This window comes from Capra hircus, chromosome 24, assembly GCF_001704415.2.
Source record: "Capra hircus breed San Clemente chromosome 24, ASM170441v1, whole genome shotgun sequence".
NCBI classification, from domain to species: domain Eukaryota; kingdom Metazoa; phylum Chordata; class Mammalia; order Artiodactyla; family Bovidae; genus Capra; species Capra hircus.
This window is the reverse complement of record NC_030831.1, coordinates 38,406,255-38,550,433: the sequence shown is the minus strand read 5'-3', so window position 1 is coordinate 38,550,433 and position 144,179 is coordinate 38,406,255.

Sequence of the window (144,179 nt, the reverse complement as noted above, 5' to 3'; positions counted from 1 at the left end):
GATTGGTTAAGTATTTGTGCTTATTCTGCTCCAAAGTTAGTAGAATCTAGAACCTAAATGGGGTCACCTTAGAAGCAGAGATAATGTCCTTTGATAAGAGTTCTAAGAATTCTCTCTTTCATCTGCTGTGTTTGAATGTTTCGTATTGTTTTCCTTTTCTCACTGAAACTTTTCCTGTGTAACTCATTATAGCATCCTGGAAAAGGTTAGTTAGGACGGATGAATGGAGTTGAATGGCCTTAAAATCCTGCCGCATAGATGACTGTATTTCCTAGGATTTTTCTTTTATGAGACTTTACAAGTCAATGGACAGTTCTTTGAGGAGCAGGGGGTTGAGTCTATGCTGACACATAACCATATAAGGTGCTTCCTGTTGCCTGCCTATACCCTCTTCTAGGGGTTTCAAATGCCAGCACCAGTGCTGGGCTCGTTGGTAAAGTCTTTAACTGCTCTGGTGCTTTGAGTCTGAAGATCAATCTCCAAGTGCCTTGAAAGCACCCAGCTTCAGAAATTCTCAAAAGCAAGAGAAATGAGACTTTGTTTACGAAAATAAAAGGTGGCTTGTGATTAGCGGAGCAGCCATTGTGAGTTGTGAAATGGTTTCTGATATCCTCCAGCTCTCCAGTGATAAACATCTGAGACAGTGTTCTCTTGTCTCATCCACAGTGAATTGTTATCTTCAGTGGCTGCACTTGAATTCTGCAAATACTGTTTGAATCTGAAGGTAAACCTGACTGCTTTGTGTAGTGTGGAATATTCAGCTTCTCCTTTCTGGGCTGCTGGTTTATAGGAAAAGCATAAGTGTTTAAAAGCCCACTGCTGTAAGACTGAGGAGTGTTCTATTGTGTTTAACAAAGGAGTCTAGAATACAATGCTTTATGAGAATATTGCTGATTTTTTTTCTTTTTTCTTTCTGACTCACTTGCTTGTAAATTATTTTCAGTGGATTCAGTGAAGCTGTGGCCAGCCCCAACTTCAGATCCTTTCCCGGGTCCCCCTATCAGTACTAAAAAAAGGAGTTTTATTTATTTTCATAAGAATATTACCCCCATCCCTAATTGCCCTTATATCACGTTCCTATTTACCGTGGCCTAAATGCATAGATATGATTTGCACATTCACAGTTTCAGAATGAGACAGTGAATTCTTAGTCTTTTTAAACACTAAGCAAATTCTGCAAATACAGCGTGGTAAGGCAGGTTTTCTGCAACTTTGCTTACTGAGAAGAGCACAGAGGGTAGAGCTGGGGGCCCCCTCTGATTCCATCTGCTTGACCATGACTAATTCTTCTCCTCCAGAGCCCTATGCTCCCGTCTGTAAGGTCAAGTTCTTAGACTAAATGAACTTGACAGACTTTCCAGCTCTAGAAGTTATATAATCCCTTGCCTGGAAAACTTTCCTAAAAAGATAAACAATTTGTAGGATTTATGTCTATGAGGATTTTAGAGAGAAAGATAAGCAGCCAACCCGTCTCTCTCTTTCTCTGTGAATGCATCTAAGTATGGTTTGCTGGAGGCTAGATTCTCTTAGAATCCCCTTTATTTCTGTGTTTCTAGGATTGTTTAGTGCTCTAACATTCCAGTTTGACTAAGTTTCCTGGGCCATCGTAGACTTTTTTGTTTTGGGGTATTGAATGAATCAAATATGACACCTGAGTCAATTTATGTGGGTATATTCTTCCTAAATCCGTACCTTAGGATTTTGTTTTCTCTTTTCAGTATTATCTGCTTTTAAATAAATGACTTAAGCAATTAGACGTTTCTTTAAAAATTCTTCCTTCATAGTCAACTCTACATGGAGACTGTAGGTGACATACTGTCACTCCATTCATAGTAGGGAGTCACATGGAACGGGTCTGAAGATTCAGCTTTTCTCCTTGAAGTGATATTTCCCAGTGAAAATCCTGCTTAAGAACGATGGTGACAGGCATGAGAAGAGGCAAGATCACTCATTCTAAACACAAAGTTATAAGAACAAACGTTCCTGAGCTGAAAAATTAGCCCCTCAGTAATCTAATTGTCGTAAAGGATCCACTTGCCAGTGCAGAAGACATGAGACATGGGTTTTGATCCTTGAGTCAGGAAGATCCCCTGGAGGAGGAGGAAACGGCAACCCACTCCAGTATTCTTGCCTGGAGAACTCCGTGGACAGAGGAGCCTGGTGTGCTACAGTCCATCGGGTTGCAGAGAGTCAGACACGACTGAGCACACACACAATCCAATTAAACATAAACTGTATAGCAGTAGCAAAATACATGTTCACGGTCATCTTCAAAACTGTTGGGATGAGGACCTTCTCAGGTACAGAAAATGTGACGCCAGAGCTGCTGAGTTTATTTGTCCCTGTTAACTACTCAGGGAGGTGACAAGTGTGAATGTTGGGCCTAATAGCAAACACAAAAGTGAACATGTTAGTTGCTCAGTCGTGTCTGATTCTCTGTATCCCATGGACTTCTCTGTCCATGGAATTCTCCAGATGAGAATACTGGAGTGGTGCTATTCCCTTCTCCAGGGGATCTTCCCAACCCAGAGATCGAACCTGGGTCTCCCACATTGCAGGCCGATTCTTTACTGTCTGAAACATCAGAGAAACCCCAGTAGCAGACATGAGCTCACTACCAGTTATTATTGCCAAGGCCAGTGGGATGATAACTTCTCCCACCTAAATAGTTCCCCTCTCAGATAATAGATAAGACAGGGCAAACCAGTACAGATGCAGCAGGCGTGATGGAGGGGGCTGAGTCCAGTGGGGCCCGGACATCAGATAGGACCTGGACCTAGATTGGACTGTGATGACTTTAGCTTTATGCTCAGAGAGAAAGGAAGCCATTTCCTAGGTTTTGAGAAATGTGATTTGACATTTTTTTTTTTTTGAGGTATAATTGACATATAAGATACTCATTTTAGGAATGATTGACTTTTTAAGAGGCTCAGTCTGGCTACTGGGCCAAAAATAGATTGAAAGGGAGAAATGAGGTCTTTTGTAAGCTTGAGAAGTACTGTTAGAACAGACATCTGGGTGAAGATGGCAAGGGGTAGCTTGATGGATGAGCCCGGGGTTCAGGGGAGCTTCCTTCTGATGTTCCCAGCTCTCTTTTTTATATATATATAATCATGGTGGTGTGTCTAACACGTCTTCTCTCTGCCCCCTTGAATAATTAACCAGATTCAGCAGCTTCAGTAAGATAATGGTATAAAAGGCAGTTAATTAAAGTAGAGAGCCATTTGTGAGGCTGATTTGCTGGGAAATAATGAGAAAGTTTGACTTCAGGAGAAAATAAATCCTTATGCAGTGAAATGTTCACAAGTGTTGTGGACTTGAAGGCATAAATAGCCTTAAGGAACTGAAGATACAGTTAGAGTTCCTGTTTTGTGTTCTTTATTTCACTGTGAAGGTCATTGTTAATTGTTTCCTTTGAGTTTTAAAGTCAACATCCATGCTTGCTTCTTAGTTGTTTTTTTTTTTCCTCCCTGCTAAGCTAATTAATGCCATAGTATAGGAACCCCAGGACAGGCTTGCGGAAGTCAGCACAGGGCCTGCAGCTGGAGCTCCTGCGGGAAGGGCCAGGGAGCCAAGAGGCCATGTCCTACTCTGCCATTTGAGGGTGACTCTGAGCAAAATCACCAAAGTTTTGTTCATCTCTGCATCCCCCAGTGCCATGTTAATACCCATGAGTGTGTGTGTGCTAAGTCACTTCAGTGGTGTCTGACTCTTTGAAACCCCATGGACTGTAGCCCGCCACACTCCTTGGTCCATGGGATTCTCCTAGGCAAGAATACTGGAGTGGGTTGCCATGCCCTCCCTCCTCCGGGGGCTTTTCCCAACATGAGGATCGAACCTGAGTCTCTTACATCTCCTGCATCGGCGGAATTAAAATAATTTTGCTATGTCTGTCACTGGCATGAATTTGAGATCTCAGCATATATTGCATTCTTAGAAGACAGGGATGTAATTATATAGCAGAAACAGAATGAAAACTTGGGTTCCATTCCCATCTCTCTCCTTTAGTGACTTTGAAAATGGCATTCAGTCGTCTTGACTGCAGTATCTTTATCTGTCAAATCTTCGCTGTGAAACACATACAGGATAACGTTTATTGCTTTTTAAAAAAATATTTCTTAGTTGGAGGATAATTGCTTTACACGTTATGTTAGTTTCTGCTGCACAACAGCATGAATCAGCTATATGTATACATATATCTGCTCCCTCTTGAACGTCTCTCCCACCACCCCCTATCCCAGACCCTACGTTGTCACAGAGCACCAAGCTGAGCTGCCTGTGCTGTACAGCAGCTTCCTGCTAGCTAGCTATTTTACCCGGGGTGGTGTATTAATATATATGTCAGTGCTACTTTCTCAGTTCATCCCACCTTCTCCTTCCCTTGCTGTGTCTACAACTCTGTTCTCTACGTCTGTGTCTCTATTCCTGCCCTACAAATAGATTGATCAGTACCATTTTTTCCAGATTCCATATGTATAGGTTAATATATGGTATTTTGTTTTTTTGTCTTTCTGACTTCACTCTGTATTACAGGTTCTAGGTTCATCTACTTCACTAGAACTGACTCAGCTTCATTGCTTTTTATGGTTGCGTGATATACCTTTGTGTATATGTACCACTGTAATTCCATTATATATATGTACCACAACTTGTTTATCCGTTCATCTGTCAATGGTCATCTAGGTTAACATTTGTAAGGATGTTTTGGAATTTTATTTTATTTTATTTTGCAGCAATATGGTGTAGAAATGAAGCAGCACACTGTAGCTGTTGAAACCATGAAAGCTGAGGCTGAACCATGTGCATTCAAATTTTGATTCTGTTCCTTACTAGCCAGGTGAACTCGGCCAAGTTGTTTAACCTCTGTTTTCAGTTTCCTCATCTGAAAAATGAGGACTGAAAGTGTTCTGTCTACTATCCCAGGCAGTTCTGAAGATGATACGCCTTAATTCTAAAAAGTAACAGCACCAAACTCACGAGTTCATGCAGCTGTGATTTACAAGAGGCATCCCTCCTAAGAGTGTGAGGATCACTCCCGGGGCTCCTGGCCCCTTCCTTTTCCTCCCCTGCCTCCTCCCAGCTGCTGCTGTCCATGAAATTCTAAACCTGCCAAAGCTGCTTCACTATGAACATCCTAAGACTTCAGTTTGAAATAAGAGACCTTACCTCGTGGGGCTTCACGGTTCTGAAATAAGATATTGTGATGAAAGGGTTAGTATCTCTCTCCCTCTTTTTTTTCCTCCTGAATGGAGAAATAAAGGTAAAATGAATGAACAAGTATCACAAAGAATTAGCAGCATCTGCCTGCAATGCGGGAGACCTGGGTTCAATCCCTGGGTCGGGAAGATCCCCTGGAGAAGGAAATGGCAACCCACTCTAGTACTCTTGCCTGGAAAATTCCAGGAGGAGCCTGGTAGACCAGGATTCTTAGACAAACTCTCTCATCTTTGTTACTCTTTTTCATCCTATGATAAACTAGAAGAATCTGGTTTGCTGTTCTGAAGGATTACCCTCAAGACTGAAGTCTTGGTAACCAAGGAGGTGTGGTGTAGGTAAATGGTGAGGGGGCGGGGAGGGGGGCTGTGGGGATATATACTGTGGACCATTGAGGCATACCCTGGCCCTGGGAACAGGATGTTGTGGGATCAACCTGTGTCTCCTGCATGGGCAGGCGGATTCTTTACCACTGAGCCACATGGGAAACCCCTTTCTCATCAACAAATGGAGCTAAAAATGACAGGTTTTCAGTATTTATGTTTGAACATGTGCTTAAGGCATTGGATTTTTATCAAAGGTTCCCCATTCCATAAAGATGACTTAAAGTGGAACCTTGGATACAGGAAAAAAAAAAAAAAAAGATGGATCTGAACCCTCCTCTTTGCTTTTTGCTCCCAACCTCTTTGCTTTTTCTTCGGCACGTAGGTGTGATCATTTTGGGTGGATAAAGAACATGTGTGCATTTCATTGATAGAAATGCTCTCAAGCTCTCTAGAAATAGCAGCAAAATCAAATCTGACTTGAAAAGGAAGCCTAATGCTTCTTTGCAAAGTGATACTGCCCAGGTGGGTTCTGACGACACATCATTATTTCCTGCTGTAAGGGCAATGAATTGCTCTGGGAGTCTGTGTATTATCTCTACGCCGCTGTTATCTGGAACTTACTTCTCCTTTTACATTGTGGGCCTATTGCTTATAAAGAAAAATAGCTTTGCTTGGATTAGGACTTTTAAGAGATTGAATGTTTGTTTTATTGCATTTTTTTTTTAAGCAGAGCAGTATACCTGCTGAGACAGCAAGCTTTGCTTTTTTCCCCCCTGAAATGGCTTACTTTATTAAAGAAAGGTGCTGAAAAATCTCTTTGGAACATAAGCTTTTGAATGTGAGTGTATGTCTTTTGTGGATGCCAGGCCACATATGTAACACATCACAATATTTGTTGTTATATAGTTGCTAAGTCATTTCTGACTTCCTTGTGACCACATGGACTATAGCCCACCAGTCTCCTCTGTCCTCGGGATTTCACAGGCGAGAATACTGGAGGAGTGGGTTGCCACTTCCTTCTGCAGGGGATCTTCCTGCCCCAGGAATCGAACCTGCATCTCCTGCATTGGCAAGCAGGTTCTTTATCATGGAGCCACAAGGGAAACTCCCATCACAATATATATATTTGTCATACTGATGGAGGAACCCGTATGCATCAAATGTTAGAGCTTCAGTGGCAGGTTAATATGGGAATATTTGGACTCTGCAGAATTACTAGACTGAGCCACCTGACTGGGCCTGGTGTTCTCCTAAGCACATACAGTGTGTGTGTACTAAGTCACTTCAGTCCTGTCCGACTCTTTATGACTTCATGGCTGTAGCCCGCCAGGTTCTTCTGTCAGTAGGATTCTCCAGGCAAGAATACTGGAGTGGGTTGCCATTTCCTCCTCCAGGGGATCTTCCCGACCTAGGGGTATAACCTGTATCTCTTACATCTCCTGCATTGGCAGACGGGTTCTTTACCTCCAGTACCACTGTTTGAATATCAGAGTAATGTTCTGAGTAATAGCAGTAGTCGTTAGAAGAGTAATAGCAGAATGTAGCCATCATAACTGCCAGGCTGAACAATACAAAATTGCTAATGCTGGATCATTAATCTATAAAGTGGTAATTTCATAGGACTTAACATTACTACAGTTATAATAAGAATAAAGATGGGCTGAAGGTTTATGGAATTTTATGAACTGTTCAGAAAATATACTACCAGACATTTGGGCGCGTCTATAAGAAAAGTTCCACAGACGTGGTATGCTATCCAGTGCACTTGACTGAGACCCACACTGTTACACTGGGCTACAGCAGACATCATTGAAACACACATAGTTGGAATTTATGTTATACCTAATCATGTATGAACTAAAGCAGTTTCATCCTATATTCTATAGTCTCACAGTATCTTTGTGATACAGCTGGGCTACAGCAGACATCATTGAAACACACATAGTTGGAATTTATGTTATACCTAATCATGTATGAACTAAAAGCAGTTTCATCCTATATTCTATAGTCTCTCAGTATCTTTGTGATACAGCTAGTGATATAATCCTTCCTGTTTGATAGTTGTAGACAACGATGCACAAACCCAGGAACTTATCTACAGTCACAAGATAAGGCTTGGGAGAGGGACAGCCCTTGAAACAAAATCGGTGGAGAATGACCAATGATACTTACTTTCTTGGCATTGCCATTTCTCATCACTAACTTGGTGACCTATATAAATATGATTACTATTGCATTTAAAGCAGTATTTACTGCAGAATAGGTACTGATGATTTTGTGTAAATAAGTCATCTGAATTAGATAATCTTTTCCAAAGATAAATGTAACATGAAGATGTTGGAAACCTAAAATAATCTCAAAATAATCTCTCTAAAATATACCCCCCACCCCGCCCTTCTGTGCACAAGCCTTACAAAGTGTTGCTCTTAAGGGCAGCTTCATCCACAAGATCAGCCTGGGGTGTGGGGCAGGGGAGGAGAGGTTAACAGATATGTGTGCACTGCCACAGTCTGTGTGGAATGCTGTCAGCACACTCGTGTGACCTGCAACAGCTGAGCGGCTCAAGGCGTATTGCACAGCCACATCTCCAGCCCTAGGCAGGCAGCCCAGAACGCCTGATTCCCGGTCCTGCCTACCCCTCTCCCCTGGTCTCCACCCTGGTGTCCTGTTTTTTTATTTTTATTTTTTAATTCTCTTTCGATGTGGACCATCTTTAAAATCTTTACTGAATTTGTTACAGTATTGCTTCTCTCGTATGTTTTGGTTTTTTGGCCACGAGGCATGAGGGATGCTAGCTCCCTGACCAGGAACTGAACCCATATCCCTGCATTGGAAGGCCAAGTCTTAACCACTGGACTGCCAGGGAAGTCCCCTCGTGTCCTGTTTTTGAAAAGAACTTTTCAATGAGCAAATTAGCAAAATTTCTTTGTTCCCTGTCACGTCTTAAACGAAATCCTGACTCTTTGCTAAGACAACAGATTTTTTTTCTAAGCTCGTATTGACTTTCAGGGCCAGCTCTGTCCCCAGCTGTCCTTCACATCTGGCCACTCGTATTCTCCATCATTTCAGATTTGTCTCCTGGAATGCTGGGCATAGATGCTCACATACACTGGAGCAGTCAGCTAAGTGAACAGCTAGTGTCCTTGAAAAGGTGATCCACACAGACCAAGTTAATTCCCTGGATGTAAAAAAAGTAGAATGCATAAAAGTTCAAGATGAATCTTGGTAAAGTGATCATGTGGACAGTATTCCTTTGGCCTCTAAAAAGACTGGGGAGGAAGCTATAAAATGGAATGAATTCTGTTGTTATGGAAAACCACAGTCTGTAAAAAAAAAAAAATCAAAATTATGCAAGGATCAATCAAACGCTAGAAGGATAAATGGGAACCATTTTTGAGAAGCAGATACATTGGTACCTCATGGTTTCCATGAGGGAAGGCCTTTTTTCTACATAAGGGCAGGTGACCATCCCAGATGAATTAGGGAGAAAGTCCCTTATTCATTTAGTCCCCTTACATCTCTGGCCTCTCCGTATGCTTACAGAATCCAAACTATTCAGGCACGTACTGATGTGTAGCAGTATAATGGCTGGGCCCAAAAGCCATGTTTTAAAAAGATTGAGTAAAGGGAGGAATGAGGTGATATCCTTTTTATTGCTGGTGTCACTCCCTCTCTTACATCCAGGGCTTTGGGATTTCGCCTTTCTGTTAGTTTCAGATTGGCAGCAAATTTTTTCCTTTTCCTCATTCATCCATTGTAGGTGCTGTGTAACTTCCGTTGTATGTTTACATTCTATATGAAACCATTAAATTTTTTTTATTAATGCAGAGTTGATTTATAATAGTTTGGGTAAATAATGTAGTGATTTAATATTTTTATAAATCATACTTCATTTTTTTTCCACTTATTTTGATTAGTATATAATTTCTTTACGGTGTTGTGTCTCGACTGTACAACCAAGTGAATCAGCTGTATGTGCACATGTATCCTTTCCCTCTTAAAAGTTTTAAAATAGTGGCTGTATTTCCTGTGCTGTACAATGTGTCCTGTATCTTATTTATTTTATGTGTAGTAGTTTATGAACTTGCCTGATAGCTTAGCCAGAGGAAAGGTATATGCCTCAAGGTAAAGAATCCACCTGCATTGCAGGAGGCATAGGGGATGTGGGTTCCATCCCTGAGTTGGGAAGATCCCCTGCAGGAGGAAATGGCAACCCACCCCAGTATTCTTGCCTGGAGAATCCTATGGACAGAGGAGCCTGGCGGGATACAGTCCATGGGTCACAAAGAATCGGGCATGACTGAGCACACACACACTCACAGTAGTTTATACTTCTTAATTCCCACCCTTGTCTTGCCCTTCCCCCACCCCTCTCCCCACTGGTGGGTACTAGTTTGTTCTCTGTATCTGTGAATGTTTCTGTTTCATTATATTCATTCGTTTTATTTTTTAGATTCCACATATAAAGGGTTAGTCACTCAGTCATGTCTGACTCTTTGTGACCCCATGGACTGTAGCATGCCAGGCTTACCTGTCCATGGAATTTTTCAGGCAAGGATAATGGAGTGGGTTGTCATTTCCTTCTGCAGGGGATCTTCCCGACCCAGGGATTGAACCCAGGTCTCCTACATTGCAGGCAGAATCTTTACCGTCTGTCTGACCCACCAGGGAAGCATAAATGACAACAGTATATATATATATATAAGTGACATATATCCACATATAACTGATAACAGTATTTCTCTTTCTCTGTCTGACTTATTTCACTAAGCATAATATCCTCGAGGTCCATCCATGTGGCAAAATTTCATTCTTCTGTGGTTTAGTAATATCTGTGTGTGTGTGTGTGTGCGCGCGCGTGTGTGTGTGTGCCTGTGCGTGCTCATGTGTGTGTATGCCACATCTTCTTTATCCATTCATCTGATGATGGACACTTGAGTTGCTTCCAGATCTTGGCTATTGTAAATAGTGCTGTGATAAACACTGAGATGATGCATGGATCTTTGGGGGCTGGTGTTTCCATTTTCTTCAGACAGATCCTGCTGGAGAGTAGAATGGCTAGATCATACAGTCGATCTAGTTGCAGTTTTTTGAGGAACCTCCATACTGTTTTCCTTAGTGGCTGCACCAATTCATATTTCCACCAACAGTGTAGTAGGGTTCAAATAAAACCATTTTCTCTAAGAGCTGTATTTTAAGCTGATGTGGTATATTCTTGTCTTGTTGTATCTACAGACTCTTGGTGAGATTTCATCGTAATAACTTAATGCAAATGAAAGGCACTCTAGGAAAATTCACAGATTGGTTTCACTCTGTGCTACAACCAGCATGTGCTTCCCAGGTGGTAGCATCAGTGTCACCTGGAAATTTGTTGCTGTTCAGTAGCTCAGTTGTGTCCAACTCTTTGTGACCCCATGGACTGTAGCCCTCCAGGCAAGTCTGTCCATGGGGTTCTCCAGGCAAGAACACTGGAGTGGGTTGCCATTTCCTCCTCCTACATTGGCAAACAGATTTTTTACCTCTGAGCCACCAGGGAGGTCTAGAAACATGTTAGAAATGCAAATTTGGGGGCCCAACCTTAGACCAACTGATTAGGCATCAGAAATACAATATTTGAAGACCACCAAGTACTAGAGTCCCTTGGAGGTTTGCTCAGTCATACAGACTGAACCCAATCCCCAGAAAGTGTAGCAGAAGTAGCCAGCAGCATGGGAGATTTTGAGCAGTGGTGGAAGACATGACCCAGGGCCTGATGATTTATTGCCTAGACTATGAATAGAACAAAAGTGATTTTCTCAAGTTAACCAAGAAGAGGTGAAAAGGCTGCTTTCTTTCTGCTCTAGTTGTCAGTGTCTCCATAAAAATGGGAAGTAAGTGATAGTGATGACCCAGTGAACAGTGAGATCAGAAGCCGTGTGCATCTTGGAGAATGTTTGCTCTCCATCATCACTGAGCCAAAATGGTGGTCTAGAACCCACATGTTCATACAAGAATCCCATGAATTGTTAATCTTTCAGCTTACCTTGAAATAGATTCCAAAATTTTTCCAATTTCCAATAAAATACTTTTTATATTTCAGTACTCTGAGCAACTCAATGTACATCATAAAAGATAAAGTAATTTCTATGGATCATAGCTAGAATTATCCAGAAGGATCTGATTATGTGTGTCATGCTAGAACACTTATGATTTTACTGTAATTGTCTTATTTTCACATTTATCCATCTTTAGGAGGAGAAAATGATTGCATGGCTTAATCTTTTTCCTCTAGGTTTACTATTATTTTATGTAAATTTTACTTTTATCAGAAAATCTGATTACAAGGTTATTAGTCCGGTGTCATTGCCGACAAAGGTCCTATAGTCAAAACTATAGTTTTCCCAGTAGTCATGTATGGATGAGAAAGTTAGACCATAAAAAAGGCAGAGTGCTGAAGAATTGGTGCTTTTGAAATTTGGTGCTGGTGAAGACTCTTGAAAGCCCTTTGGACTGCAGGGAGATCAAACCAGTCAATCCTAAAGGAAATCAGTCCTGAATATTCATTGGAAGGACTGATGCTGTAGCTCCAATACTTTGGCCACCTGGTGTGAAGAGCTGACTCTTTGGAAAAGACTGTGATGCTGGGAAAGATTGAGGGCAAGAAGAGGAAGGGGTTGGCAGAGGATGAGATGGTTAGATAGCATCACCCAGTCAGTGGACATGAGTTTGAGCAAACTCCGAAGATCGTAAAGGATAGAGAATCCTGGCATGCTGCAATTCATGGGGTCACAAAGAATCGGACATGACTGAATGACTGAACAGCAACAACAATTATTTATTATTAGTCTGATGTTATGATCTGATATTACTGTTATTAGTCTGATACTGATTTTCTAGAAAATTTTAAATTAATAGGTTGTTTTCTGAGGATCGTAAATCCTTTTCCTCTCAATTCTCAATTCTTTCCTAAAATATATTTTATGGTAACTTTTGTTCTGTAAAAGTGCATTTAAATCTGATAATATTTAAGTTGGTCTTCTCTGGTGTCTCAGTGGTGTAAAACCCACCTGTCAATATAGGAGACATGGGTTCAGTCCCGGAGTTGGGAAGATCCCTTGGAGAAGGAAATGGCAACCCACTTCAGTATTCTTGCTTGGGGAATTCCACCAGAGGAGCCAGGCAGTATACAGTCCATGGGGTGACCAAAGAGTCAGATATGACTCAGCGACTGAACGAACTATTCAAATCTAGTAATATTTAAATCCAGTAGCACATCTGCAATAATATATAATAAAGTCATGGCTAACTTTTATCAGTTAGCTCATTCTAACTGATAAAATAGACCAACTTCATTTTGATGCATAAATACCTATGTGATAAAAGTACATTGCCAGGGGTATAAGGAAAAATATGCATTGTAATATAAATACACCTATATGTCGGAGTATAGAGGAGCCTGACAGGCTGCAGTCCATGGGGTTGCAAAAAGTCAGACATGACTAGCGCACGCATGCACACACACACACACACACACACACACACACACATAAATACTGTGAAAACCAAAGAAACAGTCATTCATTGGGATTTATTTACTATTAAAAACAACAGCTTGAATCTTATAACTAGTACTACATTTTTTGCCTACCTGAGAATTTCTTACAAAAGTAAATGACATGACAAAGGAAGTTTTGCTTTAGAGGGCAAACTTGACATGCTTGAAGAGCTAAGAAGATGAAAAGATATTTAGATAAACAGAGCATGGAAAAAGAGGATAAAAGATACGGGTAAGGAAATGCTATGAAAGGTCTGGGCAGATTCAGTGTTGATTTGTTGAACTACATCCAGACTGAACAACACATTTGAATTGGACCAGGTTGGATGACCTTCCAAGAGGAAGGATCTCACTTTTTCCTTTCTGAAGCAATATTATTTTAGACTCTATTATTGAAAATACCTGTGAATATGCAGATAACCAAGAAGGCTTGTGTAGTTTGATTTTAAATTGAAGACACTTTTCTTAGCATGCAATTTGAGAAAAACAGGTGTTGAGATTCTGCAGTTCTGTTGTATCTCTCAGAGCCACTGACCCTGATTATTACTTCACCACTGGCTCTTTTTTTATAATGTGAGACTGTTGTTTAAAGAAGCACATCAAGTTTTGGTAATATTTCCAAAAGAAGATATGTATTTTTAAAATAGTTTTTTTCTTTTGAACTTCGGAGATCTTCTAAGTGTATATCAATAACCTCAGATATGCAGATGACACCACCCTTATGGCAGAAAGTGAAGAGGAACTAAAGCCTCTTGATGAAAGTGAAAGAGGAGAGTGAAAAAGTTGGCTTAAAGCTCATCATTCAGAAAACTAAGATCATGGCATCTGGTCCCATCACTTCATGGGAAATAGATGGGGAAACAGTGGAAACAGCATCAGACTATATTTTGGGGGGCTCCAAAATCACTGCAGATGGTGATTGCAGTCATGAAATTAAAAGACACTTACTCCTTGGGAGAAAAGTTATGACCAACCTAGATAGCATATTGAAAAGCAGAGACATTACTTTGCCAACAAACGTCTGTCTAGTCAAGGCTATGGTTTTTCCTGTGGTCATGTATGGATGTGAGAGTTGGACTCTGAAGAAGGCTGAGCACCAAAGAATTGATGATTTTGAACTGTGGTGTTGGAGAAGACTCTTGAGAATCCCTTGGACTGCAAGGAGATCCAACCAGTCCATTCTGAAGGAGATCAGCCCTGGGATTTCTTTGGAGGAAATGATGCTGAAGCTGAAGCTCCAGTACTTTGGCCACCTCATGCTAAGAGTTGACTCACTGGAGAACACTCTGATGCTGGGAGGGATTGAGGGCAGGAGGAGAAGGGGATGACAGAGGATGAGATGGCTGGATGGCATCACGGACTCGATGGATGTGAGTCTGAGTGAACTCTGGGAGTTGGTGATGGACAGGGAGGCCTGGCGTGCTGCAATTCATGGGGTCGCAAAGAGTCGGACATGACTGAGTGACTCAACTGAACTGAAGTGTGTACTAAGTAACTATAGACTAAAAACCGACCATGCCCATTAGCTAAAATTGCTTAACCAATACTTTAATGGTCAAAGCTTTCTAACAAAAAATTTTTTGTTTCTCTAGCTTCTTGTTTTAAAACCTAGGTTCCATCAAATGAATCTCCCAAACACTGTAAATATTTTATTTAACATATAGAGGGCAGATCACAGTGCAGCCCTTCATGCATCCCATGCTTAATGACGTTCATCACTGAGGCTCTCTTGCTGCTGCTGTTTAGTCACGCAGTCATGTTTGACTCTTACACGACCCCGTGGACTGTAGCCCGCTAGGCTCCTCTGTGCATGGGATTTTCCAGGCAAGGTTACTGAAATGGGTTGCCATTTCCTTCTCCAAGTGATCTTCCTCACCCAGGGATCGAACTTGAGTCTCCTGTGTTTCTTGCATTGCAGGCAGATTCTTTACTCAGCAAGTCATCCAGGAAGAGCAAATTTAGATGTTCGGGAAAATATATGGATCATTTGTTATCAGTGTTCATTCTTGTTTCTACTTCTCACAAAATTGTAGTTTCATAAGTCAGAGGCTTGGGGGACATTTCACGCATCCAGTCTGCCAGAAAGTTACTCCAAGTAATTTAGACACAGGGGGTCTGTGGATTATTCTCGGAGACCTTTTCCTGAAGGTTATTCATTTCTAATCATCTGAAAAGAGCAGCTTCAGTTGCCAGTGCATTTGTTGTCAGTGGCCAGTAGGGGCAGCTACATATTTCAATTAGAATTAATGATGCTACTATAATTGTATAATCCATTATGTTGTATCATCATGTCCTTTTTTACTAAATAAATCTTCTCAGTAGTTACTGGATCTAATTTTTGAAGGAAGCAGACCAAAAATGAAGAGTGAGATGAGATGATTTCTCAAACGTCCACTGTATATTTAAACAGTTGAAAAAAAATTTTTTTCAACACCAAAAAGATTTTGCTGCTTCTCCTTAATTAAAAGGGAATACAATCCATCTGAATGTTTTCTGGAACTGTCAAATTGACTTAAAAGGCTAACTTTTTTCTTTTTTAGAATCTAACTTCAGATGTCAGCTGCTTTTTTTCCACTTGACAAAGATACACATGTTAGGTTATCAATAGAAAATAGTTTGGAATTGCTGTTTAGATTCGGGTCATAATTTGTGGAGGGTCTGCTAAGAACTTCTATAGATATAATCTCATTTAACTCAAGGTACTCTGAGGAAGGTGGCATTCTCCTACAAATGATGAAATAGACTGAGAGGCAGTCTGCCTTCTGCAAATAGAAGGATGATATACCTGAAATACTCTAAATGGTACATGTCATCTACAGATTGTTTTTGCAGGTAAGGAATCCTAATGCGTTTTTCATTTGGCATATATAATAATATTGCTCCATAATATTTTCATTATAGCTTTACAACTCATAACTCATTTCACGCTAGTCATGATCCGCGATAGGAAGTAATTACAAAGTGATTCATGTTAACGTAACTTAGTTTAAGTTTCATCATTTATGCTGTCAGTGGAGCCATTTGCACATATTGAATTTCTTCTACTCAAAACTCAGGCAACAATTGCTTTCCTTTTTTGGTCCCCAAAGGGCATTGTTTAGGATTTCTTGCTACAAACAGAAACTGATTCGAATGTAAGCACATCAGGAATTCATTAGAAGGATCTTGGGGAAAGTAATACATTTGAAGGGAAGGCAGAGTCGGTGCCAGACAGGCAGGACCTGGATGCTCCAGAGCTCTTGGTGGCTGGGCCGTTGTGACTGAAGCACCAAGTACCCGACTCTCAGAGTCAAGGCGTTAATGCTCACCATGTCTTCTGTCTTAGGTTTCTCTGCTCTGTTCTGATTCCTAACAGGAGACTTCCAGGGGCCCTTCTAGCTTCCAGGACTTACCGTCTCCCTAAGACTAGGCCCTTTGGAAGCAGGGAAATTCCCCAAAAGGAACTATAAGTACTGTTAAGAAGGGGAATGAATGGTAGCTGGTGAAGAAGAGAGCAGACCTCTCCCAGCTGAGGGAAAACAGTAATAAACTCTTTGTTACTCTCCTGAGTTTCATGCACATGTGTACACACACATGCATATATACATACATGCTTACACAGACACATAAGTGTATATATGCACATGCACACAACATGTACACACTTATGTGCACACACGTGCACGTTTGCATATAAACGTGTATGCATGCATCCACATCACACACATATATATACATGCATACACACAGACATACAGATCAGAAGCAACAGTGTCACTCTTTAAATCAAGTAAAATGGACTGGAGAATGAGGTCCACTAGCCTCAGTGAGTGGAATCCACTCAGTGAGGATTGCAGCCGGTAAGCCTTACCAGACTCCCCTCTTAATCCGCATGGTCACTTGTGAAGCTGTGAGCTCCAGTGCCCCCAGCAGAGGCCCCGATTGCAAGGCAGCATGCAGACCAGCATATGGCCTTCTCCCTGGCAGATGAACCCAAAAGAAGGGGCAGAGGCTGTGTGAGCCTGCTTCCTTCCTTCCCTCACATTACCCACTAAGATTCATCCCTTTTGCTATGGGGAGGCATGTGGGGGAAAAAACAGATGCTGCTATTCTAGCAGGAATCTTTTCACCAAAACATGAGTCCAGGGAATTCAAGGCCACTCACTGAACAATGTCCATTATAAGTTTAATTTTTTGTATCATAAAGATGATTCTTTCACAGTGTAAACTGGTCAATAAAGAAAGGTACAAATAACAAAATGAAACTTTCTCATAATACTACCACTCCCTAAAAGACAGTGTTAACATTTTGATGGCCATGCTTTTTCCATTTTAGACTTTTAGGTACACATGCATGCCTATCTGTCTTAACTTAACACACATCTTAACACATGATACACACACAGAACTAAGTCTTTACTATACCTTGCGTGTGGATTTTTGGAACAACATTTGATAACATTTTACCATTTGTTGAGGCTTTTGCGGGGACCAGCTCTCTAAAAGGGGAAGCCGATAGGGTTTCTAAGGATGATTACAGAGATGCTGTAAGAGGTGATGCTTTTGTCTGTAGAATCCTGAGAGAGGGACTTTGCAAATGGGCACAGCTACCAGTGGTAATGACTGTGCATTGTGTTGGTCTCACAGCATCAGTGCGATGACAGTGTTACCTGTCGTCTTAGCTAGAGACCATCTTATCCTGTTCCTCAACTTTACAGATGAAGAAAGTAAGAATGAAGAAATGTTAGTGAGATGCATCTATGCCAGGTCCTATGCGTCCCACCCCACCATGACATGTGACTTTACAAAGTCAAGAAAATAAAAGAGACGCAAACGTTACAGGAGAATGACGATTTAGTAGTTTGTGTGATACGCTAGATGGTCCACCTATATTGTATAACTGAATCCTGCAACAATTCTTGCAACCACAGTTACTGTGTTCATTCCTTAGATGACGATTGTGAAGGTCAGAGTTCCTCCAGTCTGGTTCCAAACTTTTTAAAAACGTTACATGAAATTGGAACTCTGACCATAGTATACATCTCTGAGTACAAGAGAGTAAAGGAGAAGAACCCTTATTCTTCACTTGTATCAGGAAAGGGTACCAAACTGCTGATAAGTCAAAAAAATGATGGCCATTACTATGTTTTAACTATATGGTATTATTTCTCTCTCATTACAAATTAACCAAGTAGAGGGTATAATCATTGGGAGCAAAGAGCTTAGGCAATTTCCTAGAGACACACAGGAGAATGCAAGTATTATACCGGAGCCTGCCCAGTATGATGCCCAGTTCACCACATGTCTACACTAGTGACGCTATGATTCAAGGGAGCGGTGGGAGTAAATTGTTACAATATGAATTGAAAAAGTTTCCAATGAAGGAACTACACTGGATTACAATTGGGGAGGACCTTGGCTTAATTTGATAATTGGTGAGTTCGGGACTAATAAGCAAGTCACCCTGAGCATCCCCCTCCTGGGGGCTTCCTCCATCCTAAGCCTGAGCCACTCAGTAGCCATTGACCACTTTCTTGTTGTCCAGTTGCTAAGTCATGTTCAACTCTTTGTGACCCCACGGGCTGTAGCCTGCCAGGCTCCTCTGTCCTCCACTATCTCCCGGTGTTTGCTCACGTTCATGTCCATTCAGTCTAGGTGATGCTATCTAGTCATCTTGTGCTCTGAAGCCCCCTGCTCCTCCTGCCCTCAGTCTTTCCCAGCATCAAGTTCTTTTCCAGTGGGTTGGCTCTTCGCAGCAGGTGACCACAGTATTAGATCTTTGGCTTCAGCATCAGTCCTTCCAGTGAGTATTCAGAGTTGATTTCCTTTAGGATTGACTGGCTTGATCTCCTCGCAGTCCAAGGGACTCTAAGGACTCTTATCCAGCCACAATTTGAAACCGTCAGCGCTTTGGCATTCAGCCTTCCTTCATCCTCTGGGAAATAGTGGAGTTATCATAGTCTTCTTTCCCCAAGGATTTAACATTTTATTTTATTTTTGAGTGATAAATTCACATACTTCATAAAGCAAAATGGGTCAAAGGAATATCCATAGAGAATTTGTATTCCTCTCCACGTCTGCATGTGGCACACGAATAATTCTAACATGGCACTAGTAATTCTTACAGCCCTAGGAGCCACACTTCTGTGTAATCCCCTCTTGTTTGTGGGCAGACTTTGTGACTTATACTTTTTTAACCATTTTTAAAAATTATAGTTAATTCATAGTGTTGTTTCAAGAGTACAGCAAAGTGTTTGCATTTTTTATTTGGTTATACATATATGTATATTCTTTTTAGGTTCTTTTCCACTATAGGTTATTATAATATACTTCCCTGTGCTATACAGTAGGTCGTCATTAATTATCTATTTTGTACATAGAATCAATAGTGTGCATATGTCAGTCCTTCAAACATTAACAGTTTTCATGTGGTTCATCTGCTTTAAATACCCTGTTCTGTCCTGCTGTTACCCCTGGCCTTGAGGTCACTTCCGCACATATGAGAGTGAAAGGAAAGGCACCAGGCTCATTTCCTCTGCCCAGGTGACAGGATCATATTTCCTCTCCCTGATTCCAACCTTACTTCACCTGTACCTTATTTTACTAATTTTCCCATATTAGAGCACCTTGAACCTTGCCATTACCCAACAAGTCCATGTGTGAAATTTTTAATTGACCACAGACTGTTCCAATAGTATTCCTGTCTTTTATTCTTATTATTCCTTTTCTTTTTAAAATTTAACTGATACTGCCACGCGATCACTCCACTTGTAATTTTTCTGGACTCTCAGTCTCTCCTGGATAATTTTATTTCCTCCCTGACTAGTTATTTCATTAGGATTTGCAACAGCTCCCTCAACTCCTTTACCCCATAGGCACTGGACTTGACACATCCTGATCGTAATCTTCAATCCAACCACAATTTCCCTTCTGCTTCTGTTTTCAACAGCTAGGGAGTGTCTACTATACACAATTTATGATATTTGGCAGGGAGAAATTAAATATATGGTTTATGAGTCAATAAATGCATGAAAAAGATACAACATCTCTCCTAACTGGCTGTCACACATTTATGATTTCCAGTGTCAGATGGTTTATTAATACCCATTGGCTAGCAACGCTTATAACCCTTTTCAGTATCACACAGTGACTGAGAAACTGACATTGGAGGTGCTTCCTTGGGCCATGTAACATTTCTTAGCCTTAATTTCTACATCTGTGGAAGGGGATAATGATAGTACTCACTTTATGGGTCTTTTTTTCTTTTTTTTCTTCTCTTACGGCACTTATTTTTCTTCATTAAATATGTGTGATTTTGAGGGTTTTTTTTAAACATGCTTTTAGAGTTCCATTTAACACATATTTAATGGGTGTCCACTGTGTTTTGGACACTGTGAGGGTACAAGATGAATGCACTGTGCCCTTTGGTTCCAAGAAACACTTCATCAAGTGGCAGAAGAAGATGTGCTTCCAGTGAGCTGGAAAATAGGCCTGAGGAGGACGTGTCTTAGAAGAGAAGAATGAGAATATCCTGGGCTGAACTCAGCAAAGGGAACAGCACTGACCTGGGCAGAAGTCAGGATACCGTTGGCAGATGAGGTAAAACAGACTCTGAAGTTTTCTTTTTCATCCTGTACCAAAAAGAGAGTTTAAACAGTATGTTCTAGGATCAGCGAGCTCTTCTGTTCCTTCTGCAGTAAGCATCCTAACTCTTCTTTTTAGATTCATTTTTATGATTCAGTAAGAAAAGAGACAAAGAATGTCAAGATGTGTTGTATCTCAATGAGGCGTGAGGGGTGTCATTCCTTGAGGGTAAGGCTGAAGCTATTCCTCCCTCTTACATAACTGCTAGTTATCAGAGGAGCACTGTATTCACTTACTCATCATAGTTTTTCTAAAGGACTATATATCTGCTAAAATATAATTCAGAGAAGTGCGTATATTTTGATAACTTGGAAAACAGAAGCACTGGATCATCTAAAATGTTTTACATTTGACATAGTCTTTGTAATCAAAGTTGAAACCTTATAGAAATGTTCCAAAGGAAATTCTTGGTCTCAGCAGGGAAAATGGAAGAATTTGTGGTTTGGAAATTAAATTGACTGGGTGAATAAGTAAGAGCCGACTGAAGACTTAGAGCCCTTGAGCTAGGTGGTATTGAGCATTGGGTTGAATCATAAGTTTTCCTTGGTTACTGTCAAATGGAAATAGAAATTAAATTTAAGCAGAGCTTATTAAGAATTGTTAGTCTGAAGAACACTTCATCAGTTCTAAAGTATATAAAAGTGTCATGGCTAATTAAAATTGAATTTTAATTAGCTGCTAATATAATTTGCTGTCTTAAGAATCTGCTGTCTGGGAACCTCTCCAGTACTTGGTCGAGACATCTCGGGTACTGTTATTTGTATTCATTTGGGACCATTCTAATTCTGTCTAGTTGACCTTCCATCCAAGAAACAAAAAATAAAGAAAAGAAAAAACTTTACATATCTTGAGTTTGGAGAACACTTTCGTTTTGAGGGTTTTTTTTTTGGTGTGATTATTTATAAACATGTTAAATACTTCTCACATTGAATTTGAGGTGAAAACTGAGATACGTAGGCTTCAAAACCATGCTCATCAAAACACTACAAATTTTCTTTGGTATAGTGGAGTCATGACAGGAGGAAGATACAACTTATGTGTACTGTGTTTACTTGTATTAAAATAAGAAAAGGAATAAAGAAATAGTGACAGGCTGTGAGTAATCATAAAGAAATAGAAATATTTTTTCCCAGATGTCCTATGGTATTATCTATTTCCTATGCAATTCTCTATCTCCACCAAAAACTGTATTCTCTCTCCAGTCAAAAACTAATTGATCACTATTGTAGGTTTGACATATATGCACAAATTCCTTGGGAATACTTCCTCTAGGCAGGGATGCTTAATTTCTGTCTCCTTGAGTGTGGTAGGGCTTAATTACACATAGAGTATGAGAAGGGAAAAACTGTAATTAGAGTACAGAGAATTGGTTTATATCATCTTAACCAAGTTTAGATAAATGACTTATCCCACCAGTGATGTCATGTTGTCATCAGGCACCCCAACACGATGTGCTATTTCACCTTTCCCAAACCCATATTTCTAGTCTATTTGTGCAAAAAATGCCAGAAAATTCCAAATGAAGGGAAATTTCTACAATATATCGGATCATTACTTTCCAAAATTTTCAAGGTTTGGAAGGAGAAGGAAAGACCAAGGAACTCACGTGGAGTATAGCAGACAAAGGTGACGAGACAACAAAATTCAAAGTGTTTTTTTCTGGCAGAGATCAAGACCAGAAATGAACAGTAGTGGGAAAACTGTACAAATTCAAGTAAAGTCCTTAGTTTAGTTCATAGTATTGTACCAATGTTTCTTAGCTCTTGTTTATTCCCTGGTTATATAGGTTATCTTCAGAGAAACTAGGTGAAGATTATTAGAAACTTTTTGTAATAAGTCTTATAATCTAAAGTTATTTCAAGATAAAAAATTTTAAAAATATCTTTATTTTTTAAGGATATTTGCAATTCATGAGGTATATGCAATTCGTGAGACCATGGTTCTCATAATTAGTTACCCTGGTAAACAGGTTCCAAGAAGGCTGTCTATATAATCTTTGCCTTCTGTATTCCCACACTTGTGCACATTCCTTTCATATTGAATCAGGACTGAGCCGTGTACCAGTATACTACAGAAAGGATGATTTGTGCTTTCCAAGGTTAGATCCTCAAAAGATGCTGTGGCTTGCATCTTGATCTCCTGGGTTACTTGCTCTAGGAGGAAGTTGACCTCCAGGTGTGTGAAGACTCTTTGCAAACCTGTGGGAAATCCTGTGTAGAAAGCAGTAAGATCTCTGTCTAATAGGCAGCACCAACCTACTAATTAAGCCTAATGAACCACCTAATAAATGATTTTCTAGCCTCAGTTAGGCTTACATATGTTCAGAGCCCAGCCAACATGTGTCTTTAATCTCATGACTGACTTTGCATCAAAAATACCAAATTGATAATGACCACTGTTTTAAGCAGGGCTTCACTGATAGCTCAGTTGGTAAAGAATCCACCGGCAATGCAGGAGACCCCGGTTTGATTCCTGGGTCAAGCGCATCCCCTGGAGAAAGGATAGGCTACCCACTCCAGTATTTTGGGGCTTCCCTTGTGGCTCAGCTGGTAAAGAATCTGCCCTCAATGCGGGAGACCTGGGTTCGACCCCTGGGTTGGGAAGATCTCCTGGAGAAGGGAAAGGCTACCCACTCCAGTATTCTGGCCTGGAGAATTCCATGGACAGTCCATGGGGTCGCAAAGAGTCGGACATGACTGAGTGACTTTCACTTTCACTTTATTGTTTTAAGCTATTAAACTTTGGTCTATTTGGTTGTGCATTAATTGATGCTGAATACAATTACTTAAGGCTTCCTGGGTAGCTCAGATGGTGAAAAATCTGCCTTCAGTTCAGGCAATGCAGGAGATGCATGTTCGATCCCTGGGTTCAATCCCTGGGCATTGGAAGATGCCCTGGAGGAGGAAATGGCAGACCGATGACTATTCTTACCTGGAAAATCTCATGGACAGAGGAGCCTGGAAGACTACAGTCCATGGTGTCATAAATAGTCAGACATGACTTAAAAGCTGAGCACTAATTGATGATAAATACAGTTACTTAAGGGCTTCCCCGGTGGCTCAGACAGTACACACAATCTGCCTGCAATACTGAAGAGCCAGGTTAGATCACTGGGTTGGGAAGGCCCCCTGGAGAAGGGAATTGTTACCCACTCCAGTATTCTTGCCTGGAGAATTCCATGGACCACCAGAGGAGCCTGGTGGGTTATAGTCCACAGGGTTGCACCTTAAGCCACATTAACCTTCAGTTGAGCTTCTTTCAAGTATGAAGAATGTTTTTGAATGTGAGCAGTCTATCAATAGAGTAAGACATCAGATAAAATTTTCCTGTAACTAATATTGCATTCTTTACCAATGGCATCTGTTTATGTGTTAGGTGGCAGGAATTCTGGGGGCAGTTCTATGCCCAATTGTTTTCTCTTTGTGAAACTAATACATAAAATTAAGTAAATTAATGAATAAATTTAGCCTAAATATAACTAAACAAAGCATTGATTTTAGTAACACCTTATGCTAAAATTTGGAGCTATTTTGGTACACTCCAAATATTTTTTAAAGTATTTACTGATATCTACTATTTATAATGGACACATGAGTTAATCTTGACTTACATGGAAAAGTAGACAAATGTTTGCACTCACTGTGCTTACAGCCTGTTCCCTACTAACTTGCATATTTTATGGACATTAAATGTTCACTTCTTGCCTACTGATATTCTGCCTTCTCAATTGGGTATAGTGATATTAGTTATGATTTAAATACTTTCTGTATTACTCATGGTCCTGGCAGGAAGTAAGTTGCACTCAGGTGGTTTAAATGAAGAAACTTTTCAAAGTAAAAGTCTACTTGTGGAGTGGTTTGCAGGACTAAGGAAACAGAAGATGTTGCAGCCCCCAGAGAGTAGCGATGGCAGGAAGAAGTTACATCTGTTAAAAACGAAGAAACGGGATGAGCCCAGAGAGGGCTAGAGCCTTAGAAGAGATCATTCAGTTGAAGCAGTAGTCTTCAAAAGTGATAATTGTTTCTAAAAATGTTGACTGAACAGTGAATATGCAAAGAAGGAATACCTCAGTCTCTCTCACCCTACTTGCTGATCTGCAGTCCTGCAGATGATTCTTACATACAGTATCCAGTCAGATGCTAACATAACAATCTGTCCTAGAGATCAGCCACCCAGGTCTTCAAAGCAGAGCAGAGAAGTATGAAGAAGGGATCTTGGAAAGGGAACAATGGAGGACAACCAGCGTACCTTCATATGAAATTGCTTTATTGGTAGCAGGCATTCTGATCTTCTTAGATCACACTGAAAATGTATGTAAATAGAAGAAAAAATTGTAGTTGAGATTTTTTTAATATTAATATAAATTGAAATAATTACAATATCCCTGGATATGGGATATATACTTCAGAAAATAAGTAATATAAAGTTAGTGATAAGTAATCTTGATGTAAGTATTGACTATACAAAAAACAAACCCCAGTGGGTGACCTCTTCAGGACCGTGGACAGAGCTCACACAGTTGCTCTCACAGTGGTTTTCAGCAGTATATTGTGCATTTCCTATTTCTCGAGCTTAATTTCTCAAGTTATATTGAAATGATTGAAGGTATTGTCTGACTGGTTTTATAAACATGTTATGAGATTACAGCTAAAAACTTCATTAAAAGGATCAGGCTCTTGGTTCTGTATGTTTTCTCTCTTATGGCAGGACCTGTGAGCATCTGCCATGATGATCCTATTAAGACTAAATCTCTTCTGTATATAAATTGTGAAAGATGATGTTTTATGTTGCAGAACTGGGTGCTGGAAAAGTTTTTCACCACTACAGCTTCAAGAAAATTTGCATTTCTGGCACAATATTGTAATAATTTGGAGTAGCTTTTAGAACTGTGGTAATGGCTTTAAATAGCAAGTGACCTTCAACTGTTGTTACATAATCTTGAGATTTATTAGGATCATTATAGATAATGCAATTCCAGATGACCTCACTAAGCACATTTTCCCAACTATATTGACGAGATCATTTCCTTTAAAACAATAAAATATAATACTGGGGTGTTTCGCATTTAGCCCATCTTGTCCACATACCAGCAAGATGGTAGGAGAGGCAAAATCACGTTTAAAATCAAACCCCATACCTGCCAGAGACGCTTAGAGGGCTTAAACAAACTTTGTGTGCACCAGGACCTAGAGACCCCACAGAGACTGAGACAGAACTGTGTTTGGGTGTCTCCTGATGTACGGGTCAGCAGTGGACTGCTGCAGGGGCAGGGGCTCTGGGTGCAGTAGACCTGGGTGTGGCATAAGCCCTCTTAGGGGAGGTCTCCATTAACCCCACTATAGAGCCACCAGAACTTACAAAGGACTGGGAAACAGACTCTTGGAGGCCATAAACAAAACCTTGTGTGCACCAGGACTCAGGAGAAAGGAGCAGTGACCCCACAAGAGACTGACCCAGACTTGCCTGTGAGTGTCCAGGAGTCCCTGGTGGAGGCATGGGAAGTGGTGGCCTGCTGCAGGGTCGGGGGCTCTGCATGCAGCAGGGCATGGGACCTTCTGAAGGAGGTCGCCATTATCTTCATTACCTCCACCATAGTTTGGCCTCAGGTCAAATAACAGGGAGGGAACACAGTCCCACCTATCAACAGAAAATTGGGTTAAAGATATACTGAGCATGGCCCTGCCCATCAGAACAAGACCCAGTTTCCCCCTCAGTCAGTGTCTCCCATCAGGAAGCTTCCATAAGCCTCTTATCCTTCTCCCTCAGAGGGCAGAAAACTAACCAATCTGATCACATGGACCACAGCGTTGTCTAACTCAATGAAACTATGAGCCATGCTGTGTAGGGCCAAGCAAGACTCACGGATCATGGTGGAGAGTTCTGACAAAATGTGGTCTACTGGAGGAGGGAATGGCAAACCACTTCAGTATTCTTGCCTTGAGAACCCCATGAACAGTATGAAAAGGCAAAAAGATAGGACACAGAAAGATGAAGTCCCCAGGTTGGTAGGTGTCCAATATGCTACTGGAGATCAGTGGAAAAATAACTCCAGAAAGAATGAAGAGATGGAGCCAAAGCAAAAACAATACCCAGTTCTGGATGTGACTGGTGATAGAAGTAAAGTCCAGTGCTGTAAAGAGCACTATTGCATAGGAACCTGGAATATTAGGTCCATGAATCAAGGTAAATTGGAAGTGGTCGAACAGGAGATAGCAAGAGTAAACATTGATATTTTAGGAATCAGCAAACTAAAATGGACTGGATTGGGTGAATTTAACTCAGATGACCATTATGTCTACTACTGTGGGCAAGAATCCCTTAGAAGAAATGGAATACCCATCATAGTAAACAAGAGTCTGAAATGTAGTACTTGGATGCAATCTCAAAAGCAACAGAATGATCTGTTTGTTTCCAAGGCAAACCATTCAGTATCACAGTAATCCAAGTCTACGCCCCGAACAGTAACACTGAAGAAGTTGAAGTTGAATGGTTCTATGAAGACCTACAAGACCTTCTAGAACTAACCCCCCAAAAGATGTCCTTTTCATTACAGGGGACTGGAGTGCAAAAGTAAGAGGTCAAGACATACCTGGAGTAACAGGCAAATTTGGCATTGGAGTACAGAATGAAGTAGGGCAAAGGCTAGCAGTGTTTTGCCAAGAGAACTCACTGGTCATAGCAAACACCCTCCTCCAACAACACAAAAGAAGGCTCTACACATGGACATCACGAGATAATAATACCAAAATCAGATTGATTATATTATTTGCAGCCAAAGATGGAGGAGCTCTATACAGTCAGCAAAACAAAACCAGGAGCTGATTATGGTTCAGATCATGAACTCCTTATTGCAAAATTCAGTCTTCAGTTGAAGAAAGTAGGGAAAACCACTAGACCATTCAAGTATGATCTAAATCAAATTCCTTATGAATATACAGTAGAAGTGACAAATACATTCAAGAGATTAGATCTGATAGACAGATTGCCTGAAGAACTATGGACAGAGGTTCGTGACATTGTACAGGAGGCAGTGATCAAGACTATTTCCAAGGGAAAAAAAATGCAAAAAGGCAAAATGGTTGTCTGAGGAGGCCTTACAAATAGCTGTGAAAAGAAGAGAAGTGAAAGGCAAAGGAGAAAAGGAAAGATATACTCATTTGAATGTAGAGTCCAAAGAATAGCAAGGAGAGATAACAAAGTTTTCTTCAGTGATCAATGCAAAGAAATAGAGGAAAACAATAGAATGGGAAAGACTAGAGATCTCTTCAAGAAAATTAGAGATACCAAAGGAACATTTCATGCAAGGATGGGCAAAATAAAGGACAGAAATGGTATGGACCTAACGGAAGCAGAAGATATTAAGAAGAGGTGGCAAGAATGCACAGAAGAACTGTACAAAAAAGATCTTCACGACCCAGGTACTCAAGATGGTGTGATCACTCACCTAGAGCCAGACATCCTGGAATGTGAAGTCAAGTGGGCCTTAGGAAGCATCACTACGAAGAAAGCTAGTGGAAGTGATGGAATGCCAGTTGAGCTGTTTCAAATCATGAAAGATGATGCTGTGAAAGTGCTGCACTCAATATGCCCGCAAATTTGGAAAACTCAGCAGTGGCCACAGGACTGGAAAAGGCCCATTTTCATTCCAATCTCAAAGAAAGGCAATGCCAAAGAATGCTCAAAATACTGCGTAATTGCACTCATCTCACATGCTAGTAAAGTAATGCTCAAAATTCTCCAAGCCAGGTTTCAATAGTATGTGAACTGTGACCTTCCAGAACTGGATTTAGAAAAGGCAGAGGAACCAGAGATCAAATAGCCAACATCTGCTGGATCATCAAAAAAACAAGAGTTCCAGAAAAACATCTACTTCTGCTTTATTGAGTACACCTAAGCCTTTGACTGTGTGGATCACAACAAACCATGGGAAATTCTGAAAGAGATGGGAATATCAGACTACCTTACGTGCCTCCTGAGACATCTATATGAAGGTCAAGAAGCGACAGTTAGAACTGGACATGGAACAACAGACTGGTTCCAAATCGGGAAAGGACTACATCAAGGCTGTATATTGTCACCCCGCTTATTTAACTTATATGCAGAGTACATCATGAGAAATGCTGGACTGGAGGAAGCACAAAGTAGAATCAAGATTGTTGGGAGAAATATCAATAACCTCAGATATGCAGATGACACCACCTTACAGCAGAAAGGAAAGAAGAAATAAAGATCCTCTTGATGACAGTGAAAGTGGAGAGTGAAAAAGTTGGCTTAAAACTCAACATTCAGAAAACTAAGATCATGACATCTGGTCCCATCACTTCATGGCAGATAGTTGGTGAAACAATGGAAACAGTGACAGGTTTTATTTTGGGCAGCTCCAGATGGTGACTGCAGCTATGAAATTAAAAGATGCTTGCTCCTTGGAAGAAAAGTTATGACCAACCTAGACAGCATATTAAAAAGCAGAGACATTACTTTGCCAACAAGGGTCAGTCTAGTCAAAGCTATGGTTTTTCCAGTAGTCATGTATGGATGTGAAAGTTGGACTATTAAGAAAGCTAAGCGCTGAAGAATTGGTGCTTTTAAACTGTGATGTTGGAGAAGACTCTTGAGAGTCCCGTGTACAGCAGGGAGATCCAACCAGTCCATCCTAATGAAATCAGTCCTAAATGTTCATTGGAAGGACTGATGCTGAAGCTGAAGTTCCAATACTTTGGCCACCTGATGCGAACAGCTGACTCATTGGAAAAGACCCTGATGCTGGGAAAGATTGAATGCGGACGGAGAAGGCGATGACAGAGCATGAGATGGTTGGATGGGACGTGAGTTTGAGTTAACTCCGGGAGTTGGTGATGGATGGGGAGGACCGGTGTGCTGCAGTCCATGGGGTCACAAAGAGTCTGACACGACTGAGCGACTGAGCTGAACTGTCCACATATTCCCTGGAGAAGGGAATGTCAACCCACTCCAGTATTCTTGCCTGGATAATCCCATGGACAGAGGAGCCTGGTGTGCTACAGTCCATAGGGTTGCAAAGAGATGGACATGATTGAGTGACTGAGACATACACATACATGTCCAGTTATCAGAAACACCCAATAATGCCATACTTCAGATCACTGCATAGAAAGCTGCAATTATTTTAGTGCAGAATTATAGACTAAGCCCCTGAACTGAAGGGTTTCAAAACATGGATCAGTTCTTGGAATGCTTCTGTAACTTAGCAAATATGAGGAAGGCTAAATTAGGCTAGTTTTCCTTCCTAAGTTTTAGTTCTCTGTAGACATGTTTCATGCTCAGTTGGAGAGAAGAAAGTTAATTTTTATATTTTTATTAAGTGTTAGTCAAAAGAAAGCAATGTTTATAAAACAGCTGTTAAAGAAAAAAATACACTAGTTATCTATGTAACCTATATGGTTTTAAAAAGGTTAACATTCTAGGCATATACTATTCCCTTGATAGTCTTTGTCACTCCGATCTTGAATTATGTCCTTTTATTTTGCCTCCTATATTTTAACTTCTCCATAGTAGACATTATGGGTTTTGTTCCAGTAAATGTTTGTGTAGATTTACCCACGTATTTGCCACTTTCCTATCCCACATTATTCTTATATCTCAGATTCCGTCTGGCATCATTTTTCTTCTGCCTAAAATGTATCTTTTAAAATTACCGTTAGGGAGTAGCCACTGGTACTACATCCTCTTTAATTTTTATTTCGTATGAATAAGTACCTAATTCTGTTTTGTTCTTGAAAGATATTTTCACTGATTATCGAATTTTAGGTTGAGAGTGTGTTCTTGTAGCCCCTTAATAACAATTCAGCTAACTTTCGGCTGTCACTGTCATTTCTGAGAAATCAGCTGTTTATAGTCAATCCTCTAATGACAGACACCTTCTCTTTTCACTTTTCAAATTGTATCTTACTCTGCAGTTTCACCCTGTGTGTAACTGTTGGTTTTTTTTTTGTTTGTTTGTTTTTAATCATGCTAGGAATTTTTGTACCTTCTCAAAGGTACTCACTGTAAGAGTCAAAAACAGACATGGGCTCTGTGTCATGAAGCTTGTAAAGAATTGAGAGAAAATGAAATAAATACTAGAAACAAACCTGGTTTTGGGTATATTGAATATGATGCATCTTGAAAGTTTTTAAATGGAGGTACAAAGTAGATAATATATATTTATATATTTATATTTATGTATATGTGTCTGTGTATATATATAAACTCAGAAATTTGGATTGAACATGTTATGTTTGGACATCATATAGATAAAGGAAGAAAATAATATCATAGATGATTGAGAGCTTAAAATCATTATGTAGAGTGAGAAGAGATGAAGTCTTAGGATGGATCTTGAGAAATTCCACTATTCACTGGCCAAGGAAATAGGGAATGAAGACTGAGAGGAAGTAACAAGGAATTAGGGAAAAAACAGGAATAGTCTGTGTTCGCATAACATGGCCCTGAAATCAGACTACAGTGGGTTGAGGAGTAAGGGAAAGCAAGAAAGTGGAGGCATGATGTCTTACGCAAGGCAGTGTAGGCTAAAGTATGAGGCAATAAAAAGCAACCTTGAAATTTCGATGAGCACAAGATGGCAAAGATTGATTTGGTGCTCAACTGTTAATCCACTATGGGTTAACATCAACTCTGCTGATGTCTTGAATCATTTAGAACTAGTAGGAAGTGGCAGCTATTATCAGGGACATTGTTGGTCTCATAGTGGGGAAAATAAAGTGACAGGACCATGCAGTTGTTGTAGAAGCTCCTTCTTGAAAGTGTCACCTATCATATTCACATAAAAGTGAAAGGAAAAGTGAAAATGTTAGTCGCTCAGTTGTATCCAACTCTTTGCGACCCCATGGACTATATGTAGCCTGCCAGATTCCTCCCTCCATAGGATTTTCCAGGCAAGAATTCTGGAGTGGATTGCCATTTCCTTCTCCAGGGGATCTTCCCAATCCAGGGATTGAACCCAGGTCTCTGGCATTGCAGGCAGACCTTTACCATGTGAGCCACCAGGGAAGCCCCATGTTCACATATAATTTCATTAAGTAAAGAAAGTCACATGGCCAGACTTAATGTGAGTGGGGAGGGAATATTTTCGGTAAATATGTAATCTAGTATGGTTAAGATCTCATGTGTATAGAAATTTTTCTCACTATTTTTATTGTAAGTGAGGACAATGGGAAATGAGAGACCATATGATTGAGAGATTTTTTAGGAGAGATAATTAATAGTGCTCAATTGCCATGGGAATGAATCTAGCTGTAAGAGAATTATTGACTGTATTGGAAAAACAGGGTCTGGTTGGTTTTTTGAGGTTTCTAAGAAATAGGATTCAGTTTATGAAGGGTGGCCCTGGCCCTAGATAGGAAAAGTTTCTCCCTCACTAATGAAATAAAATTTTAAAAAGGGATAAGAACCCCTCTAAATAGATTTGTAGATTTTTTAGAGGGTGCTAGATAGAATTCCAATGTATATGAGATTTTCTCTTTGCTTTGTGAAGTAGAATACAAGAAATACACAAAGACAATGGGGGAAATTAAGGAAGGTGTCCTACATCAAGGAAAGTGGAGAAGTTTTGAAATACTCACTGTGGAGAATAGTAGAGAGAATGGAACAAAAGATATACTCAAATTGCTAAACAGTTCTGAGAGTAAATTTGATTTTTCTGATTATAAATTTACAGTGTCATCATCTACCCCCTTGTTTTTTTCTCTTGCTGTATTTGCTCAGGTGCAGGCAGAATAAAGCAGTTGAATTGTATTCATCCAGCTGGGGTCTTGCCAGATGGAAGTGAAGAAATAAGGGCAAAGGATATTAAGTTCTTGGCAAGAGTGTAATTGAAATCATGACCCATGAAATCTAAGCTGAAAAAAGTGCAGCCAAGATACAAAAGATCTGATGCACTGAAATGAAGGCAGATCATACTGGAGATTGATGATGAGGGAGCAGTAGATGTTATCCAACATAAAAACTCAGAGAGGAGGTGTAGGAAGTGAGTGGCTTACAGTCAGTCATTTGGGATTTGAGGAGTTTAGGGTGGTGACAAGTTCTGGAATGTGAAGAAGTGGGTGGATTAGGAGACTGTGAAGTTGGATGGTTTACCCACTGTGTTCTGATGACATCCATTGTCATAGGAGAGAGCCTGTGTGCTGGTGACAACAGCTTCGGTGAATAGAGTGATCTGGTTATCTTTAGCTTCTGGTGACAAGAAGAGAGACTTACTGGCCTTCCAAAATATCATACTTTTCAATGAATAGTTCTTTTTCCCTGAGAAACTAGGAGGAGTAATTGTAGATAGAAACAGAGAACAAAAAAAAAAAATCTAATCTTCAGAAAAAGCACTTGACAAAATCCAACACCCATTCATGGTAAAGAAAACTATCAGCAAGCTAGGAATGTAGAGAAATTCTTCAACTTGATAAAGAACCTCTACAGACTTCCCACAGCTAACACATTTTACTTAATGGTGAGAAACTAGAAGCGTTTATCCTTAAGACTGAGACCAAACCAGTAATCTCCACCACTCCTGTTCAACACTGTACTGGAAGTTCCTGCTAATGAAATAAGACTAAAAAGGAAATAAAATTCATACACATTGAGAAAGATGAAATAAAGCTGTCTCTTCACAGATGACATGATTGTCTACATAGGAAATCACAGAAGGAATTGACAAATGCACTAGTGGAACTAATAAGCAATTATATCAAGGTTACAAGATATAATATTCATATACAAAGTCATCCTTTTAATATACCAGCAATGAACAGTTGGAATTTGAAACTTAAAATACAATAGCATTTAAATTAGCACCAGAAAACTTAAAATACTTAGATATAAATCTAAAAAACATACTCAGAATTTGTATGAGGAAAACTATAAACCCTGATGAAAGAAATCAAAGATCTAAATAGATGGGTATCCCATGTCCATGGATAGGAATAGTCTCTGTGGTTAAGACTCCTTTCCTTCCTAATTTGGTCAGGTGATTTAACAGAATCCGAATAAATTCCCAGCAAGTTTTTGGGGGGCTATCTACCAACTGATTCTGAAGTATGCATGGAAAGGCAAAAGGTCAAGAATAGCCAATATGATACTAAAGAAAAAGAACAAAGCCAGAGAACTGACGAATTAATACTGCTTGTCTTCAAAACTTAATATAAAGCTATGGTAAGTTGAGATGGCATATTGGTGGTAAAAGAATAGAAATAATACATCAGTGGAATAAAATAGAGAGTCCAGAAATAGATTTATCCATTTATAATCAACTGACATTCTACAGGAGAGAAAAAGCAATTCAATGGAGGCAGAATTGACTTTTCAACAAATGGTATCTTAACAACTGGACATGCATATACAAAAATAATAATCTATACAGATCATATACTTTTCATGAAAAAATAAGCAAAAATGGATCATAGACAAAAATGTAAATCACAAAACTATAACACTTCTAGAAATTAACAAGATAGTAAGCTAGGTGACCTTGGGTTTGATGATGATCTTTTAGATGTAGAACTAAAAGCACCGTCTATGGAAGAAAATATTAAGTTGGGATTAACTAAAATGAAAAACATCTGCTCTGTTGAAGACACTGTCGAAAGCCACAGACTGAGGGAAAATATTTGCAAAAGATGTATCTAATAAAGGACTGTTATACAAAATATACAAAGAACTCTTAAAACCCACAGAGGGAGAGGGTGGGATGATTTGGGAGAATGGCATTGAAACATGTATACTATCATGTAAGAATCAAATCACCAGTCTATGTCCAGTGTAGGATACAGCATGCTTGGGGCTGGTGCACGGGGATGACCCAGAGGGATGTTGTGGGGAGGGAGGTGGGAGGGGGGTTCATGTTGGGGATCGCATGTACACCCGTGGTGGATTCATGTCAATGTAATGGCAAAACCAATACAGTATTGTAAAGTAAAGTAAAAATAAAAATTTAAAAAATAATAATAAAATGAGCAAAGACTAGAACAGATACTGCAGGAAAGAATATATACAGATGGCAAATAATCATATGAAAAGATGCTCCATGTCTTGTATCATGCTTTGTTGTTATTTAGTCACTAAGTGTGTCCGACTCTTTGCGACCCATAGACTGTAGCCCGCCAGGCTCCTCTGTCCATTTAATTCTCCAGGAAGGAATACTGGAGTGAGTTGCCATTTCCTTCTCCAGGGCATCTTCCCAGACCCAGGTATTAAACCCATGTCTCCTGCATTTACAGGTGGGTTCTTCCACTGAGCCACCAGGGAAACCCATCATCATCCCTTAGGGAAATGCAAATTAAAACAGTTATTACACCTTAGAATGGCCAAAATTCAGAACACAGGCAACACCAAATGCCGGTGAGGATATGGATTAATATGAACAATATTCATTGCTAGTAGGAATGCAAAACAGTATAGCCACCTTGATAGGTGATTGGGCAGTTCTTGAATAAAAAATAAATTTTTAGTATATGATCCAGTAATTGTGCTCCTAAGTATATACCCAAATGAATAGAAAACCAACATCTGCACAAAAACGTGCCCACAGATGTTTATAGCAGCTTTGTTCACAATTGCCAAAACTTGGAAGCAACCAAGATATCCTGGAGTAGTGAATGCATAAATAAATGATAGAATATCCAGGCAATAAAATAATATTCACCACTGAAAATATGAGCTATTAAGCCATGAAAAGACACAGAGTAACATTAATTGCATGTTATTAAGTAAAGGAAGCCAGTCTGAAAAGATTGCATGCTATATAATTTCAATTATAGTTGACCCTTGAACAAAGCAGGGGTTAGGGTTGCTGACCTTCTTTGCAATCAAAAATCTGAGTATAACTTACAGTTAGTCCTTCATATATATGATTCTTCCCCCTGACTCTGCAGTTCCATGTCCATGGATCCACCCAATAGCAGATCATGTAGTGGTGTAGTATTTACTATTGAAAAAAACATGGTTATATGACAACCTATGAAGTTCAAGATCTGCCGTTGAAAAAAGCAAGAGACTTCTAGAAAAATATCTGCTTCATTGACTACGCTAAAGCCTTTGACTGTGGATCACAACAAACTGTGGAAAATTCTTAAAGAGATAGGAATACCAGGCCACCTTACCTGCCTCCTGAGAAATCCGTATGCAGGTCAAGAAATAACAATTAGAACCAGACACGGAACAATGGACTGGTTCCAAATTGGGAAAGGAGTATATTAAGGCTCTATATTGTCACCCTGCTTATTTAACTTATATGCAGAATACATCATGAGAAATGCCAGGCTGGATGAAACACAAGCTAGATTCAAGATTGCTGGGAGAAATATCAGTAACCTCAGATATGCAGATAACACCACCCTTGTGGCAGAAAGCAAAAAGGAGCTAGAGAGCCTCTTGATGAAAGTGAAAGAGGAGAGTGAAAAAGCTGACTTAAAATTCAGCATTCAGAAAACAAAGATCATGGCATCCGGTCCCATCACTTCATGGCAAATAGATGGGGAAACAATGGAAACAGTGACAGACTTTGTTTTCTTGGGCTCCAAAATCACTACAGATGGTGACTGCAGCCATGAAATTAAAAGATGTTTGCTCCTTGGAAGAAAAGCTATGACCAACCTAGACAGCATATTAAAAAGCAGAGACGTTACTTTGCCAACAAAGGTCCATCTAGTCAAGGCTATGGTTTTTCCAGCAGTCATGTATGGATGAGAGATTTGGACTGTAAAGAAAGCTAAGTGCCAAAAATTGATGCTTTTGAACCGTGTTGTTGGAGAAGACTCCTAAGAGTCTCTTGAACAGCCAGGAGATCCAACCAATCAATCCTAAAGGAACTCAGTCCTGAATATTCATTGGAAGGAGTGATGCTGAAGCTCCAATACTTTGGCCACCTGATGAGAAGAACTGACTCATTGGAAAAGACCCTGATGCTGGGAAAGATTAAGGGCAGGAGGAGAAGGGGACAATAGTGGTTGAGATGGTTGGATGGCATCATCAACTCAGATGGACATGAGTTTGAAAAAGCTCCAGAAGTTAATGATGGACAGGGAAGCCTGTTGTGTGCTGCAGTCCATAGAGTCTCAAAGAGTCAGACATGACTGAGCAACTGATCTCATGCAACTCAAACCCATGTGGTACAAAGGCCAACTGTAAATGATGCTCTGAAGAAGGTGAAACTATGGAGACAGTAAAAAGGTCATTGGTTGCCAGGAATTCTTGGAGTGAGGGAGGAATGAGTAAGACAGGGCACAGACAATATTTGGGGCACTGAAACTATTCTGTGAGATACTGTGATGATGGATGCATGTCATTAGACATTTGTGAAAACCCATAGACTGTACAACATAAAGAATGAACCTTAATGCAAGCTATAGATGTTGGTGATTAATAACATGTCAGTGTTGGTTCATCAGTTGTAACAATTGGACCATACTAATGGGAGATGTTCATTATAGGGGAAACCGTGGAGGATTAGAAGGGGACTTTGTACACTTTCTGTTGAATTTTTCTATAAACCTTGAACTGCTCCAATAGTCTATCAATACAAAAAATCAATACTAATCCAATTCCTTACCCGCCATTTGGAAGAATCAGATAGCTGTTACCTCCACGTAAGTGTTTTGTACTTGTCTCAAAAACCAAATCTTCCAATGATAGAGGCAAGGTACACCAGCACACTCATTCATTTTATTCAGTGTATATTAAGCTATGATGTATTTCTTAATGCCCAGCAAAATAAACGTGAATGTGTCTAGAGAGATGTATTTCTTAATGTTCAGCAAAATAAACACGCATGTGTGTATGACATGCATTTGTCTCTCCTAAGTATTTGAAATACTCTTTAAACAGTGAATATGGATAAAAGATAATAAGGAAGAAAAGTAAAGAGAAAGAACAGCTAACTTACCATCAGTTGGTAAGAGGCAGTGAATTTGCAGGAAGCAGCATGTTCTAAAGTTTCTCCAGGCATATTCCTTTTTGTTTCTCCTTCTTTGGTATAAACCCTGACTCGGTCCAGTGAATTCCCAATGTCCTTCCTCCTTCCAAAACCAATTCCTACTCACACGCTTGGCGAAGAAAAGCTACACTGACCTGCAGAGAGGCTGCCCTGCCAGCAACGTGATGTTTTACCTTTGCTGTGGAAACTGCATTAGAGCTTGTTTTAAAAACATATCAAGCCATTATTTGTGTGTTTAATACCTGCCAACATCCTTGGCAGAGAAAGGATGCTCTAGATTAGAGCTGAGCCTCATCACTTTTGGCCAGTAAGTGAGCCAATCTGTTTTAATGATGGGGCGGGGCAGGAAAATGTGCCTTTTACTTGCCACGTAGAACCAGAAATACTGACTGAAGTAGCAGAATGGTGGCTTTACTTCCAAGAGTATTTACTTTGCAGGCTTATTTGGTCAGTCAGTTTAATAAAAGCACGCAGTATAGCTGGCAGAAACCTGGATCTTATGAATGTGCAAAGAATGAGACTCTGTGTATCCCTTTCAGTATCTGTTCATATGTTCACTTTTTCTCTCAACAGTCCTAGAAGTTGTGTGAATTTTTCTTTCAATATTGACATAGGTCATTGTTAGTAGCATAAATGCTACATAAAATAGCGTTTTGTCCTGCCTAGCCTTTACTTTAAGATATTTCATCATGACCTCTCCCAGTTGATGTACATCTAGATAATATCTTTGTGTTTTCATAACATTTAAGTTTTTTAAAATCAGGGGTGCTAATTAAATGTATACAATAAAAATAATTTTTATATATGGCAGAATTTTTAAGTATTTTAGAAGAGTTTATCATATTCTCTGTTAGGTATAATAGGATATGAATAGAACAAAATTATCTTGCATCTTACATAAATGGTGTGTGTGTTCAGTCATTCAGTCATGGCCAACTCTTTGTGACCTATGAACTGTAGCCTGCCAGGTTTCTCTCTCCATGGAATTTTCCAGGCAAGAACACTGGAGTGGGTTGCCATTTCCCTCTATAGAGGATCTTTCCAACCTAGGGATCGAACCCCTGTCTCCTGCATTGGCAGACGGGTTCTTTACCACCGTACCACCTAAGAAGTCCATATAAAAGGTGGCTGGTTCAAAATACAATGAGATAAAGAGAATAGAAAGAATGCATCTGATATTATAGTAAAATAAATCACAGCTTTCCTGATAAATTAGCCTGAATTTTCTACTTCTCTTTCCTTAACTGTTTGCAAGTCTAAACTGTTTATTTTATTGTGCATTTTCTTATCAGAGGAAAGACACTATCAATAATTGCATTATAATCCTAACAATTAAAGTAAAAACTCTGGTGTGTGTTTGTATGTTTTGTTCTGTTGAGGTTCCTTCCCTGAATGAACCAGATAATTAATCATATTCTCCAGAGTGGAAAATTGGCCTGATTAGACCAAGGTCAAAATGCAGTTCACTGCTAAGGTTAATTAATTCCAGTCTCCTGGCTAAATTAATAACTAGTTTAGCCATCCAGTGGTCAACATGTATGAGATCGTGATTTGCATTTGTATTAGAGTCGGTGGATTCAGGGTAGGAAGGTATATGGGGCTTTTCTCTACTCATTGCACGCTATAAATCAATGCTGAATTTATCACAGATGGCATTGAAATTAGGAATGTGTGTTTGCACACTCTGCTTCCACCTGTTACTGAACCAAAGTCAGGTCGGCTTGCTCATGTGCAGTAAAGCCAATCTTCTGACACCTGGCTGTGGGGAAGGAGAACACAGTGTTGACTGCAGGGCACCAAGCAAGGAGAAGGGGCAGCTCATGTTGAAAAGACCCAAATTCCTAGATGACTTTCTGGGAAGAGGTTTTCAGTGCAGTGTTAGGGAGGGGGCTGCTGGGTGTGTGATCAGCTCATGGGCAATTCTGGATTGATTGGCATCAAGATGAAGTTTCAAGATCATCAGCCTCTAGTCTGAACCAGTCTAGGGTCTGAGTTCAGTGCTCGGCAGTTGTCGTCTGGTGGCAGTCTGCTTCCTGTAACAATGGCTTAGGAGTGTGTCAGGTCTTCATGGCTTTCAGGGAACTGGGAGCTTGGTGATTCTGCTATGTGGCTGGTTTACAGTTACAAATTGTTACCAGCCTCCTAGCCAACAGCTGTTCTTTGTTTCTACATCTTCTCATTTCCTAGTCATTAATTGTTTTTTAAATTTTTTTAACTGGAATGTAATTGCCTTAGAATGTTGTGTTCATCTCTGGTGTACAATAGCATGAATCAGCTCTGCATATACATATATCTGCCCCCCTTGTGAGCCTCCCTCCTACCCTTCTAGGTCATCACAGAGCGCTTCGCTGAGCTCCTTGTATGGTATAGCAGCTTCCCACTAGCTATCTGTTTTACGCATTGTAGTGTATATGTGGGACTTCTCTGGAGGCTCAGTCCGTAAAGAATCTGCCTGCAATGCAGAAGACCGGGTTCAATTCCTGGGTTGGGAAGAGCCCCTGGAGAAAGAAATGGCAACCCTCTCCAGTATTCCTTCTTGGGAAATCGCATGGACAGAGGAGCCTGGCAGGCTATAGACCATGGGGTCGCAGAGAGTCTGGACATGACCAAGTGACTGCACCACCAGCACAAGCGTATATGTGTCCGTGCTCCTCTCTCAATTCATCCTGCCCTATCCTTCCCCGCTGTGTCTGCGAGTCCATTCTCGACATCTCCCGCTATCCCTGTCCTGAAGATAGGTTCCTCTCTACCATGTTCCCAAATTCCATGTACATGCTTTGATATGCAATATTTGTTTTTCTCGTTCTGACTTACTTCAGTCTGTGTAACAGGCTCTAGGTTCACCCATATCACTGCAGTTGACCCAATTTCATTCCTGTTTATGGTTGAATAATATTCCATTGTGTATACATAGTGCATCCTCTTTACCCGTTCATCTGTAGATGGACATTTAGGTTGCTTCCATGTCCCAACTATTGTAAGCAGTGATGCCATGAACTTTGGGGTACATATATCTTTTTTGAGTTATGGTTTTCTCAGGGTATATGCCCAGTGGTGGGCTTGCTGGGTCATATGATAGTTTTATGGAGGGGGCAGCAGCTTTTTTTTTTCTTTTTCTTCTTTCCTCGGATTTTTGTCACCTGAGGACAGTTACTGTTCTTTTCTTCTCTTCCCACTACTGGGCAACTTAATCACCATCCACAACTATTTTTGGGTCTGTAGGATCTTTCTCCTCTCTGCCTATGGTAACTGCCATTTTACCTGCCACCTGAGGGCACGCCTGAATAGTGTTTTCACAACTCTTATCATCCCTCCCTCCCTTCTCTCTTCCCCTGTCTTTCCCACTTCTGTCTCTCTCTTTCTTTTTCTCTGTCCCCCACCCCCACCCAGTTGGTCCTGGTGAGCAAGGGGACCATCTTCATTATTTGGAGCTTAAAGTTTGTGGAAGTCAACATGTTTTCTCTTATTGTCCCATTCCTCCTAAATTCCAATACTGTATTATGTTACTGGTGTGATGGAAACAGGCACAAATGCGCTCCCAGCTCCACCTGTGATTAAGACCCCAGGATTCAGTTAGTCAGGCTGAGGAAACAGTGTTTTTCCATTGGTTCAAAATGCGTTTCCATGAACGTAAAGGAAAACAAACTATGATTCCATATGCTCTTTTCTATGATTTCATGCAAATATATGGCATTTTAGGTACACCATGTCTCAACTTTGCTTGTCTCAGTTGGCTTAGAGACTTAATTATAATTGTAATATTTTTCCATGAAAATTAGGTTCTCTGTTCCAAACACAGATTTATAAGTGAACTTCCAATCACAGCAGTGCAGGTGGAGACAGCCTGTACAGGAAATCATAGTGGCAGAGATTGCTTGTTTTAGGTCATTGTGAAAGCAGGTCCACTGTAAAAGGAAAAGGGCAACATAATACTTTTGAGACCTATTGGCCCAAACCCCCTAAGTTCCAGGCACCTACACCTCAATAGGTCAAGAAATTAACTCTCTTCACTCCCTAGCCCACTGCATTCTTCTGACATCTTCCAGTTGAGGTACCACCTTCCTCCCAGTCATCTTCACTAAGGACTCTGCATGCTCCTCTTGGTTCTGCCCCTCCAAATCTTCTGAAATAGGCGACTTCCCTCCACTTTCCCACAACTACAGTTTGAATTCAATCACTATACAACTTCCTTCTCTTGACCTCTATGCTGATCTTTCACACTATATGAGTTACCTTTTTTAATCAAGCAAAGTTTTAATCAGGTCAATTTTTTGCTTTGAAATTAGCAGTTGGATGTATTTCTCCGATTCTGGGCTTCCCTGGTGTCTCAGATGGTAAAGAATCTCCCTACAACGGAGATTCTTGATCCCTAGGTTGGGAAAATCCCCTGGAGAAGGGAATGGCTACCCACTCCAATATTCTGGCCTGGAGAATTCCATTGACAGCAGCTACAGTCCATGGGGTTTGCAAAGAGTCAGACACTACTAAGCGACTAACACTTTCACTTTATCCTGTTCTAAGACATTACTCATCTCTTTCAGAATTTTCCACAGTTTATTGTGATCCACACAGTCAAAGGCTTTAGCAAGGTAAATAAAGCAGAAATAGATGTGTTTTTTTGGAACTCTCTTGCTTTTTCGATGATCCAGCGGATGTTGGCAACTTGATCTGTTTCCTCTGCCTTTTCTAAAACCAGCTTGAACATGAAAGAGATGGGAATACCATACCGCTTGACCTGCCTCTTGAGAAACCTGTATGCAGGTCAGGAAGCAACAGTTAGAACTCAACATGGAACAACAGACTGGTTCCAAATAGGAAAAGGAGTACGTCAAGGTTGTATATTGTCACCCTGCTTATTTAACTTATATGCAGAGTATACCATGAGAAACGCTGGGCTGGAAGAAGCACAGGCTGGAATCAAGTCAGATATGCAGATGACATCACCCTTATGGCAGAAAGTGAAGAAGAACTAAAGAGCCTCTTGATGAAAGTCAAAGAGGAAAGTGAAAAAGTTGGCTTAAAGCTCAACATTCAGAAAACGAAGATCATGGCATCCAGTCCCATCACTTCATGGGAAATAGATGGGGAAACAGTGGAAACAGTGGCTGACTATTTTTCTGGGCTCCAAAATCACTGCAGATGGTGATTGCAACCATGAAATTAAAAGACTCTTACTTCTTGGAAGGAAAGTTATGACCAACCTCGACAACATATTAAAAAGCAGAGACATTATTTTGCCAACAAAGGTCCATCTAGTCAAGGCTATGGTTTTTCCTGTGGTCATGTATGGATGTGCGAGTGGGACTATAAAGAAAGCTGAGCACCGAAGAGTTGATGCTTTTGAACTGTGGTGTTGGAGAAGACTCTTGAGAGTCCCTTGGACTGCAAGGAGATCCAACCAGTCCATCCTCAAGATCAGTCCTGGGTGTTTATTGGAGGGACTGATGTTGAAGCTGAAACTCCAATACATTGGCCACTTGATGTGAAGAGCTGACTCATTTGAAAAGACCCTGATGCTGGGAAAGATTGAAGGCAGGAGGAGAAGGGGACGACAGGATGAGATGGTTGGATGGCATCACTGACTCAATGGACATGAGTTTGGGTGAACTCCGGGAGTTGGTGATGGACAGGGAAGCCTGATGTGCTGCAGTGCATGGAGTCGCAAAGAGTCAGACACAACTGAGCAACTGAACTGAAGACATCACTGTCCAATAGAACTTTCAGTGATAAACCCTCTGTATCCTTCTGTCTAATATGGTAGCTGCTAGTTCCACATTGTGATTGAGCATTTGAAATGTAACTAGGTCAGCTGAGGAGTTGAAATGTTGCTTGGGTTTATTTAAATTTAAAGAGCCATAGGTAGACAGTGGCTGTCATATTGGAGAATGAAAGTTGAGGGGATAAAATCCAGAATTACTGGCATGGTATGTAAGATCCTTCCAGGACTACCCCCAGCTTTCCTATCTCTGTCTCACCCATTCAGTACATACGCTGTAGACTCGCACAATTTCTTATCTCACGAGAGCTCAAAAAGGACCTCATGTTCTGACTTGTTCTGTGTGTGCCTTGATTTGTGTGTGTTTTTATCTAGTACATTCTTTCTCTTAACCTCCCATGAAGTGAAAGTCGCTCAGTCGTGTCGAGCTCTTTGCAACCCCATGGACTGTATCCATGGAATGCTCCAGGCCAGAATTCTGGAGTGGGTAGCCTTTCCCTTTTCCAGGAGATCTTCCCAACCCAGTAGTAAAACTGGGGTCACCTGCATCGCAGGCAGATTCTTTACCAAACTGAGCTATGAGGGAAGCCCACTTGAGCACCTATAAACCCTGAAAGAATGCTTAAATGTGACTTCTGAAAAGCCTTCTTCCACCTCCTCAGGCGTCCACTGACTTCTTTTTTCACTGCTTCCACAAAAATACGTATATCCCTTAATAAAGCATCAACTACTGAATGTTATTTATTTCCTTAGCTGTTATCCTAAATTTCATTTTCTGCTTAAGCAGTCAATTAGAAAGTCAGTTTCAAAATTATTGCTTATGATAGATACTAACTATATTGAGAGGGAAAAAAGATTCAAGCTAAATTTCAAATGAATTGTGAAAAGGAACAATGAAAATAAAGTGGGAAGAGGAGCACCCCAGTGATCACCACTGCCTACTCTGTGCATAGAAGTCTTTTGGAGGAATTTAAGGGAATGAGTTGACTTTGACCTTCATAGAACATCTAACATTTTCCTTTACAATTCCAAACTGAATTTTTTTGCTTCTTCCTTTGTCTGTATTTCAGATGTGTTCCTGCTTGATGTCAAATCTCTAAAAGCTAATTAAATGATAGATTTTTTTCATTGAGTACACCATATATCTTTCAAGGTTAAGCAAGAATAAAACACTTCGCCTGGATTTTCCATTGTGAAATTGATGGGGGGGGTGGGTAGTGGAGGGAAGGATATTTTTAACGTGATACACTGCAGTAGAGGAAAAAAAATCCTGTCAGTTAAAACTACTAGATACAGCCAGTCTTATAAATGTTTTATAATCATTGTAAAAACTCAAAGTGAATTAATGATATTTTCAAAATTTCCTGGGAGAATGACTTCTTTCTCATTGAATTATCTTGGCAACATTCCCGCCTTTTGAGCTCACTGGAGGGTGAAGAAATAGCATTCTTCTTGTCCTGATTTTATGGAAAGCAAAGCAATCTGCTGTGTTTCTGAGGATGCTGTTATTACCATTTAAAATAAATGATGATTTAAAAGAATCTGTTCCTTGGTACCTATTCAGGCTATTCTAGTTTCATTGACACTATTATCTACAGACAGTTGAAAGAATTATGGCTATTAAGCAGAGTTTAATATTATAGAAAATGAATACATAATGACTGGATTTCTATTACTTCCTATTTTTATTATGAAGAGTTATATAGCCAACCAAATTTGAAATTAGGAACCTTTTCTGGACTGACAGTCAAGTCTAGAAATGGTAGTAATCTTTTAAGTCTCTTGATTTTATGGGAATGGTATCAAGAATGAATGCTGAGGAAGAATTTAAGTGTTAACCCAGGTTCCTCCTCTTTTATTCCTTTCTGACCTCCTCCAATTCTGTGAAAGTACCTTGGTTTCTGCTCCAAAGCACCCTTTGTAGACATGTGTGTATCACTGAATGTACCAGGATATGTGGTAATTAGATGTGTGTATTTCTGCATCCTCATTCGCCTATGAACTTCTTTAAGAAGAGTATCATGTACAATTAGTCACCAGTGCATTCTCAAGAGCCTTACACACAGCCTTAATTTAGACAGAGACTCATATTTTGTGTTGGGGGGGAAGAACAGGAAGAAGAGAGGAAGGATAAGGTTATTTTCTGGGCACTGTGAATGATGAAAATATTCTCATTAAATTGTATGAGATCTGAAAGTTTTAAAGTATGTTAAAGTAGAAGCCTTTAAAACCCATGGCAAAACCATTGTATATTTTAGCAGATTAATTGATAATCACTTCTATATTAAAGATCTGAAAAATGGAGCTAGATTCTACCTGTTCCTAAAGTATTTCCCTAAGACAAATCTGAGCCCTTTGAAAATGTTTAATATTTATCCAAAAATACTATAACAATTTGAATGAGAAAACTAACTCAAAACAGAGACAACTGATAAACAGAAAACCTGTGGAAAGTTACTCAACGTTTAATTAAGAAATGAAGTTAGGCTTAATTTCTCATCCATTAAAAAAAGCTCACAATTAAAGTGAAACCAATCAACTTTGCTAACTCAGTTCAGTTCAGTTGCTCAGTCGTGTCCGACTCTTTGCAACCCCATGAATCGCAGCACGCCAGGCCTCCCTGTCCATCACCAACTCCCAGAGTTCACTCAAACTCACGTCCGTCGAGTCAGTGATGCCATCCAGCCATCTCATCCTCGGTCATCCCCTTCTCCTCCTGCCCCCAATCCCCCCCAGCATCAAAGTCTTTTCCAATGAGTCAACTCTTTGCATGAGGCGGCCAAAGTACTGGAGTTTCAGCTTTAGCATCATTCCTTCCAAAGAAATCCCAGGGTTGATCTTCAGAATGGACTGGTTGGATCTCCTTGCAGTCCAGGGGACTCTCAAGAGTCTTTTCCAACACCACAGTTCAAAAGCATCAATTCTTTGGCGCTCAGCCTTCAACTAGAGTCCATATAATATCTGTACTATTATAAATAGTATACAGATATAAGTATATTTGTTATACAAAAGTCATAACAAAATGAGTAACCATTGACATCCTAAATCTTGTTTCTTAAATTCTGTCTAAATATTTCAAAATACATGAATGTTATATTGGATTGCCCAAAAGTTCATTTGGGTTTTCTGATCTAATGGAAAAACCCAAATGAACTTTCTGGCCAATCCAATAGCTTTTAGGAAACGATAGGGAAGATTACATGTAAGGTACAGTATTCATTTAAGAAACTATTGAGCACCCCTTAAAGGTGACCTTTAACAAAGTCTGCATACCACTAAGTAAATGCTTGTAATCCAGTTTTAACTAAATAGACACAAGGTGGAAAACTGTCTATACATACAATGGAAAAAAAAAACAAAAGTGAAAGTGTTCGTCACTAGTCGAGTCTGACTCTTTGCAACCCCTTGAACTGTGTAGCCTGCTAGGTTCCTCTGTTCATGATGTTTCCCAGGCAAAAATACAGGAGTTGATTGTCATTCTCTTCTCCAGGGTATCTTCCTAACCCAGGGATCAGTCTCCTGCATTGGCAAGCGGGTTCTTAACCACTAGCACCTCATGGGAATTATTTTCTAATCTTATTAGAAAATTTATAAGATATTATCTAATTATCTTAATTCACCACATCTTATTCCAGTTGTAAATCATACCATAGGTACCCCGTGACTTGGGGAAAAAAAGTTTATGTTTAAACTGTGACATGCCACTGGTTTTAAGAATTATTCTATTTTGTAGACATTGAAGTGTTTCTAAAATGGATGAAAACAATGATTCTAGCTTGCTGATAGTCACTCCTCCTTTACCCTACTCAGGAATAGATGTCTGCATGCTAGCAACAGAAGCCAGAGATGTAAGCCACTAGGGCAGGCAGGAGGCCAGATCTCCTTAAGGGGGAATCAGAGCTTCTGTGCTGTTCCCTGAGCCGTTTACCCATGGGCTTAAATTACTTTTGCATTGGTTTCCACTCATAAATACCCCATCACCATTCATTGCCAATAAACGGGGCAGGTGCAAAGTGGGGCCCCTTGTTCAGAGCTCCACCCACGTGTGCTGGAAATGAGCAAGTGGGGGTGGAGCCTACTTCTTGGTGATGCCCTCCCTTTCAGTTACAGGTTCCTCCTCTCACCACAATGCCTGTTTTTCTTGAGTCCCAGGCAAGATATTGTGTTGTTTGCCTGTTACTCCATAACTCCAATGTGGTGAGGATGTCTTTGTTCTAAGGATAACATTAAATGTATCTTAATTGGTTTTAAGTATATCCTTGAGAAACTTCAGTGTGTAACAAAGCATTTGATATGTATCTATAAGGAGTTCAGGGAGAAAGGTGAATTGTAGCTTGAGGCCAAACACGGTAAATACTCTGCCCTAAATCAGGTGGTCCTATTAAAGGTAATTTTTTTTAATTGCAAATTTGGAGCCTTATACAAAAACATGGTCACTTCAGAGTCTAGCAGTTTGCTGACATCACTAGCAATGAGTAAAACTCTTTTGTCCTATGAAATTTGAGGCACTTCATTTTTGAGGTTAGAGTTTTTATAGTACCATCAGTGACAATCCAAGTATGTTTTTAAAAGATTAGAGTGACATCTGTCTGATGCATTATTTAAATATGCATTGTTCATATACGTTCTTTGATCTCTACTATCGTTTAGTGGGCACACTAATTGTTTTAGTATTGAAAAAGAAGCAAACGTCAGGGCATTTATGGAGACAGAGGTTGATTGCTTTTATTGATAAAAGCCAGATTTGAGATGCTCTTGAGTTCTGGTTTTGTCTCCAGATGTGGGGTGTATCTCAAATAGATTGCAACCCTCTCTTAGGAGTCCAAGAATCTGTGTCAGTGTCTTTCTCCGCAAAACTTTTCAGTTTCCCATTTAGTGAAGCAGCTATGGGGCTCTGGGCAAGCAGCACTGTCTTCCTACCCATCTCAGTCAGCGTATTCTCCCTACTTCATCTCCAGTACTCAAGAGTTTCAGCTGACTCCTGAAAGTAAATGATTTTCAAGTCTTTGCATCCTAACTTCTAGAACTCCTACTCCTATATATATTCCGCTGCCCTCTTGAACTCTGTATGAGCAGAGTCATCATCCCTCTTCATACCTGCCCCTTCTCTGATTTGTATCTCATGTGAAACATTACTGTTATCTCAATAATCCAGGCTGGAAACATTGGGACCTTCTGTAACTTCATGTTCCCTCTTATTCTTCGTGTTTAATTAATTGCAAGTCCTATCAATCTGATAGGGATTTTTATAATCTCTTATATTGTATGTCTCGTGAATCTTGAGTGGAAATGGCTTAATTTAGTAGTCTTCAAGTGCCTTTGGACTGTCTGTGATAAAATTTTCTACTTTACTGTATTCTGTATTCCTGCTTTTCTGAATATGTAGTCATTAGTGACAACAATTCCAACTTTTTTTAATCCTTCAAGTGATCTTTGTGATTGTAAGTGACAAATCCTTATAAACTCTGTTAAATAATAGAAGGTATCCCTACATATCAAAACTGGCGTAATATACTTAAATTTTTTAAAATATAAAGGCAGAATTAATAGCTATATAGGTAGAGTTCTTATTAGGTTTTGACTCAAAAATTTATAAATCTAGAAAATATTAAGTTGAAACATTAGGACATGTTTTAAATGAATACATATAATTATTAATATGAAGTCTTTTTTGGTGTTCTAAACAATTTCAATGTATATTTAGCCTTGAATTTACTATTAAAACTTGATGAGATTTTTCACCAGTAGCTAAGGTAGTGATCTAAAGCTTGAAGAATATATATGCATGTTAATCATTTTATTGCTGTATCTTTCAATAATCTTACAAACCATTTCAAAATTTCAACTTTAGTTTCAACATTAGAAAAAGAGAAACCAAGAAAAATCTTTAAAATAACAACTTCTAGAAGTTAATCTTTTCTATACCTAAGCTATTCAGTTGAACTTCCAGTTTTTCCCTTGACCTTTAGAATCCGAGCCATTGACAGTCCTCTTTATTTCTGGGGGTGCTTTTGAATTCATCAGATTTCAAAATTATACTCAAAACAGAAAAGTCAAGGAGGGACCTCCCTGGTGGCTCAGTGGTTAAGACTTCACCTTTTAGTGCAGAAGCACAGGCTCGATCCCTGGCTGGGGAGCTAAGATCCCGCATGTTTTGTGGCCAAAAAGCCAAAACAAAACAAAGCAAAACAAAAACCATAAAGCAAAAGTAATATTGTAACAAATTCAATATAGATTTTTTTTAATGGTCCACATCCAAAAAAAAATCTTAATTTTTTTTTTTAAGTCAAGAAGCCAGTGTAGAGGAGAATGTTCAAAACTCTGGCTTTTGGCTTTATTTCTCTTAATTTTTTGTCTCACACTCATTCATTATTTGATTTAACCAATATTTATAAAACACTTAACAAGACACATGTTTTTTCTCCAGGCATCATCAAAACATCCATTTATAAAATCCTACAATATATAGTCATTGCTAAAATCATGTCCTTTTCCAAGTGAAAAACCACAAAGCTGCTTCATTTGATTTGTTGTTAAATTAATTTTTCATAGATTCCAGGATTAAATTGGTGTCAGTCCAAGGCCTGACTTTTTTTCCCATAAAGCTGTGGGTTTGAGGCCATTTCACAAAGTCGTGATGCTGGCTCCACTTTAGTACAACTACAGGCCTTCCCTGAGCATCTAGATTGGCATAGGACAAATTGCAAAGGTATTTAGTAAACTCTATTTAGCTGATGATTTCGTTTGACCTAGTTTCAATAATGTATGCATAATTTGGAAAATATAAAGAAAACACATTAAAAAATGAGATCAAAAATGGATTCTTGCCACAGCACTGGCTGTTTCCCAGTCGTGAAATCCAAGCCAGGCCTGCATCCAGCTCAGCCTTTTCGCTGCAGCCTGTTTCACAAGAGCTACGTTGTCATCTCAGGGGCATGAAGATAGTCAGCTCCTCATACCTCTCCCCGAGGGTGTTTGTGATGGCCCTGGCTTCCGGTTCTGTTCCATGGCTGCCTGAGCAGCCTGCAAACAGGATACACATCAGAAATTGAAAGGGAACATCCACAAGGAGAGACGTGAAAATCTACCATCCTGTGTAGTTTTCCTTTACCCTTCCAGGGTGAGTGGAGTAAGACGTCTGGTCCTGGGACCTGGGCCATCAGTGCCTGCCTTTCTTCAATCAGCAGTTGTTTCCTCTCTTCACCTCCTTTCTCACCTGCAGTTTGACAGCAGTTAGTGTCAACGGCACCCCACTCCAGTACTCTTGCGTGGAGAATCCCATGGATGGAGGAGCCTGGTGGGCTGCAGTCCATGGGGTCGTGAAGAGTCGGACACCACTGAGCGACTTCACTTTCACTTTTCACTTTCATGCATTGGAGAAGGAAATGGCAACCCACTCCAGTGTTCTTGCCAGGAGAATCCCAGGGACGGGGGACCCTGGTGGGCTGCCGTCTATGGGGTTGCACAAAGTCGGACACGACTGTAGCGACTTAACAGCAGCAACAGTGTCAACTCTTTACCCAAAATATAACCTGAATTCCTCCTAAGCCTGTAAAACCTGTGACTTGATCTGTCCACACAGCTTCCACGTTATCCCTCCATCTGCAGCAGCCACCCTGGTTGCCTTTGATTCCCACCTTACAGGAACACTCACTCTTCCCTTTGCCTGGATTTTGCTTTCTCTGTATTTTCTCTTAACCTCTCCTCTTGGCTTCAATGTTACTTCCTCTCAGAGGCACATAATATTGTTACACATCAGAGAAATAGAAACAGATCAACAGATTCTGCCTTCACCAAGTCTATTCCTGTTCCGTCCTTCTAATAGGATGCCTTAAAGAGCGGTGCAGACAGCAGAGTTCAGACTAGTTAAGGTTTCAGGGTAAATATGTTGCCGTGATAGCTTCTGCTTTTAAGAATTAGATTACTTCCTTTTATTCCAATACCACTTCTAAGGACTGGTTCTTCTGGGGAGAAGAATAAGTGACAGACATGATCAAATCACATGCTTCGAATATCCCCATCCTTTGAAAGACACCCTTACACAATCCATGATTGTTTTATTCACTCAGCTTTCTTTTACTCAGTCACTGGACTCATCGTGCACTTTGGAATAGAATACACATTCACCCCAGAATTTGGGGGGTATTTTTAATGTTTTTCTGAGGATCATGTTTGATTGTGACAAATTGAATCACATTCCCTTACCCTTAGGAAATTTTATATAAAAGAGTTTATTTGCTAGTCAGGGAAAACATGGTGTCCCAAAGTAAATGTATTATTGATTCTTTCCCCATTTAGTTAATTATGTTATCTAAATTTGATTATCCCTGTCTTTCTATCACATCTTTACAGTGAATTCTTGTGTTACTTTTTGTTGCCCTTGATGAGTGAGTCATTCAAGAAATATGTACTGGGCATATATGCACGTCTTGTGCACCCATGGAGCTTACGTTCCACTGGAAAAGATAAATCCTACGTATCACAGTGCATCTTAACTTCTGGACAAGTGCTCTAGAGGAAGCAGAGAATATAAAAGGTGTCCCAGCCTCCTCTGGAATATGGCTTCCCAGGTGGCCCGGCAGTAAAGAATACATCTTAAGTGCAGGAGCCGCAGGACACTAGGGTTCAGTCCCTGGATAGGGAAGATCCCCTGGAGAAGAACATGACAACCCACTCCAGTATTCTTGCCTGGAGAATCCCATGGACAAAAGAGCCTGGTGGGCTACCATCCATAGGGTTGCCAAGAGTCGGACACAAGTGAAGCGACTTAGCACACACTGTGGTTTTCATCATGTAGCAATCAGGCTTTATTCAGAGTAAAATTCATACAAAGGTGTCTTTAGTATGAATTGTTGATTTGAACAAAACATTGAGAAATATGCCTGGTTTATCCCATCTCATAGGGTAATCAAAAATTCATGATGCACTCCTAAAAGATACAGAAATAAATGTAAGACTGTAGGAGAATCATCTGATCTGTCATTATGGAAATGTATTTTGATGTGCTAAATATAACAAAACGGTTATTTAAAGGAAAAAACATCAATTTTAAATACACCTTCATGAAGGAAAATTTGTAACTTGTGATAACTTTTGATAAGAGGATATATATAAAATACATATTTTCTAGAGAATTTTTTTCTAAATCAGAGATTAATTAAAAAGATTCATCTGTGTCATTAGTTTCTTATTTCATATATATCATACATATGAGGTTACTATACTTTGAAATATTTTAAATGAAAATTGTTCACAAATAAAATTTCTCTATTTCAAGAATAATTGCATATTATTTCAGAAAACAAATTAACTCCACTTACCTGGTGGCTCTGAGGGCTTCCTTGTTGGCCCAGATGGTAAAGAACCTGCCTGCCAATGCAGGAGACTTGCATTCAATCCCTGGGTGGGGAATATCCCCTGGAGTAGCAAATGGCTACCACTCCAGTATTCTTGCCTGGAGAATCCCATGGACCGAGGATCTTGGAGGGCTACAGTCCATAGAGTCATAGTCAGACACGACTGAGGGACTAACACTTTGCTTTATTGAAAGAGAAGAAAATCCCAGCCCTTAGAACTTATATGAACTTACTTTCTTCTTACCTCCAAATCTGGAGGCAAGGTTTCACTGAAAATTCATTACATATGAAGCAGGAAACAGTATTTACTTTTTTATAGATTTTATTTTCTTGGAGCACTTTCACATTTACCAAAAAAAATTATGCAGAAAGTACAGAAAGTTCCCACATACCCTGCTTCCTTCTTCATATAGTTGATGTTATTATTAGCATCTTGCATTAGTGTTATATTTTTTCAAAATTGACAAGCCAATATTTATGTATTAACTAAATTCCATAGTTCATGTTAGGGCTCACTCTTTGTATTGTACACCTTATGAGTTATGACAAGTATAAAATATCATACATCCACCATTACAGTATCATACACAGTAGTTTCACTGCCCTAAAAATCTATTTATGTTTCTGCTCTTTATCTCTGCCTCCTGACCCCTTGAGTCCCTGGCAACCAGGACTCATTATTTCCATAGTTTTCCCTTTTCCAGAATGACAAATAATTAGAACCATAGTTGTTTTTGAAGACTGGCTTCTTTCACTCAGCAATAGGTAAGTTCCTCCATGTCTTTTTCTATAGCTTGATAGCTCATTTCTTACCTTGCTGAGTGATATTCCATTACGTAAATGCACCATAATTTGTTTATCCATTCATCTATTTAAAACATCTTGGTTGCTTCCAGCTTAGGCAGTTATGAATAAAGCTGCTATAAATATTTGTGTGCAACTTTTTATGAGGACATAAGTTTTCAACTACTTTGAGTAAATACCTGGGAGTGCCCTTGCTGAGTTGTATTCTAAGCTTATGTTAAGCTTTGTATGAAATTGCTAGCTGGTGTTGCTTAGTGGCTGTGGCATTTTGCATTCCTATGAGCAGTGATGAGAGTTCCTGTTACACTATAAGGTCTAGATTCCTTAAACATTTCCAGATTTTTTTTTTTTTTTTTTTTGCATGTTGATGTCTAGTTGTCCCAGTACCATTTGTTGCAAAGTCTGTCCTTCTTTCACTGAATTGCCTTTGCTCTTTGTCAAAGATCAGTTGACTGTTTTTGTGTTGGTCTGTTTCTGGGTTCTCTAATCTGTTCTGTTGATCTAATCTTTCACATATACTGCACTGTTTTAATCACTGTAGTTCCTTAGTAAATCCTAGAGTCAGGTAGAGTCAGTCAATTTTGTTTTTCTCATCGAACATTGTGTTGGCTATTCTGGGCCTTAGCTTTTGCGGATATACTTTAGAACCAGTTTATCAGTATCCATAAAATAATTTAAGGTTTTGGTTAGGATTATGTTGAACCTACAGATCTAGTTGGGTGAAAATTGACACCTTGGTAATATTATGTTTTTGTGATTTATTTAGATCTTCTTTGATATTTTGTGTTAAAGTTTTGTACTTTTCAGTGTTTATCTTCTTCAGTTCAGTTCAGCCGCTCAGTTATGGAAGTTAAAATTTTTCACCCTAAATATGATATCGTTTTGTTAAAACTTGTAAACTACCAGTTTTTTTAGTTTATTGAAGTATAGCTGATTTATAATGTTAATTTCTGCTGTACAGAAAAGTGGTTCAGTTATACTTATATATATTATTTTTCATGTTCTTTCCATTATGGTTTCTCACAAGATGTTGAATATATGCTGTACAGTAGGATCTTGTTGTTTATCCATTCTATATATAATAGTTTGCATATGCTAATCCCAGACTCCCAGTCCATCCCTCTCCCCACCCACCTCTTCCTTGGCAATCACAAGTGTATTCTCTATGGCTGTGAGTCTGTTTCTGTTTTGTAATATGCTCACTTGTGTCATATTTTAGATTGCACATAGAAGTAATATCATATAATATTTTTCTTTCTCTATATGACTTCACTTAGTATGATCACCTCTGTTTTCATCCCTGTTGCAACAAATGCCATTATTTCATTCTTTTTTGTGACCAGCATTCTACTGTGTTTATGTGTGTGTGTGTGTGTGCGTGTGTGTATGCGTGCATGTGTGTATGCGTGCACATGTGTGCCACATCTTCTTCATCCATTTATTTGTTGATGGGTATTTAGGCTGTTTCCACATCTCGGCTATTATAAATAATGCTTCTATGAACCTAGGGGTGCATGTATCTTTTTGAATTATAGTTTTGTCTGGATATATGCCTAAGAGTGGTATTGTTGGATCATATGGAAACCATTTTTTTTTTTTTTTGGAACCTTCATACTGTTTTCCATAGTGACTGCACCAATTTACATTCCCACTAATAGCAGGAAGATTTCCTTTTCTCAACACCCTCTGAAACATTTACTAATTGTCAACTCTTTAATGATGGTCATTCTGACCAGCATGAGGTGGTACCTCATTTATAAACCACTATATTTTAAAATACCAATAGTATTCTCTTGTCATCAAAATGAAAACAAAAGTTGCAGCATCTGGGAAGGTCTTAATAAAATAAAAATAAGACCTATATCAGTAACAACTATGAATTGAAAGTGTTTGTTGCTTAGGCATGTCTGACTCTGCGACCCTATGGCCTATCCATGGAATTCTCCAGGCAAGGATATTGGAGTAGGTTGCCATTCCCTTCTCCTGGGCATCTTCCTAACCCAAGGATTAAACCCAGGTCTCCTGCATTGCAGGAAGATTTCTTTACCATCTGAGCCAACAGGAAAGTCACCAATAATTATGAATTAGCAAGAAACAGTTTCTTTCATAATTTGTATAATAACATAGTCATTGATGGCAAGGCCCTAGTTTCACCTCATTCATTGCACAGAGATGATAGTTTTTGCTTCTGGTGTTGTGATTCCTGGATATATTTTTTAACCATGTATCATTATTAATTATTATTATTTTACTTTACAATATTGTTTTGGTTTATAATATTTGTTCCTCTAAAAATTAGAAAGGAACCTGAAAAAAAGTCATAGTTCATAGTTATTGAGTCTTTCCCCTGAGACAGATGAACTTTAATATGACTAAATGTGAAATAATAAACCACTGACAACATTATTCAAAAATAATACCTGCAAAGATATTATTTCTGCAAAAGAACCTCAGTGATTAAAAGGTCTGTTTATTTGATTTAATCTGTCAGTGACTTTAAATGCCATTTTTCTCTGTTGCAAAGAGAATCTGAGGTAACTTAAGTGAATGAATCTACTTGGAAACTAATACTTAGAGAGTAGTTGGTTTTCTGTACACGTTTTGATACCTGAGTAAGTGACTGCATTTTAAAGTGAATAAGTTAATAATAGGGACAGAAAGAAAGTACTGACCAGTCTTTCAGATGAAAACAATGTAGACAAGCAACAGAAAAATGCATTACATGGTTTAAAAAAAGATATTTGTTTATTTATTTGGCTGCACATGAGATCTTTAGTTGCAGCATGCAAGATCTTAGTTGTGTCATGCAGGGTCTAGTTCCCTGATCAGGGATCAAACCGCGTGCCCTGCTTTGGGAATGAGTAGCCTGAGCCACTGGACCACCAGGAGAGTCCCCATAACTTAAATTTTTGAAAAGTTACCAGAATTATCTAATCAATCAAAACAAAGAGGGAAAGATAATCAGATACCAATGCTCTTTAGATATAAATTCTAGTTGTACAGTTTACTCTAAAACAAACTCAATTGAATTGCTGATTGAATTTTTAAAATAATGTATTTATTTCAAAAGATGAGCTTTTGCAGTCATACTTTTAATAAAATAATTTTGTATAGGAATAGGCCAAATCTCACACCAATAATACAGAAAATAGATAATAATATTCACACTGCTGCTGCTAAGTCACGTCAGTCGTGTCTGACTCTTTGTGACCCCATAGACGGCAATCCACCAGGCTCCCGTCCCTGGGATTCTCCAGGGAAGAATACTGGAGTGGGTTGCCATTTCCTTCTCCAGTAATATTCACACTAAATGAATCATATATCTTTGTGCATTGTGTGTATATGTATAATAAATGATATGTATGGTTCAGTTCAGTTCAGTCATTCAGTTGTGTCCGACTCTTTGCGACCCCATGAATTGTAGCACGCCAGGCCTCATTGTCCATCACCAACTCCGGAGATTACTCAGACTCATGTCCATCGAGTCGGTGATGCCATCCAGCCATCTCATCTTCTGTCGTCCCCTTCTCCTCCTGCCCCCAATCCCTCCCAGCATCAGGGTCTTTTCCAATGAGTCAACTCTTCGCATGAGGTGGCCAAAGTACTGGAATTTTAGCTTTAGCATCAGTCCTTCCAATGAACACCCAGGACAGATCTCCTTTAGAATGGACTGGTTGGATCTCCTTGCAGTCCAAGGGACTCTCAAGAGTCTTCTCCAACACCACAGTTCAAAAGCATCAATTCTTCGGCACTCAGCTTTCTTCACAGTCCAGCTCTCACATCCATACATGACCACTGGAAAAACCATAGCCTTGACTTAACGGACCTTTGTTGGCAAAGTAATGTCTCTGCTTTTTAATATGCTATCTAGGTTGGTCATAACTTTCCTTCCAAGGAGTAAGCGTCTTTTAATTTCATGGCTGCAGTCACCATCTGCTGTGATTTTGGAGCCTAAAAAATAAAGTCTGCCACTGTTTCCACTGTTTTCCCATGAAGTGATGGGACCAGATGCCATGATCTTAGTTTTCTGAATGTTGAGCTTTAAGCCAACTTTTTCACTCTCCTCTTTCACTTTCATCAAGAGGCTTTTTAGTTCCTCTTCACTTTCTGCCATAAGAGTGGTTCATCTGCATATCTGAGGTTATTGATATTTCTCTCGGCAATCTTGATTCCAGCTTGTGCTTCTTCCAGCCCAGAGTTTCTCATGATGTACTCTGCATATAAGTTAAATAAGCAGGGTGACAGTATACAGACTTGACATACTCCTTTTCCTATTTGGAACCAGTCTGTTGTTCCATGTCCAGTTCTAACTGTTGCTTCCTGACCTGCATATATATTATATGTGTATAATATATGTGCAGTATAATGTGCTAAGAATTCAAAAGTGGTTTTCTCAAAACTGGCTTTAGTTTTTAATACTTCAGCATCTAAAATTTCCATCTAATATATCAAGTAAAATATTTTAGAGAAAATTAAAACTTTAAAAACAAATACTTGCATGGTACATATCTTGGAAGTGCAGTTAGAGCTTGGGTCGTATATATTCACTAAACATTGAGATCACAGTATCTAAGGGGCACTGTCCAGAGCCTGGGAATGAAAAGATGAAAAACGTAAGGATGACTAAGAAAGTACATAGTCTAGTAGGAAGGCAGGAATCTGTGCAGATCATTCAAATAAACTGTATTAAGTGATCTGATGTACGTTCCTTCCCAGAACACCGAAGGCCCCAGGTGGTTGCTGGGGGAAGGGAAGAATCTCTGAGTCCAGTTGCCGGATACTGTGTCACGCATATTCAGTCCTCAAAATATAGATGGCTTTTGGAAGGTTCTTGAAAGAAAACATTCCTCTACTAAAGCTGGATACACATGGTAGTTTGCATAAGAGCACAATGGGATTTAGAATTACAGTTCTGTGTTACAAGTAAGAAAAGCAGTGGTTGCCAAGGGGGAAGCAGGGGTGGGTGAAAGGGATAGTTAGGGAGTTTGGGATGGGCATGTGCACACTGCGATGTTTAAAATGGATAACTAACAAAGATTTACTGTATGTCACAGGGAACTCTGCTCAATGTTATGTGGCAGCCTGGATGGGAGGGGAGTTTGGGGGAGAATGGATACGTGTATATGTGTGGCTAAATCCCTTCACTGTTCACATGAAACAACATTGTTAATCAGCTATACCCCAACATAAAGTACGTTTAGGGAAAAAAGCACATGAAATTTCCCTTTTATGTTAAAAAAAGGTAGAGGGCTGTGGATAGCTAGAAATGCCACCAGTGCTATGTGCAAAATCAGCACTTTGTGTGTAATTCCAGATTACACATTTCTGAGGGCCTTGTATAACTCCAGTTTATTAAATCAACTCAGAGTAATGACCTTGCCTCCACACTGAGAGATTTGTCTTTTCTGGGTAAGGTATAATGATGAGTGGCCAAAAGCCTGGTGGGAGAATTCTTGGCTTTGGAAACAGTAAATTTTAATACAGCATTAACCAGGAGAGGCCTAGTTATCTTGTCTCCTCCCAAATGATCTTTGTCTCCGTATTAACAAATGTAAACAGTTGTTCTGCCGTTTGGTACTACTAGGATGGCTGTGCATTTTCTTTCTTCAAGGCTTTGGCTCTGTTGCTTAATGCAGCTCTATAAACTTACTGCAGAAGCAAATTTAGATTGTGATCAATATGGGCCATTAGAAAGTCTTGGTAAAGTGGCTCAGCATTTGAATTCATTTAATTATTTTAGATCCAATGTGGGAAAAGAAAAGGTTACTTTTCTCTAAATGTTTATCCAGAATTATTTCAAATATTTGAAGATCTTTTCTCAGTACAGATTTGCTTTGCGTAAACTAGTTCTATTAGTCTAAAAATAGACTCTGCGTAGAGTATTATTAACTTTCCTGTGTGGGCATTTATGCACATTTTGTTCTGTCACCGTCTGTAACAAGATGAGAAAATACCCTCAGGTCTCTCTTTATGACTGTGAAAGTTTTCTGGAAAAATAAAATGGAAAACTACTAAGACTGTATTTGATGTGAAGAACAAGTGTTTTGCAGAGCTTAGTAGGAATCTAGGAGGCAGAATGATTTGCATTGTTAAAGAAATGATTCTGTGTGCAACTCATGGGAATTATTTGATGGTTTTCATGGGAATTTACATGGAGCTTAGTTCTTGGCTTTTAGAAGAAAGATTGAAATCCATGAATCTTAGAAGGAAAGAAGAAAAGGGCCACAATGAAGCAGCCGGAGCATAATTTCTAAAGAATAATGAGATGAGAGTTTTGTTGATGTGACTTTATCATGAAATAATCTTTTATTTCTCAACACTGCCTACTTTTGGTAAACATTATAATTTATATATAGGAAAGGAAAATGAAGTCACTCAGTCATGTCTGACTCTTTGCGACCCCATGGACTGTAGCCTACCAGGCTCCTCTGTCCATGGGATTTTCCAGGCAATAGTACTGGAGTGGATTGCCATTTCCTTCTCCAGCGGATCTTCCTGACCCAGGGATCAAACCCAGGTCTCACACATTGTAGACAGACACTTTAGCGTCTGAGCCACCAGGGAAGTCATAATTTACATATATGTGTGTGTAAATATATACACACAGTACACACAACACACAAACTTTCTTTTATCTGTCTAGTCTCACATCATCTAAGAAATCCTGACATATCCCTCTTCTTTCTAAATATTTATTTCCTCAATTTGTCTTTCACATTAAATCAATCAAGTCATTCTGTTTTGTGCAAGAATTAAACCTGGTCTATAATTTGCTCCATAGATACTAAGTTATGCACAAAAGGAACTGATAGCTTTCAGCATGTCTTGTATATTCAACTTTATTGCATAATCAGGGTGCCAAGAATTTTATTTAATGTACTTTTTCTTTCTAAAGGGAATTTTTGGTTTGTAGTACTAGGAATTGGGATACACATGGTGCTATTGATATGTCTTCTCTTGGAGCAAAATAGACCCTGGATTTATTAGAACCACTGCTGCTACTTTCTTAGTAAGATCTCCTATAATTTCTTTCCTTGGAGCAAACAGAACATTATCAACCCAAAGTGCCAGCTGTAGATGTATTTGTTAGAACAAACCATACATCAGGCCTGTGTGAGAAGTGAAATTGCCAAATACCAGACACTTTAAAAGAGAGAGAAGAAATCCAAAGAGATTTTTAACAAGGGAGCAATAAAGTAAATGAAAGGTTGATTTTTTTTTTTTTTTGGTCCAACTAGAGCAGTAAAAAAAAAACAAAAAAAAACAAAGTGGATCCTTAAAGTTGTATTAGCAGATCAGATATAGGAACTTCAGGTTTTGTTTTGGATTAAAATGTTTTCGATAAGGATGCTAGTGTTTCTTCTCATTTGCTAATGTATATTCTCGTAGCATAGGTGGCCCTTGTTGAATTTACTCCTTTATACGGTGACTGTATATTTTTCAATCAACTGTGAAATTAAAAAATTCTCCCTGAAGCAGTTGGATACACTTTGTTAGTCTGTATCTGATCAAAAACTGCTCAGTGCACCTCCATGGCATTTCAATGATAATTAAAAAGTGTTTCAGGAGTGATGAATATTTGCAGTTATTGTACTTAACTCACCCCATGTCACTCTGCCAAGAAGCCAATCCATCGCACAAAGTAACAGAGACCTAATTCTTTCCATGGTCCTTAATTTTGTCACTCCATTTCTCAACAGCCAAGAAAATGGCTATGAGAAATGGGTCTGTTTCTTAAGAGAAATGGGAAAAAGCTTAGATGAAAGTCATCTTTGTAAATCAGGTCAAACAGTCGAGGAGATGTGAGGCATTCTTATCTAAGTTGGGCAGAAAGAGGACATGATTTCATTTTCACTCCAACCCAGCAGTAGCTCCTGTCCATCAGCAAAGGTTTTGCGGGCTGAAACTGCTGGGCTCTCTGCTGATTAGGCTCTCTGTTTCCAGATTTTTCTTCTTTCTAGACCTCATACTAGACACCCTTGCGCTGTTATCTTCCTAAAGCAGAACTTGGAACTTTTAACCTCCCAATAACTCTTTGCTTACGGCCAGTTCCTTCTGGTTAGAAGTGACGTCTCCCACCTCGGAATCTGCCTACACTATGTTGTTGTTTAGTCTGTAAGTCATGTCTGACTCTTTGTGACCCCATGGACTGGACCCCACCAGGCTTCTTTGTCCTTGGGATTCTCCAGGCAAGAATACTGGAGTGGGTTGCCGTGTCCTTGTCCAGGCAGTCTTTGCGTTGCACCTGCATTGGCAGGTGGATTCTTTCCCATCACTAGAAGACCACACTGTGGAGCACATTGTTCAGACCGGACCTGGCCTAAAAAAAATACTAAAAGACTGTTATGCGTGACAGAGAGAACGCATATGATAGAGGGTAAAACGTATTAACATTTGTCTGGGGAATCTGGGGAAAAAGTCTATGAATATTCTTTGTACAGTCTGCCTTCCATATCTGCATCTGTATGGTTTCTGTATCCACAGATTCCACCAACTGGGGATGGAAAATATTGGAGGGGGGAAGAATTCTAGGAAGTTTCAAAAAAGGAAGGCTTGAATTTGCTGCACTGGCAACCGTGTACATTTTATTTACAGCCATTTAGGTAGCATTTACATTGTTTTAGCAACTACAGTGGACTCTTAAACAATGCCAAGGTTGGGGGCACTGATCTTCCTTGAAGCTGTAAATCTAAATATAACTTTATAGTCAGCCCTGTATCCACCATTCTACATCTTCACCTTTCATCAGCCTAGTCACGTGTGGTTCTATAGTACAGTGGTTAGTGAAAAAACTCTTTTTGTAAGCAGGCCCTTGAAGTTGTTATTGAAAGGGTCAGCTGAATTTGCATATCATTTACATTTTATCACATACATTAAGTAATCTAGAGATGATTTGAAGTGCATGTAACATAGGTTATATGCAAATCCTATGCCATATATATTTATATTACGGACTTTAGCATCTGTGAATTTTGGTATCTGTGGTGGTCCTAGAATCAATTCCCATTGGATGCCAAGAGGTTACTGTATTATACTTATTCTGGCAACCTTTTTGCATTTAAATTTTATTTCCAAGCAAATGGTTAAAAGAGAAATACATTCAGTATCTGATCCCAATCCATCAAATTCAGTAAGATGGATTTGTAAGAGCCACCTGCTCCCGTTACCCAAGGCGATCCACATGGTTATCGTGTCGTGTTCAGATTAAGCCTTGCAAGGTGTGCCGTGTCTCATGAAGCAACACAGGGGGAAAGTCAAACATGGGGAAATTTTGGAAAGTGGAATGCTTCTGAGAGAGGGTGACCAACTTGCCCAGTTTCCTTGGGGCAGAGGGGTTCACAGGCACAAGAGTATCAGTGCTAGGTGTATGAAATCCTAGACAAATGGGGATGGATGAGTTGGTCACCATACTTTAAGGGGACTCTGAACAAATGAATTTAGCTGATGCCAAAAGCCAGTGTCAGGAGAGTTGGGAGACACGGCTTGAGCAGAAGCACACATTCCCCGCAAAGGCATTTCAGCTTCATTTCCTGCAGAGTGGGAAAACCATTAAGCTTGAGGTACAGTGGGAGAGAGTTGTGTTTTAGGAAGTGTAAGTTGTGTTAATAGAAAAGTGATCATTGATTCACATGATTGTTCAGAGGAGACCAGGTCAAAGATCTTTGTTGCTCTGTTGCTCATAGATTTCCCCTGCCTACTCAGTGAATCCGGGCTCCTTGACTCAGAAGGAAGGACTGGTTCATAAGAACTGTCACATATCCAGGGCTATCTAATTAACTCTTCCTCACCACCAGGCCCCAAACTTAACTTTGTAAGGTTAGTATTAATATGCCTAGTTTGCAAACATGGAAACTGAAAGGTCAGAGACATGAAGTGCCCACACCCAAGGAAACCCAGCTGCTCTTGCAGAATTAGAAATCACAGCACACTCTGCCTCAAGATTCTTGCTTTTCTGTTCCAGGTTTATGGGTTATAACTTTCCCATAGAAAGCCCTGTGCTTGCCATACCTCTCACCACTTCCTAGTTGGGGTGCAGCCAGTCCCTGGGGGTGTGTCCTCAGGCTCCAACCACCAAAACCTCAGTTCAGTTCAGTTCAATCGCTCAGTCACTCAGTCGTGTCCGACTCTTTGCGACCCCATGAATCACAGCATGCCAGGCCTCCCTGTCCATCACAAACTCCCGGAGTTCACTCAAACGCATGTCCATTAAGTCGGTGATGCCATCCAACCATCTCATCCTCTGTCGTCCCCTTCTCCTCCTGCCCCCAACCCCTCCCAGCATCAGGGTCTTTTCCAGTGAGTCAACTCTTCGCATGAGGTGGCCCCTTAAATCATGCTCCCTCAATGTGAATTCTGATACTAATGCAGCTAGAACTGATTTCTCTGCCTTCTGAACACCTAGTATATTTTATTTGTATCATTCACATAGTCCTTCCCTTTTGGATAGTTAATTGAAAAATTATTATGGGTTAGAGAATATGGATTGTGTTTCATCTAGGTTAAACTCAAGAGCTCCTTGATCACAGGAGAGGTAGCCTGTGGCCTTGGTCTAAGAACCTGTGCTATTAGAGCTCCCAGTTTCTTTTATTATACATAAAACTGATACAAATTTACATTATTTGTAGGATTACATTATTTATAGAATTACTATAAAAAATAACAAGATAAGTGTATAAAAGATAACTTAACATGGTATTTGACCATTACCACCAATGAGATGATAATGCTATGAAGAGCAAAAATTTGTCTTGCATTTTTCCCCCTCGTTTAAGTCCAAGCCCTGTTTTGAACTTGTGTTTGTTTAATAAATAAAATAAAGATTTATTATATATAGTCATTCACTGGAATAGAAGTGAAGAAAGAGATTTCAGGAATAAGTGTGATTTAATAAATGGCTAGCTATGTGTTTGGTGAGGCCCTGGGGAAAAAGATTCAAAATGCATGAAGTTTTGAGTCAAAAATTCAGGTTCTAAATAGAGGTGGGACAGAGCTGTCATTAATTTTTATTTTATTAAGGCTAAAATTATCAAGCTTCTGAAGCCACAGAGGCTGGAGTGAGGCTTCTAGAGGCCAGAGCTTGGGCGAGTGTGTCAATCTGGGTCAAAGTGCCAGCTCCACTAGCTGTGTGACCTCGAAGAAATTGCCTCCTATTTCATTTTCCATGACTCTCGTGGAATGATAGTAACCCTTCCTGTAGTGAGTGTAAAATATTCTACAGTACATAGTGGGCAGTAGCACTCACTCACTGAGCACAATAATAGCAAGTAGTCAGAACTATTTTAATGTTAAGAGGAGATGATGTAGGAATTTTCACTGATGCAGAAACTAGCTGTGTGCATTTGATGAACAGTGAGCATTACTGCCTATGGAGCATCCTCAGGCCTATTACTTCAGACAGCTGTTCCAGCTGCTGATGTCATTTAGCAGAATACAGAGCACTCACAGATAATTCCCAGAACAATGACAATCTCACTTAACTTGTGATGACATTTTCATGTTCCATAATCCCTATCAGTTGGAAGGCTAAAAAGAAAAATAACAGATGTACCATAGCTGACAAGTTAAAATTTTACTTTTTTTAAGTTTGAAGGTGGGATTCCCTTTTAGTCCCTACTCTGTTGTCTGCTGATTGACTATTAACAAAGATAAAATTAAAGGAGCTACCTTTATACAGATCACACCTGTATGGAAAGGACCATACATTTGAAATTGCCTTTTTGTATGGGAGAGAACTCTGAGTAGCCGTTACAGATCTCATGCTCCCACCAGCTTCTGTTCACTTCATTATCTTATCTCTCATCAGCTCAAGATGCAAACTTTTCATAGTTTTAGTGATAGGAACCGAGTTTCTAACGTACTGTGATTTTCATACTAGACATAGTGTCTTTTATGTCAGTGTCAACTTGAACATGTGGCCAGAAGGAAAGTCAGGTAATACGAGCTTCTGACCCATGTTTACCTGGAGAAACAGGTTCTAGGTTTACCTGGAGAACCGAGGGATGGGTAAAATTAAAGAGTGAGTCCAGGCAACTCAGGAAAGCCTTCAGTCCCTGACCTAACGAGTGGATTTCACGACATAGATGGGAAACCTTTTTCTGGGAAAAAGATGGGCTCCAGTATGAGCTAGGATATAATTAGGGTTAAGATGGTTAGGAATATTGTGGGTAGTTCAAGACACCTAGGACTTGTACCCTGCCACATGCGTGTGTACTCAGCTGCCAAGTCATGTCTGACTCTTTGCATCCCTAAGGACTCTAGCCGTTTGTCCATCGACCAGGCTCTTCTGTCCAAGGAATTTTCCAGGCAAGAATACTGGAGTAGGTTTGCCATTTTCCTCCTCCAGGTGATCTTTCTGACCAGGGGTTGAACCCGCATGTCCTTCTCTGGCAGGCAGATTCTTTACCACTGAGCCACAAGGGAAGCCTGCAGACAAAGAATCAGATATCTGGTTCATCCGAAGAGGTTAGGGGCAGAGGGTAGAGACTGGGTAAATCCTACTTCTGAAGGAATGATTTATTTCTCTCTTTAAGAGTGGAAGGTGGAAGAAATGGAAGTCAGAGGTAGGGGTGCAGAAAGTAAAGTGGAATTTATATGAATACTGACACAGGTTTTTCCTCTGTGGATAAAGAAACTAGAGATATCCCAGAAGCCAGGAAAAGCCCTCAGGGGATCCAGTTGGCTGTGCAGTCATGGGAGAAGGGAGGGAAAGGACCATACATTTGAAATTGCCTTTTTGTATGGGTGAGAACTCTGAGTAGCCGTTACAGATCTCATGTTCCCACCAGCTTCTGTTCACTTCATTATCTTATCTCTCATCAGCTCAAGAGGTTTCCCAGGCCACAGTCTCACTGGCTTCACGCCTGCTTTCTCTTCCTCCTTTTGGTTGAGACTTTGTGGTTGGAGTGGGCTGTGGGGTCATGTTTCATAGGAAGAGTATTTGAGGTACTCTTCAAACTTTAGGAAGTAGAACTTCGGTTTACTAATTTTCAGATAGAAGAAGAGGAAGGTTAATTGATTAAAATAATGAATGCTTGGTTGGACATCTCCCCAGTCTACCCATACACTTACTAACCCTGGAAAGAGAGACATTCCATGGCCACCTCACCTCTCCTAGTGAGAAAGGACCTGATCCATTTCGGAGACAAGTTTGAAAGTCTGCCTTGACTCCCTATAATCATAGGGGCTTCTAGATAAAATCAGCATGGAATACCCACGGAAGGCTCTGCACAAGACCTTGAGTCCCACACCGCCTAGCTGATGTGATGGTCTACCCAAGAACGTTAGACTCGTTCTGCTCTTGGCTCTTCTAGCTGCTGTCTCACCTTCGGATGCCCTGGATCCCTCAGGATGACATTTTCATCCAAACTCAGAAAAGAGCTGGTGTTCACAGGCATTGTTCCTTCCAAGATTGAGACTGTGTATGGATGGCGACATTTGCCTTTGAGTCACAAGGGAAAGAATCAGAGTTGCCTGCCCTCTGGAAATGTCCAGTGATCAGATGTGAAATATGGCTATAATAGGTGCAAATCCTCAGCTCCTAGGCCTGTCAAGTCAAATTCTCCCTTTTTTCATGTTAATGAAATTGTAGAATATTGATTTTTAATCAACATATTTCATTTTAGATCTTAATATTCCTCAGGTGTTGATGAAGTAGATTTGTAACTACAGTGATTTTTTCCTTTGAAATGGTTCCTTAAAAAATTATAGAAAACTTGTTATCTTAGCAAAATAGTTTAAAAAAATTGTTCTCTAACTTTTCAAGGTACATAACAGTTGGGCTGAGAACAACCTAGGAAGTTTTTGCTTCCAAGCGCTTGGTCTTAAGTGCTGTCATCAAAGTGGCTTTCATCCTGTACTGGAGCATTTACAGTTGCTAAGGAATAGTATCGTTGAACATATGCATTCTCACTAGGGTTTTTTTTTTTTTAATTGTTGAAGAAAAATGTCATATTTGACTTTAACGTGGATTATGCTTTTTTCCAAGAATATTTCTTCTAATTTTTGTGTGGTGAGGCAGCTACCGTTGCTATGCCATCAGCTCTGTTGCTATGGGGGTTGCCTTGGGTGTTTGCCAGACTAGGGTTGGTTATTTCAGCACCCTTATGTTCAGCAGTTGACATTTTTTGTGTGAATCATGCTGTTTTATCTTAATTCGATGGATAAGCTTAATAATGTTGATCAGCTTTGAAAAAACTGAAATTAGACACAAAGGAATCCGCCTATTTCTCTTTAGAAAACTTATTAAGAATTCAAGTAGTCTTTGCAGGACACACGCAGCACTAGATGGGGGTATATTTAGAAATGTGCCTGTCTGCAGTCATGAGATTCAGAGAGAGAGAGAAAGGGATGAATGTTGATATTTACACAGTTCTCATGAACAGAAAAGTTATTTCATGTTGGAGGGGTCCACGTTCCACGTTCCATCAACTTCATCGGCAGCTGTGAAAACGAATATAATGGCTGCTGTTTGGGATTTATTTGCCATAAATACAATTCTCTGCTCTCCTCTCTGCCTTCAAGATAACATGTGTCTCTGGTAAATCTTCTCTACTATCAAACCAATTTTCTAATGAGTTCTTCTTATATCCATGATATGGTGACATTAATTGAATATTTCAGACGAATGCCAAACTTTCAAATTGTCAAAATCTGAAACTCTTTCAAGATAGAAAAAATTAAAAGAAATTCATTATGATGATGATCATCTCCCTTCTTGATCTTTCTTTTTTCCCCAAATGCCGGGAGAAACAACCTTTGGAAAACAAGATCTGGGAGCTTCTGTGCCCTGGTGACTTAGTCACTAGTCTGTTTATTTAAACAGGACAGGACCTGAATGTGTAATTTTTTCTAAATACACATTCACAAGTAGGCTTATCAATGGGACATAAATAAATTGGCTTAATATTGAGGACTATAGAAGCATATAAGGACCATCCCTTGTCATTACTGTGCTGGAAAATACGTTTCTGAGTGAATTTGACATTTCCAAAGTAAAATTTATTTTAGCAAATACATTGAATCACTTCCTGGAAACATTGCTTCTCAGCTGCTGAGTGGATTTTTTTTTAATCTCAATAATCCCTACCCCCAAATTGCTTTCTGCCTTTAGCAGTTAAAGGGGCTGAATGTATTTGGGTTGCAGAGAACACAATTGAACATTAATTTTAAGAAATTTTTTATACATATAGGTCTTTTCAGACTACCGAGATATACAGTGAAAGTGTTCGTCGCTAGTAATGTCTGACTCTCTGTGACCCCATGGACTATGGCCCAACAGGCTCCTCTATCCATGGAATTCTCCAGGAAAGAATGCTGAAGTGGGTTGCCATGCCCTTCTCCAGGGGATCTTTCCAACCCAAGGATCAAACCCGGGTCTCCTGCACTGTAGGCATTTTCTTTAACATCTGAGTGAGGTATATACATATATGTAAATACACATAAAGTTTTTGCAATAAAAATATTGTATTCTTGAATAAAGGTAAGATTTTTGCCTTCTAGAAAGAAAATGATAACTGAAAAAAACTTCAAACCATGAATAGTTTCCATATCCAATTCATGATGGTATAATATATTTATTCCTCTGCATAGTTAAGCCTTAAAATTATGGTATATTTGGAAGCAGAGCTCAGTGATGGAATAAGAACAGAAACATATGTTGGTCTCTAGCTGTGTCCTCATCTCCCCCTTCCATCTACCCTCCCCACAAAAGCAGACAAAGAAATGTAAAGATCTGACAAACACTAGTGTTCTATTTCAAGATGTGCAAAATAACATGAATGATTCTTTCGGGAGGACAGTATTTGGGAGGGAAGGACATGATGTTATTCTTGTTTACTCCCATAAGTGCTTTTTAGATGGCCTGAAGTATGAGTTGTGTAACATGGCAGAACAACTCTTGTTGACTTTTGCATTTATATTCATGAGAGATATTGGTCTGAAGTTTTATTATTTTGTGTTTTCTTTGGTTTGGATATTATAAAATAAGGTGAGATTTCTTCCTTTGTTTCTGTTTTCTAGAGAAGATTGTGAAAATTGGCTGTGTCTTTAAATGTATGGTATGCGAGACAGCAAAAGAGACACAGATGTATAGAACAGTCTTTTGGACTCTGGGAGAGGGCGAGGGTGGGATGATTTGGGAGAATAGCATTGAAACATGTATAATATCATATATGAAATGAATCGCCAGTCCAGGTTCGATGCATGATACTGGATGCTTGGGGCTGGTGCACTGTGACGACCCAGAGGAATGGTATGGGGAGGGAGGAAGGAGGGGGGTTCAGGATGGGAAACACGTGTATACTTGTGGCGGATTCATGCTGATGTATGGCAAAACCAATACAATATTGTAAAGTAATTAACCTCCAATTAAAATAAATAAATTTATATTAAAAAATGATAAATGTATGGTATGATTTTCCAGGGAATCTATCTGGGTTTGATGATTTCTTTTTTAGTAGTTTGAAATTATGAAATGAGTTTCTTTGGTTATAGGGCTATTCATATTATTTGTCACCTCTAAGCTGTTTTGTAGGCTTATAGTCTTTTAGGAAATTGGTCCTTTTTTTCCCAAATTGTTGAATTTCTTAGAAAAGTTTCCATTGTATTCTTTTATTTTCTTTTTAACAGTTGCAGAATCTATTTATTATTTGTGTCATTTTTGAACTTTGTGATATGCATCCTTTATCTTTGTCAGTCTTGTTAAAACTTTATAAATTTTGTTGATTTTTTTCCCCAAAAACAATAAGCTTTCTGTTTCACTGATATCTCTATTTCTGCTTTTCTGCTTTGGGTTTATTTGGCTCAACTTTTTCTAGTTTCTCACATGGGAATTTTACTGCTTTAAGACCTTTCCTCATTTCTAGTGAAAGAATAGAAATTTATCTCTGAGCAGGGCTTTAACTACATATTTTAAGTGTTTATTTTTGTTCAGCCTGATATTTTTAAAAATTTTGAGACTTGCTCTTTGACACATGGATTATTTAGAAGTCTCTATTTTAATATTGGCACATTTAGAAATTTTGTTAGCCTTCTATTGCTAATTTCTGATTTGATTCCATAGATCAGAAAACACACTGTGTGTGATTTCACTACTTTAAATTTTGTTGATGTTGGTTTTCTGGCCAAGAGCTGGTCAGTCTTGGTAAAGGTCCAGTGAGTGTTTCGAGAAAATCTGTATACTCAGCTATTGTTGTGTGTAGTATTCTCAGATGTCTGCTTGGCTCAGTGAGTTGACTGTGTTGCTTAGCTCTATATTTTTGCTGATTTTCTTAAAACCGTTTTATCGGTTTTGAGAGGAGGGTGTTGGAAGTCATCAACCGTAATTTGGTTTCTCTATTTTTCTTTAGAGTACCATCAGTTTCTCTGATATTCAGGGTCATGTTTTCAAGCTCTATTTGTTGAGTACACATATAAGAATAGGATATTGTGTCTTCCCACCAGATTGGTGTTTGCATCATTTTCTTATGTCTCTCTTTTTCTCTAGTAATTGTCCTTGTTCTGATGACTACTTTATCCGATATCAGTATAACCACACCTGTTTTTTAAAATTAATGTTTGCATGCTATAGTTTTTTTTCTTTTGGAATCAAAGTGGGTTTCTTATAAATGGCATTTAGTTGGGTCATGTATTCATTCACTCTATAAATCTCCATCTTTTAGGTAGTGTATTTAGACCATCGGTAATTAAGATACTTGCTGAAATGGTAGTATATAAATTGGCTATTTCTTTACTTGTTTTCTGTTTGTTTCCTCTCGTTCTTGTTCTCCTGTTTCTCTTTTCTTGCCTTTCTGTAGATTAATTAGTTTTGAATTTTTCTTGATTTATTTATATTGTTTTTATTGTGGTAAAATATACATAATAGTCACCATTTCAGCCACGTTTAAGTATATCCAGTTCAGTTCAGTTCAGTCGCTCAGTCGTGTCCGACTCTTTGCGACCCCATGAATCACAGCACGCCAGGCCTCCCTGTCCATCACAAACTCCTGGAGTTCACTCAGACTCACATCCATCGAGTCCGTGATGCCATCCAGCCATCTCATCCTCGGTCGTCCCCTTCTCCTCCTGCCCCGAATCCCTCCCAGCATCGGAGTCTTTTCCAGTGAGTCAACTCTTCACATGAGGTGGCCGAAGTACTGGAGTTTCAGCTTCAGCGTCATTCCCTCCAAAGAAATCCTAGGGTTGATCTTCAGAACGGACTGGTTGGATCTCCTTGCAGTCCAAGGGACTCTCAAGAGTCTTCTCCAACACCACAGTTCAAAAGCATCAATTCTTCGGCACTCAGCTTTCTTCACAGTCCAACTCTCACATGTATACATGACTGCTGGAAAAACCATAGCCTTGAGTAGACGGACCTTTTTTGGCAAAGTAATGTCTCCGCTTTTGAATATGCTATCTAGGTTGGTCATAACTTTTCTTCCAAGGAGTAAGTATCTTTTAATTTCATGGCTGCAGTCACCATCTGCAGTGATTTTGGAGCCCCCAAAATAAAGTCTGACACTGTTTCCACTGTTTCCCCATCTTTCCCATGAAGTAATGGGACCAGATGCCATGATCTTCATTTTCTGAATGTTGAGCTTTAAGCCAACTTTTTCACTCTCCTCTTTCACTTTCATCAAGAGGCTTTTTAGTTCCTCTTCACTTTCTGCCATAAGGGTGGTGTCATCTGCATATCTGAGGTTATTGATATTTCTCCCAGCAATCTTGACTCCAATTGTGCTTCTTCCAGCCCAGCGTTTCTCATGATGTACTCTGTATCTAAGTTAAATAAGCAGGGTGACAGTATACAGCCTTGAAGTACTCCTTTTCCTATTTGGAACCAGTCTGTTGTTCCATGTCGAGTTCTAACTGTTGCTTCCTGACCTACATATAGGTTTCTCAGGAGGCAGGTCAGGTGCTCTGGTATTCCCATCTTTTTCAGAATTTTCCACAGTTTATTGTGATCCACACAGTCAGTGGTGTTAAATACATTCACGATCATCACTTTCATCTCCACAACTTTTTCATTATCCCAAACTGAAATTCTGTATCACTAAACTCTCCATTTCTCTCACTATTCCTTCTCTCTTTGTGAATGTGTTCTTTCTAGGAACCTCATATAAGTGAAATCATGCATTATGTGTCATTTTGTGTCTGGCTTATTTTACTTAATGTCTTCTAAGTGTACCCATGCTGTAGCATGCATCAGCATTTCATAAGGCTGAATAATATTCCATTCTAGGAGTACATTTGTTTTTCATTTGTTAATGGATATGTGGGTTATTTTCACCTTTTGGCTTTTTTGAGTAATGCTGCTGTGAATATCTGAGTCCCTACTTTTGATTCTTTCGGGTATAGACTTAGAGGATAATTCTTGGATCACTTGCTAATTTAATATTTAGCTTTTTGAGGAAGCACCATATTGTTTTTTGCAGTGGCTTCAGCGTTTTGTTATTTTATTTCCAACTTTATTGAGATACGCTTACATATTGTTGTTGTTGAGTCACTTATGACTCTTTCGTGACCCCATGGACTGTACCCCACCAGGCTCCTCCATCCATGGAATTTCCCAGGCAAGAATACTAGAGGGGGTTGCCATTTACTACTCCAGGGATCTTCCCAACCTAGGGATTGAACCTATGTCTCCTACATTTCAGGTAAGTTCTTTACTGCTGAGTCACCAGGAAAGCCCGTAATTACATATAACATTATGCAAATATAAGTTATACAAATGGTTGATTTGGTAAACTTACATATTACTGAATGGTTACCACCATAATGTTGATTGACGCTTCTGTCATGTCACATGATTGCCTTTCCATTTTTTTGTGCTAAGAACTTTTAATGTCTATTCTCTTCATAACTTTTGAATCTACAACACGGTATTATTGACTATACTAACCATACTGTACATTAGATCCCCAGAACTTACTCATCCTATAACTGAAGGTTTGTACTTGACTAACATCTCTCCATTTCCTACACCTCTCAGCCCTTGGCAAATACTAATCTACTCTGTATTTCTATGAGTTCAGTTATTTTAGACTCCATGAATCGTTTAAGTGATATCATGTAGTATTCTCTTTTTCTTGTCTGACTTATTTCACTTAGCACAGTGTCTTCAAGGTCCATCCATATTGTCACTAATGGGAAGATTTTTCTTCTTTCTCATGACTGAGTAATGTTCCATTTGTGTGTGTGTGTCCATTCATCCATTGATGGACAATTGTTTGTTTATACATCTTGGCTATTGTTAATGATGCTGCAGTGAACATGGGAGTGCAGATACCTGTTTTCAATCCAGTTTTCATTTCTTTGAAACATACCCGGAAGTGGGACTCCTGGATCATATGAAAGTTCTGTCTTTAAAATTTTCAAGAATCTCCAACTGTTTCCATACATTTCCATCCACAGTGCACAAGTGTTCTTTTTTTCTCCACATCCTCATGAACACTTACCTCTTATATTCTCATGATCGCCATTCTAACAGATTTGAGGTGCTGTCTCATTGTGATTTTCTTTGCATTCCATGATGATTAATGATGTTTAGCACTTTCTCCATGTGCCCATTGACCATCTGTATGTCTTCTTTGGAAGATGTATATTCAGTTCTTCTGCCCATTTTTAATCAGATTGCTTGGCTTTTCACTATTGAATCTCATGAACCATGCACATCAGTTCCAATTTTTCCACTTTATTGTGAACACTTGTCATTTTCTGGGGCTTTGTTTTCTTTTGTTTATAATGGGCACTTGACAGTTACAGCATTGTTATTGTTTAATCACTAAATTGTGTCCAACTCTTTGCAACCCCATGGACTGCAGCTCTCCAGGCTTCCCTGTCCTCCGCTATCTCCTGGAGTTTACTCAAATTCATGTCCGTTCAGTCGGTGATGCTGTCTAACCATCTTATCCTCTGCCTCCCCCCATCCTTTTGCCTTCAATTTTTCCCTCCATACTTTCACACAGATTAGCTGAAACATGGATCCCTCACTGGGTTTTTTAAAGACACAGTGAAGAATGTAGGAATGAATGCTAAAAGTTCATTCAAGCACATTTGCTAACCCTTTAAGATGTTTCTCCAAAAGTTGCCATTCAGGACATTTTCTGAGTGTGAATTCTTGTATATTTACCCCCTCAGAAGAGTTTCCTTGATAGCTCGGTTGGTAAAGAATCTGCCTGCAATTCAGGAGACCCCGGTTCAATTCCTAAGTCAGGAAGATCTGCTGGAGAAGGGATAGGCTACCCACTCCAGTATTCATGGTCTTCTCTTGTGGCTCAGCTAGTGAAGAATACACCTGCAGTGTGGGAGGCCTTGATTCAATCCCTAGGTTGGGAAGATCCGCTAGAGAAGGGAAAGGCTACCCACTCCAGGATTCTGGCCTGGAGAATTCCATGGACTGGATAGTCCACAGGGTCGCAAAGAGTAGGACACGACTGAGAGACTTTGACTTTCAGAAGCAGCAAATAAGGCATTCATGAGAGATGGAAACATATTGTGAATAGCACATCCTCTGTAGCTCTACATGTATGTGGGCTCGGGAGCAAAGGCAGTTATGAACTGGTAACAACATACATACTGGCTTCTGATGTGTCTCTGTTGCTGGGATTTAATCAGGATGTTTTAGTATTGACCCTCTGTTCAGAGACTTCAAGGGTACATATCAGTCTCATCTACTCGACATACTTATTAAGTGGGAGAGATGGACTGAAGCATTTAGTATCTTGGAAGACAACCAAAGCCTAATTTGTGATCAAAACATAACTGTATCATATATTTTTTAATCCCTGGTTACTTCAGATAATGGTGTTAATGACGTTGCAAAATATTGTAATTAAAGAATCGGCTTAGTATAGTACTTTAAATCACACTGCTTTTTGTTTTCCATTATTGAAATAGCTTTAGAATGGCTGTTTCTTTTCAGACCAATAGCAAATGCAGCCAGCCTTTGTGACCAAGAGCTCAATTTTGTGACTTTGTTATAATAATTACTGGCAAGAGGAAGAGGTGGTATGTTGATTTCAAAGGCAATTTACATTTTAATGTTGTTATCTTTCTGCCACTGTCCAAGTTGACACAAAATAAGGTATGCATCTTTTAAAAAGACTTTAACTAGATCAGTTTCAGAAAATTGTAACTGGGGCTTCAGGATTTCAAGTGATTTGTCTGACTGTAGTTGCAATTAACAGCAGCTATAGAGAATGAGTTTTAACTGTTACAGAGTGAAAGATGATTTTTAAATGTTAAAGAATTTGCTTAAAGAGGTTTAATCTAAGGGGAAACCCTCTCCTCTAATCTAGGTGGCTCATGCTTCATCTTAAAACTCCTTGAGGGTAGGCACCTTATCTTTTCCATCTCTCTGTTGGTACCACGAACACCACCCCTATTAATGTGTAATGACTGGGCTTTGAGTATATGTACAAAGTAGTAGATAGAACAGATTCTTCCAACTATGATGGCTTCCATATTTCAAGCCAGTGCTTCTTAAATAACCACTTTTTAAAAAACCAATGATTAGATTCAAACTAACTTAAATTATGTAATGTCATATTATTTTAAATGCAGTCCGTATATAATACTTGTTTTTCTCTTTCAGACTTACTTCGATCTGTATGACAGTCTCTAGGTCCATGCATGTCTCTGCAAATTGCACAATTTCATTCCTTTTATGGCTGAGTAATATTCCTGTGTGTGTGTGTGTGTGTGTGTGTGTGGTGTGTGTGTGTGTGTGCCACATCATCTTTAAGCTCTGGGAGTTGGTGATGGACACGGAAGCCTTGCGTGCTGCAGTCCATGGGGTTGCAGGGAGTTGGACATGACTGAACTAACTGACTGATACCATCTTTATCCATTCCTCTGTTGATGGATATTTAGGTTGCTGCCATGTCCTAAGCTATTGTAATTAGTGCTGCAAATATAATATATTAATGCATATATGTGGAATCTAGAAAATGATAGCAATGAATTTGTTTGTAAGGCAGAAATGGAGACATGGATGTAGAGAACAAGCATATGGATACCAAGGGGGGCAATGAATTGGGAGACTGGGATTGATACATATACACTACTATGTCCAAAATAGATACCTAATGAGGACTATTGTATAGCAGAGAACTCTACACAGTGCTGTGGTGACCTAAATGAGAAGGACATCCAAAAAAGAGGGGATATTCTTTTCATATAGCTGATTCACTTTGCTGTACAGCAGAAACTAATTCAGCATTGTAAAGCAACTATTTTTTAATAGTTTATTGTACCATTATGATATGTGTGCCCAGTCACAGTCATGTCCAAGTCTGCGACTCCATGGATTACAGCTTGCCAGGCTCCTCTGTCCATGGCATTTTCCAGGCACAAATACTGGAGTGGGTTGCCATTTCCTACTCATGATGCCAGATTATAAAACTCCACCAGGAAAGGAATTTTTCTTTTTTACTTACTAGCCCTTCCCCAGTACGTGGAGCAGCACTTGGCACATAGTAACCCCTAGATCTTTGTTGAATGTATGAATATGTTTTTTAAGGCTGCCTTTGTATAGGATGAAGACCCCAGTTTTCATGTTAGGAAATCTTAATGATTGCGTTGGCTCTGCTACTAATCTGCCGTGTGATCTCAAGTATGATACTCAATCTCTCTGTGCCTTTCTTATCTCTGAAATGAAGAAATTAGATTTTATGAATAATAAAGCCCAGTCCATGTTTAAAAGTACATAACGCACTGACTGGTGATTTGCAGGATGGTTTTGGGAAGTGACTGCTCAGAAACAAAAGTAGAATTTGTGGCCCTGGAACCCATTTTGCCAACTGGCATGTCTGGGGTTTGGAACTAAGACTTGGGTCCCTGGCTACTAAAATTTTGGCTCTAACAATTGAACTAATCATCAGCTTACTAAAAGAGAGGGGGAAAAAAGAAAAGGCTTTTATATACTCTGGCATGGAATAGTGATTTTTAAGAATAAGGAAAGCTGAATCTGACACAGAAGAGTAAAGTGTAGTACAATGATTAAAAAAAAAAAGAACTAGATTTAAATCCTTGTTCCAATATTTTCTGTGACCTTGGCCAAGGAATTTAATTTCTGTGCCTCCATTTTGGCATCAATAAAATGGAATAATGATAATATCTAAATGAAATCATTTATTGATAGTTTTAGGGACAGGGTAAGCTTTTAAAGTGTTACAGCCAGGTTGATATAAAGGAATTAGGCAGGTGGATAGAAATGAATCAATGAAGGATAAATCTGTATATTTGGCTAGAGGCAACCTCCAAGAGGTGAAGTAGTGGTTGAGTACATGTATGAGATCAGACTGTCCAGGTCTGATATAAATAAGCCTACCTTTACTCACTAACATTCATAATTTGTCAGTTTCTAACCATCTCTGCATCTCAGTTTTCTCATCCATAAATTGGAGCTAATAATAGCACCTCCCTCTTAGGGTTATTGTGAATTTTCAGTGGAACAATCCATGTAATGTGCTTAGAGCAATGTCTAGTGGATAATCAGCACTCAATAAATGAAGCTATTCTTATTTTGTTCCATTAAGTTCACACAGAAGGAGGGGAAATTGAAAGGGACACAGAAGACTGCTAGCCTGGTGAATGAAGAGAAAGCGATGTAGATCCAGTAGGACCAAGGGGATTATCATAGTCTAGAAGGCAATGGCACCCCACTCCAGTACTCTTGCCTGGAAAATCCCATGAACGGGGGAGCCTGGTAGGCTGCAGTCCATGGGGTCGTGAACAGTCGGAGACGACTGAGCTACTTCACTTTCACTTTTCACTTTCATGCACTGGAGAAGGAAATGGCAACCCACTCCAGTGTCCTTGCCTGGAGAATCCCAGGGACGGGGGAGCCTGGTGGGCTGCCATCTCTGGGGTCACACAGAGTCGGACACGACTGAAGTGACTTAGCAGCAGTAGCAGCAGGGGCTTGGGAGAGGGGGTTTGTTTGTTTGCGGTTTTTTAAAAATTGCTTGTAAACATACTGAACTTTGAGATTGAAGAAAAGAAAGGCTGTGCACATCCAAGATGTTGGTTCGTTGATGATAAATATCACAGAGTCTCTAGTTTATTCTTGAGTGGTGAAACTTGTTTTAAGAAAGCTGCCATACAGAAAAGGTTTTTATGTCATCAGCTATGTGGGTTAAAAGATACAGCTTAATCGTGCCCTAACAGTTGTAAATAGATTATCAGTCTTTTTGTAATCAGGCAGTAGCTGTGATACCACAGTGAGTCATTACCTACCATGTATTTACTGGTGAGCCCCAAATTATTCTGTGTAGAGAAGTGAGTTGGGGCGAGGGCAGTACCCGGACATCTCAGCACAGAGGGCCGTTTAGCCAAATTCTTTTTTTTTTTTTTTTTTTTTTTAGCCAAATTCTTGAAGCTGCAAAGCTGTCACAAAATCAGTTGAGATGTGAAGACAGGATGGGAAGAATGCAGATCAAATAAAGAATAAAATAGAGGCTAAGTCTGCAGCTAGCACTTTAAAGTGTATTTCTTTGTGGTAAGCTTTAAAGAGACATGAAGAAAGCCTGTGTGTTTCATGAGTGAATCCTTTTCTAGTTGATTGGGAAATTTTGGATATGTCTGAGCACACCTCATTTTTAAAAAAATTGTGTACAAAACCCAATTAAAAATGGTCAGAAGAAATAAATAGACATTTTTCCAAAGAGGACATGCCAATGGCCAACAAGCACGTGAAAAGATGCTCAACATGGCTAATCATTAGGGAAATGTAAACCAAAACAATGAGATGACACCTCACTGATAGCACCTGTCAGAATGGCCATCATAAAAAAAAAATGTTGGGTGAGAATGTGGAGGAAGGGGAACTCTCATACACTATTGGTGAGAATATAAATTGGAATAGGCACTGTGGAAACACTGTGGAGGTCTCTCAAAAAACTGAAAATGGAACTACTGTATGACCCAGAAATTCCATTTCTGGATATATATCCCCTCAAAACAGTAATTCCAAAAGATACATGCACTCCAGTGTTCATAGCAGCATTATTTTCAATAGCCAAGACATAGAAGCAACCTGCGTGTCCATCAACAGATGAATGGATAAGGAAAACGTAGTATATGTGTTTTTGTGTGCATGCAGAGATACACAGTGGAATACTACTCAGCCATGAAAAAGAATGAAATCTTACCACTTGTAGCTATTTGGATGGACTTGGAGGGTATTATGTTAGATGAAATAGGTCAGAGAGAGACAAATACTGTATGATATCACTTATATGGAATCTTAAAAATATAACAAAATAGTGACTATAACAAAAGCAGATTCACAGACAAAGAGTGGAGAAGTGGAGAGGGGCAAGAGAAGGGTGAGGGATTGGGAAGTACAAACTAGCTATAAAATAAACTACAAGGATGTATTTTACAACACATGGAGGATAACCAATTACAATAACTGTAAAGGTAGTGTGACCTTTAAAAGTTGTGAATTACTATATCATACACCTGTAACTTACATAATATTGTGCAGTAACTATACTTCAATAAAAAACAAAACATGTACTTATTCAGAAATAGGTTGGCTTATTATTCAAGTAGATCACGGTAGAAGGGCCTTCTTAGCAGAGAGTAATAGAAAAATTTCTCCTTTACAAGCATTGTTTCTTACACAGCACAGTACATAAGTTCAGCTTTAAAATGTAAATATCCTTTGAAGGTGTCAGATGTCTACATTGTTTACACTTCAAAGTAAATCACTTTCATTTTTTACTTTTCCCTCTTCCCCAACTGAGGATGTGACCTTGAAGGCAATGGAGTTTCAAATGGAAGATTAAATTAAATTAGAAATTAAAACTGAGGGACATCTAAGGTGAGTTGGCTTGCGGTAGGGAACTTTGATCAAATGTTCAAAGAGTCAACTGGTAAAGGAGACATTGGGACATTTGAGGAGAAGAGAGACTAGATTCAGTTAATTCACATTTATTCCAGGATTTTCAGAAACAAATGGTCCATTTCCAAAATTCTTTATACAGTGCTTAAACCATAATTTAATAATGCTTGAAGCTCTTGTTAGAGTCTGTGCCAGCTCATTACAACAGGGTGAGTGTAAATGACTAAGTAATTAGCAGGGCCCAGGGCAAAATGAAGGGGCAGGGCCCTTAGATTCAAAAAGCAGGACAGGGCATCCCTGGTGGCTCAGTGGTAAAGAATCCACCTGCCAATGCAGGAGACACAGGTTCAATCCCTGGTCCAGGAAGATCCCACGTGCCTTGGAGCAACTAAGCCCATGCTTCACGACTACTGAGCCTGTTCTCTAGAGTCTGGAAGCCACAGCTGCTGAGCTCACATGCCCTAGAGCCTGTGCTCCACAACAAGAGAAGCCACTGCAGTGAGAAACCCATGCACTGCAACTGTAGCACCCACTTACCGCAACTAGAGAAAAGCCTGTGCAGAGATGAAGACACAGCACAGCCAAAAAAAAAAAAAAAGGCAAGGCAGAGAGTTGTTACATGTGCAGAAATCTGAAATAATTTCCTTTCTTCCACCATCTCTCTCTCAGCTTGTCATAACATTTTTTTATTGGCTAATGTAGTTCCAAGTATAAAGAAAGGCACAAGTTTAAATTAGTAGCATGAATTTAACCATTCATCTTTATACTGTGCAGTGCAAATATAAGACTATCTAACTTCCATGCAGATTCATGCAATTTGTATGTCATAGATCGTGCATATGTACCTCTTTCTTAGCAGAACAGTGGAAACACTGCACAAAACTTATTCTGCCATTTTTATTTCATGTCTTGATACACGCACAGTCTCCCTTAGGCTTACTGATGACTGAAAGAGAAAAAGAACTGTGGATTGCCCTTTCTTTCTCTTCTTATGTATCATTTTCAGCTTAAGCAGCTGGCTAATACAAGGGAGAAAATGGAATAAACAAAGGATATGATAGGGTTTCTTGGTCATCTGTGCTTCTTTGAATAGCGTTGCCTTCTCAAAGTCGGATGCAGATTCTCGTTCCCATGAAAAGCATGGCTGGTGGATGGTCAGCTTCCTCACTTCCTCAGCCACAATCATACAAATCTCACTGACCTCCCAGGAATCATGGGTCTACCAGAATTCAACTTCTTGCATGTTATATGTGGATGAGGCAGCAAGGTCTGGGACAGATATATTATTATTCAGGTGTATTGATGCCCCTGCTCATGTTTATGCTCCATTGCCCCGTTGGACTGCACCCACAGAACTCTGGTTCAAATATAAAAGCATTAAGCAGAGCATAGGGCTGTTCTTAGCATGGAGCCCCGTGGAGCTGCCCAGGAAGCGCATCCATGCGTCCAGCCCTGCTTTGAAGTTTCTTAAACACAGATGAGGACACAAGTAGCAAAGGGCTTTGCAAAGGAAGTGGCAACTCGCTAGGCTTCCTCGTTTGCTTTTTATTTGATCAGAGGCTGCCTCAGACATATGGGAGTCACAGAATAATTGCAAACCTACTTCTGAAATTGATTCTTGCTCTAAGATCTGCAAGGGTAAGAGGACCTGGAGGCACATGGCTAGTTTAACTTGGTCTTCAAGCAAACACCATGTTTTATGGTCTATGCATTTGAGTAAAATTTTACAGTAAAACATGAGACTTCAAAAAATGAACTTGGATGGTTTCGAGTTTAATGTGTTCAGTTGAAGAGGCCCTTATAAATCAAGAAATCCATGTTAGAGATACAATAGTAGACTTTAAAGAATTGTTCCTAGAATTTCCAGAGCTCCCAGCTATACTTCACCAGCTGTGCACTGGTTTCTCTGGCTCAGTGACCACATCTCTCCCATTTCCACACCTTCTTATCCCAAAGGACGACTGATTGTTGCTAAAAATCGAGGAAGATCTAAGAGAAATTGAATGACTTTTTAGGATTTATTTCAGTTCTGTTTTTATTTTTACTTTAGATCTTTCAGCTTGTGCCCCAACCACAATTTACCTTGCTCCCTGAAAGTTCTACTTTATGACTTATTGAGTAGCATTATTAATATTTCATCAGACTTTTTCCTCCATATTTAAGAAAGGACTGCCACAATGTAGAGCATGGTTTTTATTACATCTTGTGGAAAATTGATTTTTCTTACACAGAGATAGACTTAATCTTACAGTCAATAGAGAAATAAATGTTTGAAAAAGCTGTAAAATGAAGAGAATTAAAATGTGCTGAGTTCTGTTATGTACCAGTTACTATTCTTTACATGTATTTTTGTGTTTAACATCCACATAGTCATTGTGGTAGGTTAAAATAAGAATACTGTCCATGTGAGGCCAGAAAGCCATCTGGAAGCTTCCATTCCAGTATTGTATGTCCAAGGCCTACCTGAGAAGCACGCTTAGTACTGACTTCTCAAAGTCAGTGTGGCCAAATTAAGCTCAACTTTTCCCCACAAAGCCTTCTCTAGTTGCTTTGTGTCCAGCTCTTTGCGATTCCATGGATTATAGCCCACCAGGGTTCTCTGTCCATGGAATTCTCCAGGCAAGAATACTGGAGTGGGTTGCCATGCCCTCCTCCAGGGGATCTTCCTGACTAAGGGATTGAACCCGTGTCTCTTGCATCTCCTGGATTGGCAGGCAGGTTCTTTGCCACTAACACCACATGGGAAGTCCCTTCTCTAGCCACAGCCTTTCTCATCTAAGTGATGGTACTGCCCTCTTCCAATTGTGCAGGCTGAAAACCTTGAGGACAACATTGCCACCCTCTTTCCTTATCTCCTCCACCCGGTCCATAAGGAGATGCTCTTGACTCTCCTTCAGAAGAAGCCCAGCCTGGACCTGAGCCCTCCTTAGCAGCACCCCCTGAGTCTGAGCCGACATCTCTGTCCACGAAGATGATCTTTCCACCTGCCTCCACCCTAGCAGCCAGCCCTGTGGTCTCTTCCCATGCAGCAGCTAGAATAAGGTTGTAGAAACAGAACTAATATCAATTCTGAGCTCAACCTCCTGCAGTGACTCCCATTTCACTCTTAGAGTAAAAGCCAGAAAGCCTCAAGCTGCTCCTCCTCTGCCCACACAGTAGCCCCCCTGCTACCCCTTCATTCCTCTGCCTTTGATTCCCCCCTTCCCAGAGTCACTCCATTCCCACTGACCCTCTCGCAAGTCCAGGAACAGCCCCTGGGGACACTCCCACCTTCGGGCCTTAACCTTGGCCATTCCATCTGCTGAAACACCCTTCTCTTGCACATGACTAACCCCCTCACATCCTCCAAGGTATTGGTTACATGGCACCTTCTTACTGAGGTCCCCTTACCACCCGACAGTCAACAAAGGCCAGAGGTGAGGATTCAGTGACACACAATGGATAGTGGGCACCTTTGAAGGTTGAGGAAGGTGGTAGGATGCTGGGCAGATCCTAGAGAAAGGGGCCCAGCAAATGGCCTAAGTAGTTGACTGTCTAACAACCCAGTGGAGTAGTAGAAAGTTTGCTATTGAATCAAACAACTTAAGGTCAAATTTCAGTGTGTGTGTGTGTGTGTGTGTGTGTGTGTGTGTGTGTGTGTGAGAGAGAGAGAGAGAGAGAGAAAGTTTTGTTTACCTTTCCTTTGCTCTTGTTCTTTCTCAGATATAGAGACTAAATAGCTACTCAGTGACGGGGGGAAAAAAAGCAGGAAGAAAAAAATTAAAAAGGGACTCTGGGAAAGGAAAAAAAAATACCAGAGAATCAGGAATTCTGCATTCTAATCTCAATTCTGTCACCAAAGGCCAATGCCTTGGGCAAGTCATTTCCTTGGTTTCAGTTTGTTCAGCTTAAGTATAAGAAGATTAGGCAAGAATCAGTAAGTTTCTCAACTTGATCAGGAGAATGAGCCAGGGAGCCTTTACAAAATGCGCATTTCCCTGAATCTACTCATGGACAGACTGATTTAATTAATCTTACATGAAATTCTGTAGTTTGTATTTTTTACCAGTTTCCCAGACAGTTGTGATGATCAACCACTCTGGAATTTGATGACATTTAAGACAACCTCCCAATGTTCCATTGTTTAAGATATTGTTTAAGATATTATTCCATTGTTTAAGATATTGTTCCATTGTTTAAGATATTAACAATATTCCATTGTTTACCTAAATATTCAAATCCAAAAATACCACAATTGTAATAAGATTGACTTTTATTGTGTATCTGGGTGTTTCTGTCAAAAATTGCATTATCTTTTCATTTTTTTCTACAGAAAATTAAGAACAATGTCTAGCACAAAATAGTTTCTCAATATTTATGAATAAATAAGTGATCAGTTCCAAATGTTTAAAAAATTGATATTTTTAGTATCTCCTTGGGTAACCTATTTCTCATATGTAGGAAAAAAATTCAGAGTTCATCCGGTATCCTTCAACACTAAGAATAGTTAGGAGAATAATCATATGTAAACCAAGACTCATAATGATAATTATACTTGAACATTTTTGATAATGGAAAACTATTTCTATCCTTTATACTATAGATGAACGAGATGCATGTGAAAGTATTCTATTCCCAAGGTGCTCTATGTACAATGAAAATATGTGATATTTTTGTGCTCCTATTGTCCTTGTTTTCAGCCACCCATGGCATCCTAATTCTCAACCTGTCAACTTTGCCAGCCTCACAGTCTTGCTGGGACAACTTCTGCAGAGAATTGTATTAGCCCTGAACTTTTTGAATGACCAATGTGATTTGTGGAAACAAATACAGTCTCATGAGTTTCAAAAGGGATTGAACTTGGAGGCAGAAATTCTGAGATGTCATTCTGCCTTTGTGCCTCTTAATAAAATTAGTCAAGCCCTGTCACCTCTTCTGGCCTCTAGTTCCTCTTCTGTGAAGTGATTTCTCCATTTATTCAGACACTGTCATAGTGCCTCTGGCATTATTTGAATGTGCTACCACAAGCCACAAAATCTATTGCTTGGAAGCAAACAGGAACAGAACTCTGTTGGTACCTTCATTTTTTCAACTCCAGTCATTTGTGCCTGTAACACAAGTGCTTGCCTCCATGACTTTTCAGAAAGGACAAACATAGGTCAGCATAAAGCATGTGATATGACCATAACAGGTATCCCCCCTCCTCAAGTCTTGGCCCGATTAGAAGTTCTATTTTATTGCTTTCATGAGAAAATATTGTTCCTAGTTGGAGCTAATGGTTTGGTTTAGGCCTCAGCCAGTATCTGCTAGGGGCTTCCCAGGTGACTCAGTGATAAAGAATCTGCCTGCCAGGGCAGGAGGTGTGGTTCTATCCTTGAGTCGGGAAGATCCCCTGCAGAAGGAAGGGACTACCCACTCCAGTATTCCTGCCTGGAAAATTCCATGGACCGAGGAGCCTAGCAGGTTATGGTCCATGCGGTTGCAAAGAGTCAGATGTGACTGAGCACGCACAGCACCTAGATCTAGTAATACTCCTAGGAAGAGTCTGCCATGATTGATGTCCTCTTGTGATATCAAAGGAATTACCCTGGAAAGGATACTTGTTAACCTCCCCCCCTTTTTTTTAGTAACAGTTATTTAGTTGCTGCCTTGTAAAACAAATATTGCGCAGGAAGTGAACACAGCCTTGTGTGTAATATATCTTACAAAATGACATGACCAGGGCTTGCATTTCATTACTTTTTAAAGAGAATATAGGCGTTAATGGTAGAAAGGTATTAATAGATGGTAGAGTAGCAAACCTATTTGTTATGGTGACATTATTTTGTATTTTTTAGGGTTGATTTTCTTTTGAAAAGCATAAAAGGAAAGTGTAGCATTGTGCGAGAACTCTGCCAGGCGAATTTTCTATGAAACGCTCTTCTCACATCATTGAATTTAATGGCTACCAGAGTCATTGTGATCTTAAGTAAGTTTTTGTTTCAGGGTAGTTACTGTACCCGGGCTTCCCTGGTGGTTCAGACTGTAAAGAATCTGCCTGCAATGTGGGAGACCCAGGTTTGATCCCTGGGTTGGGAAGATGCCCTGGAGAAGGAAATGGCAACACACTCCAGTATTCTTGCCTGGAGAATTCCATAGTCTGAAGAGCCTGGTGAACTGAAGTCCATGGGGTTGCAAAGAGTTGGACACAACTGAGTGACTTAAGACACACACACACTGCATCTAATTACTGCTTTTTGTTATATTTCAGAACAGTTGAGCATCACACACCAAAAGGCACATCGGGTTAAAAAACCAAAGTTGTGAAGTTTGGATCTTTTCCTGCATTAGAAGCAAGAAAAATGGAAAATTGATCATCAAAGGTAAAACTATCTCCTTTTCCTTTAAATCATACATTTCTACAGCTTACTCTTCAGTCACCGTGTGTGAAGCAGTTTTTTCTTTTATGATTGGGTGGTGAAGTTTAACAAACATATTTCTGGCTTATAATTCTAAGTGTACTAATATGCTGCTGACATAATCTTCTATTGTTTTAACTCCTTAATTGCCTGTTCAGAATTTGGACCAGATGTGTTTTATATGTTTAATCTTCATTCTTGGTGTTGATCTAGAGTGGCAGAGCAGGGTGATGCATTTTTGTAAGTCTTTGGGCTAAAATGCTGCACTTTAGGTTAGGCATGGAATCATGGAAGTAGGTGATGCGGTATCAGCTTCTTTCTTCTTGGGAGTGTTGAACGGATTTGAATTTATCACCACAAACGGATCAACTTGATTTATGTGAGGTAAGAAAGACAATGGAAACACTTGAAGTAATGGTATGGTCTCCACTCCTTTCATTTTATTGTATAGTTTATGGAAAGAAAAATGAATGGTCTTGACAATATGTGATATCAGATCTAAAGGGAACTGATATCGCCAAATATGTTAATAATTGATTGTCTTTGTTATGATTGCTTGCCTGGGACAACTACTTGAGCATGGTTATTTACTGGGGAGTTAATTCCAAGGATTGGGAGAGTGAATGGGGGACGGAACAAAGACCAAATTAAGAGCAAATGAATGAGTTCTCCAAAGTGGACATGGGAACGTGGTTCCCCTGGGACTTCCAAGAGGGTATGAGATCCCCCCTGGAATTTCCACCTGAAGGATGTATAGCCAAAGGTTCACTCATTGGCTTTTCCCCCTTGTTTGTGGATTGCCCCTGGGTCATTAAATCTCCCACAGTGCTGAGCAGTGCTGGCACCGGTCACTTGTGGTGGACACTGTAAAGGCAAAGAGAATCTGAGTTGGTTCAGGACTGTCCATCTGTGCAGCCATGGCTGAAATCAGAGGTGGGCCAATAGGGTACAATGCAGGGACCAGAAGTGTCTATTGTAGTTCTTTTTACTTTATTTCCAATAGTCAAATAAATAACATAATCCTCCTAAATGAACCATTTCCAGGAAGAAAATGTCCTGTGTTTTAAAGACATTGATGAGTGATATCCAAATGGCATAGAACCGAAAGGAACTCTGTTTCAAAACTAACTTCTTATTCAATAAATTGTCCATGTTCAGAGGTGAAAAATACATCCTGGTCCATGTGTACTTTGGACATTATATAGTAAGATTTGAAGTATGACTGAAATATTGGAAAAGAGATAATGGAATCAGATTTTATAGTGCCTATACATACTATTCACTGTATATTGATTTCGTACAGGAAGGTGTCTGTGGATGCACAAAAATGTAATTACTGTCTTTCCTATTTGGAAATAGCCCATTAGCAGTGTCATTATTGGTGTGAAAAGCATGACTGTAATTATGCATGTCCGAGCATAAAACAACAAGGATGGTCAGCTGACAAAATAGATTTAACACATTAAAGTGAGTAAGGGTTTGTTTGTTGATTGGTTTTTGGCAATGAGGACATTCAGCAGATGAAAATAAAACCAGGTAAAGGCTGTGGTTTGTTGTGACCTAGAAGATCCTTTGTTCAGAGGAGAGATGTTACCAGGGAACTCGAAGGAACAACTCTGCAGTCACATGAATAAGCAACATTTCAACTGATAAAATTAACATGCAGATTCCTAATGCAGGAAATGAAAATGGTGGCAGAAGGGAAAGGGTGGCCAGAAGAGGCAGGGCAGGGGGACCAGGAAAACAGTGACAGGTGGCGAGACAGAAATCCCCAAAGTGGACGGAATGAAACTGCAGAAATAAGAGAATCCCACAGCAGTGGAGAGATGCCTCTTAGAGCAGACCTCATCTTGAGCCCAGGATGCAGACTGAGCAAACGGTCTCAGTCCAGCTGAGGCCTGATAAATCCCTGGGTCATCACAGAAAGAATCAATTAATGTGTCTTCTCACCTAAACAGCACAGTTGTCTCCTTTGTCTTCCTCTCTGTGGTCTCATTAGATTCCAAGGCCTCCTGAATAAAAGCTCTGATCACATCTGCTCTTTGCTCAGAAAATATTCCCTTATTTACCAAGTCATCATTGTCCAAACTTCTTAAACAGATATTTAAAACCTGCCGCTCTGTTTTCAGGCTTAACTTTCTTATTCCTTGATGCCACTCAATGTCTAGGCCATTGATTAGTACTGCAAATTCTGTGATTTATCCGGTCTTCGAAGTGATTTGGGTGCATTTGGGTTCTCAAACATAGGTGAGTCTAGGACCGGACCCAAGAATTTGCTTTGTTAAAATGTTCCCAGGCTGTGTCACTATTGCTGGTCTAGGAACCTTACTTTGAGAATCACTCTGGAAAAACAAATGATCCAGGCTGGCACTATGGTTTCTACATTGCAGTTTAAATCAAAGACTGATTGCAGTAAAAGGGCTCCTTGCCAGCATCACCATTGTTGAACTGTGTACTAGATTTAGAACAGAGTCTTTCTCCTGGTCAAATACCATCTTAGTGTCATAAAATCCCCCACAGTAAGCTTCTTGATACATTTCTATATCCCCTGCTGTGTTATAGGCTTACAAATGTTTATTGGATGGATGGATGGATGGAATGAAAGGAGGGGGAGAAGGAGAGAAGAACAGACAGACAGGTTTGGCAAGCAAGCGTTGATTTCAGCAAGAAACTTGATGCCTACAAAGAAATTGCTGTGGTAAATGTCATTAGGGAAAGACTAATTACCATTACACGAAAACCTCCTTATTGTATAAGAACATACTCCGTATTTCAGGCATTTGATTAGGTGGAATAACTATGGAGTCAGAGCCTGAGCATCTGGGTATCAATAGTATTGTGCTCTGTAATAAGCAGAGTCTTTCACAAAAGACTTTCGCTGTTTGATTGAGTTCAGCAGAGGAGAGATGTCATTTCTATCAAGACAAATTGTGCATTTTACTTTATAAAAGAGCCACTGGCTATGTGCAAGCAGGAAATCACATCTGTTTAATGAATTCCTTTGCAAATGTCTCTTCCTTGAGTTTAAATTTTGCAGCTGCAGCATCATTTGAACGTTTATTCACATTTCGGACAATTGTGCTTTCTGGGTTTTTGCTTTCGTGCGTTCAGATGTGTTCGTGTATCACTGTTGCAAATTCTTTCTCTACATCTTTCATCTGCGCACATCATCCCGTGATTGGCTTGTAAATTTACCCTACTTTTCTTACTAAAATAACTGTTCCTGCTGTCTGCTTTCTGCCTGCTCTTTGATTTAGTCCTGAAATTGGGCTCAAGGCCTACTTTTAGAGCTCAGTGTGAAATTTATTCTGTATGTTTTTAAACCAGGTTCCTACTTGTTTCTTTCTGTTATAGGTTCTGTGTTGGCACCAACTTCAAAATGCACCCTTGAAAGAGCCTCTTATAATTATGTATCAGCATAAATAATAACAATGAATGAAAACAGGAATCTTGAAAATTTATTTTAAAAATTGATTTCATCATTTACTTTATTTTTTTTAATCATTCTGGTTTTTTTTTTCTTTTTTTATATTTTAGTTTTTTATTTTTTAAATTTTAAAATCTTTAATTCTTACATGCGTTCCCAAACATGAACCCCCCTCCCACCTCCCTCCCCACAACATCTCTCTGGGTCATCCCCATGCACCAGCCCCAAGCATGCTGCACCCTGCGTCAGACATTGACTGGCGATTCAATTATCCTACACTGTTGGTGGGAATGCAAACTAGTACAGCCACTATGGACAACAGTGTGGAGATTCCTTAAAAAATTGCAAATAGAACTACCTTATGACCCAGCAATCCCACTGCTGGGCATACACACCGAGGAAACCAGAATTGAAAGAGACACATATACCCCAATGTTCATCGCAGCACTGTTTATAATAGCCAGGACATGGAAACAACCTAGATGTCCATCAGCAGATGAATGGATAAGAAAGCTGTGGTACATATACACAATGGAGTATTACTCAGCCGTTAAAAAGAATTCATTTGAATCAGTTCTGATGAGATGGATGAAACTGGAGCCAATTATACAGAGTGAAGTAAGCCAGAAAGGAAAACACCAATACAGTATACTAACACATATATATGGAATTTAGGAAGATGGCAATGACGACCCTGTATGCAAGACAGGAAAAAAGACACAGATGTGTATAATGGACTTTTGGACTCAGAGGGAGAGGGAGAGGGTGGGATGATTTGGGAGAATGGCATTCTAACATCATTTACTTTAATGGTAGAAAATTAAAACAGTCAGCTGCTGCTACGGCATAACTGGTGGTAAGCTTCGAGGAAAGGACTAGTTCCAACCTTGTTGTTACCTTGATATGTGTCCTTGGCTGAGTCCTCAGGCCTCAGCTACCTCCATTATAAAAAGAAGGATTTAGGATAAAAGTCACTAAGGGGTTCATTCTGGTTCCTTATCTTTTAATGTCAAGATGCAGGTCATATGAAATGCTGCTTAAAATCAGGTGTGAGAATATGAGTGAGTCAGTTCATCAACTAATATGGTAACCTTTGGAGGGCTTCCCTGGTGGCTCAGAGGATAAAGCGTCTGCCTGCAATGCAGGAGACCCAGGTTTGATCCCTGGGTTGGGAAGATCCCCTGGAGAAGGAAATGGCAACCCACTCCAGTATTCTTGCCTGGAGAATCCCATGGACAGAGGAGCCTGAGCGGGCTCCAGTCCATGGGGTCGCAAAGAGTCAGACATGACTGAGTGACTTCACTTCACTTCACTTCACTTCACTTCACTTTGGAGGTAAAGTTGAAAGAACATGGTTTAGGGTGCAGAAAGATCTGTGTTCAAAACTCAGCTCTTCCGCATATTAACAGCATGAGCTTGGAGAACTGACTGCACCCTTTGGTGTGCCTCAGTTTCTTCATCTGTAAAATAGGGGCAGTGTAGTCATCATCTGCCAGGTAGCTTTAAAAACGGGATAATCTGAAGAATGTCCAGCACTTACCAACTGAGCACAGTGAGCTCTAAGGACCTCTCCAGGCCTCTAAGCCAGCTGGAGCCCACCCCATGGTTTTAGAGGTTAGTGGAAATTCCATTCTTCTTCTCCACTATAATTCTACAAGGCTAAGAAATTTATATCTGTGACTCTAAAAGATGAACTCAGTTTGGAAAATGTACCTGTAATTTAGTCATCTGAAACCTGGCAAGACAAATAGGAAAATTTAGCAGTAGGTTTTCAGCTTGACAGGATATCTGGTTCCATAGATTGTGAGTAATTTATACGGAGCAAGCAAGGCCCTTTTCATCAAGACTGACTCCTTCAGTGTCAAAGCTTAAGGTTTGCAAATTGCATTCTGACTCTGACTTTGTTATGTGGCCACAGTTTAGGCAGAAATGAAAGCCTCTTTAAGACTTTGGTTTAGCCTGAATAAATGTTGCTGTGCTCTTGATTTATATCTGATTCCAGTAAGTTCGAAGGTATGCCTTACTTTTTTCTTTCTTGTCCTCTGAAAATGTATGTTTATAGCTAATTTGTACCCAGATAAATAATATTTGGGGCAAAGATGATTTGTTTACTATAGGATCCATGCAACTATTGAATATGTTTCCGCTCTTTTCATTAATTACTTTTTTGAGGTTGAAGTGTCACTTTGATACTGGTTAACCTCAGTCCTTTCTCAGCAGAAATTAAGAACTTCCTCCTTAATAGGAATAGATCAATAAAGTTTTGGTGGATGATTTCATCAATCTTAGCAGAGGGCTTAACCCTGTGGGCTTCTTTACTCTTTCAATATTTTATAAATCCTCTGCAAGTTAATGTCTTTTGAGATAAAGCTTACTATATTTTATTCCTCTATGCTTTTTCATGAGAAATGATTTAGAGCCAGGAACTGCTGGTGCTGTTTGAGTACATTGATTACTTTAGACACCTATAGATAACTAAAATCTAATTGTGGGTTGTTGTGTTTATTTGTCATGTCTCTGAGACATATCACTGTGAAGATGAAAATCATACTGATGAGGCTGTTTCGAGCTCTGGGTGATAGATATATATGTGGGTCAGCATACCACCTACTCACAGTGTGTGGTGATGGTCATGGTGGAGATGATGGTGTGGTGGTGTCTAGTTAGCAATGCAGTCATCCACACTAGTGTATTTAATTCCTACATAAATCAATTATTACCAAAATTGGCCTTTTCTATTAAAAGATCTATTAAGTACTATCTGAAGGACACATGTTCTCCATTGTATGATAGAATCATTTCTTTGTAAAGCAGAGTATAATAGAATTTATCACAGCTCACATCTTTTTTTAGTATTTGTTGACATTTTTAAAATGCCCCAAAACAGCATTTACTCTGTAGTAAAAGGGTTGGACTGTAAAGAAGGCTGAGTGCAGAAGAATTGATGCTTTTGAATTGTGGTGCTGGAGAAAGACCCTTGAAAGTCACTTAGACAGCAAGATCAAACCAGTCCATCCTAAAGAAAATCAACCCTGAATATTCATTGGAAAGACTGATGCTGAAGCTCTAATACTTTGGCCACCTGATGTGAAGAGTTGCCTCATTGGAAAAGACCCTAATGGTGGAAAAGATTGAAGGCAGGAGAAGGGGGCAACAGAGGATGAGATGGTTGGATGGCATCACCGACTCAGTGAACCTAAGTCTGAGAAAACTCCAAGAGATGGTGGACAGGGAAGCCCAGCAGGCTATATAGTCCATGGGGTTGCAAAGAGTCAGACACAACTGAGCAACTGAACAACAAAAAGATGCAGCTTGATGAGAATTATAAGGGAAAAAAACCAAAATGCATATTGGCAAAGTTTTTTTCATTCCTGCTGTAATCTCATAATGTGCTAGAAATTTTCATCTAAAATATTTACTTAAAGCTAAATTTAGGGAAAAGATGATTCCACTTAAAACAACCAACATGAGTGCAGGGATTTTTCTTGCCATTCCAATATGATCTGGGAATTATAAATCATGTCAAGTACAAATTTGACAAAATAGCTGTAGTGATACACAATTTATTTCTCTCTGGCATGTCAAATATTTGAGGTCTTTGTATTTGTTTATGATTAAAAATATAATACAAACATATGTCAGATACTTAGATTTTTACCTGTACAAGGGGGACATAATTTTATATCTACCCTTTTAGGGTCTTTGACTTGGCCTGAGACTTAAGTTGATGTAAGATAAGTGAAAAGAAAATTGCACAAATGAATTCAGTAAAAGTTTTATGTGACTTGAATGTCTTCATAAGAAAATAAAGATGAAAAGAAGTAGCAGAATCTAAGTGTTTATATACTAAGTTGAACAAAGGGATAGAATTGTGGAAACATAACTAAAATATACAGGTGGCCTAAAGGAAGATAAGAGTTATTTTAACAAGGTGTCTTTGTATAGAATTCTCTCATCCTCCATGCCCTGTCTCTGGTAATAATGATGTTTTCCCCCTGTACAGGGAGGGTATCTTTCACATGGGAGTTTTATCTTCTGCTTTTAGGAAGTGAAGGGACCTCAGAACACCACCTCTCCTTGTGCCTACTGTTTTTCAAGTGGCTTTGACTCAATAGTCCTTATGCCAAAGTGACATATTTACCTTCCAGGCATTGTTTTGAGCCCTTTATCTGAGACCTCACTTAATCCTGACTCTAACCTATGAGAACATTTTATACAACTTCAGGGAGAAATTGACAAATCCACCATCATGGAAATAGATTTCAAACTATGTTTCTTCTTGTTAGAGGAAACTCATAAAAATCTCACCAAAGACACAGAAGATGTGAACACACACTAAGAAACTTCATTTAATGGCCATAGATGGACTTTTAAAATCAACAGTTAGAGAATACCAGTTCTTCTTCAGTTCTTACATAATATTTAAAAATTACTGAGCCATAAGCCAAGACCGAGGCTTCCCAGGTGGTTCAGTGGTAAAGAATCTACCTGCAGGGCAGGAGATGTGGGTTCAATCTCTGGGTCAGAAAGATCCCCTGGAGAAGGAAATGGCAACCCACTCTAGTATTCTTGCCTGGAGAATTCCATAGACAGAGGAGGCTGATGGGTTGCAGTCCATGGGGCTGCAAGAGTTAGACACAACTTAGCGACTGGACAACAACGACAAACCAAGATGGAAATGTACTCTGCATTTCACAGACGAAGAAACTGAGGCACGAGGAAACTCAAGAACTTGGCAAAGAACACAGAACTAGTACGTGGCAGAGCAGGACGTGGGCTCAGGGCAGGCAGAGCCGCCTGACTCCTGCATTATCTGCCCCACCACATTGTCCTGCAGGTGAAGAGCAGAGAGATGGCCTTTAAGAGATTGTTTAAATTTATATAAAGGCCAAGAGGGCTAGGATTACCCCAGGTTTTTAGATTACATTTGAAAGCAAGGATGTGCCTGATTTGAGGTCAACCAGTTAAGAGTGATAGTGACACTAGATTTAGGAGAAGATTCACACCATAAATTATTTGCATACACACATGCCTACATACAAATACATAGGCATATTGCACTGGGGGTGTGTGTGCGCTCAGTCATGCCCAACTCTTCGCGACCCCATGGACTATAGGCTGCCAGGCTCTTCTGTCCATGGGATTTCCCAGGCAAGAATACTGGAGTGGATTGCCATTTCCTTCTCCAGGGGATCTTCCCCACTCAGGGATGGAAGCTATGTCTCATGTATCTCTTGCATTGGCAGGCAGAGTCTTTACCAACGGCGTGACCTGGGAACCCACTACCATAAATTAAAGTAGATTAGATTTAAGTAGTTGCTAAGTGTTTAAATAGCAAAAGCAAAGCAAGAATGACATCGATTGAATTATTACTGTAAATTCGTTCTTGTTAATAACCCATCCCTGAATTATTGGTCATGTTTAGATTCCTGTGTGTGAAACAGGACATTCCACTGATGTTTCATGGTCACGTCAAACTCATTATTTTCAATACTCAACCCATGAATGCCCCCTTCCATCTGTTCCTCCCTGCTCTGTGGCTCTCTGTCCCCATCTATGTCACCATGACCCACACACCCTCTTGCTTAAGCTGGAAACCTGGGAGTCATCTGTGAAATCACTTCCTCCCACCACTTCTGGAAAATTTAAATGAATTTGTTGAATGAAGATCTATATTACCCATCTAATATGTGAATGTCCAGCTGGTCGTATAGTCAGAGTGTGGTGATGAGATATTATACTCTGGTGTTTTCTCACGTGTTGGGGTTTCTGGCCACACTATTCCATCCCCATGTATGGGTTTGTGTTTTTGCATTTCGTTAGTGGTGGTGTGCTGTTGGTGTTCCGTGTAATACATGCAGGGAACATCCACTGTAGAACAGCTGAGAGATTCTCTCCTCTCCATGAAGGCATTAGATTTGTTGAAAGTTACCGCGTAAGGCCTTTGGCACACACAGCTCTCAGCAGTATTGCCGTCTTTAATTATGTCCCCAAGGAAAAAATAATCACTTCCCTGGCAAGGCAGCTTTCCTAATCAAAGACTTCCTGGGCCTTGAGTAATAAGAAACTCAAAAGTTTCTATAGTGAGGCTTAATTGGGCATGTATTTTAATCTCCTAGGAAGATGAAGAAACTCTAAATGTTACATATAAGAAAATATTTCATGAGGGATACATGGATGGTTTCATATATTTTGTTCTATTTTTATTTAAGAGAAGTTACTGGCAAAATAATGTGTGCATTAGTATTAAAAAGTTTGAGTAATGTATCTTGTAAATTACTGCTTCTTTCCCGATCATTTTATTGTCATTATTTTTCACTTGAACCTTTTTCTAGGTGTGAGAAATTTTGCTTAGTTAGCATATGAAGGAAGGTACCTCAGGCAGGTAGACTGAAGACCTGAGTCCCAGTAGGATTTTAACAGTGAGAGGAACTGTGCCCCCTAACCTCCCAACCCAGGGAGACAGTTAACAGAAAAAAAAGAGGAGAATTATAGATTGAACTCCAAGGGAAGGCCCTCATGTAGGAGGCAGAAGAAGGAATTAGCTGGGAAGTTAAAATTAGCTAGACAGTGGTTAAAGCAGTTAAAAATGGATTTTATTCAGGACTATTGCAGTAGGGACAGACAGACCTCAGTAATGAATTGGTTTCAATTCCAAATAAATTATGGACAAGTAGGAACTTGTGCTTAAATAAAGTATGGACAAGTATGGGCTTCCGTTGTGGCTCAGCTGGTAGAGAGTCCACCTGCAACGTGGGAGACCTGGGTTCGATCCCTGGGCTGGGAAGATCTTCTGGGGAAGGGAAAGGCTACCCACTCTAGTATTCTGTCCTGGAGGATTTACAGTCCATGGGATCGCAGAGAGTCAGACACGACTGAGGGACTTCCACTTAACAAAAACAAGGGACTTATAAGTAAGAAGCAGATGGGAGTCAGTTCAGTTCAGTTCAGTCGCTCAGTCGTGTCCGACTCTCTGCGACCCCATGAATCACAGCATACCAGGCCTCCCTGTCCATCACAAACTCCCAGAGTTCACTCAGATTCATGTCCATCGAGTCAGTGATGCCATCCAGCCATCTCATCCTCTGTCATCCCCTTCTTCTCCTGCCCCTAATCCCTCCCAGCATCAAAGTCTTTTCCAATGAGTCAACTCTTTGCATGAGGTAGCCAAAGTACTGGAGTTTCAGCTTCAGCATCATTCCTTCCAAAGAAATCCCAGGGCTGAGCTCCTTCAGAATGGACTGGTTGGATCTCCTTGCAGTCCAAGGGACTCTCAAGAGTCTTCTCCAACACCACAGTTCAAAAGCATCAATTCTTCAGTGCTCAGCCTTCTTCACAGTCCAACTCTCACATCCATACATGACCACAGGAAAAACCATAGCCTTGACTAGACGGACCTTAGTTGGCAAAGTAATGTCTCTGCTTTTGAATATGCTATCTAGGTTGGCCATAACTTTTCTTCCAAGGAGTAAGCATCTTTTAATTTCATGGCTGCAGTCACCATCTGCAGTGATTTTGGAGCCCCCCAAAATAAAGTCTGACACTGTTTCCACTGTTTCTCCATCTATTTCCCATGAAGTGATGGGACCGGATGCCATGATCTTCATTTTCTGAATCAAGAGGCTTTTTAGTTCCTCTTCACTTTCTGCCATAAGGGTGGTGTCATCTGCATAACTGAGGTTATTGATATTTCTCCTGGATGGAAATTACTAAGAGGAAACATCAGGAGCAAGGGAAGATTCTGGTTAAACAGGCCTGATAGGATTCTTGCTAAAGGCAGACCAGGGTGACCAGATTTCAAAGGTGGAGGGTGAAGAATTTGATCCGCTCACAAGGCAATCAGTTACGGAAGGTGGGATATTCTGACTAAACTGACTTAGCAGAATTCTTGCTACAAGTGGGTGATGCAAGCCCAATGAGGATGAGCCTAAGGGGAAGGCCTCGAGGCTTCAAGGAGATGGACTCCTTAGTCACAGCGAGAGTATTGGTCAGAGGAGGCAAAGAGAGCCAGGAGAACAGCATTGTGTTTTGTCAGGACAGTGAAAAAGAAAGTTCCGGGATTCAGCCTAGCAAATGTAACTTGATCATGTCCTAATTCTGAATAGAGTGATTTCTTTCAAATAGATTAACATGTCTGCTTATATTGATATATTTTATTGCATGAAAAAAAAGTGAACTCCTAGATAACAGGACTGATTTTTCCCCCCATGCGTTTGGATCCCTCATAATACCTCATACGACTGAAGCAACTTAGCAGCAGTAGCAGTACCTCATAATACAAAGTGTATTGCATTACATAAATCAAATAAAAGTACTTGCTTTATTTATCTTAACAGGTCTTTATTTTATGTTGCAGGCAGACTGCAGGTATTAGAGGTTTCATTCCAGACCACCACAATAAAGAAAATAGTGTAAAAAAGTGAGTCACAGGAGGTTTTTGGTATCCCAGTACATATAAAAGATACATGCACTGTACTGTACTCTAGTAAGTATGCAATAGCATTGCTGCTGCTGCTAAGTCGCTTCAGTCGTGTCCGACTCTGTGCAACCCCATAGACGGCAGCCCACCAGGCTCCCCCGTCCCTGGGATTCTCCAGGCAAGAACACTGGAGTGGGTTGCCATTTCCTTCTCCAGTGCGTGAAAGTGAAGTCGCTCAGTCATGTCCGACTCCCAGCGACCCCATGGACCGCATCCCACCAGGCTCCTCCATTCATAGGATTTTCCATCGCATTAGGTCTTAAAAGAAAGTACCTACCTTAATAAAGATATACTTTATTGCTAAAAAAAAAAGGTTAATCATCATTTGAGCTTTGAGCAAGTTGTAGCAGCAATATCAAAAATCGCTGACCTCAGATCAACCTAACAAATGTTAATAATAATGAAAATGTTAGAAATATTATGAGAATTACTAGTGTGACACAGAGACCCCAAGTGAGCAAATGCTGTTGGAAGAACAACGCCAGTAGACTTGCTCAACTCAGGTTGGCACAGACCTTCAATACGTAAAACAAATAAATAAATTCAATATCTGGGAAGTGCATTAAAGTCAAACACAGCAAAAAAACGAAAAGGTCTGCCTGTATTTATATCATTTTGAATGCAAGACACTTTAGAGTAAGATTTTAAGGGAATACTTTTTGCCAGAAATTGGTATGATGTCAGACTCTCTAGGAAGGCCATTTTTGCCCTAGAATTCTGTGATGTTTGTATGCTCGATCACTATTAGACTTGGTATAATGAAAATAGAGGTGGAAATAATATTATCAACTTTTATGGAAACTTGAGCAGGTAGCAGGCTCTATGTCATTCACTTTATAGACTATATTACTTTATTCTCCTCATACCCTATGAAGTGGGTATTATTTTTAACACCATTTTGCTAATAAGCATGAAAGTCACAGAAAAGTTAATTATATTCCCCAAGGTCACACACCTAGTCAATGGCAGAGCTGGAATTTAAACAGTGACACCATGATGCAGAGTCTGTGTTCACTCCCTCAATTAAGAAGTATTTTTATGTTGATGTTTGGCAGAAACCAACAAAATTCTGTAAAACAATTTTCCTTCAATTAAAAAATAAATTCTTAAAAACCAAAAAAACAAAAGCAAATCAAAAAAAGGAAAAGTATTTGTATACCCTAGACCAGGATCCCCAACCTCTGGGAGCAATATCTGATGATCTGAGGTGGAGTTGATGTAGTAATACTAGGAAATAAAGTGCTCAGTAAATGTAATACACTTAAATCATCCCAAAACCATCTCCCCACTCCAGTCCATGAAAAATCTGTCCTGGGTGTCATAAAGGTTGGCGATCATTGCCCACCTACTATATCAGTGTTGATTTCAGGTTCTAATAGATGGTCAGTGAATATGTTCTTATGATGGTGGGAGGTATGACTGAGGGTATTCGCTAGCTGATGTATAAAAGTAGAATTATTACTTAGTGACGGTTGACTCATTTCAGTGGAAAAAAATGCATTGTCTAAAGTAATCATTTTTAGTTTTCAGATTTTACATGCTGTACTGATTCATCTGCAATTAAAAGGAGGCAATTGCAAAGTGACTAGGAAATAGTCAATTATTGTTTGAAATGCCAAGCTTCAGAAATTAGCATTCTAGAATTTGCACAAATGTTAAGCCAGGAAAAAGAAGTTATAAAACACCATTTCAACTGCTGTTTGAAATTCTGCCATATATTAGTAATTGTATTATAATTGAAATTTTGGAATCATAGGATTTTAGAGCTGGCTCAGAGCATTGGGATCCTCTGTGCCAACTTTGTACTTGATGCCAGAAATGTTCACACCCATTTGAAAAGTAAGATGTTTGACAAGTATTCCTCTAACATTGATGTAGAGTCAATAGAAATAGCGGATTTTTTTTTATGCTATGACATAACTTTGTATGTTTGGCTAGTAGAATATTAGAATATTTAGCCAGTCCAGTCCAGCAGGATCTCTTTGTCATTCTTTCCTGGGACTTTCCCATGCCACCATCTGGCCTTTGGAGAAAAAAACTTGCCACCTTCTGCCTAATTATTGCAACTGTTTCTGTGTTTTATTCTTAAATCTCATTATTTCTTCTTTCATTTGTCATGTGGAATAAAATGATTGTGACAGAGTAAACAGTATAAACACAAAGACCCTACTTACGGTTCCCACAGTGTCTAGTTAGTAATTCTCTCATGCACGAGTGCACGCACACACGCACACACACACACACACTGAAGCTGGTAAACTGAACACAAGTCGCCCTAAGATACAAAAAGTTGTATAATGTATTTCTGAGAAGAATATAATAATGTCATCTATGGGCATTTAAAAGCATAATTTATTAGTAGCCCGTATGTTTGTGACTATCATTTTTGCCAGAATCAGATGCAAATAGTCCCTTCTTCAGTAAATCCTTCCCCACATGGCCCCTGCTCTCTCGTCACCCTTTCTTCTGATCCCTGCCATTGGTTCCCTCTCTGTCAACCAAGGGGGACAGTTTCCTCATAGATTTTCTGAAGGTCAGCTTCTTGCCACTCCTGCCCAGACGCTCCCTGGTCTTTTTCCTGCTTCAGGTGACCTCCTTGAGGTCTTTGTTAAGATGTCTCAGCATTCCCTAACCACCCTTTAATGTCTACATCAGCTCCTGTTTTGTTGACATTGGTGACACTCGTTGCAATATGCAGTCTGCCCACTGTCCGCATTTGTGTTGTATGTTTGCACGTGTGTGCATGTGTACAGGGGTCATACCTGTCTATTCTACTGGAATATAAACTTCCTAAAGTCAAGGACAGAATCTGTCTTATTCACCACTGTTTTTCTAGTTTCTAATATAGAAGGCGCTCAATCAAGAAATATCAAATAAATGAATGTCCTGCAATTAGAAGTGTTGAAATAGAGATATTAAGACACATTCAAAGATCATTGGGATCTTTACCCATTTTCGCTGCTGCCAATTATGTATTCACTTATTAATTGATCACTTATTAAATAATCATTGTTTTAGGTGTCATCTGTGTTCTTAATGTCCTTTTGTTCAGGAGCAGTGATGTGGGTGTATTTGTATGTGTGATGCCTCTGGAATTTATTTTAAAAATTGGGGAAATAAAGAATAATTGTCCCTGTAACTGAGAAAGGATTTTAGATGACATGGAACTTTAAGAACAGCATGAAAGACCAAAAGAGAGGAAAGGCATTTAATGTTCTTGTAATTGAGATCAAATGGACTCCAATAGTTGAAATCCCAATGTTGAAGAATGTTTAGACATGATAGAAAGGCATGTGAATCATGATGTGATTACACTTTGCCAAGCAAATATGATGAGACATCTGTTTAAAATGCGCTAGCCAGTGCCCAGAATGTCCTATTCAGTTATGTAATAAATAGTTCAGGATGGTACTGATCTTAATTGTTGCAAATAATTGTTTACCTGGTGGTCACTTGGAAACATGATTTTATAGATTATTATATCATCTCCTCCAATAACCATTTCAGAAAGAAATTATTTGCCTAAGGAATCATACCTATTCTGGAATTCCCATAGACTGAATCTCATAGTCCTGACATACTTCATTGAGCCAGTGTCAGAGTTGGCAGGGAGTAGAGTGGTCAGAGGCAATTTAAAATGATCCAAACCTTCCCACTGATCCATCTTCACTTCCTGTGAGCCACATGTCTCAGGGGAGCCTGCAGCATCCTTGTAATCAGGAGACCTGTGCACTTGTAAGGTTACATATTGACGTGTGTGGGTGATGGACCAGGGTACCTGACACCTCTCATCCCAGGATGCACCAGTATTTCCTGCTGTCTTCTTTATGCTTAGGGAAAAGAACAAGAGTCAACCAGTGAGGCCTCTTGAGATTTTTAATAGCACTTACAAGCGACTTCCCTGGTAGTTCAGACAGTAAACAATCTGCCTGCAATGCGGGACACCCGGGTTTGATCTCTGGCTTGGGAAGGGCCCCAGGAGAAGGAAATGACAACCCACTCCAATATTCTTGCCTGGACAATTCCATGGACATAGGAGCTTGATGGCCTATAGTCTGTGGGGTCACAAAGGGTCAGACGTGACTGAGTGACTGACACAAGAGCCAGGCTGCTGAGATTTTATTTACTGCAGATAGTCCTCTTTTTGCCCACTGCATGCTTGCCCAGCCCATACCTTCAGTAGCTCTAAAGGCTCTTCCTTTCTTCATGCCCTCATTTCACTGTCAGTGTCTCTTTCTATGGAACGTATCAAAAGCACATCTTCATTTCTTGTAATGTGTGCGATGAGTTGTGATCTAGCCATCACATTACAGCAGCCCTTCTATATGGTTTTGCTAATTAGGTTTGGATGGCACAGTCTGCTATGGAATGGTCTTTGACAACAAGTATCTCTCCATTCCCTTCCCCCTGCCGAGGCAGGAAACTTCTGATGCCTTAGGCTCTTGAATTATTCTGAATGTTCAGTTCAGTTCAGTTGCTCAGTCATGTCTGACTCTTTGTGACCCCATGAATCGCAGCACGCGGGCCTCCCTATCCATCACCAACTCCCGGAGTTCACTCAGTCCATCGAGTCAGTGATGCCATCCAGCCATCTCATCCTCTGTCGTCCCCTTCTCCTCCTGCCCCCAATCCCTCCCAGCATCAGGGTCTTTTCCAGTGAGTCAGCTCTTCACATGAGGTGGCCATTAGAATCTTTAAAGTCTCCTCTTAAGTTGTATTTTTTGAGGTCTTATTTTATAAGAAGAGAAATTAGCAACAATAATATTTTAGCATCTGTTTTTCTATTTTATAGCAAACATGTGGCCCTCACAGTTGTGCTCAATTAATGCTTTTTAGATTTTTTTTTTTCTGAAAAACCATGTTAATTACTAGATAGTTACATGAACATAGTATTAAAATGGGACTTCCCCAGTGGTTCAGCAGTAAAGAATCTGCCTGCAGTTCAGGAGGTGATCCCTGGGTCAGGAAGATCCCCTGGAGAAGAAAATGACAACCCACTCCAGTATTCTTGCCTGGAGAATCCTCGTGGGCAGAGGAGCCTGGCGGGCTACAGTCCACGGGGTCACAAAGTGTCAGACACAATTGACTGAGTAGCAGCAGCATTATTATAATACCAAGTTTGCTTCCTGACATCAGTTTTTTGTTTCATCAGTGAATCAACTAAATAAATGCTTTGAATGCTTCCTCTACTCTGATTTCTCTGAATCCGAGGGATCCCTCTTACCTACTTTTCCACCTCCTTCTTTTCCCTGATATGTTACTCTGGAATTTGACTAATGATGACAAGAAGAGGGTCGTCAAATCATCAACCTCCTGGTAGGTTAGTAAGAGGAACTTAAATAATTTTTTTCCTGATGGACAAATGCGTATTCTTTTGAAAATGTACTACTGGCTACAAAGCTAATGGGTTGTCCAAAAAGTTTGTTCCATTTCAAGTAAAAATAAGACCTAATTTTCATTTTCACAAAGAACTTTATTAAATGGAACATATTCCCTAACTGAACAACCTTTTTGGCCAACCAAGTATTTTTCTCAGCTATCCAGTATCATATCTTGCTTTGCACAGAGTGGATGTAGGTAGGAAGATGGTTTTTGAATAACCTTGAGGATGTATGGTGCTTCCCAGGTGGCTCAGCGGGTAAAGGAATCCGTCTGCAATGCAGGAAACGCGAGTTCAATCCTGGAGGCAGGAAGATCCCCTGGAGAAGGGCATGGCAACCCACTCCAGTGTTCTTGCCTGGAGAATCCCATGGACAGAGGAGCCATGGGGTTTACAGTCCATAGGATTACAAAGAGTCAGACACGACTGAAACTGCTGAGCTCGCACAGACGAGGCTCTAGTCTGTGTGGATGACCAAGATTTCCATCTTTATATTTCAACTCACATGGTGGCTTCTAGATCCTTTCCTGAAACAAGATAATTGTTCCTAGAAACTTCAGCTGATATTACAGATCAAATGACTAGGAATGCAAGTGTTATTATGCAAATTTTTGTCTTTAAAGTGCAGCCAGAGGCTACTGCTATAAATAGACAGAAAAATCAAGTGAAGAAAATTCATCCTCTGGACATACTATTCGACTACCTTTTGCTTTCTTGTCGGATGTTTCCATTTTCCCTCAAGCAGGGAAGGAAGAGGTTTCATTAATCGGGGACAGATACCTGTAGAGGTTTTATCCTTTTTGGAGGCTGCCTTTGAAAAGTGGCTTTGATGCCTGTATATTTGGGTTTCTATGACTTAAAACTAAAAAAAAAAAATGTTCAGCACCATATGTAACCACTGTTAAGAGTCATAGGGATGCTACTGGGAGGGTGCACAAGAGACACGTGGCAGATCAGGGAAAAAGCCATTTTATTGTTTCAAGCGGCTTGTATCTCCTTAAAAGGAACTTCCGAAAGGTAGACATTTTTGTTGTCATTGTTCAGTCGCTAAGTTGTCTGACTCTTTGCAACCCCACAGACTGCAGCCTGCCAGGCTTCCCTGTCCTTCACCATCTCCTGGAGCTTGCTTAAACTCATGTCCATTGAGTTGGTGATGCTGTCCAACCATCTCACCCTCTTTTGCCCCCTTCTCCTGCCCTCAGTCTTTCCCCACATCAGGGTCTTTTCCAGTGAATTGGTTCTTCACATCAGGTGGCCAAAGTATTGGAATTTCAGCTTCAGCATCTGTCCTTCCAATGAATATTCAGGGTTGGTTTCCTTTAGGATTGACTTGTTTTTAGAACTATAAATATGTAGATAAAATACATAGACATACATACATATTCTGTATATTTACACGTATGAATATTTGGGCAACAATGGAGATGGTTAAAAATATACTATTTCAGTCTCTTTATGCATTTGTGCATGGTATTTAATACATCTGGTCAAACCTGGGCTTTTAAATATGAACTTTGTCTTGGGTTGGCTAAAAAGGTGTTATGAGTTTTCCCATAAGGTGTTACAGGAAAAAACCCGGATACCCTTTTTGGCCAACCCACTATTTTACCAGAGAGTTATCTCTTTGTAATTCTAAGCAAACGAGGTTGGGCACAGCCGAGATGCCTGGTGCAGTCTTACAGGCAGGGCAGGGTCAGCTCGGAGACAAAGTGTTTGTTTAATAATGACAGAGAGCGCCGCAGCATCCGTCTTTGCAGTCGGTTTTTGTTTGTTGTTTTAATGTGCTCCCGCGCCCCTGCCCAGGAGAGGGCTCACTTACACGGAGCTTCAGCGGCGCTGCTGCTCTGCGTGCACTGTCTTGGCCAGGTGCTTCTAATTGCAAGCTTCCGACAAGAAGCTGGAGCCCAGCTGTGCGGGGATCAATTCCTGCCACTGTGGGAAACCGGAGAGGAAGCCTGAACTAGGTCAGAAAACTGCCTCCCTCTTCAAGTCTCTCTGACTCCGGCTGGTGCCCTCATTTCCAGCTTTGCAGCTGCCCTGTCCCTTGATCTCTGTGGTCCCTCGTGGTTCCGGTCACCCTGGTCCTGCAGAAGGGGTAGCACCCACCTGTGGACCCAGCTCCGTGCACGGACTTTGAGGCAGATTGTTGGCTCCAGACCAAGATATGGCAAGCAGTAAATCTCCAGCCAAGAAACAAGTCACTCTGAATCTCATCTCATTGACTTGGCAGCTCGAATTGAGTTTCTTCAGTGTCCCTCAGTTGTCCCTGTGATTGGAGTTCATACCCTGGGCTTATGAATTTTTTGAGTCCCTGGCTGGCTCAGCCTTCTTGGGTTGATCGCATTTCCTGGCTCTGTCCATGGACCTTAGAGACCTTGCCCTTCAGTCTACATTATTCCAGCCCTGTTTCTGCACAGCCAGATACAGGACCTGGGTTTTTACTAATATTGTTTGGTTCTTTGCAATCCTTAGCAACACAATTCGAGACCAGCCTGTTGTCCCTAATGCCTGGAATCTGTTTTTCCAGTCTGATCAGTTGCTCTGCATCTGTTGTGACTCAGCTTGAGCATCGATTCACGAAGGCGTCTCTGGCCTCCCTCTGTGCCCCAAGCCCCCGCTGCCAGGCAGGGCTAGGAGCTCTTTCCCTGTACCCTCCTCATGGCCTATGCCTGTCTCAGATACAGACTTCGACATAATCATTTATTTATACGTTTTTCACTTCTCTGCCACACACTCTGTTCTGTGTATCTCCTGATGCAAGGTACAGGGATGTGATCTTTTTATTTGTTTCTTGGGTGAATGAATAAACTTTCAGGTGTGTGTGTCTGTGTGCTGATTCTCATAACTCACCCTTTGCTTCACTCCTTTTTATTGACCCCGAAGCTTCATCCGGCTGTCACTCACCTTTGCTGGCCATCATCTGAACTCAAGCTATGACCCTTGACTGCCGACATAGAACACATGCGGCTTGCCTAGTGCCCTATGATCCGATTCCCATCTGCCTTGTCTCGCCCATTCTTGCTAGTTGTGGATGATTTCCATAACATACATTGAAGTTTCTACATCTGTTGACAGTGTCTAAACACCTGGCACAGTTGCTTTCTCTGTCTGAGACTGGAAAAAAATCATATCAAGATATTATGATTGTTACAAACTCTGAATCCTTGAAAGAACATGCCAAGATCTTACTCTTTAATCAGAAAATAAAATGTATTGATTGAATGAATCATCTTTATCCCTTTAACAGTGATTATTGAGATAGCAAAATATTTTATGGCAATAGATGCTGAAAATTTAGGACTGTTATTTCAAAGTGAGCAATGGTGTCAGCTAGAACCCAGCTTCTCTCTGGGGTCAGAAGCTGTTTTGGTTCTTGTGAGCCAGGGGACCTCCTCTATCATTGCTTCAGGATCTGGGACCCAAAATGCCAGAGATCTTCCTCTCTGGCTTCCCTGGTGGGTCGGACAGTAAAGAATCTGCCTGCAGTGTGGGAGATCCCAGTTCGATCCCTGGGCCAAGAAGATCCCCTGGAGAAGGAAATGACTACCCAATCCAGTATTCTTGCCTGGGAAATACCTGGGACAGAGTAACCTGGCAGGCTACAGTCCGTGGGGTCACAAAGAGGCAGATACAACTGAGCAGCTAAACTAACACTTTAACACAAGCTCTTTATAGTTGGTCAGAGACAGGACTACTTTTAGAGACAGTATTCAGACATTGTTCCCAGTAATATTCTACTTTGACTATATTCCTTTTGGGGACAAAATCAACTCACACGTTGTCATCAGGAATTTTCCTTGTACCCAGCATTCTGTTGGGATTTTGCCCAAAATCTCTGAAAAGTTGACTTAGATTAAGAGGAAGGGAAAGGATAAGTTTTATATTCATAGGGCAGTGCTGACGAGTTTCCAGAAACCTCTTCAGTCATTAAGCTGTTCAGTCAGTCTCTCTAGTTGTTTCTTCCGAGGTTCAAGGGCAGCAGCATCATTTCTAATTGTTCAGCCCACTGGTCACCTAGGGTCACTTGGTGATACTAGGTTAAATATTGAGATTCTCATTTTAATATGTCCCTGCCTAAACATTGTTTCTCTGCCACAGTCTGAGCTGGTTGTAATAAAATCTATGCATTTTTCCTTTGATGCCTTTCAGGATGTCTGGTCTTACTGTGTCCTCAGCCCGGAATGTTCTCACGGACAGTTCCTTCTCACACTCAGGTCTAGGATGGGTGTCCCCAGGAAAGCTCTCCCTAATGGCCCAGCCAGAGCACTCCCAGCTCCACCCGTCTCACCCCATCACCCCCCAGCCCTGCTTTAGACACATCAGCCATGTCAAGCTGCAAACTTCTTCCCTGACACTCACCATAACGTGAAATCACCTTGTGTTTACTTGTTAAACTGTCTGTCCACACCTCCTCCAAGCATCACTGTTACAGTGTGAGTGCTGAGAAGGGGGAGAGTATTCCTTATGCAGTGTTTCCAGTTTCTGCCAAAGTGTCCAGCTTACTGTCGTCATTCAATACGTATTTATTGAATGAATAAAAGTCATAAAGGTAGTAGGGAAGGAGAAGGAGGGAGAGAGACAAAGGAAAAGGAGGAAGGAAGGAACCATGATTGTTTTGTCAGCATGACCGATGAGTTTGTATTGGGTTGGTCCAAAAGTTCATTCCCGTTTTTCCAGTAACAGGAAAACCCTGAACAAAATAGTTTTGCCCGCCCAGTATGTGGCAGAAGAAGAACCAGGGGAAGTGGTGGCCAGTCTCTTTGCCAGCTTTCAGTGTCTTCTTTTTCAGGAGGAGTTTTCGGCTCTCCCCAGATGCTCGCAACACTGATCTCATTCATACCTGTCCATCATTGCTCAGCTAACACTGCCTGTCTTAGAATTCCCAGTTATCTCTCAGTGCTTCACTTCAAGATTCACCTGTGCACAAGGCCTTTGAAAAGTCAAGAGGGAGGTGAAATTCACCTTTCCTATTGGCTTTCTGTCACAACATGGTTACATATGGAACATTGTTTCCTTTGCAATGAAGTCTGTGCCTTCAGCTTTTCTACCAGTCAGTGATGCCATTCGATGACCTGTAATTAATGGGGCATGCTGATAAATTTAGTAGCAGCTCATTGCTCTTTTTAAAAATTGCTAATATTGTCTGAACAACTAGAGGCTTAATTTTATGGATGTTTTTCAAGTAAGTGATGGCTTTTAAAGTTCTCTTAACAGTAGTATTATAATTAATCTTCATTAGTTTTTTGTCAAGATAAATATCCATTTTTAGGATAGTGATTGTATTGAAGAGAATACTCCAGCTAAACATGAACTGTAATTCAGCACATTCTCTTAATTCAGCCAGCCCCCTCTGCTGTTAAAAAGTATTTCTTTTCATTTTCAATCGTTTTTTTTCCTTAACATCAAAAAGATACTTAAAATTCAGTCATTGTATCAAATGAAGAACAGGTGCGGATGTCAAGTCATTTCATCAGTGAGAATATTTATATATCCAAATGATGTCTCATTTCACAGGAAATCGTATCAAAAGCCCAGGTTTCACCACATTGTTACTGAATTAAAATATGGAAAGAGAAAATTTCCAGTTTAATAATGATCTAATCCTTGTGGGTAGATAAGTAGACAGAAAATAAACATTTTTCAAAGAGCATTTTTTTCCTATTGAAAAGAATAAGAATTGCATGTCGGGGACCCTGGATTCTAGTCTAGCTATGCCACCGATCACTTGGCTCCCCTTAGCCAGTCATCCTCACGTCTGTCCCTATGGTAAGAACATTCCTACCACTTTCCAGGGAACAGGGGTGAGGGTTATGTAGGTTCTCTTCCCCAAAGCTGTCACTTAACTGTGTACAGTTATTTTTTTAATTAAACATTTAAAAAGAATTGTCCTGGGACTTCTTGGATGGCCCAGCAGTTAAGACTCCATGTTTCCACTGCAGAGGACAGGAGTTTGATCCCTGGTCAGGGAACTAAGATCCCACATGGTACATGGCATGGTCAAAAACAAACAAACAAACAAACAAAAATTGTCTTTGAGACATACAGCAAATAGAAAAGGAGAAAATCTGTTCAGTCTCCTTTAAGGCAGGAGTCTGTAGCATTTGAACTGTGACCCCATCTCACACCCCGAGTCCAGATGCTCTAATCGAGGCAGATGCAACCAAGAAGATGGAGCTCCCTCATCCCCCAGCTCCCAGTCTGGAGCCACACTTTAACCCAGGGAAGGACAGGCTGCTGACTTTCTCCCCATTTTACAAAAACTATTTTGCAGGCTGGTGTGACTAAGAGATCCGTGACTCCTTTCTTCCACTTAACCGCCGCTTACAGGCAGAAACGCTCACCTAGGCATAGCAAACCAAGAATACGAGTGCCCGATGACTCTCACCCCAGCTCACTTATAAACTGGTTCCAGATGGGGAGCAGTGAGCCAGAGGGCCATCTCTGTCACCCACCCCTGCTGGTCACTCTGGGAAAAGCAAGCCACTGTGTTCTGCCCAAACACTTTGTGGTGATATGGAGGCTTCCCCAGGGGAAGAGGTATGATTTGGGGATGAGGGCCTCCACAGCTCTGCCAGAAGGAGTTGACTGTACTTGGGAACAGAGCATGGAAAACCCCAGCCCTGAGGACATTGTCAAAAGCAGTGGGGACTTCCCTGGTGATCCAGTGGTTAGAACTGCATGCTTCCACTTCAGGCGGTGCAGGTTCAATCCCTGGTCGAGAAACTTAGGATCCCATATGCTGCATGGTGCAACCCAAAATAAATAAGTAAATAAAAGGAAAAAACAATGGACATCTTGTTAGAAAGCAATTAAGCAGGAGCTCATAGCTCCATGAGACAAGCAGCAACAAGCCAAATAGCAGAGCAGTCAGAAGTTTAACAGAGAGAAACAGTGGAGAGAGCCAAGAAGAGCCCTCCTGAGGTCATGGTGGTCAGAGGGCTGTGCACACATGTTGGGCTGCATTTAGGAGCAATCAGAGCTGGATGTGGACAGACCTAAAACCACCCACAAACCATCCGCAGATCAGTCAATAAAGGGCAAAAGCCTAGTTGTTCACTCAGCCATATCAGACTCTTTGCAACCTAATGGACTGTAGCACACCAGGCTTCCCCGTCCTTCACCATCTCTTGGAGTTTGCTCAGATTCACGTCCGTTGAGTCAGTGATACCATCCAACCATCTCATCATCTGTTGCCCCCTTCTCCTCCTGCCTTCCGTCTTTCCCAGCATCGGGCTCTTTTCTAATGAGTCAGCTCTTCACTTGTCCTCACAGGCACGGGGTTTTACCAAAAATTGGCTGAACACTAGTATACCTTGACCCAGAGGCAAAACTCCTAGGAAGGCAGGCTTATGAACAAATTCACACCTACCCTTGGCAGTCTGTGTACGCCTGAGACTGCACCTTCTCAGCAGTGCTGGGAGAGGAAAAGCCCCAGCTGGTATTCCCTCAGTAAGTGGAGAAGCAGCCACGTAAACCACTTAAACTGTGATCGCAGTGTGCGAGCCACACACACATCCAGTGGTAAAGAGTAAAAATGTAACTGGCTAATAGAGCTTAAGCACAGCCTTTGACCAATAAGTGGTTTATGCTTTCCCAGGAGAAATTCCTAGGTAGCTAGGATAAAACATAAAACAAGTGTCTACACACAGTGGGGGATGTAGATTTCAAGTCAGTAAAGATTCTTTCCTGTCTGAGCCACCAGGGAAGCCCCAAGTATGAAAATAAAGGACCAAGAAAACAAAAACAATATTAGCCCACTGAGGAAAAGGCAGGCGTGAGGGGAGGGCGCAGTGGTGGCGGGGAGATTGCCTATACACAACAGTTTTTACATGATTTATTTTCCTAATTATGGTTTATTAAACTTAATTCTGCACTCAGATTGCCTTCTGTGGATACACTGAGGGGATTAAATGACTTGGAAGTAAACCCCATAGCCCAATATATGCTTTATTTTTCTACACAAGAGACAAATCCTCTAAATATGTTGTGTGTGTATGTGTGTGTATATATATATATACACATATATATACACGTGTGTGTGTCTATGTATATATGCGTATATGTGTGTATACAGAAGGATTTTATCATATATATTATACGTATCTTTGGGCTTTCCAGATGGCGCTAGTGGTAAAGAACATACCTGCCAACTCAGGAGATATGAGAGACGCAGGTTCAGTCCCTGTGTCGGGAAGATCCCTGGAGGAGAGCATGGATAATATGATTCTTCCCTGGAGAATCCCATGGACAGAGAAGCCTGGCGGGCTACAGTCCTTGGGGTCACAAAGAGTCAGACACAACTGAGCATCTGAGCAGAGATATGTATCTTTATATTTATTCAGCATTCCAAGACTTAAATTGTCTCCCAAAAAACAGGCGAGGAAAGGAAAAAAGAATTAATAAAAATTGATGATTTAAGAAGAAAAATAGTCTTGGAATAGTCTGAGTTAGGATTAATGGTAATTAGATTACTTAGCGTTGGACTGGGATCCTCTCTGAACTTGACATGGGCTGGAGTCCTAGAGCAAAGATTCCAGGAGTTTGAGCCTTCTCCAGACATCACAGTAGCGATGGACTGTTTTACCTCCAGTCACCCTGTGACAGGCAGAATTCTGAGAACAACCCCATTGGCCCTCCACCTCGTGTAATCTCCTCTTCGAGTGGGGGTGAAACCTATGAAGATGAGAAGATATCAGCATCCTCAGTAGCAAAAGGGAACTGGTTTCAGCTGGCCCTGTCAGGCCACATGAGGCCTTTCAGAGCATCATAGGTGAGGTCAGAACCTCCAGTGTAGACCACACTCACAGCCATTTCCCCCAAAGTTCACCCAGTATTGTTGTGTATAATGCAGGAAGGCCTCCAGCTCTTAGTCATCTGGTGGGTCTAGGGTTAGCACATCCTTTTCCACAACATAATCATGGTATTGAGTCCAGGTCATGAAACCAGACTCCTCCGATAGGAGCTCAATGGTTCACGACGCAACTCAATCCCACTGGATGGAGCCAAACGTTGCAGAATTCTTCTCAGGTGTCCCTCCAACTTATCCCTGTTATACTGTTTGTACAACACACACAGTTTTGCACGCGCATGCTAGTTGCTTCAGTTGTGTCTGACTGTTTGTGACTCAATGGACTGTAGCCCACCAGGCTCCTCCATCCATGGGATTCTCCAGACAAGAATACTGCAGTGGGTTGCCATTTCCTTCTCCAGGGGATCTTCCCCACCCAGGGATCGAACCCACATCTCTTACGTCTCCTGCACTGGCAGGTGGATTCTTTACAGTTTTGCACAATAAAGCCTATTTTCAAAAGCCTAGTTGTTCTTTCACCGTATGGCACTTCAGTTATGTCAAGGAGAGAGAGGTTTCTCCTGAGTTTTCCCTGGGCTCTTTCTTCCTCTGGAAGTACTCCAGGCCACAGTGTTGCTCAGAGCTGACCTCCAAGCCTCGATGTATCTGACCGGCATGGCCCTTTCTCAGACTTAACATCTCTCTTTAATAAATGGTGCCTAAAATGACCTTAAAATCTTTTGCAATTGCATCATATTAAGGAGCTTATGTTCATAAATCAGGAAATGATCCCCAACCTTGTTTTGCATATAGATGTATAATCAATGGCATTAGTTAATAAATAGAATTTAAAAATGAAACAAATATAAGATGCTGTTGGATTCTCTTTGATTTTGTAATAGTTTTTCAAATCTCTGCTTGTAAAGAAACAAGACAAAGTTGTAGTCAGACCAGATGCTTTAAAAGGGAAATCTAGAAAGAAAATCACACACACTCGCAAAACACACATGGGAACCTAACAAAATGTAAAGGAAATAGAATCCAGTAGCCAAAGTATATTATTATGACTCTCATTTATCTTTTAAAGGTCTTTTTTCGTGTGTACTATTTTAAAAGTCTTTATTGAATTTATTACAATATTACTTCTCTTTTATGTCTTGGCTTTTTTGGAGAATGGGGCATCTTAGCTCCCCAACCAGGGATTGAACCCACACCCTCTGCATTGGAAGGTAAAGTCTTAATCACTGGACTGCCAACTTTAGCTCAGTTCTCGTTTTAGCTGAAAAGCAAGAGAGGCAAAACATTGCTACCTAAATTCATTATTGAGTGAGATTCCCTTTTAAAACAGCTTTATTGAAAAATAACACATCATAAAATTCTCCCACTTAGAATGTGTGCTCCGTAGTTTTTAGTATATTCATTCACAGTGAGCCATCACCACAGTCTAATGTTAGAACATTTCATCCCCCAGAAAGAACGCCCCTCCCCTGAATCCCTTGCTCCATCATGGTGAGGCAGATGGCACTGTCATCCACTCGGAGTCAGAGGACCAAGTAATCTGGGACGGGGAAGGAGAAAGAGAGCAGGAGATGAATAAAGGCACGTCTATATTTTCTGAAGATTGCCCTGGGCTCCCAAGCTTCTCTGAGAAAGCAGACTTCTTCACAACAGTTTTGCCTGGGAAACTGCCTGAGCTTGTGGAAAATTCCTGCTGTGGCTCCATATAACCCTAACGGGAGATTCGGGGGCTTAAATAAAGGCTGTATTGTGTGAATTGCATCCCTCACCACTGCGCCCGCCCCTTTCCTTTCCAAGAGGTTTAGGCTGAAGTAGAAGCTGAGTGCTGCGTTTTGCTTCAGCAAAGGGGCAATTGTCATCCAGTGGTGCTGTTTTCATTAGGAAATTGAGAAACAAACACTTGTACTGGGGTGCTTTTCATAAGGCTATGTGATTTCCTTTCATTTTCTTCCTTTCTTTTGAAGTTCTAGGGACCGGGGTGTTAAAGAAAATCTAGAAAATTTATTTTTAACGGACAAATAGAATGTCCATTAAAGGCCAACAGCTATAACCAAATGTAAGGGTTTTAGCTCCCTGAGAGTTACAAACTCTGAATTGATCTAAGGATGATGGTAGCGCTGGCTTTTTCCCCTGTTTAACCTCATCTCAGCCCCAGGTTGGGTGTATCTGGACATGTTTTTACATCAGAAACATCAAGAACTAAATTAGATATTGTTCTGATATGAGAAGCCCTGGTAAACAGACTTCTACAAAAATGCTGTTTTTCCGTATGCCATTTTTCTAAGGCCAACAAGAGGAAACAGAGTTGTTGGTTATTTTGCCTGCTGAGATAAGCAGCATGTTCCTAGGGGTCGGGGGTTCTGTTGCTCCCTCTGCTGGTTGAGGAGGAGTATTGCTGGCATGCGTGGGCAGTTTCTTCCTCTGCCACAGTTTAAAGAGCTGAATAAAATGCAGTGGTCCATGTTAAAATTTCCAAAAATGAAATTTCTCCCACTCTCTCTTCCTAGTCTCTTCCTTCGCCCTCAGACCGTGGAAAAGTGATCCCCACCGGGCTTGGGGGATCTGACAGCTGAAAAGACAGCCATGTGTCAGGCAATGAGACAGTCGTGTGGTGGGTGTGGAAAGAAATTCCTTTCAGAATAGGAAGTCTTGTGTGTGGAGAGTTCTCAGGGAGGATCCAGGATTGTGCATGACCAATAGTTATGTCAGTTACCTTACAACACTGTAAAAATCTTGGCACTCAGTATGCCTGTTCTGAGTTCAGGACATGAGAAACCTCTTTTTCCTGCATGTATTATCTTCAAACTAGAGATAGTTAGTAAACTGCTTCTGCTTTAAAAAATCATTTTTTTAACTTAAGTGGTTTTATGCTTACTTACTGCTTTTCAGTCCTCCTTTCCCTTAGATACTTGAATGTTGGGATTAAAGAAGCAATGAACACTTTTAGAAGTCGATTGTACTGGAATTATTTTAAATAGTACTGCATTTTCTGTCATCTGTATGTTTTTGTGGGTTAACCCAAAGGTTCAAAGCTGGATCAAAATCACTAGTTGAATTAAATACATTTTGTTCACAGAGTCAATGATAAATGAGTATACTGTGACTTCAGGTGACATTTACTAAGATAATTTAAAGCTTGAGGTTTAGACCAGATTTACAGCTTAATTTCAAATTGTCTTTCTACCTCTGGAATCAGACTTCTTTTATTTTCGATAGTATATTCTTGAGTTTTATTGGTTCTCCTTTCTGGGGAGAAATGGTATCTAAAATTAACTTTCAGAGCTTACCAAACCTCCCTTGCTGTGTCCAGTCAAAGGTGGAGGAAAGCTAAATGTGGTGATGAGGTGAGGCTGTGTGTCTGAGCACCACTTCTGTGCCTCTTCTTTGTTTCACGTACCCATCAGTCACTTGGGACTGATGATCCTTCCTGAACATCCGTCCAGCTAGTCTCAGTTTTAGAACACTGACCACTCTCATTGCTTAATCTCACAATCACACACCATGTGTCCTTGTCTCCCATGCCACTGGAGGGATTTTATGCGGTGATGTTATTTTGTTTTCTGGTGTGTCTCCAGCACCCAGCATGGTGCCGGCTTCGCAGGATGTTTGTGTGTGTGTGTATGTCTGTGTTTCAATAATTGTTCACTGAATAGTAAATTGGCGCCAGCACCCCCAGAATATATGTGTGTGAGTGTTTCAATCATTATTCACTGAATGAGTAAATAGGGTCAAGTTCTAGGCATTTTGATAATCTGTTTTATCATTTCTTTTGCTGGGAGTTAATGCAAAGGAGCCGAAGCCTTTGACTGTATAGATCACAATAAACTGGAAAATTCTGAAAGAGATGGGAATACCAGACCACCTGACCTGCCTCCTGAGAAATCTGTATACAGGTCAGGAAGCAACAGTTAGAATTGGACATGGAACAACAGACTGGTTCCAAATAGGAAAAGGAGTACGTCAAGGCTATATATTGTCACCCTGCTTATTTAACTTATATGCAGAGTACCTCATGAGAAATATTGGGCTGGAAGAAGCACAAGCTGGAATCAAGATTTCTGGGAGAAATATCAATAACCTCAGATATGCAGATGATATCACGTTTATGGCAGAAAGTGAAGAAGAACTAAAGAGCCTCTTGATGGAAGTGAAAGAGGAGAGTGAAAATGTTGGGTTAAAACACAACATTCAGAAAACAAAGATCATGGCATCCGGTCCCATCACTTCATGGCAAATAGATGGAGAAACAGTGGAAACAGTGTCAGATTTTATTTTGGGGGGGTTCCAGAATCACTGCTGATGATGACTGCAGTGATGATTTTAAGACTCTTACTCCTTGGAAGAAAAGTTATGACCAACCTAGACAGCACATTAAAAAGCAGAGACGTTACTTTGCCAACAAAGGTCCATCTATCAAGGCTATGGTTTTTCCAGTAGTCACATATGGATGTGAGAGTTGGACTATAAGGAAAGCTGAGCACCAAAGAATTGATGCTTTTGAACTGTGGTGTTGGAGAAGACTCTTGAGAATCCCTTGGACTGCAAGGAGATCCATTCAGTCCATCCTAAAGGAAATCAGTCCTGAATGTTCATTGGAATGACTAATGTTGAAGCTGAAATTCCAATACTTTGGCCACCTGATGCAAAGAGCTGACTCATTGGAACAGGCCCTGATGCTGGGAAAAACTGAGGGCAGGAGGAAAAGGGGATGACCGGATGAGATGGTTGGATGGCATCACTGACTCAATGGACATGAGTTTGAGTAAACTCCAGGAGTTGGTAATGGACAGGGAGGCCTGGCGTGCTGCAGTCCATGGGGTTGCAAAAAGTCGGACACAGCTGAGCAATTGAACTGAATTGAATGCAAAGGAAGGGAAGATTAGGTAAACCTATAGGATTAAAAGTGTTGTGGAGTAATTATAGGAAAACTTGTACCTTATGGTATTTTATTCAAAACCAAGAAGGAAAATCCTTGGTTGAGTCACCAAACCCAATCTCTTATTATTAACATTCTTGTTTCCTAGTATATATTCTGGAATGAAGAAAAGAGAAAATATGTATAACATATGTAATCAGGAATCTAAAAACAGGATGTTGCCAGAAAATTAGGATATTTGAAGACTGTTTAGTAATGAAGAGCGTACAAGACAGTAATGATTGGAGAAGAAAAATGGGAAAAACTGGAGTTAAACGATAAATCCACTTGGTTCCTTAAAGTGACCAGTAAAATTGGCAAGCTCTTACAAGGTTGATCAAGGATAAACAGGGAAACACTAAAAATAAATGATGCTAGAAATAAGAACAGGGATGTAACTACAGATAAGGTGGTGGCAGATTCAAGAAAGCATAAGAAATTACTTTATACACATTTGGATAGTCTAGATGCAATTATTTTCTAAGATAACATATATTAATCAAAATTGGATAGAGGAATAGAAAATTTCAAGAAAGCAATAATCATAGAAGAAATTAAGGCAATCAAAAATCTGTCCCTAAAATAGGAATGAGATTCAAAAAAACTTTATAGGCAATTCCTACCAAACCTTAAATAGTCTCATTTTTATAATATAAAAATTATTTGATACATTATTTCTTACTCATTCTTAAATAGTGTTGATAACATAGTATATAATATTAACATACTTATGATATATTTATGTAGTATGAAGAATAGATAATTTTTAGATTAGAAATTATGTCTATAAAATAAACAAACATAGTTATAAAACTGTACTCAGATAACAGAAAAAGATTGGAAATATCTTGGCCAATTAGAGAAAGCAAGCAAAACTCTGAAACCAAACTAGATGAAAGGAGATCTTGCAAAAAGGAAAAACTGTAGCCCAATCTCACTTGTAAATATTAATGCAAAACTCCTCAATAAATTGAAACATAACAATTCATGTAAAGAATTAAACATTTTGATGAAGTGTGGTTTATATTGACTGTGTGAAGGTAGGTTAATTTAGAATACCCATGAATGTTATTCTCTATGTTAAAGGGGGAAAAAGTATGGTTGCATGTTGAAGAAAATATATAATAAAACATAGAACCCACTGCTGATTTCCAAAGAATAGCCAATAAACAGTAGAGAGTACTTCCTCTAACTTGCTGTAGCAACCACTGTAATCAGTACTAGGAAATAAACTGCATATCAGTAAAAGTATCTTAGCTGTTCAACAGGATAGAATTCGGTCAGTGCAGTTAATCCCGAAGCATAGTGAGATAAGAGGAGCAAGCTTTCATTATTCAAAATATTATCGTCCATGTAGAAATCAAAGATAAACAGCTAACTAAGTGTTTGAGTTAGAAAAGATTTAGTCACATTGATAAGAATAGAAATCAATAAACAGTTTTCCTATATACCCCCACTTACCGATTACAAAAATTTCTTAAATTCCCTTAACCATAGTAATTAGTATTATAAAATACCTAACCGTACATTTTTTTTCTTTCTTTGTTAACATAAGAGAATAACATTCATGGATATTCTAAATCAAACTACTTCCCCGTAATCAATATAAACCTCAGTTAAGTACTGAATGAGTTCTGGGGATGTGGTGTATGGTGTGGTGACTATAGTTAAGGTACTGTGTTGTACGTTTAAGCTGTGTTGCATTTTAAAAGTGGCCGAGAGACTTCATTTTTAAAGTTCTCACCAGAAAAAAATAAAAGGAATGATGTGAGGTAATGATGTACTAACTACCCTTATTGTCCTTATCATGGTAATCATGTTACAATATATCCGCACGTGAAATCACCACATAGTACCCCTTGTGTGTGTGCGCTGAGTCACTCGGTCGTGTACAACTCTTTGCATCCCCATGGACCGTAGCCCTCCAGGCTCCTCTGTCCATGAAATGTCCCAGGGAAGAATACTGGAGCAGGTTGCCATTTCCTACTCCAGGGTATCTTCCCTACCCAGGGATCAAACCCGAGTCTCTTGTGTCTCCTGCGTTGGCAGGTGGATTCTTTACCACTGAGCCACCTGGGAAACCCATGGTACACCTTAAACTTACACAATATTATGTCAATTATATCTCAAAGCTAGATAGAAAAAAATGCTACTAAATGACTCATAGGTCAAAGAAAATGTCATAATGGAAACGTTAATTAGAACATTCTGAAAGGAGTGAAAATGAAAGCAGTATATATCAAAACTTGTGGGACATATTTAAAACAGTATTTACAGAAAAATCAATGCTTTTCCTAATGCAAAGATTAAGTTACAGGTGAATTTAATTAGTAAGAATATAACTTTTATTTAGCACTTTAAATTTTTATTTATTTTTAATTGAATGATAATTGCTTTAGGTATTGTGTTGACTTCTGCCAAACATCAACACCAACATGAAATCAACCGTAGGTATTCCTATTTAGCACTTTAAAGAGCAGTCTTATTCATACTAATTTGGTCTTTGCTCTGAGGAGACCAAGACAAAATGATTAAATTCAAACCCAGATGTAGTGAAAGGCAGACAGCCTGTCCTTCAAAACCCTGTGGCCTCTGGAATGCCTTCTCAGCTCTCTTTTTCTAAAGTTTGACCCAGCAGCTTCCCCTGGGTCTCCTCCGGCTTCACCTCCCATGTGGTAACACATGCTACCCTGCGGCACTGGCTCCCAGGTCTAAACTTTCCCATCGCTTAGCTAGTCCCCACCAAGGAGAAGCAGAGCTGAGCAGTTGTGTAATCTCCACCTCTCAAATAACTGGAAGGTAATTATTTGTCACAAACAACCTTTTCTTCCAGTTTCTGCCCAGCTTGAGTTTCAAATTATTCAATCACACCAAGGTGATGGCAAAGTCAATAATCACTTTGAGAAGAAGTTCCCACTATGAGCAAAACAGAGATAATTGGGAATTCAAAAAGAGAAGGAAAATAAAAAGACCTTTGAAACATGGAAGGAGGAAGCTGTCAGGTCAGAGAAATTTGCAGAACATAATTTCTGATCGTTTGAGTGGACCAGGTAATTATATTCTGAATTATCTAAGGAGATCCCTTTGTGTTTAAAGTGGGGAAATACATTATGTGTTCTTTTGGGACAGGGACTGAGATCAGACAAGATGAGTTTGCCAGTACAAAGCCCTTTGATTTAAAAGCTGCATAAAAGGAACTCAACATTATAAAGTTGGTAAAACAAAAACTGACAGAAAGTTTTGCTCTCTATTGCCATATGTTATTAAATTGATGTATAAAAATACTACATGACACTCTAGATCTAGACTAAATATTAACTGGTAGTCTAGTTTTAAATGTGAAGGAAGTTTTTCCTGTGATAAAAAGAGGATAAAGGTTTCTTAAGTAGCAAGCTTCTTTTTAAGCTGGTTTTGCTGAATTAACAAAGGAAGCAGATTCTTCAATGAAGATTAAAGCCGCTAATTAACATGTAAGTGAATCGGATGCTGATGCATATAATCACTGCTTGGGGAAAATAATCAAACCCCAAGACTGCCCACATATTTTTTTTCTGACTTGGTGAGTTGTCTGTGCAGTAAATAATTAGCTTCTTGATTTAAAGAGGTTGACGTTTGAAAAGATTCTGCAAAGAATATTTTCCCTCTCCTTTTTCATTTACCCATTTAATTCAACCATTCAGTTGTACCAAGACAGCCTGATCTGCCTCAGTAATTTTCTTCTGGTATATATAGAACAATATAGAATGATCTGTTCTAAATTTGCAATGTGTAAGTATAGAAAACCTTCCTGATTCATGGATTTGTAATCTAGTGTTGAGTATGTTGCGTGCTCTCCATTTACCATCCAGAATGTAACTGATACCTGCTCCTTGCCTTCAGAGTCAACTATAAAATACAGTGTTTGAAAAGAAAGAGAGCAAATCTAATTTTTCACAATAGAGAAGCTGTTAAATAGGTTCTTGTAAAGAGTCCTCTTTCACCATAAGGGATATCCTTAGAATAAATTAAATGAAAAAAGAAAACCACAGGATTCAAATTCAAGCCGTAAATGTTGTGATTCCAGATAGATGATAGATCAGGCAGTCGGTTGACTGATCAATAGATGGACATCAGTAAATGTAAAAATGTGTACCTAGACATCTGTTAATGCCTAAGGAAAAATATGTAACAAAATGTTTTCCCACTTAGCTAACTATAGGTAATTCTTTTTCTTCTTCATATTTTCCATAAGAAACATGCATTACTTTTATTATATCAAAAAAAGATGCATTGTTTTTACAGAAACAGAAAAATGAGCACCTCCTAGAAGTGCTTTGTCCCTAATGTATCCAGAAGTTAAGAAATAATATTATAAAGCAAAATAGAATTAAGTCATTTGGCCAGAAACCTCAATAGCAGAATTTATCAGATCATTACCCTATTAGTGATAAATCTTCACCAACACTTAAGTGTAATATTCCAGACATTTTTACCCTGAACAGTTTCATACTTTCCCCCTCATTTATAGTGGGGATCGTATGTACACTTACTCCTTCTTAGTAGAACTTGATCTGAATTTCTAGCTTCAAGTCTGAAATGTTTGAGGATTCCAGCCTGAAGTAGACCATGGAAGTGAAGTAAGCTACATAATTTGCAGGACTTTTCTGCAGAATGAAAATGTAGAGAGCCCCATGTTAAAACTTTTTTAAGAATTTCAAAGCAGCTACAGCAGAGCCTTAGACCCCCAGGAATGGGGTCCTTGCAGCCATACAAGTCACCCATAAAGCAAAGTCAGCCCCAAAGAGAGTATGTGCTCAGGAGGGAGACAGGTCTCAGTTGGAATCTTAGTTCTGACACCAGCTACCTGCCCCATTTCTCCCCTTCTGCAAAAATGGAAGGCATCTAAAGACATCTTCTATGTCAAAGATCAAGCACAGTGCCTCATGTCAAAGCCAGAGGCTAGTTAAAGTGGTAAAGACAGATTCTGTTCAGTAGTTCACTATTGTATTAGGGACAAGAATCCAGTGTGAGCTAAACTCTCACTCACTTTGTAGCAAGGTCACTTTAAAGGGAGGATGAGGGAGTTGACTGTGGGGTGAGAGTGGGGAGGGGCAAGCTGGACTTTGTAGAGCCAGAGAATTGAAAATTTATAAAAAGTATAGAGGGAAGCGCTGGGCCCCGTGACACCACCTGGCTTGCTACCTAGTGCTTGTTGAAATTAAGCTTTCTTCCCTCGTACAGAGGCAAATAACCATCTAGAAAATGCCTGTTCATATCCTTAATTTATCTCTTACTTTGGATAGCTCCAGTTATCAAAAATAAAGTATTTCATGAAGAGCAACAGCGGTGCAGTGAAATAGGATTTAAAATTAAATCCTGGTTCCTCAAAAGCAGATAGTACAAAGGAAAGCATTACACTGCGTCTAATTTGGGGCATAAAGAAGAACTCTGAGTCAATTATTCCCTTACTTCACATTCTCAGTAAATAGGGACGTGGAGCTTTGAGTAAATGTCATAAAGCGTTTTTAATAGAACAAACCCGAACTTGAAATTTTCTTTAAACTTGGAAATTACCCAGCAAAGAGAAAAGAAATGGCTCCTAGGCAGTTTATAATGCCAATTTTATTGTTGACTTACTTCTGAACATTCTTAACCGAGAAGAATTTGATGAACAAACACTATAATATCCTAAATTAAACTATGACAGAAATTCATAATGATAGGTACATCTGTTGGTTAATAGGTGGTTTGGCCACTGTTTTCTCCAAGAGTGTGTAAGGTTCACTAGAGGAAAACTGTTTAAATCACAGATTCCTGGCCTCACTCTGGGTTGACTGAATCTGAGACTCTGGCATTGAGCCTCAGAAATCTTAATGTTAACAAACTAGTGATTCTTATGCACAGTGAAGTTAGACACACTCAATTAACCTCATATTCACGTAGAAATAAAACAGTGTTTTGTAAGATTTTCAGTGTGTAAAGATCAAAGCCCAGCTTTCTTTCTACTGGTTTTCTTTCCATGGTCAAGAGCTCTACCTCTTTTCCTGTGACTCTACTGTATCTGAGGGATATTTTACCCCCTGGACCAACTACCAGGTCCTGAATCTGGAAAAAAACAAGAAGACTGAAAGTGAACCCCTTGGTTCATATCCATGGACAGCATTCCAGCACACCCCCTCCCACCAGCTCTTTCCTACTTCCTTTCTCTCCACAAGCTGATGGAGGATGGATATGAGTGTATGCCTCGTGGGGCACACAGCTCAATCCTGACCCACCCACCTTCTGTTTGTGTTCAATTTACACGGGAAGTGGATGCTTCTAATCAGCCCCTATCCATGTGTGGGGGTCTTCTGGCAATAATGATGGTCTGTTACTTCTCAAGCCACATTCTCATCACTTAAGCTATATGAACTGGAGAACCTGTCTGTAATACAAAGTTTAGGAATATGATCTGTGACCATAAAAGAGAGAACTGCTAACTGGTCCACTTGGGGACTAAGTCACGGGGCATACACCTGGCCAACTGTGTTACCTAAGAGTTCTCAGGCTTGGGGAAAACTCACATCTAATTCTGTGTTCATCTCTATCTTCACCTTCTTCAGTCAAATCCCCCGTTCATCCAACCAAGAAACAAGACTGAGTAGTAGGTTTCCAGATTAGGTGAAGTTACTTCAAAGTAAAGGAGAGAGACTACTGCCACTTTGTAACATTATGGCTCCCATGTTACCATACACCGTTATATAACCTCTTTGTGCACCTTTTTTTTTTTTTCATCTGCAAGATGGAGATTTTGAGGATTTACTCAGATCCAGTGTCTGAAACAAGAGAAGGCAATGGCACTCCACTCCAGTACTCTTGCCTGGAAAATCCCATGGACAGAGGAGCCTGGTAGGCTGCAGTCCATGGGGTTGCAAAGAGTTGGACACGACTGAGCGACTTCACTTTCCCTTTTCACTTTCATGCATTGGAGAAGGAAATGGCAAGCCACTCCAGTGTTCTTGCCTGGAGAATTCAAGGGACGGGGCAGCCTAGTGGGCTGCCGTCTATGGGGTCACACAGAGTCAGACACGACTGAAGCGACTTAGCAACAGCAGCAGTGTCTGAAACATCCATATTTCACTCCATATTTATGCTTTCAGCTACACTGGAGATTGTCAACCCTGATTGCACAGGAGTCATCACGGGGAACTATGTCCCTCCCTGGAGATCCTGAGTGTCCTTTATGAACAGTTGTCTTAAACTGGGCCAGCTACTCAATGACTTCTTTCAAATGTAAGTGGGTAAAACTTTGGAAATGTGTCCTGCAGTTTTATGAGTCAAATCAGCTGATCTAATGCTGGCCCTGTTTGCCTCTGCTTTTGATTATAGGTGCTTTAGCCTTTTGATATTTCAGTGTCAGTTTATTAGTTGTATGGAATAGCCTTTCTAGAAGCATATATATGATGATATTAAAGATCAGATTCCAATGTAACTCTGTCAAGTCTCCTAAACTTTAAATAACTTACTTCCCTGAGGAATGATCTAGTTTACCTTGAACTTTGAAAACTAAAAAGGAATCTAAGAAAGTATCTGTTGTTTTCAATGAGTGGGAAAACTACTGACACTGAAAACTCTGTGACATTTTTCACAGCAGTCAGAACGTTGCACACAATGTCTAGTCCATATTCTACTGTGATCTTTGGCATTCTTCCTGTTTACATCGATTGTTTAAATTCCTACTAGATAAACTTGTCACTTCTGTGGTTCAGAGCTCTTGAGTACCAAATGCTTACCTTCATAGAACACCTAAATGGAAAAGTGACCTAGTAGGTAGTTTAAATTTACATATGGCTTTGGAGTCTTCCCTGGTGGCTCAGATGGGAAAGCATCTGCCCACAATGTGGGAGACCCCGGTTTGATCCCTGGGTTGGGAAGATCTCCTGGGGAAGGAAATGGCAACCCACTCCAGTACTCTTCCCTGGAGAATCCCATGGACAGAGGAGCCTGGTAGGCTACAGTCCATGGGTTAGCAAAGAGTTGGACATGACTGAGCGACTTCACTTAACTTGAGAAATCTGTATGCAGGTCAGGAAGCAACAGTTAGAACTGGACATGGAACAACAGACTGGTTCCAAATAGGAAAAGGAGTACGTCAAGGCTGTATATTGTCACCCTGCTTATTTAACTTACATGCAGAGTACATCATGAGAAATGCTGGGCTGGAGGAAGCACAAGCTGGATCAAGATTGCCGGGAGAAATATCAATAACCACAGATACGCAGGTGACACCACCGTTATGGTGGAAAGTGAAGAGGAACTAAAAAGCCTCTTGATGAAAGTGAAAGAGGAGAGTGAAAAAGTTGGCTTAAAGATCAACATTCAGAAAATGAAGATCATGGCATCCTGTCCCATCACTTCATGGGAAATAGATGGAGAAACAGTGGCAGACTTTATTTTTTTGGGCTCCAAAATCACTGCAGATGGTGACTGCAGCCATGAAATTAAAAGATGCTTACTCCTTGGAAGGAAAGTTATGACCAACCTAGATAGCACATTCGAAAGCAGAGACATTACTTTGCTGACTAAGGTCTGTCTAGTCAAGGCTATGGTTTTTCCTGTGGTCATGTATGGATGTGAGAGTTGGACTGTGAAGAAGGCTGAGCGCCGAAGAATTGATGCTTTTGAACTGTGATGTTGGAGAAGACTCTTGAGAGTCCCTTGGACTGCTAGGAGATCCAACCAGTCCATTCTGAAGGAGCTCAGCCCTGGGATTTCTTTGGAAGGAATGATGATAAAGCTGAAACTCCAATACTTTGGCCACCTCATGCAAAGAGTTGACTCATTGGAAAAGATTCTGATGCTGGGAGGGATTGAGGGCAGGAGAAGGGGATGACCGAGGATAAGATGGCTTGATGGCATCACTGACTCGATGGACGTGAGTCTGAGTGAACTCCGGGAGTTGGTGATGAACAGGGAGGCCTGGCGTGCTGCGATTCATGGGGTTGTGAAGAGTCGGACATGACTGAGCAACTGAACTGAACTGAACTTGGCACCTTTAAACTCCTAAATAGCTTACTTTTCTTAGCATCATCTTTAAAATTTGGGAAGCTAAATAAATACCAGTGGGAATGTTGATTTCAAACATGACTCTTCTCTACTTAAGAGCTGAAAGCCTTTAATTAATTTCACACATACCAAAAAAAAGTTTGGATATTTAACCTATTTTATCCATTTTCTTAACATTTTTGCATTAATCATGCATTTAGAAGATAATCAAAAGACAAAATCTGATTCTCTAACCTTGCATGACCCTTTGTTGTTCATTCGCTCAGTCATGTCCAACTCTTTGAAACCACATGGAGAGGAGTGCAGCAGGCCTCCCTGCCCTTCACCATCTCCCAGAGCCTGCTGAACTCATGTCCATTGATTCAGTGATGCCATCTAACCATCTCATCTTCTGTTGCCCTCTTCTCTTCCTGCCCTCAATCTTTTCCAATGAGTTGGTTCGTTGCATCAGGTGGCCAAAGTATTGGAGCTTCAGCTTCAGCATAAATCCTTCAAGTGAATCTTCAGGATTGATTTCCTTTAGGAATGACTGGTTTGATTTCCTTGCAGTCAAAGGGACTCTCGAGAGTTTTCTCCAACACCACAGTTCAGAAGCATCGATTCTTTGGTGCTCAGCCTTCTTTATGGTTCAACTCTCACATCCATACATGACTACTGGAAAAACCATAGCTTTGACTATGCAGACCTTTGTTGGCAAAGTAATGTCTCTGCTTTGGATGGCATAGTGTGAAGGTGACCTATTCATAAACTGATTCAGTCAGAATCTACTGGAGACCTGCTCTGAGCAGAATCATTTCCTACCCTTCTGGCTTCTTTCAGTCTGTAGAGGAAACAAACATGCAGCAAATTATATTATATCATAACAAGCAGTGCTAAACACAATGAAGAAAGAAATCAGGTGTGTGGGAGAGAAAAAAAAGGACAATTTAATAAATGTGCAGAGGGCATAATATTTTTATCAAGGCACAGACCTTAGTGATGATGCCTTCAGATACAGTATGCAAACCTTCATTTTCCCAAAACTTAGCTCTTTTGCATTAGGGTTTTTTCTTTTTCTTTCCTGCATTGTGTTAATTCCCCATTTGGGGTCAAGCACATGCATGAAAATTTAGTTTCAGCACTTCGCATAGACCTCAATCCTTGTATTCTTAGAAGAAATAATTCAGCAAAGAGACGGAGGTAATGAAGTGGGTAGAGTGTCTATTAGAAACGAAGTATGTCAGGGAGTGTTTACCAGGAGGATTCCTACATGCTGCTTCTCACAAGTCCTTTGTTTCTTTTTAAGCGGAACAGCACGCTGCTCACAGGAACTGTCATTGTGTGAGACAGGCTTGAATCTCCTTTAGAAAACATTCTCTTTACGACAAAACTGCTTAGTCTCGATCACCTTTCTTGAGATACGGATTGGGTCCCCGTGTCTCTCTCTTTCTCTCTCTCTCCTCAGCTAATTCTTTGGAGCGCAGAGACCCGTCTTGCTCACTCTCCTGCCAGGGCTTCTAAGACTTTCTCGAGAAGGTACTCTGTGCTTTCACCCTCCTCGAGAGGGCACCCGGTGCCTTCGTCAGAGACGCAAGTCCTGTGTCAAGGGCTTTATTGGTTTTCTGCATAAACCAGGGAGTATCAGCCTCTCTCTCTCTCTCTTTCACTTTCTTATAGTTGCCTCCGGACCACCAGGTCCCAGTCCATTAAAGGACCCCAACAGAAGTACATGTGGAAGAAGATGCTGGTGGGCTTGAAGTGAGCTGCATGCTCTTAGGGTGGCTGAATGGCAATCCACTCCAGTACTGTTGCCTGGAGAATCCCATGGACAGAGGAGCCTGGTAGGCTACAGTCTATGGGGTCGCAAAGAGTCGGACACAACTGAGCGACTTCACTTTCTTTCTTTCTTTCTAAGTTGCTTATATGGGGGCCATTTTCTGGGTTCCTTCTGGCCAATCATCTTTCTTGTTGCCCATATTTGATCTGACTCAGGGCCCTCCCTAATGTACACACACACCTTTCAGCCAATTTGGATTTCATTGTAAAGATTTGGGGGAGGTTTGCAAAATGTATTATGGGCTGGCAACCTCTCCCTTTCCTGACCTCCAGGGATCTTTTCTGTGCTTGTGTTGTCTTGGAGGTCTCCTTGATTCCAAGAAAAATGTGGCCTCCTTATCTCTACTCAAGCAGAGGTCTTTATCTTCAAGTGCCAACAGGAGACATTCCAGCTGCTCAGCATGGGGCCCATCTATCTCCTGTCTCAGGTCCAGATCTAACAATAAGCTTCATTCTTAGATTATAGACAATACATTATGTTTTTCAAAAAATCTTTACATTCCTTTTTAGATAATCAGTGTGTCTGATAAGGCATTGCAAACTCATGTTGCATTTAGATCAACTGAACAAAGTTGTGACGCTAAGAAACAGAGCTTGGTTTATTGCTGTTGGAAGGAAATAACATTGAATCTCTTATCGTCTCACTTAACGGAGTTATTAATCCCTGTAGCTCATACCGTAAAGAATCTGCCTGCGGTGCAGGAGAGCTGGGTTTCACCCCTGGGTCAGGAAGATCCTCTGGAGAAGAGAATGGCAAGCCACTCCATTATTCTTGCCTAGAGAATCCCATGGACAGAGGAGCAGTGGGCTATAGTCTGTGGGGTCATAAAGAGTCAGAGATGACTGAGTAGCTAACGCTACACTAATACTTAAGTTTTATATCATTGAATAGCATTCTATGCTTGCTGTCATTTCCCAGGTCAGTCGTGCTAGACAAAAAGTTGTCTTGAATTTTGTTCAGTGAGATCCTTGTCACTCATCATTTACTGTCTATGTTTTGGGAAGAGTGTACCAGCAACTGAAGTAATCAAAGGAAATGGAAGCCCAGTTTCATTTTCCCATCTCAGTGTAGCCATAAAAAAGTATGGATACATTTAAGTAGAGAGTAGTTGATAAAATGTTTTCTAGTGATTTGAGATTCAGGTCATTTTCTATTCCACTTGGTTGAATGATTTTTAGTTTGTTATACTTGTTCAGAAAGGAAGGGAAAAGAATGTATTTTCATTTCTTTCCTAGTTACTTCTTTTCACAATATAAAGAAAGGTTGACCCAGTCATACCTTAGAAGTCTAGGACTAGCAATCATATTAAAATGTTTGATGATTTCTTGCTGTTAGTTCCCAGCACCCAGTGATGTTGAAATATGGAAGCGTATCTGGATAAATCATTGCCACTGGTTTTTTTCTGTTAATGTAGTGAGACTGAGAAAACCATTGAATGTCAAGTGGCTGCCCCCACAAAGTAAGCAAGAGGGACATTTCCATTGGTAAATTTTGGTAGTTCTGAAGTGGAAAAGGTTTAAGTCATTTTACTGTCAAGATGAAGATTTGACCTTCAGGAAGCTTAATGGAGAAAAAGGAGGCACATGTTGAGAGCAGAAAGCAAAGTTTCTTTAGCAGTAGTTTTAATACTCTGATCTGTCCTGTGTGTGTCAGGTGGGAGGATTGATCACCTTATTCAGGAAATGTTTTCTTAAGTGCCCGCCATGCACCTGCATGAGATGCAGTCATTAAAATGTATATGTTTACATTCACAGGACAAGAAAGAATAACACATTTGAGAACAAAATGGTCTTTATCTGAGATTTTTCAGAAAACTATTGTGTTTCTTCAGTTAGGAGTTTATGATATAAGTTAAGCTTGGTAAAGTAGATTAGTTATGATTTGACACTTAATAAAATGTTAAAAAAAATCTCCTTGAATCTTGGAGAGGAGACATTGGCGTGATAATGTAAGTGGCTGAATTATTTTGAAATCTTATATTAATGTCTTTTAATTTTTGGCAATTGATTTGCCTTCCAAAATTAAGGCTAATGTTAAAATGAGTTTCTGAAGGTCATGCTGAAATTATAGAAAATTGACAACAGTGAGATATTAAAATATATTTACTTTCGTGAAACAGATTCTCCTTCTGTTTAGCTGTTTTTATGAAAATTTAAGTGAGAGAAGCTTGCTGAACCCCTCGAACCCCTGAGATACCAAGTAATTAAATAGTATATCTGTCTAGAGTATTAGAAGTGGAAAGAACCTTAGACATAATATATCCATCCAAAAATCTGATCCAAAAAAGTTATTGATACACAGAGAGGTGAATAAACTTAGCATAGTTTGGGAAGTTAGTAGAACTGGATCTGGAATCCACATTTATTTGACATGAAGCTTTCTCATACCTAAAAAAGGGGGGAAAGTGGAAGCAGTGATAGACTCTCTGTTCTTGGGCTTCAAAATCACTGCGGATGGTGACTGCAGCCATGAAATTAAGAAGACACTTACTTCTTGGAAGGAAAGCTATGACAAATCTAGACAGTGTATTAAAAAGCAAAGACATCACTTTGCCAACAAAGGTCAAAGCTATGGTTTTTCCAGTAGTCATGCACAGATGTGAGAGTTGGACCATAAAGAAGGCTGAGCACCAAAGAATTGATGCTTTTGAATTATGGTGCTGTTGAAGACTCTTGAGAGTCCCTTGGACAGCATGGAAATCAAACCAGTCAATCCTAAAGAAAATCAACCCTGAATACTCTTTGGAAGTTCTAATGCTGTAGCCGAAGCTCCAACACTTTAGCCATCTGATGGGAGGAGCCGACTCACTGGAAAAGACCCTGATTCTGGGAAAGACTGAGGGCAGGAGAAGAGGGCAGAGGATGAGGTGGTTGGATGGCATCACTGATTCAATGGATGTGAGTCTGAGCAAACTCCGAGAGATAGTGAAGGACAGGGATGCCTGGCGTGCTGCAGTCATTGGGGTTACAAAGAGTCAGACACAACTTAGCAATTGAACAATAACAATTCTTACACCTCCTGCAGGCATATCTCATTTTTAAAAATTGATGCATAGTTTACGTACAATATTGTGTAAGTTTCAGGTATACAACAGTGATTCACAACTTTTAAAGGTTATACTTCATTTATAGCTACTGCAAAATATTGGCTATATTACCTGTGCTGTACAATATATTATTGTAGCTTATTTGTTTCATATATAGTAGTTTGCACCTCTTAATCTCCTACCCCTCACCTTCCTTTTGCCCACTGATAATCACTAGTTTGTTATCTCTGAGTCTGTCCTTTTTTGTTATATTCACTAGTTTGTTGCATTTTTGATTCCAAATATGTGATATCATATAGTATTTGTTTTTCTCTGTCTGACTTATTTCGCTTAGCATAATGCCCTCCAGGTCCATCCATGTTGTTGCAGATGGGAAGATTTTGTTCTTTTTTATGACCGAGTAGTATTTCATTGTGTATATTATATACCACAGCTGCTTTATTCATTCATAAACACTTAGGTTGCTTCCATATCTTGGCTATTATAAATAATGCTGCTTTGAACATTGGGGTGCATGTCTCTTTTTTAGTTAGCATTTTCTTCAGACATATAGATGAGTGGAATTTCTGATAGTTCTATTTTTAATTTTCCTGAGAAGCTTCCATAATGTTTTCCACAGTAGCTGTGCTAGTTACATTCCCACAAACAATGCACAAGGGTTGCCTTTTCTCCACATCCTTGCCAGCATTTGTTATTTGTGGTCTTTTTGATGATAGCCCTTCTGTCAGGTATGAAATAATATCTCAGTGAAGTTTAGATTTGCGTTTTCCTGATGATTAGCAGTGTTGAGCAGCTTTTCATGTATCTGTTGGCCATTTGAATATCTTCTTTGGAAAAATCTCTGTTCAGATCTTCTGTCTAGTTTTTAATTGGGTTGTTTACTTTATTGATGTCTGAGCTGTTTATATATTCGTATTATTTACACATTTTTTCCTCCTATTTAGTAGGCTGTCTTTTCCTTTTGTTGATGGCTTTGTTTGTGCAAAAGCTTTTAACTTTGATTACGTCCCATTTGTTTGTTTCTGCTTTGGCGTCCTTTGCATATCTCTTGATGAGTAAGTATTTCAGTCTTTATAAGTATTGGTTGTAGGGAAATGGTGAATTTCTCAAATTTTCTTCAAAGTATTCCTATAAACAAGGCCATCAGCTTGCAAGTAAGTCAGAAAGAACTTATTTGTTCTTCAGTGCGTTCACCACTATCTTTTACCTTTTGGTTGAAAACATTTTTATTTCATTCTTTTGTCTCTATTATAGCTCCAGGAAGTCTTACGGGGTTAGTTGTATGTGGTGTTTAAATTATCAGAGTTTAAATTGTGAACTAAGAAAATCTTTGCCATAAATAATCTGACTTTCATTGACCTCTCTAAGGAGCTCCAAAATAGAATGATTGTTAGTGTCTAAATATCGCTTCCTCCCAGTGTCAACAGAGGTTTTTCTCTGTTTTTTTTTTCCTGTTTCTTATTGAGCAACTGATGCTGAAAGAAAATCATTCACAGGCAGTTGCTAGAATTTTTGTCTACTTAGTTTGCTAAGTATGTAAAAAAACCTCTTTGCTTACTTAGTTTCTGGCTAACATTAAAATAAAGGTCACTTTGAGTTATGCATTAAAACACTCATCAGAAATTTTTAGATTTGCTTCTTTCTTTTCTTTTGCCCTTCATTATCCTCAAATAGCACTGCCTGAAGGTGACTTTCCTGAAGTGTGAAGTCGGAGGATTAAAATGAATTCATCTTCTTTCTGGGAAAATGTGCTTTATTAGTGATGACAAGACATTTTAATATCTTCATTCGCTCCTTACCAAAGTGTAAACTCTTAATTTCCATTTTCCCCTCAGATAAACAGCTATGTCTTCTAGGATTTGTGTTGATTTTTACCTTCAAATCTACTTTGCATCAGAAACTGGCATTTGCCAACCCTTTTATTTGTGTAATTTGGTTATGGGTTCAGAGCCGGGATACTTAGACATTTGTGTGTGTGTGTGTGTGTGTGTGTGTGTGTGTGTGCGCGCGCGCGTGCACATGCTTAGTCACTCAGTCATGTCTGACTCTTTGTGACCCTCTAGGCTATAGCCTGCCAGGCTCCTCTGTCCATGGGATTTTTCAGGCAGACATACTGGAGTGAGTTGCCATTTCCTTCTCCAGGGGATCTTCCTGACCCAAGGATCAAACCACATCTCCTGTGTCGCCTGCATTAGGCATCAAGAAGTAACAGCCTAAATATAAAAAATGGCGAGTAGTAATGCAGGCCAGCGCCATCCCATTGGCCCAGTCTTTCCTCTTCCTACAGTTCGTACTCTCCCTGTTCCCCGTCGCATCTTAATCTCCATCATCCGTTTCTCTGCCCCACTTTTACAGATGAAAATTTAGCTTCAGGGAAGTTAAGAAACCTTCCTCCAGGCACACTGTTTGTGTAGGAGCCAGAGTTTGAACCCAAGCAGACTTACTCCAGTGCCCAAGTTCTGACGCCAGCATTACTAATTCTGTGACCACGTGCAACTTATTTAAATTCCCCTGCCTTCATCTCTTCTTGTGTCAACTCAAGGTGTAATAATACTCGCCTCTTACATTGGAGAAGATTAACTGAGTTAATTAACACTTACATGTAATTCCTGGCAGTAAAAATAACTGTAAAGATAATAGTGATGATATCGATGATGACAATGAAGATGAAGACCGTTGATCTCTAAGATAATTGCTACAGTAACTATCTAGGACAGATCATGATTAAGAGAAGCCAGGCTCAATCTATGAAAGAGAAGGGTTCCACCTTGCCAAAAATGAAGTCATATTTCCACTAAAAACGGAGCCTTCTGGGCTCTAAAGAATTGTTCTAAAGAAATCGTCTATGGAAAAACATAGATTTGGAGTCTTGGCTCCACAACACTGAATGTCTGCACGGAAGCGATGTAACCTATTTAATATTCATCATCCATTGTACCAGGGCGTGTAGCACAGCCAGGCACACAGATGTCCTCCGTTCTTACGAGGCAGCTGGAGGAACCACAAGATAATTGAAATTGAGACACACATATGTGAGCACATTCTTTATCCTCTGTATAAAAAAATACTTTTCAGTGGGAGCAAAGGATGTGACCTTAAGTCAGACGTATATGCTCTTCTTGTGGTCCAGCTGTAGGGGCTGCAGTATACTTTAGCAACAATGGGAAGTTTGAATTACTAAGTTGACATTTTCTCTGTAACATGAATGGATATCTGAACAGAGTTAGAGAAATCATCATGACAGCCTGCAAGTCAGAAGGCTCTCATTGTCTCTTGCCCTTCTCCTTCAAGATAGCCCAGACAAGCATCTTTTCCTCATATAGTTTTCTCAGGAAAACTATTTTGCAGTTAGGGATTTTAAAATAGTATAATTGTTACACCTTATGAAATAGGAATCACTAAAATACTAGGGCTATTATTAGAGGTAACTCTACCATAGATAGATAACCATATCCTTTTCCTGAAAGGATGCTGACATGTAATTCTTGAGAGATACCGGAATGAGCAATGTACTAGGTGGTCTGAGAGTTGATTAGCTGGGCTTCACATCATTAAATTATACAGCATTTTAAAGAATAAATGGACAAATGACCAGGAGAAATGTAAACAATTATGACTTATCAGTTTAGCATTTTGATGTGTATATTATCTCCTTGTGAGAAAGTGTTAATATTGAAATTGTCCCCAGGAAAGATTCTCCTAGGGGCCAACAGAAGATTCTTAATAATTTTGCTTTTTCAAGAAATACTGGGTTGGCCAAAATGTTTGTTCAGGTTTTTCCACAACATCTTAGGAAAAACCTGAATGAACTTTTGGGTGAAACCAATATTTAATCAGATTTTTAAATATATAGATAGATATATATTTCAGATATAAAATATGCATATCCATGTGTATATATGTATATATTATGTTTACACTTTAGGTTTAAAATTAATATTTCCCCCTTTCTAAATAGTCTAGGAAAATAAGTCAAATATTGATGTTCACAATTATAGAATTAGATATAATAGTAAAATTTTGGAGCATCTAAAATATCCCCAAATAATCACATGGTCAGTCTCCCACATTAACGTGGGTTAGCTCTGATAAAACACATTCTTCACAAACTATGAGGGGTTCCTGAGGAAGCGTGGTTGAGTAGGGATGAGAAGAAGGGTGACGGCTCTGTAGTAGCACCAGTCTTTTATGCAGGGCTAGTTCTGATGGTTCTCGTGGTCACTAAAGTCTGAGAAATGGTACTTTGATCCTCACTGAAAAAGGAAAACACCACCTCATGGATTTCTGAGGGGACATGTAGTAAACTGTCCCAACATGATTTGACCCTTTTTTTTTTATTATTTTAGATATTTGAAAAACTATGGTTTTCTATGTGTTTATGATTATTATATCTTCTTCGTGGAATAAACCTTGTTATCTATATGGAAATATCTCTTTCATTCAGAATGAAGGAAAAAAGGAAGGAAGGAAGGAAACACATTTAATTCTCCTATAGATCATGTAGTGTAAATATTAATCCCAAAAGTACATTAAAATTCAGAAAATCTAAGTAACTTGCTTAAGGCCATGCAGTTAAAATGCTAACGTAAGTCTGTCTGACTCCAGAACTCACGTGTTTGCCCCTACCTAGCACTTCCTCCACATTCTGCTCTGCTGGTATCAAGACAGATAACACGTCACTTCACGTCACTTCATTTCTCATGTCCACCTTGCTAACCTGTACGGACAGAAGTTGGTTTGAATGGTTTACAAAGTCCTTCCCAGCTCTCAGGTCTAGATATTAGACATGTTTGCTGCCGTTTCACCAACATCCAGCAGATGGCAGCACAGATCAAAGACCAGCTCATCTAAATCAATCCGCCTTATCACTGATATTTCAAACATCTGAAAATCAGATTAAAGTTATAGCTTCAGATTGTAAACACACATAAAAATATATAACATCTCTATTATACATACACTATAGATATGAAAATGAAAGTGAAAGTTGCTCAGTCGTGTCCTGCTCTTTGCGACCCCATGGACTTTACAGAATTCTCCAGGCCAGAATACTGGAGTGGGTAGCCTTTCCCTTCTCCAGCGGATCTTCCCAGCCCAAGGATCAAACCCAGGTCTCCCACACTGCAGGCAGATTCTTGACCAGCTGAGCCCACAAGGGAAGCCCTAGCATACTGGAGTGGGTAACCTATCCCTTCTCCAGAGGGTCTTCCCGACCCAGGAATCAAACCAGAGTCTCCTGCATTGCAGGTGGATTCTTTACCAACTGAGCTATCACTACAAATATAAACATATGCAACATTAATGTATATAATTTAAACTTTATACCAAAATGCAAAGTATGTAATTCACTCATTCATTATTTACTCAACAGATATTAAGTGAAACAAAATTCTAAAGCTAGAGACCCAGCAGTAGACAGACAACTAATTTTGCCCTTACTGAGCCTGTGTTACTTTGAGGAGGCAACAGATGATTGAGTAAAAAGAGAGTATAATTAAATATGGTATGTCAGTAATAAATGCAAGATATTGAAAAATCAGAAGAGGAATGTTTATGTGGGGATGGAGGGTGTGCTTATATCTTATTTACAAAAAGATACATTAATGTATGCATTGTGTGTGTTGCTGTTGTTCAGTTGCTAAGTCGTGTCCTACTCTTTGTGACCCCGTGGACTGCAGCACAACAGGTTTCCTGTCCTTTAGTATCTCTCAGAGTTTGCTCAGATTTATGTGCATTCAACTGGTGATCCTATCCAACAATCTCATTTTCTGCTGCCCTCTTCTCCTTTTGCCCTCAGTCTTTCCCAGCATCAGGGTCTTCTCCAATAAGTCAGCTCTTCGCATTAGGTGGCCAAAGTATTGGAGTTTCAGCTTCAGCATCAGTCCTTACAATGAATATTCAGGGTTGGTTTCCTTTAGGATGAACTAGTCCCTTGCTGTCCAAAGGACTCTCAAGAGTCTTCTCCAATACCGCAATCCAAAAGCATCAATTCTTTGGTGCTCATCCTTCTTTATGGTCCAACTCTGAAATGCATACATGACTACTGGGAAAACCATAGCTTTAACTATATGGATTTTTGTCAGCAACATAATGTCTCTGCTTTTTAATATGCTATCTTGGTTTGTCATAGCTTTCCTTCCAAGGAGCAAATGTCTTTTGATTTCATGGTTGCAGTCACCATCTGCAGTGATTTTGGAGCCCAAGAAGAGAAAATTGGTGACTGCTTCCACTTTTCCCCCATCTCTTTGCCATGAAGTGATGGGACTGGGTGCTATGATCTTAGTTTTTTTAATGTTGAGTTTGTGTGTGTGTGTGTGTGTGTGTGTGTAATGTAAAAGCTGATTGAAAAGTGCAAGATACACAAGATACTATCCCTTTATTTTTATTTTTTTGATACTATCCCTTTAAACCTGGTGAAGATCAGTTAGTGAGAAAACAAAGGCAGAACCTATGACTAGATTGTGGTGTAGAGAATCTCTATAGAATATCAGTCCTATGGAATATTAGATCTAGAGCAATGGACTTTGGAATGCCAATGCTAGATCTTAAAAGACTGGATAGGTATTAGATCTGTAAGGGTGTTCCAGGTGGGTGAAATGAGAGGCGGTTTACATAAGAAAAGGTTTGTATCTGAAAACAGACACAAAATCCACTCTGTCCTCATCTTATATATTCAGATAAGTAGGGGAGACTCCTCCTCTGCAGGATTGCCTTGGCTCAGTTTCTGTGCAGACAACAGAAGGATTCTGTTGCAGCCCCAGATAACAACCGGTTTGGTTTCAGTGATGAATTATCATTTCTTAACCTCTATAAAGTTTGCTTACTGGTGCACCAGTTGTTAGCTCCCTTTGGAATCGTACTGTCCAAGAAAGACTAGTGCTGATACTGAAATTGACAAATCGTCAGCACCAAGTGTGGTAGCCTTAAAAACATACCACTCATGCTTTTTGAATCCAAGTTGGTATTGCTCACTGCAGGACGGGCCAGTCAATCAAGAGGCGAGTTGTTGGGGCAAGAAATAGGGACCGAGAAGATGGAAGACTCGTGTTCCAAAGAACCATCTTACCCGAGTTAGAATTCTGTGCTCTCAGTCTCAATCATGTCTGATCCTTTTTGACCCCATGTACTACAGCCCACCAGGCTCCTCTGTCCATGGGCTTTCCCGGGCAAGAATACTGGAGTGGGTTGTCATTTCCTCCTCCAGCAGATCTTTCTGACCCAGGGATTGAATCTATGTCTCCTGTGTTGGCTGGTGGATGCTTTACCACTGAGCCAACTGGGAAGCCCAGTAAACATTTAATGAAGATAAACCAACACATTAGAGTCTGAGGTACATTTCTGTTTGTCACTTTTCCAGAACAGGTCACACACAGTCCTATCCTGTGAGCATTAACCTGTTTAAAAACGTAGACAGTAAGACCTCAAACTGCCATTACTAAGGTTTTAGAAATAGTTTCTATTGAATTACTAATAAAATGGATAGAATTTCATATTAGGAATACTGGGCCTTGTTTTAGTGTCAGCCCTAAACTTTACCAAAGCTATATTAACTTATGGGAACCCGAGTTTCTTTTCTATAAAATGAGGCTAAAAATAATGCTTACCCTACCTGTACCTCACAAATATGCTCTGAAGGTAAAATAAGATCTGTAAATAAAAGGATTTGCATATTGTAAAATTCCATGGAAATCCAATGTGGTTCTTATGTAAATATGCCTGTGATATTAATGCCTGCTCTCCTGACTTAGAAATGCTATTTTCCCCTGAAGTTCTCTACAAGAGAACTGAAAATACTAGCCTATTTGGCCTCAGTAAGGTATGGCTGTGCTCACAAGACAACAAAGAATATGTGGAAACTTGGCATTGAACCCACCTCCTTAGGAAGATGCATGGAGAACTGATTGTCCTGTTGTATCACAATTGTTCATTTAATTATCTGTCTCTCCTGCTAGAGCAGGGATATGTCTGTCTTAGGAACTATTGTATCTCCAGTTCTAAACATAGGGTCTGGCATAAAGTAACCTCTTAATTGTAAGAATGAAAAAAAAGTGAATGAAGAGCTGGATAGGTGGGTGGGTGGGTGGGTGGGTGGATGGATAATCCTAGAAGCAATTATCACTGCAGTCAGGAGGAAAAGTCAAAACCTAGTCCAAACCCATGATTACAGTAGTGCATGCATGGTCACGCAGTTGTTTCCGAGTCTCTGCAACCCCACGGATAGTAGCCTGCCAGGCTCCTCTGTCCATGCGGTTTCCCAGGCAAGAATACTGGAGTAGGTAGCCATTTCCTTCTCCAGGGCATCTTCCCAACCAGGGATCAAACCAGCGTCTCCTGCATTGCAGGTGGATTGTTCACCGACTGAGCCACCAGCATAGCCCTTATGATTACAATGGGGTATCCTAAAAGAGAATACAAGGCTGGCACTCAATAATTTGACCTACCTTACCAACCACATCTGGGGAGTCTGTTCTTGGGTAACATGCCATAAGATGACAAGCACCAGGCAGTCAGATCATAGATTAGCAGAAATCAAACTCAGAAATGGGTCTAAGGTAGATATCTCAGCTCCCAGAATGGATATGGAGTGCTTATCAATTTAAAAAAAAAAAGGGAAAATGAAATTTCATAAGTGGACTAAGGCAAAAACCTCAGACTTAGGAATTAAAGCCCAGGAGGAGGATCAGGATTGGGCCAAGCAAGAGCATCATTTTAAGAACAGGGAAATGATGGGAGGCTGGACCAGGAGAATCGTTTCAGGAGCACAGATGTGACAACCAGCATGAGTGTGTTGGCCAAATAGGAGGACACCCACAGTGACCCAGCCAAGGCTGACTTTGGAATTGGGGCAGAACAGAGTTGGCAAGAGGGCAACACAAGTGAGAAGAGTGCCACACAGCTCATGGAGCCCAGGTGGCGGCTGCCATCTGTGTGTCCCCATCATCTGTCCCCACGGGTGTCAAGTTTTTCACTCTGTTATGAGATTCAAGGTCACATGCAGACTAATGGCTTGCAAAGGGTAAAGATATTTTACAAAACTATGCAGACACATAGTTCCCAGGTTACGTGGTGCACCTAAAAAGCAGCGTGTGATTCTAGAGACCGAAATGTCAGCTCCTTTTCAATCCCACAGCAGCATTTTCCTGCTGCTTATACCTTGGCAACAGATTCTCAGATTTTCCATAATTCTTGGCACTTACAGTCAAAGTTGACCCCGGGCTCTTGCCTGATTTGGTGTAGGCTTGACCTGACAGAGACCACAAATTAGGTCATAATTTCCAGTTTCTTTCAGTGCCTCTACACTCTAGGATCTGTTTGACTGTTAAAGGAAAAAAAGAATAAAATTATTAATATTCCTCTTAAATCTAGTTTAGATGATCACACTGAATGGGTGAGTGGGCATGGCTTGAGTGACAGGACTCACGATGAAAGCAACTTGGAACAAAAAAAGATTTGGCAAACCCCACGCTTCATGCTTTGTCATGCTGTGAAAAACTCCACGTGACTTAGAATCAATATGGTACAAGATAAGTATAAAAGGCCAGATTTGAATCTATTACTGGAAAATGTCAAGAATGGGCTTTGATGGCTTAGATCAGTGTCTCAGTTCTTCCTCCTGAATCTGAGCAATTGTCTGTCTTCAAAAACTAACACATTTCTGAAAATGGCTGATGAGAGTCTGTACATACTCTGTGGTATGATACAATACACAGGTTTTAAGTTTTACATTTTTGCTAATAATCTATCAGATGAATTTGCGTGAACTCTGGGAGGCAGCGGAGGACAGGGGAGCCTGGCGTGCTGCAGTCCATGGGGGGTCACAAAGAGTCGGACACAACTAGGCAACTGAACACCAGCAACAACAATGTGAATAAGCATGAGAGTTGGAAAGGACAGGCTCCTGATTCAAATAGAAGCTTTTTTCTTTTTGTGTCATCTGCTCTTAGTTGTGGCATGTGGGATCTTCTGTGGCCAGCGCACAGACTCTCTAGTTGTGGCCTGCAGGCTCAGTAGTTGCAGCTTAGCTGTGACATGTGGGATTTAGTTCTGCCACCAGGGATGGAAGCCATGTCCCCTGCATTGCAAGGCAGATTCTTAACCACTGGATTGCCTGATGTTGTTATTGCTGTTCAGTTGCTAAGTTGTGTCCGACTGTTAGTGTCCCTATGGACTGAAGCATACCAGACTCCCCTGTCCTCCACTGTCTCCTAGAGTTTGCTCAAATTCATGTCCATTCAGTGGGTGATGCTATCTAACCATCTCATCCTGTGCTGCCCTCTTCTCCTTTTGTTTTCAACCTTTCCCAGCCAGCAGGGTCTTTTCCAATGAGCTCTTTGCATCAGGTGGCTAAAGTATTGGAGCTTCAGCTTCAGGATCAGTCTTCCCAGTGAGTATTCAGATCAACTGGTTTGATCTCCTTGCAGTCCAAGGGGCTCTCAAGAGTCTTCTCCAGCACAATTTGAAAGCATCAATTCTTTGGTGCTTTGTCTTCTTTATGGTGCAGCTCTCCCATCCATACATGACTACTGGGAAAACCATAACTTTGGCTATACAGACCTTTGTTGTCAAAGGGATGTCTCTGCTTTTTAATATCCTGCCTAGGTTTGTCATAGCTTTCCTTCTAAAGAGCAAGCGTCTTTTAATTTCATGGCTACAGTCACTGTCTGCAGTGATTTTGGAGCCCAAGAAGAGAAATTTGTGACTGCTTCCAGTTTTTCCCCATCTATTTCCTCATCTATTTCCCCATCTATTTCCCCATCTATTTCCTCTATTTGAAGTGATGGGACTGGATGCCATGATCTTCATTTTTTGAATGTTGAGCTTTAAGCCAGCTTTTTCATTCTCTTTTACCCTCATCAAGAGGCTCTGTAGTTCCTCTTCACTTTTTGCTATTAGAGTGGTATCATCTGCATACCTGAGGTTGTTGATATTTCTTCCAGCCATCTTGATTCCAGCCTGTGATTCATCCAGCCTGGCATTTTGCATGATGTACTCTGCTTATAAGTTAAATAAGCAGAGTGACAATATACAGCCTTGACATACTCCTTTTCCTATTTGGAACCAGTCTGTTGTTCCATATCCAGTTCTAACTGCTGCTTCTTGACCTGCATACAGGTGTTTCAGGAGACAGGTAAGATGATCTGGTACTCCCATCTCTTTAAGAATTTTCCACAGTTTGTTGTGATCCACAGTCAAAAGCTTTAGCACAGACAATGAAGCAGATGTTTTTCTGGAATTCTCTAGCTTTCTCCATGATCCAGTGAATGTTGGCAATGTAATCTCTGATTCCTCTGCCTTTTCTAAACCCAGCTTGTCCATCTGGAAGTTCTCGGTTCATGTACTGCTGAAACCTGGCTTGAAGGATTTTGAGCATAACCTTGCTAGCAAGTGAAATGAGCACAGTTATATGATGGTTTGAACAGTCTTTCACAGTGCCCTTCTTTGGGATTGGAATGAAAACCAACCTTTTCCAGTCCCGTTGGCATTGCTGAGTTTTCCAAGTTTACTGGCATATTGCATGCAGCACCTTAACAATATCATCTTTTAGGATTTTAAATAGCTCAGCTGGAATTCTGTCACCTCCACTAGCTTTGTTCGTAATGCTCCTTTAGGCCCACTTGACTTCACATTTCAAAATGTCTGGCTCTAGGTGAGTGACCATACCATCGTGGTTATCCAGATCATTGAGACCTTTTTTGTATAGTTCTTCTGTGTATTCTTGCCACTTCTAATTAATCTGCTTCTGTTAGGTCCTTACTATCTCTTCCTTTATTGAGGCCATCCTTGCATGAAATGTTCCCTTGGTATCTCCAGTTTTCTTGAAGAAATCTCTAGTCTTTCCCATTCTATTGTTTTCCTCTGCTTCTTTGCCTTTTTCACTTAAGAAGTCTTTCTTATCCCTCCTTGCTCTTCTCTAGACACTGCATTCAGTGGAATATCTTTCCCTTTCTCCCTTGCCTTTCGCATCTCTTCTTTCCTTGGCTATTTGTAACACTTTCTCAGACAACCACTTTGCCTTCTTGCACTTCTTTTTCTTTGGGATGGTTCTGAAGTCTCCAAGTAGAAGCTTTTGTTCCTCCTCAGACCTAGGCAGTATAATGGGAGAAGCCATTTGATGGCTGAAAAGCCGGGAACTCAGTTCTTGATTTGGATGCAAGTCATTGACCCAGGTTTTCTCCTCAGGGTAGTATATGTTACGTGAAAGTGAACGTTTCTCAGTTGTGTCTGACTCTTTGTGACCCCATGGACTATACAGTCCATGGAATTCTCCAGGCCAGAATACTGGAGTGGGTAGCCTTTCTCTTCTCCAGGGGATCTTCCCAATCCAGGGATCGAACCCAGGTCTCCCGCATTGCGGGTGGTTTCTTTACCAGCTGAGCCACAAGGGAAGCCCAAGAATACTGGAGTAGGTAGCCTATCCCTTCTCCAGGGGATCTTCCCGACCCAGGAATCGAACCAGGGTCTCCTGCATTGCAGGCGGATTCTTTACCAACTGAGCTATGAGGGAAGCCCCATGTCTTGAGATATCTGATACAAATGGAGTAAAAATGTTAG